A 133252-nucleotide genomic window follows, 5' to 3' on the forward strand; every position below is an offset into this window, starting at 1 on the left:
TGCATCGAAGGCGTGTGTGTGGAGAGGGTCCACACGTTCAAGTTCCTGGGAGTACAGATCTCCGATGACCTTTCTTGGACACACAACACCACAGCAGTGGTAAAGAAGGTCCACCAGCGTCTGCACTTCCTGAGAGTCCTCAGGAAATTCAACCTGGACCGGAAGCTGCTGCTAGCCTTCTACCACTCGTCCATCGAGAGCCTGCTGACGTACTGTGTCTCCACCTGGTACAGCGGCTGCACTGAGGTGGACAGAGTGAGGCTCCAGAGGACAGTCAAAACAGCACAAAGGATTATTGGCTGCCCTCTCCCCTCACTGTCGGACATCTACACCGCCCGGTGCCTCAGAAGGACTCTCAATATCGTCAAAGACAATACCCACCCAAACTCACACCTGTTTGACCTGATGCCCTCTGACGGGCGCTACAGGTGCATCAAATCGAGGACCAATAGACTGAGAAACAGTTTCTTTCCAAGAGCCATCTCCATTCTAAACTCTCACACACACACACGAGAACACCCTTACCTTGCAGAACAGCATTGTGATGCGTTTTTATATATCCTATTCAGTATTATTTTCCATTGCGCTAACTATTCTCTTATCTAGTTTATATATTTATCTGAATTATTGTTGTATTGCACTGGAGAGGGGAGCACTCTAATCTCATTGCACACTTGAGTACAATGACAATAAAGGGATTTTTGATTCTGATTCTGATTCTGATTCCACCCTCACTTAAGTATATACGTCACACGTGTTGAATCCAAAATCGTATTGATCTAAAAATTCTGATTTGACTTTTTTTTAACAGCCAATCTGCATCGCAAATCGAGTCACCACCAATTTGCACATAGCCCAATGGACCCCAACACCACAGTCATGTCATTTCGAACCTGGCTACAACACTGGAATGCATTCATAATTCCAACCATGTAGGTAGGTGTACCAAAACAAAAGTGGCCGATTATTTTTGCATCTCCTCAGCAATGGAGTTGTAAAAGAGCTAATGTTGTGTCCTCCTGCTGGGCTTGTGTTTGGCAATGGGTGTCTGCGCGCCGCTGATAGAGGGATCGCTGTGACACTGCTGCTTCGGCGCGTCGCATCTGGAAGCCTCCAGTAGCAGCCGCCGGGGGGAGATAAGGCGAGGCGAGCCGCTCATCTGTAATGCACGCTTTGCCCCCCTCTGCCCAATTCGCTCCCTCCTTTGCTCTCTTACTTCCCCCTCCACCCGTCCTCCATCCTGCCACCCCCCTCTGACCTTATCGGAGGGGAGAAGGCACCACTGGGTCGCTCCTCTGATAGCACCTGCCAGAGTCGGAGCTGTCTGCCAGTGATTATGGCACAATTATTATCTCTCTCCCCACCCAAACCTCATTTTCTACCTGCCAACATCTGGAGAAGTGGGATGATACAAAAGGGCAAAGGCTCCTATAATAAGTGACACATACAAAAATTGGTTGTGTGCTCGTATCAGGGGGTTGAAGTACATAAAAGGCAAAATTACAAAGTACAGCTGTGACCTATTTGTGTGCCCAGCATAAGTCTAGCGCAAAGCGCAGTCTAACAAGATCTCCGCTTGCTGACGATGTAAAGTTGGCGGCCGTGGATGGGCGCTTCCACCACGGATCGTCTGTCCGTGTGTGACAATCCCCCATCATCCTAACACCACCACCCACAGTTGTGCCACACGCTCAGGGGGGTGTCATTGTTGAATTAATTGATTTATATAATGATTCCGAAGGACTGTCCCAAGCTGTTTTCATATTCCCAATGAAAAACGATGACATGCACCACACCCATCCACAGAACTCAGAATCTGTCTGTGTGCGCCACGATCAAATCCAACTAAATGGTGTTACACCACCTGCGCCACAACTTAGACCTGCTTTTATCTGCTCTAAAATGGAGTGTACCTTTAGTCACCAAATTGCATAGGTGTAGCGCAGTCTACCAAATTCACAAACACATTAAACTAGACTTGCCGCAGCACAAAAAATAAGATGTGCAAATTTTTTGGTCTCTCAACCTAAATACTGTCCTAGGGGCAGGGCAAGGAGAACGCTCTCAGTCTGCCGGAACAGCCAGTGACATTTTGCAGTCTGCCAAATTTCCAAACTGCAAACGAAACTTGCCCCAGCACGAAAATGACGATGCGCCCATTCTTACGCCAAGTGCACAAAAAATAGGGCGTGAACTGCATTTGTTAGAATGATTGACTGATTCTTTATCTATATGTGCCCTGTGTCGTGCTGCAGCTCGCATGCAACCCCTTTTTGTGGACAAGCGATACAGGATGTTTACCACATAAAGGTTGGCTTGTAAATTACAGCCAGTGAGCTTGGATTTTGATTTGGCATCTGGTAGTCAATTATTGATTGACTTAAAGTGGACTACCACGATAATTGCATGCAGTAGTAACTGTGGGAAATCCCACATGTACCGTATGTCTGTGAATAGGTTTCTCTCTCTCTTTCACTCTCTCTCTCTCTCTCTCACTCGCTCTCTCTCTCTCTCTCTCGCTCTCTCTCCCCACACAGCACTTTTCTTTCACTTCCTCTCTGCTGATGACCATCTGGTTTCAAGCAGGCATTTGGCACATCATGTGCTCACATCCCCTCTCACTTCTCTCATCAGCCCATGACTAGCTCCAACAGAAGCTTCCTGCAGTGTGTGTGTGTGTGTGCGTGTGTGGGGGTGTACGTGTGTGTGTGTCATTGAGGTTTTCAGGGTTAATGAGTCCTAAGAGGTCAAAGGTTTGAAGACCCAAAGCTCCAGGATAACCGAGCTTTCACATTAGACCACGACCGCATTCACGCTGGCTTCTGTTACTTTCAGACAGAACTTGCCATAGTGGGACGCTGTCAAGGCCAAGGTATGCTTTCACACAGCCATCGCAGGCCTTTCGCATTTACATAATTAGATGCATGGTGACCTTGGAGTGACAGTGACAATTGCATTCAACATGAAGTGGCCCGTTAATCTCAGGCGTTAAATTGTGCATTCCTTTTTACACACTGATGAAATAAAGGCACCAATCTCAATAATTGTGCCCCATTTTATAATTCCATTTTGTTTGCATAATTACAGCTACGCTTCCCTTTTGGACAAGCTGGCCCATATATAGGACTAATATTTTGGGTGGTCGCAAAAATGTATGGCATATGCAGTGTTAACTAAATTTGTTTTTTCCCTTTCTTTGGCACTTGACTGAGCTATCAAACATGTTGAAAAATATAACAGGATATGTGTCTGGCTATATGGAAGTACAAAAGCTATCATCACGGGTGCAGGAAGGGTGCACCGGCACAAACGAGGCTGCAGAAGGAGGGCAACAGAAAAAAAAAAGAAAAAGAAGAAGATGCTGCTGGCCGCAGTCACAGCTGGTTCCTGCAGAGGAGGCCCAGATGGAGGTTCAGGTCCTGCTGCTTGCTGCTGTCTGAAGCTGGCCTCGCTGCCTGACCTCCACAGGGGGTTCAGGCACTGCAACACACTCACCGTGACACACAAATGCACACTTCTTATTTGAGCGGCACAGTCAGGCAGGGCAGGAGGAGGGTTCACACGAGAGCACAGCCCCTTCGACACTATCTGACCTGCTGCTGACACACACGTACACACCGTGTTGTGTCGCCGCCTGCGCCTCACACGCGCCAAGTCAGGAACCCGAGCGAACCAGTGGGACTGGACAAGGCATAGAAGGAACATGCAAAATGTTATCAGTTCATCTTGAAGAGACTTTTGGTTGAAAATGGATGAGGTCTCCGACATCAAAGCTGCCATCTTACGGATACCTTGAAAGAAAAAATATCAAAGGAAAAACCAGGAATAATACTGCAAAAATCCACATTGGTCAAGACATGAAAGGATGCAATTTTGTTTTTCCTCATTTTGGAACATTACAACTTATCACCCCTGCAAGCGGCTTGCTCTGTAGAAAGATGGACATTTATGAGAAGATACTTGCAAAACCTTCTCAGTGTGAAAATGAAGCTATAGCCAGTCTTGTTTTCTCTTCATGATTTTTGTCTTCCCCATTTGAAACTCTAAGAGTTTCCTTCTTACTGGATTGACGAATTGCACTGCTGGCAAGCAAGTTGAAGATTCCAATCATCGCAGAGGAAAACCAGTTTGGAAAATGTCTGCTGAGGTACATCAAGAGTACAAGACGGTGAACCAGAAAGTTGGACACCTGGCATTTGTCCCTACAGTGACCCTGGTCAGCCACAGACTGATCAAGACGAAAGACATACTCCGGCACAGAGGCCTCAATTCAAAGCTGGCACCAAGTGTCCAACTCCGATCTGGCGAAGGTACGAGTGCGTCTTTTATCGAAGGTTAGACAGTGTGTTGGCATGATGAGTGATGGAGGCTCTGCCTGCTGTCAGATCTGCTCATTAAGTGAGCGTGATTGATGGATAACACTTTGTGTTGATTTAATGCTGCATACTAAAAGGGCAACGTGACGTTTATTTGTCTTGTTAGGAGTTTTGTTATTTATGTTTTGAAGTTAGCCGGAACATCCGCAAACGCTGGCATTATATTAACTTTCAGAAGTTTAAACGATGACCGCGAGTAACTTCTTTTCTGTGTGAATGTAATCTTACTTTTGTTAAAAAATAAATAATTAAGTTATACAATTGATCTTATGGCTTTCACATACGGTCTTCCAAGCCCACAGAATCCAAATGACATCATTTGTTCCCGACAACGTATTGCATCATTGTTAACGAGCTAATGAAAGCTCATTCAAGTCCTGTGGTGGAAAGAAAAATGAAACAAGTTTTCATATTATTGAGCAGGTGTGTGTGTGTGTGTGTGAGTGTGGCTTTTCTGCTCAGGGCATCCCCAGACCGGCATACACTCTAGATCAGAGGTATTCAATGAAAAGTCACAGACTTCCACGACGAAAATTTCTTCCAATTAAAAGGTCCGAATCAAAGTCCAACTTCCCGAAATGTCTAGCCTATGTTCACATTTTTATATAGTTTCAATATTTAGTCATTTTCAACAGAGCGCACTTATATACTAAATATTTAGCAATGTTCCCATTAAACACCTTTGCCAGTCAAACAAATATAAGGCGTTTATTTCACATTCAAGAAAATGTGGCTCCAGGAATTTAAGGGATCCACTTCCAGAAAAAACAGTAAAACATCTCCTGCAGAAATATATCAAGTGATAAGGATTGAGTTAACATCTTTTACCTTTTTTTCTTAAATCAAAGAGTTATCAGCCTAAAAAAAACGGAAAGCCTAATTATCCAAGTAAAACAGGTCAACATGTTCAGTCCACAATCAATAAAAATGGCTGTCCTCATGAAAAATTCATTCAAAATGAGCTTTGACATCACTTTTTCTTTTGAATATTTTTTTTAACTTCTCTTAATGAGAAAAATAAGTTTGTGACTGCCCTGCCAGTGACTTGAATCTGGGTTGGAACGGAGTCAGGGCCATTGGGATTTCGTAAATTATTTGTTTTCCTTTAAATAATGTTTGTGCAACCACATTTAAGCACTCCTTCACAACTTCCCCATCACTTGAACGTTTTTTTATGTTTCCCCAAAATCCATGATACTTTTACTGAATATTCGTTTTCATGCCGCTGGGATGTAAACGAAAATGTAAAAATCTGTTGTACTGCACTCGAAGTTTGATGTTTTTGCATGCGCTCACCTCAAACGTCACGGATAACTGTGCACAAAAGGGCGGTGCTTTGTTTCGTAGTGGCGCTTCGCAATGTTGCAACGGTTTCGGAGCGTATGATGCACACTGGTTTTGAATTGGCCAGAACGAAACTAAAATTCTCCGTCCATTCATTTAAAACAAGACGCATCGACCTCGCTAACTTTTTAGCAAGGCATACTGTCAGCAGCACTCTCTTCCGGTCTGCTGCGCAATTGGCAGTGGATCGTAAACAAAAGATTTGATTGGCTCAAATCAATGACGCCTTTTCCGTATTTACTAGAATTGCAGCGCCAACGTTTGCGAATGTGCCCTGAAAAAAAATCATCATAGATTGGCCATGGGTCCGGTCTGAATCATCCCGCGGTCCGGATCCGTTTGGCGATGCCTGCTCTAGATTATCATCCACTGTGGAGTTTGTAGTTTGCATGCTTGCGTGGGTTTTCTCCGTTTTTTTTTCACAATTCAAAAGTCCACAGGTTCTTTGAACACTCTAAATGGTCTCTAGGTTGTTTACCTTTAAATGCCCTTTGATTGACTGGGAACCAGTGCGGTTTGTCGCCCTCTTCTTACGCCAGCTCACAAGTGACCCTCATCAGAGATGAATGTGATATAGAAAATGGATGAATCTCAAGTGTTGATTGACAGGCGCTGAGAGGGCAGTCGCGCAATTCCTAATTGTGCAGGTAATTTGATTATGGGAAGTTTGTCATTACTCTTGTGTATATATGGTGTGGGGTTTAGCGTTATGTAAGGTTCATTCAGGTACATTGATGTTACTTAGTCATACGTTACTCAATAATAGCTGCTATCTTGAGTAACTGAGTCAAGAGCAGACTGTTGCCACAAGACTGCTGAAGTGAGAAGCGTGAGGCGCACGTTATTGATCACCACACCAAATTCAGCCATGGTCTTGTTCGTCAATGGTTGCAACAATGCGAAAAAAATGAATATTTAACAATTAATAAAATAAAGGAGGTTAAAAAAAACATACAGGCACCAGGCATGTAAAAATAATGGCAATATCGCGATATTAAAATTGCCACGGTATCGTTATGTTGCGATATTAAAAGTGGTACATCTCCATCAAAAATTTTACTTTTTTCCCCTCTTCAGCCGAACACAGCATAGTGAACTACATAGACCATGATACTTTATGCCGCTGAGCCAATGGGAAGACATAATAAAATGAATGAGCATGACTTTCTTTGTCGCTGCGATTATTTACAAAAATATACAAATACAAAAACATATAAATGCTTTTTGTTACAATTTCTTGAGTATTTTTTTGACAGTATTGTGAGGGTTTTTTTTTATATCGCCAACTTCCCCACAATATATATATATATATATATATATATATATATATATATATATATATATGTTAAAAGTAATAAAAGCAAACAATTTACATTTTCAACCATAAAGCATTATGGAATAAGATCATCTATGCCCTATCGTCTGGGGGGAGAAGGGAGCGATGTCACGTACATGCCAACTCAAGTTTTCAACGCCATGTGCCACGTATGCAGAGATGGTTGCATTTTCCAGCTGGAAATATGTTGAATTTGTGATGGCTAAAGATGAAAATATTAAGGTTGGTCGCACACTCTGTACTGTCAACAAAGTGTTATCTAGCTTAAAAAATATTAAAGCTTTTTGGGGGAATCGCATCAAGATTCAAGTTTACAAAGTCCCAACAGGTTGTGTGAAGCAGAGCTGTGATGAATGTAAGAAGTCCATGTTTGTTTTTTTAATGATTATTATATTTATAAATTATGTACATTGGAAATGTTACATTTTACCATCACAGTAATAACAGTTTAATAAGTCAATTCCCAAAAAGACTGACCTTTTTTTATATAAGGTTTACTGAAGACTGCACTTTTTATGCATATAAAAACAAGTAAATCATGTTCACTGAAATCCAGAAAGTCTATAACTTAAAATATGAAAAAAAAAAATTCTGATGTCCATTTTTTTAATATTTTCATAAAAAGCATTCCGCATCCTCTTCTAAACATAACTTAAAAAGTGACTTATAATCAAACTTTGGTTAAGTCAAGTAATGAACCAAATAAGTGAGGTCACCATTTCAACACTCTTCCGGTCACAAGTCTAGAATGGATGGCTGAAACATGTACATTTTGCCCCACATCCCCGAAAAAAAATCACGTGAACGGCTTTCAGGAAAAGAGGGAAGAGATAAAAAAAAAAACATTCTTGAAGAAACTAAGTAGTGTCTTGAAGTAAAAAGGACAGCCTTCACTTAAACCAGCAAATGATTCAAGAGGGAGAGGCGCAATAAGATTCAGATATGAAAATCCTAATTTGATAGAGAGTGAATATGTAGAAACTATAAGCCAGATAGAAGACTAATACCCAGTGTAGTGAATTACCTGCAGCGCTTGCCATTTCTTGGCAGTAATGAGCTTTGTGAACATTGCACCGATAAGGCCTCTATAATTAGGCTTAGTCATAAGCATCCCTTCTGTAATTCAGTGATAAAAACCCAGTGGAACTATGGTGTCACTGCTCCAATCCAGTCATCTCACATGTGAAACACACACACACGCGCACGCACCCCCACACACTGAAGAAATCAAAAATTGTCAGTGTGAGCTGTAAATACACTTCATTGTCTCAAGGGGCTCTACCTGTAACTGGGCATGCGTGTGCGTGTGCATGTTTGCGTGTACGCGTGTGTGTGTGTGTGTGTACGCGTGTGGGGGTGTGTGTGTGTGTTAGTGTGAGGCGTTATGAGCTGCAGCATAGGCTTCCTGTGAGGGAGCAGATGTCGCCGAGCTCAGGCACAGCTGCGACGGCCGATAACCACGGTGGTAAGAATATGTCGGCACGCTGGCTCTTCTCCCTGGGCCTTATCAGCCCCAAACAGCATACTGACACACACACACGCATACACACATCAACGCACAATAAGGAACTGCCACCCAGCACTAGCGCACCCTCCCAGCAGGTCCAGATAGAGGAAGGAAGGCAATGAGAAAGACGGTGAGTGGGAGAAAAGGCGACAAACTAAATAAAGCGTCGTAAAGCAAAAAGGGTCAGTGAATTTCAAACTGTTTCACACCTTTTGTCAACATTATCAGAAACTACATAATTTTGGGTCTTTGCTAATCCTTCATAGCAATTAATAAGCTTTTTTTTTTTTTAAACAAAAAAACGAGTTATCTTTCCAGCAGGGCAATGACATACAAATCTTTTTGATTATTTAATCGATTATTTCAACGTGTCTTTATGGGCCTGAAATAAAACAAAATAAAAATGATGTAAATTAATTTCAGCAACAATGCAAGGCAAACAACTTGAGTTGTTTTTACCAATATCGTCAAGTTGGTCGGGTCAATAAATGGGCAAAAGTCCCGTCAACTCATATCTTTGTTGTGAAATGTAGAAAAGCCCGTTTTGACCACAGCAACACTTAAAAATACAGTATTTAGTTCAATTGCCAACTTCGAATTTTATCAAAGTTTATTGCCTTGAAATTTGGAGTTCATCCAACTATTTGTTTTTCAACAAAGTACTTGAAAGGATTTTGCTGTCAGTATTGATTCGATGATCACATTCCACCAAGAAGCTCCATAACGTCAACAAAATTGGAAAGATATGTTCAGCTTTCATCTCACGCGCTAAATTATTGGTTCATCTTTCAAAGTTGTCATGTGAACTCATGATAGCTTTCTTCATGACCAGATGACTGAACAAATGGGACACAAAAAGACAGATTCATACCAGAGATACTCAACAAACACAAAATAAGACTGCTGCAATAAGGACAGAAACTCAGTTTAATAAGGAATGAGAGAATAGTTTCTATGAGGGTTGAGAAAAGACAAAGTGGTGACAAAGTGTGCATACGTGCATGTATGTGTGAAGGTGTGCACGCGTGTGCGCGCATGTTTGTGTGCGTGTGCATACGCTCAGACAGTTGGTGGTGCTGGCACGGGAGATAGCGAGCGGGGGGGAGATGAGGCAGTGTATCAACTTGTGAACATCTGTTCCTCACACAAACCACAAAGCTGGTGCAGAGAAAATAGAGAGGATAACTACTCTCTCCTCTGCCCACCTTTCTCCACTCACGCACACGCACACACGCAGGCGCGAGAATCTCACCTGAAAACCTTCAGTAGCTTCAAACAAGTATTCATTCTGCATGTTGTTCTGTAGATACACTACATACTGAAAAGTCACTGACCTCCAACCGTTAGGTGCAATTCTATAATTTAATGCAATTTATTGGGCCTAATAGTTGCGGTGGTCTAGAACTGTAGTGCAGTGGTCCCCAACCTTTTTTTTTCCACAGCAAACCGGTTCATACACGTCCATAACTTTTGTGGACCAGAAACTGCTATTGGGGAGCAGGAGGAGCTAGCACTAATTGCTAACGCTAACCGCTAGCTGCCAGCCGGTAGTAGCCACTAACGGCGGAGTCTCGTGTAGTGTCATACAATGACAGCATAATTAACGAGCCGTTTGTTAGCATCCTAAATTAGCGACTGAATATGATTTCGGGCTGGCGTTGGTGACAGCTATGTAATATCAGTTAAAAGTGCGATAAAGCAGAATGGTCAAAAACAGAAGTCAAGGTAGCCGTTACGCTTACAATTAGGGCCAACTTCATCATTGACTTAATTGAAATAAGATATTTCATAGCCTCAAATAATGAATAAACCTGCAAGTTTTGTTTTCCTTTCATCTGCGTGGCCCGCCATGGCAAGGTCCAAAGTGGCTTGCGGACCGGTACTGGGCCGCAACCCGGTGTTTGGGGACCTCTGCTGTAGTGTATTATACTGAGAGGTATTTTGTATATTTGAAACTTTGATTGCAAATACAAAATAATAAAGAAATTGTTGAAATGCCTCCTAAAGGTCAACAAAAACAGACCAGTGCTATCCACGGTATCACCGAGTTTAGAGAGAGCAGGCGTTCCTGATGTAATTGTAGGTAACTGACTCTAATGGATGTCTGGGAGAGTATTCAGCTGTAAACTGAGGATTTTATTGTCCGTTTCCCTCTGTGAGCAGGCTGACAATGTGACCCTTGAGTCAACACTTGATTTAATCAGGTGTCACTTCCTATTTTGACAGTTTGTACATCTGTTGCTCTCACACACACAAACACATACTTCATAAATAAAATGAAAAAAATCTGACGTCTTGAATGTATCAAACTTTTTATTCTGTAACCGTATCTCGTTACTTTGTGTTTTGTCAAGCGTGACAAAATACTTGAGGATTTGTTAGAAAGAAAAATAAAATCACTGCTTTGACATTATTCTAATATCCAAAGGCAACTCAAAGTAATAGAAAGAGTAAATGGGCAAAAAAAAAATAAAATAAAGCCATAGACATAACATTGGACTTCCCTGTGTTTAGACATGACTCAGGGACCAAAGATCTTGAACGTCATATAAGAGGTCTGCACAGTTTATTCAGAGTAAGGAGATCTGATCAGTGTCTTGGGCTGAAGCCATTCAGTCATTTATGGATAGTCAATATAATCCTGAGGTTGACTCTGTGAGAAAGGCAAAAAGTTTTATCCAAACCACCATTACAAAAGCCAATTCTGAGAGAATTCACTCTATAAGTACCAGGGTTATTATAGATTTCGAATTTTAATTGTAGTTAGTTTTTATTTCATTTTAAGTTTTGTTTTTTAATTTCAATTAGTTTTCAGGGAAACTTTGTTAGTTTTAATTAGTTTTAATTTTTTCAAACGCACATAGTTTTAGTTAGGTTTAGTATTAGTTTTAGTTTTTCAAGGAATTGGTGTTTTGCTCGTGTGCAAGATTAAAAAAACATCACGATAAGTATTCCAGCATATTTGTTTTTATTTTATTTCATTAACAAATATTTTAATTTTAGTGATTTTGTCAGTTTTTGTTAACTAAACAACCTTTATAACTACTCTTCTCCAGATGTCAACAACATGATGTGTTCTATGTACAATGCTATTAGTAAATATATAACAGCTGCACACTCAAATAACACGCTGCAAAGCCTTGACATCACTTTGTTTAGAAACAAAGCCACGTTGATTTGCATGTCAGCATCCATGAAGCAATAAACACATTGCAGATAAATGAGGTATGGCGTCATAACAAGAGAATGATGAAAATGAAAATGTCTTTTGGGATCAAAAGTCAACGCATCTGCCGACCTTGAAAAAATTTAAAAAAAAAAAGGCACTTTTAAAATATGAAATGAGAGTCAACAATCATTCTGGAAATGAAACAAAGCTTTGTCACATGTTTGTGCAACGTAATTTCTGAGGCAGTGAAAATCAAGGATTGATGAGTTTATCCACGGAGACTAACTGCGAGCAGGCTTTATTACTCCGTGAGTTAATGATCTGAGACAAGAATAATTTTATCTGTAAATATGACTTATAAAGACTCTCTTTGAAGAGATCAGAAAGAAATTCGTGACACATTCATGCTTTGCCAAAAAATTATTTTTGGCATAAAAACAGTAATTTACGTCGGAACAAGTTTGAAATTGAAGTTATTGACATTCATAGCAACAATGTACAACACGGCGAACGATTTGCTTAGTTAGTTTTATTTGGCAGCCAAAACACGGAACAACAATTCTGCAAACCCTCTTTGTGACACGCTTCAACAGTTCGGGTGCATCATGAAACAGAAATACAAATAAATAAGGTCGACTTTCAGACAAATATCAACATTGTGATATTGAACTGCTCCAGGAAGATTCTGTTGTCACAAAAAGCGAGTCGCAAATCAACACCCTTACTGGGTTACACAAAGGTGTAAGGTGTATTAAATTGAATTATCTCGGAACTGCCGTGAGGTCGCACAATGTATATTCAGGCTAAGTGACAACAAAAAATGTTTAAAAAAAATAGATGTCTTTTGTGCATATCATGCATAATGGCTTCTTGTTTTGTTGGATTGTTTTATGTGTTACTTTTAAGAGTAATAAGTTTTACTGATTTGAATCTAGAATTTGTATTTTTGGGATTAAACTTGTGGTGGCTACTGCAGAGGAAAGAGTTGATTTGGTAAGATTTGTCTCTTGATTATTTTTATTCATTTTATCTTAGACCAAGAAATGTATTGTGCATAGATTTGGTTTATAAGGAAATATTCCAGATTCTCAGTTTATTATGGGTTTTGGTTTGAGTCTAAACGTGGCATTCTGAATAATATTGCGTTTGTGGAATATGAGTTAAGCAGCAAGATCCACCAGTTTTTAGCCATCTCAGGGGGCGGCCATTCCGTCACTTTCTGTCAACTGAAAATGACATCACAGGTGGTCAGGGCTCTGATAACAACCAATCACGGCTCACCATTTTTTGTAAGATGAGCCATGATTGGCTATAAGCTACAACTGTGATGTCATTTTCAGTTGACAGAAAATGACAAAATGGCCGCCTGCTGAGATGGAGAAAAACGGCTGGATTTTGCTGCTTAGCTCAAATTCCACAAACGCAATATTAATCAGAATGCCGTGTATTGACTAGTTAGGCTGTATGGAATATATTCTTGTTTGGAATTTTTTGGGTTGGCTTCCCCGTTAATGAGGATCACAATAGCTCTGCATCTGAAGATTACACTTCTCCGTGTTCTTTTTGGCACAGGAACGCACATTTCCCTCCAAACACTCAGATTGAATTTGGAATTCTCGTCATGTATGGATGATTCAAACAAGCAACACTTTGCTGCTCGATTACAAACAAAACGTCGGCAAATTGCTGCATTCTAGCGCGTGTGTGCTTGAGTGGCTGGGTCAATGATCTGTTACACCGACAGAGTCTTTCACGTTGGCGTAGTCTGTCATAGCATAGTGGGGGGCTTGGCGACAAGCTCAACTTGAAGATGTTAAAATGAGGTATCATCACATGACCGGAGAAGATTTAAATCATAAAAACCCATTCCAGGAGGATTCAAGTGACTCCCGGGGGAATTCCTCAATACAAATCCAATCCTTCGTGCCTTGTTGTGATCAAGTGAGGTGCTTTAAAAACATTTTTTTTCCCCCATGCTGTAGCTCACCTGTGCCTTGGTATCTTTAATGGGTGCTTCATCACAGTGAAAGTGACACTGAAAGTGTATGAGAGCAGAGGATAGGGGAAGTGAGAGCGGTGCGGGAATACAATGGTTCTAACGTTCCCTTTCAGTCAGCTTCAGGGTCTTATCTCCTTTCAACACTCTAGCCTATGACTGCTATTCGAAGAAAGGATTTACTATGTGTGAGTGCTGCAAACTTCTCTTTCTCCCTGCTTTAACACATACACACACACATGCGGCGGGAGCTCGCCATTACCATACCTACTGCACAAAGCCCATACTCCAATGTTTGCATATCAGAAAGTGCTCAACCATCCAGGAGATGCAGTCAATACATAATAGACGCAACAGAATGGACTGCGGAGGACTGCGGTGTTTGTGGCGCGAGATAGGAAAAAGACAAAGCTGTTTTCGCAATTAATGTCATCAAAGAGACTTCCAGCCGCCGTATGATGTCACAGAGTTCATGTCGGAGAGTTGCGCGCATTTCATTGTGCAGTTTATCAGAGCGACCACATGGAGTGCCGGCGCTTAGCCAGTGACCGCTCAACAAAAGGCCAAATTAAGAGGAATGAGAGGCTGGCGCAGAGGCAGGCTGACAGGTTGACTGACGCCGTTCCCGAGGAGAATAGCATCCTGTCCATCTTGGAGCTGTCACCTTGACAGGAATCCTTTCTTTGGATGCAACCCCCATCGCCAACCTTTCTGTCACTCACGACCACACAGACGTATACGCCTATTGCCTCTTTGATAGCCTGCGTCTCGCAAGAAAAACAAAGTCCAGACAGCGACAAATACAAAATGCAGACCAGCAGAAGCGCCTTTGACCTGAATTCTGAGCGGGTGAAATGTAAAGCACAACAACCCAAGTTTCATAAACATCCCATCGCCACGACAACCATCGGCGTACAGGAGGGCCAGCATATTTCATACACAAGGCGACTTCACACGAGCAAAGACAAAACACCTAAAAACATTTACAAACACAACAGCAAATGACATTCAGAATAAAAACACTGAAAACAAAAGTTGCCGACTAACTTTTCTAAAGAATGTGCATTGCCAACATAAACATATTAACCGCAGTCTTTTTGAACACTTTTAAATGACTAAAAGACCGTACGGTGAAAATGATTTTAAAATGTTTAAAAGACCTAAATCAAGGGTATTGAGGGGGGAAAGGAACATTTTAAACTTGGATTTAAAAGCATTCCCACTCAGCGCTAACTTCACTTCTGCAGGTAGCTTATTCCATTTGCGTGCAGCATAACCGCTAAATGCTGCTTCACCGTGTTTGCTTTGAACTCTGAGGTCCGCCAGTTGGGAAGTATATCGCATCTCACACTTCTTTGTATCTGCACACGGTTGGTAAACTGCACTGTGAACGTACGCTTGCCTCCTTTGGTGGCGCAGAGTAACACCGCGGTTATGGTTTAAGCAAAAAGGTTGGCACCAGACTGCAAGTAATCAAAAATGGGCCTGCTTGATTGAGCACCATGTGGAGCTCTTGCTTTGCTGAAAAAAAAAAAAAAAAAAGAGCTGGACCTTCCTTCCCTTTCCAGTGCATGTGCATTATTTAGTCAAAGCTGCTCTTGGCTTGATATGAAAGCAACATTTGTGTTGGTGGCTGGTAAGGTTGGTGAGACTGGAGTTGGGGCAGAGCAGCTGTGTGTGTGTACTTTACAAGCTGCTTCTATTTGTTCTGTAGACACGGGAGGGGTCAGGAGGGTGTCAGCATTGTCTACTGTCCCTGATCATGACTCTTTGTGTGTGCGTGTGCATTTGTGTTTATGTTTGTGAGTGTGTGCGTTTAAGTGGGCATTGGTGCATGCATGTACGTGTGCACGCGCATTGGAGGCCTGGCCAAAGTGAACAGGTGGACGATTCTCACTGTAGAACGTACCTGCTTACTATCATATCACATAATAAATTGCATTTTTTTATATTTATTCAGGTGTAGATATGAACTGAAAGTTAATATGCGATTAGGCATAATTGTGACCGCATACAACCGGTGATGAGATTTGAAAATATAGTGTCTTGGTTTACAGTGGGTATTAACAAAGTCATAAAAATATATTCTCTTTGGCCTCAGGTCACATTAGCATGCATCACCAAGAAATCTTAAACTCAACGACAAATATACTGCTGATCACAGGTGCATGTGCCTGTAACCTTTAGAATTAGTCAAATCAAGGTTAAATGAAATAATGTAAATATCAAATGTATCTGTAATAGAGCATTCATGACAAAATTAAAATCTTATCATGACACGTCATTGACAACATGCTGTTTGTTTCATCAGTAGTAATTTACAGGAACTAATGCTTTTAGAGATCTTACTCCTTTTAATGCTTGATTGCCACGGCATTCAAGATAAGAATACAATGGGCTGGAGAACAACATTGCCACAGATGTGGCTGGTTTTAAATTGAAGGTTAAGCAGTAAATTAAAAGAAAAGCAATAATACATAGACAGCAGCGTGTAAAGATAACTTAAACAGAAAATAGATTGTGCGATATTATTGGGCGATAATTAAAGCAAGCAACAAAGACGCCCAATAAGGAGTAACAATAAAATGGAAAATGGATGTGGGCATAAAAGCTTCCATGGAATAAAGGCGAAGCTCACATTTAATAACTGTCCATCTGATGTACTTCCATTTATCTGATAGAGCACCTGCAAACAAACACAAATAAATCACTTTTGAAGCTGGGGGAAAAAATGCTACTGGTATTTTTTTAGGGTGGGAGCGGATGCAAATCCCATTTGGTATCTGATGGTATTTCACAATATGTACGTTTGGTAAGTTAAATAAAGAAAGACGCATGTCTGCAGGAAAAGTGGATTTGAAACTGGTCACGCTCCCCGTTGGCGTCTTGATGTGGGGAAACAGCGGCCCTTACTGGCAGGTGAGGGAACTGTCGAACAATAACCAAGCCCTTGGTCACTTTATGATTTGAATAATACGAAAGGACGCGAGGCGCAATGTGATTTAATATACAGCTGTGTTACAATTAAACATTTTTACAACAATTGTCACCCCATAACGTTCATTGGTGATAGAAAGAGTAAGACAGAGAGAGATAGGGGAGAGAGAGAGACGGAGAGAGAGAGGGAGAGCTCCAGATGGTGTTTAAACGCAGACAGAAGGCTACAGAGGGGACAGCGAAGCAAAGCGAGAGAGAGAGGAAGAGCGAAAGAGAGGCGGAGGAGGCGAGAGAGCCGCGGTTGGTGCGCACAGTGGGCTCGCCAGCTCCATTCATTAGTGAGGACAAAACAAGGGGGAGGAAAAAAAATCCTGATTTCTGCACTGAAGAAGCACTCCGTGAGCGCACATGCTTGAAAAGTAAACCCGGTGGCCACAAAGCTTTGACAGTCGGCGGAGGTGGAAAAGAAGGAGCGCGTTGAGACACGCGCGCGCTCGGCTTCCTTTCTCCACAGAGCCAATAACTGCTTCTCAGACAGAAGACGGGAGGAATTATACTCACCGGCCGTTTTGGGACTTTTGATCTTGCAAGCGTGAAGTAAAGAAGAAGAAGCTTTTAAAGTCACGCGAGGATATAGACGCACGCTGCAGACTCAAGGATCCGCATCTTAATGTTTTTGCAGTTTTTACGTGGGAGTCACTAGGATTTGAGGACTTAAGGGTTTTGAGTCTTTATCAGACAAGGGACGAGGTTTTTTATTTCATCGAAACTGCGTTGTTACTTCATTCTTTCTTATCCCGAATTTGACTAAGAGAGCGGATTTATATGGACTGCTGTGATATTTCACATCTGACAAAACCAAAGACTCATTGTGGTCGAGACTTGCTTCTTCTCATTTTTTTATTATTATTTTTTTTTTATCTTTTCTGGTAGCCTACAATAAAGAAAATAATTACCTCGAATGTGATCAAACCTGGAAGCCCAAGAGCCCATTCTGAACGGCCAAAGGAAAGTTGAACATAATTCTCTATGTTTAATAGTGGCGGCTTTTGCCTCCCCTTCCTGTCAGTATTTCAACAAGAAGGACGTCTATCTACAGTAGCTGTATGCCCCCCACCCCTCAAAAGAATGAGGATTGGGGCCATATAATAGCTCTTCTAGAAACTGGATTATCACCTCTACAAGAACCTCAATTTGACCTCGACCTTCAGTGAGTAAGTAAACATTTACTAGTGTACAACATGAGCAATACAGGATTTAAAACAGTGTAAAGCATTTGTTTGGGTGGTTTCCCCATGAAGGTTGATGGTTTAGTTGTTTTTGTTGTTTTTTTTTTTTCCTGTGAAAGAAGGCTCATCCTATTTAAATCGTTCAATTTGTGCAATACTTGTTCATCCTTCAACGGCATCCAACTTTGTTTGTGAGAAGGAACAATTCATGTGACCGTTGTGTGTGCTGTGGTTTTCCATGTCAACACGATTTCATCCCAAGTCAACTATAATATCGAATCAGATAACACATGTCAAGACACTGCTATCTCGTGGAAGAAAATTACCAATGTGCGGCTGATTTAATAACATAGCCAACGTGGTTATTTTATTGTATTTATGAGCCTATGGACTTCTGTTGTAGTTTACAGTTTTTGCAAGGAATAAAAGTAGGAATGACAGAGATGGAGAGAGAGAGAGAGAGACCCAGAGTGAGTGAGCAAGGTCTGTGCTTGAACATCAAAGTGATGTTGAAACAAAGTGATGACACAAAATCTTTGCGCTGCCTCGCATGGTGTCCACCTTGCCTGGATGGGGGGTGAGCGAGGTGAAAGGGGATAAATTGAGACATTTGCTGTGTACCGAAGCGTATGGTGCTGCATGACATCTTTTGCACCCTTATTTATCATCTTTTGTCCTGGTTTGAGGCATTACCCTCCAAATGGAAGAGAAAGGCAGTATCATAACGGTGACTGCATTCTGAATAGAAGTGAAAGATCATATGCAAGCAAATATGCTACGAAGGTTTTCAAACCAACCAGTGGAGCCCCTACGGAGACACTCCCTGCGAGGAAAACGAAAGTTCGACCCCCACTTGAACAGCCTCGCAGCGCTCTCTTCCGCCTCTGAGTGCAACAGTAAAACACCAAGGCCTTTTTCTCTGTAGGACACGGCCCCGTATAATTGGCGCTGGTAAATATCATCTGAATAATTGAACAGTCTATAATAGACTCCAACAATGGATGTGAGGTTACAGGCAGGGGTGAAACCGCAGTGCAGACGCCCTGCCTCACCGCACACGATAAGTCCATCACCAAGCGGGCATCATCTCCGCCTCGCTTCGCTCCTTCCAGAGCTGACCGGCCCTTGGAGGCAGATGTCCCCTCTTCATCATTAAGTAGCGCTCTTAAAAAGGCACGCCTTTCATTATGACCCCGGCGTGAGTGGTTATTCACCGCCCATTTAGCGCACGCTTGTGATAAGAGCATTGTGTTCATCGCTGTAAGGGAACCTCGCAATTCTGAATATTACAAGTTTGCTAGTGTCCGGTTTTACAATCTTATTCGCTTGTATCATTTCCCTGGATGTCTTTGTCTCCTCATGTTGGTCATTTGCAGCAGTCAAATCAAGCTTGGGTTCATTGTATATGTGCGTGGGTTGGAAAAGTGTGCTGTGTGGTAATTATTGTGATTTAAATGCGGGCAGTGCAGGTGAAGCCGCCTGCCTCCTAATTAATGAGCGGAGCAGATGGCCTCAGGTGGGCGTGCGTTACCAACTGGCAGCGAGTCAGTCAGGTGGTCAGCACAACAAAGACACCTGGGCCACCACAAACAAGACAAGACAAACAAGCCAAAGACATCAGCCCCGTGTACGCGCACGCGTGTGTGCGTTGGTGTGGCCTCGCTCCGTCTGTCGACTACTTTACGATCAGTCACGTGTCTGACTGAAAGCACAGTCCAGTTCTTTTGAGCGCGTTCCTGCTTTAGCTGAACCATTTGCAATGGACACTTGGATGGGACGGTGTGGAAGAACTTGAGAGCGTTTGAGATTGTCAGCCACCATCAATGCCCTCGTAGTTGTGCTTCTGAATGGCTCTGTTAGATAATTATCACAATCTAATCTAACGTAGGATTTGTGACGAGCATGTCTGCCAAGCAGTTCTGAGGTTCGGGGTTCAAATTTTAGCTCCAGCCTTCCTGTCTGGACTTAGCATTTCTCCTTGGTCTAGTGTGGGATTTCTGCAGGTGCTCCTACAATCCGAAACCGCGCATGTTAGGTTAATTGAAGACTTTATATTCTCTGTAAACGTGTGATTGAACTTTTTTCCTCATCAAGTTATCTGACAACATTTACTCTTCAAATAGCTTTAAAGCTTACTGCGCAGAAGATATTTACTTCAACAAGACAATGACATCAGTGTTTCGAAGTACAGTACCTTTTTCGCCAATGGCAGTTGACCACAAACTTCTAACCCTCTCGCATGTTTTGTTCATGTAACAAAGCTAATAGTAGAGGAGTAATAAAATACAGGATGACACTCACAACCACTAAAGGCACTTAACTGTATATTATGGAAAACGTAAGAAAGGCAAGCTGCTATTTAACGCTTGAACATATGCGTAGCGTCACGTTTTTAGCGTGTCGACGACTCGCGTGTCTATTCAATAACACAGAGAGATTTGCGTTTTCAAACTGGAATAATTTTGAGGTTTTGTCAGCTAATAACAACAGCACACTCTGTCTATAGTGTTTCTTGTTTTCAATAGCACTATGTAAAAAAAAAACAAGTATTGTAGCACAGTGTACATTCAAGACCCCCCAAAATTGTGTGACTTCCGGAGCCTCCCCAATAGAATTTAAAGGTCTTCAACTTTCATCACACTTTTGCACCTACAAGGCACTCAAAGGGCTTCACACTGACTTCTCATTCAAATGCTGATGATGCAGGATCAGTTTGGTGGTCACAAGGGCTAGGGATCAATTCTGACGTTATTCTACAATATTTTGTCCAACACTTAAATTGTCATCCAATCAGTTATTTCTTTGTTGTTATCCACCATTAGACCTTGCACGACATGAAGTGACTCAAATGCTGCCCATTTGCAGGGCTTTTGCTGTGGTCGATTGTGGCGACAGTTTTTACACAAGCATGATGCACTTGGAGACTGCAAGCTGATGACAGGAGTGTCAAAGTCTGAGTTTCAAGCATCTCAGCAGCTGTAGTCCTTGCACACCGTGGTTGTAGCTGCCGTTTGCTCCACTCTATCCAGAGCATGTCTGTTCTCCACATGTGTTTGACATTACTGCGACAAGGCTGCCCATCCTCTCTTGGGAGATGGGGAATGTCAAAGAATAGAGTGGAGAACTTGAACGGCTTCCCAACATCTGACGGAATGAGAAATGCACTCAGTGGACGGCCGGCCCGCTGACGCCACAGCGTGGGAGCAGAGCTAAGGGTGGAGGCCAAGTAAAACCCCAAATGCGTGTGTGTAAAGTATCACTTTTTCTCTTTTCGCCACCATTCCTTATATGCATACATACTTGCTAGGAATAACATACGACACTCTCAGACCGTTTCACAACACTGTTTCACGTCCACTGCCATTGTAAGGTGACTCAGTTTGACTTTCCATGCGTGCCGAGAAGGTGAAACCCTCTAATTACCATGCAGGAAAATGTCTACTAATTATTTGTTGGATCGACGCTTCATTTTCCCCGAATTACCCCAACACACGCAGCATTGACAAATTACACCTCCAATCATGCTTTCAAAAAAGAAGATCACATTTCCAGCTGACAGAACCACTTCGCCATAGATACCGTCACAAACAGCACATATAAATTGACGTGCGCTATGAATTGAAGGCAAACGCGTCGGAAAAAAAGCATTTCCTCCTCCTCCCTTCCTTGTCTTGTGCCTATTCCACCTCCCTCGCATTCCCCCCTCACCTTGTACTTCCTGGCATGGCCCGAAACCTCTGACCTTGTCGTAACCCTCTTCAGCGTCCCCGTCGTCTCGCTGCTCCGGCCCACCTCCTATCTGCTCCACTTCATGGGAGCGCAAGGCTGGAAGTGTGCTCAGATCAGAGTCAGACACAGGAAGCAGCTGGGCTAATCTACAGTAGCAGTGTTTTAATCAAGCCAGATGAACGGGGCGACAGAGACAATGGGAAGTTCATATCACCGGCACGTCTCGATATAAGGCTACCCCTCCCCTTCCTTCTTCCCTACACTGTGGCCTTTATCACACACAGGGAGTAAACACACACTCAAGAACACAGGCAGAAATGATTAAGACTTTTGCACTCCAAAGCGGTCTGCTGCAACGAAGCAGCATCACATATATAGGAGACGTGTCTTCACCCTCTTTCTATACCTATACAAATATATTGCGTATAATATATATGCAGTGTTTATCAAATTAAAAAGCTGTTATCTCCTGGAAACAGATCCTGTGCCACACAGATGGTTCCGTCCTTCTTCAAATGGGAGCTGAGCTGCTGAATGGCGTTGTGTTACCAGTTAGGAGAACAGACCTTAATCTCGGCTCCAGCCTTCCTTCCTCTGCCTCTCTGTCTCTGCTGCACACACACACACGCACACCCACACGCCTGCAAACACGCACACACACGCCACCCTGATCCCTTTATGCGTTATCATTGCCGATGTCGCAGTAATTCCACTATAAAATGGACAATTTCGCCTTGGCACGGGTGTTTGTAGTGCAGATGATGGCAGGCTACATGTTTTCTTGATGTGCCCAAGAGGGATGGTCACTTGTCACTTTGAGGCATGACTTATCATGTGACATTAAAAAGTCACAAGGGATCCCAGCAGGAGTGTAAGGTTTATTTTTGATGGTGTCAAATGCTACCCCCAAAGAGAGATGATCCCATTTGTAATAGGTACGAAGCCACCGCTACCTCCGTTGGATGTTGGCTAAACGGTGTTATTCATGAGCTATTATATATGAGTGAGAGATTTGAAATGATCAATGCATCTGTTTTACATTAAGGTAACCTTTAAAAAGTCGAGTCTGTCCACATTTTACACTTCCAACATCCCAAAACACACACGTTCGGTTCATTGACGACTTTAAATTGCACATTGGTGTGAATGTGAAGGCGAATTATTGTTTGTTTAGAAAGTATGTGCCTTGCGAATTTGATTTTAAATTGAATTTGATGTTAACGTACTTTCATAACATATTTGACACGCTGGATCTAACATATATGACACATTTAGTAATAAGTAATCGTCGTATATTAATTATAATTACATACTTATTAACTAATTTCATATTTAATAATAAATATTTCTTCAAAGTGTTTCAGAAAGACATGTCAGTCACTGTTTTCTTTGGAACATTTTAGGGAGACATTGTTGACGTGAATTTGCTATAATTATACAGTGCCAGTCATCTGGGCAAACTACTGAGAGCCATAACTAGAAGAAAAAAAAATCTTGCTTGTAAGTTTTTACTCTTACAAAGGTGGTAATGCCGAGAAAATTCATTTTAATGTGGTTGCTTTTAGATGAGTTTTTGCACCGTCATATTCTGAGAGGTGTCAATCTCATATAACTCAAAAGGCAAAATTTGTATTGTTGCAAATCTTCTGTATGGGGTTAACGTGGTGAGAAGAAACCATTTTTTTTCTTTCCCGATTTGCATTTCCTTTGGTGGCCGTGGTTACGATTCCCTCACTCTCGCCCTAAACGGCTCGTCTCAATTTGCCAGCCACATAATAATAATCATCATCCGCGCACTTAGTTTTTGTGGAGCTGTCCTGCAGCATATGGTTGGCATATATTTATTTATCCGTTCGAGAAACTGTCAGAGCTTCTCTTGAACCTGTCAAATGAACACCTCACAACGACCACAGTACCTAGCAGTGCTTGCAGGCGTGGGTAGCGAACGGGAGGCGTAATGCAGAAGACCTTTCCTTTGCCTGGTTTATGTCAGCGGCTATTGTTACTGTGTCTGTGGGCCAAAGGAAGACGTGTGAGCGCGCTGGCAGACAGTGAGCAGCTCAGGTTATCCAGAGCCTTTTGTTCACACTGACAGCTCCATAGTGACACGCAAGACATTTAACACGGACCCAAATGAAGGAGATGACATGAAGCTGGAGGATGACTAATCAGCTGTTGGCTTTTCCTATCTTAACTGTGAGTGACAGCTCAGTGTCATGACAAACTCATGCGAGCGATCGCGGTCCATGAAGCTTTAAAACAGTGTGATCATAACTTGTGAGCACACACGCAAACCATTTGTTGCCAGGGTCAAATCGAAGACTTTTTATTTATTTTTTTATACTTCATAAATCAGCAGGCGTCCATTATGACGTCAGGGCAAACAGTGTAGCGCTCGGCTGCAGCTGGTTGGAAAGCAAAGGAGCAGGAGCGAGGGATGGAGAGAGAGCGAGACGGGGAGAGAGGGCAGGACAGCAGCTGTCAGGCCACCGTCGCGCACCTGTCACACAGGAAGTGAACGCCGGCCACTGTTTCCTGGATACACCTCCTCAAACAATGCTCCTGGAAGAAATGGAGGGAGAACATCTGCTCAATGTGAGGGAAAGACAGACAGGCAAGCAAGACCATGCACTAAAATATCAATGCGTGTACAAACTCTGTGAAAAACAAACAGCAAGTGTTTCTCATGTTAGCTGCCATGTGGTCTTGCATGTGTGTGCTGGGGGTGGGATTGTGGGTGGGGGGGGGGCACGGTAAAGAGGATGTTTGTGTTATAGCCGAGCTCTCTGACAGACAGGTCACTCTGTGGCGACTCCAGCCGAACTCTCCCACAAATACAATAAGCCCACATGGCCTGAAGTTAACAGTGAGACATTCCCACGCCTGCACTCTTACAGGCCCACACCTTTCTGCGATCAACATGGCCTTAATCAGATATTACATACGTAGAACATGTATGTATGGATCTAACATTCGGATTTCTCCTCATACTCAATGCTCAAGCTTCATCACTGATCTAGAAACATAACAATGCAAGTAGTGCATCATCTCAATGAGGTGATGTCCGGAAGGCATTTCCCTGCTGTTTGAGGTTGTTGGTTAAAAAAAAACAAAAAAAAAAAAAACATCCACTTTGTCATATTTGTCAAGATGGGTCCTCACGAGATCCCCATTCGCCATTCCCAGGCTGCCCTTCATGCTGCCGGTATGCAATTAGCAGAGTAATTAAAAGCTTGATGAGCTAATTGGTGCTGGGCCAAGCTGCATTTGGCTGATGGAAGTTATTTTGGTTGGGGCATTTGTTTAGCGAGACAACACGCAATATGCCTTTTGATTGCTATTGAATAGGTGATTGGTTGTTTCATAAATTAGCTTCCTTTTTTTCTCATTCTCATTTCCCAGTCTTGATTTCTGGACTGAATTTGCGCTTTCATGATTGCTGCACTATATGCATCAACATTCATACAAAGGTGATTCTGCGTCTAGAGTAATGTAATAAACCTAATTGTGTCTCCCTTTTGCGTGGATTTAAAAAAATAAATAAATAAAAAAAAACAGGCTGTAATAACATGACCCAAATGAGAATAAGCAGCAAAGAAAATGGTTGGATAGATTTTGTCATGTTTTTATTTGACTCCTGTGTTTTCTCAGTTCTTTCCTTTGTTGCCACTTTGACTTAAGGACAACATTCACAATTCGGTGGCGCTTGTGATTTCTATCGTGAATCAATAATACCTCTTTGGCGGTCAGCTGTACTCGATGTGTGGGGTGTAGATACAGAGTGTGCCACGTGAAGGAGGAAGGAGCCAATATGAAACGCCGCATAAAGCCGACATCAGTGATAATTAACCTCAGTAATGAATGGAAATATTCAGGATAATGTTTGAGGAATCAGAGAGGTCTAAAGTTGGAAACTTTGTCGGATTGCCGCAGTTTCTCAGGTTAAGCTCAGGTGTGGAACTCATCTCATGCTAGTATCGGTAGCCTGATGGGTATTTAGAGGAATTATGTCACGTCTGAGGGTGTCTGCTAACTGAGGTCATCGGAGAGAGGGAAGGAAGAGTCTGATCCAATGTTGGAACGTGGCAGCCAGAGGCAAAGCTCTCAGCTGGCAAAATTAGGCACACGGCTGACAGGACGGGGAGAAGAAGATGAGTGAGAACAGAGCAAAAACTCCTTGCACGTAAATCCCGTCTTGTCGTTTCTGTCTGCCCTTGCCCCCCCCCACCCCCCCTCGTCTAAGATGTGCAAGTACCGTCACCCGCTTCAATACGGTATTTGTGTGTCCGTGCGCTCTTATCTCCTCCCCTATATCTCAACCCCCCCTCCCCTCCCCTCCTTCCCCTGCACTCCCCCCCCCCCCCCCGGCTCTCTGTGGCAGCTGTGCTGGTGATGGCTGTGTGCCCATGGTGCAAGCTGGCTGTGGGGTCCCAGGTGGCCCTCATGACAGTTATTGATGTTCAGGTGTTCAACTCCTCTCACACAGAGACCCCTGGAGCCACACACAAACACAAGCACGCACACAAAATGCAGGTTTTATCATTTCAGAATATTCTATTAACCTCATTTGAGTCTTCTTGGAAATTGTAATCCAAATGAAAGCTGACTGTTAAAATATATTTTCCCTTATAATCAGAATCTCCATACCCGTGCACGTGTAGTTTGCATGCAACGCAGGATACACACTAAATCCCAAGTTGTCCCAACCGATATGAAGTGCTTATTCATCTTCACATCCTAAGCAAGAGCTGTATGCAGCATGGAGCTGTTTTGGGTGGCAACAACATAATGTGACTATGAATATTCATACAATCCAGATAGAACAATACTTTCTAAGATCCAGATGTGGGATTGTTTTTTTTATTTTTTTCATATGTGCTAGGCTGGGAAAGCCACGCTTGGTACTACTGCCACCCTAACACACTCCAGATGTGTCTGGCTAGCCAAGGAGTTGTTCTTGGCCCAGTCTACCTTCACTAAATGTCGCAAATACTTTCCTTTATTTAGAAATGACTCTGGGCTTGTGGCTGCAGCAGAAAGAAAGAGGGTGTAGATGTGTGTGGGGAGGTATGAAACCAAGGGGAGGGGACAGAAGATGAAAGAGTTGAAATAAATGATTAGCACCGATATAGGCAGAAGAAGAGGAGGGGGGCTGAGAGGAGAGATGGAGAATGACACAAAAAGTAGAGGGAGGACAGGAGGAGGAGGTGAGGGAGTCAGCTCAAGTCTAACATCTGGATTTTATTAGCAGCCGTTGGGAAAATCTGAAAAGGAAGTTTTGTTTCTCCGTGAGCGCGTCTGCAGCAGTGATGTGCTGCACATAACCACTTCACTGCCGACGAGAGGAGCCAGACCTTCCCAAAGGAGAACAGATGGTCGCTAGAACTTCAATACAATTACATCAATAACAGCTTTCACAGATATGAGCTCGGGATGACAAGATACCTGCAGCTGAGAGAGACAAAAATACAACTCCACTACCTTTAACCCGGGATAAATTTCCTTTAATCGACACTTATTTGCAGCCCGTCCTCTCATTATATGTTCCAAAGGCGCCCATTCAAAAAGAAGTTTAAAGGGGAAGAAAATGGCTACATAATTTGTCTTTGAGCTGCCCATCTTATTTCAAAATATAAGATGGCCATTGTTAAGGAGAAGGCACCTAGCTATTGTTGTTTGTTTGGTTTTCTGTTTGTCCAGTTGGCATCACATGCTCCCCATCACGTTTGCAGCTTGAGCTGTATTCAACCAACATATGTCAATGCATTTGTGTGCAAGTACGCGTGCGTATACGTACGTGCGCGCGTGTGTGAACTCACACCACACAGCCTGTCATTAGTTAGGACTCAAAACCCTCGGAACTCTAAATCAGCTCAAGATGAAGCAGAGTCCGGATCTGTCCGACGGGGCCGAATTGGTACTGACACAAATAAACAATTCTTACCTCGCAATGATTAGTCATACTGAGAGAACATATGCTCTTTCTATAGCTTGTTATTTTTCCTCAGGAGATGAGCTTGTCCGCTACTGAGCCTCATCGTTTTTGGGGTTTTTTTTCACCGAATGGAAATAAGGAAGATAGTACAGTATTAGCGCAAAGGGGGGCGTTAGGCGATGTATCTGTGAATTTGAGATCCACGGCCCTGGGCTGCAAAGCCCATGTTTTCATATGAAGGCCTGGTGGGGGGCTGTGGGCCAGAGGCTCAAGCTCTGTTTGTGTGGACTCCTCAGCGGCTTCATAGGGAACAGATGTGGGAAGGCAGGCGGCTGGGCAGCCAGCCAGAGCAGCTGGGAGAAATTAAAAACAACAGCATTCCTGGAGACTGGGCGAATTACAGTGGGAAGGAGGGAGGGAGAGTTAAGCGACAGACTGAGAGAGAGAGAGAGAGAGAGAGAGAGCTTTAGGACTATGTGGTCACTGACAAGAGTCTCCGTGGAGTACGAGCGATTGAATAGACAGGAGGATTTAAAGGAACTACTTTGCAGCGGTTCGCTAAAGCTAATAAGTTGCAGCTGTGCTTCCATTGCCGTGCAGGCATGAACGCTTGAAGATATATTCAGATCAACGCATCAAGAGCATCTGTGTCAGAAAAAGATGGTGTTTACTACAGTATATGTACTCGTGCTGCGTTTGTTTACTGTTATGCTATTCGATATTTAAAAAGAGCCCAAAAGACTGAAGACGCCGCACGGCATTACGCATGCATGAGTGCAGCTGCAGTTTGCATGATAGGTGGCTGTGGCTGTCTTGCAGTGAGTGGTTTTTCATCTTGTTTCATCATCACACAAGGGGAGAGGCAGCAGACAGAGAACATTTCAAACTGCAGCTTTTTTTGGTGAGCAATCTTTTAGGCCAGATTACATCAAACGTGCAGATGTGCAGATGTTCGGAACGTCAAGAGAGCGCCGGGCAGAGATAAATTGTTGTTTATTTTCAGTTTAATAGTCAGTGCAGGACCGACACCGACGCATCTGCTTGCGCTTAATGGGGGCTCATTGGGGGCGGGGGGGGATTTAACCAACTCACCTTACCCGATATTCTCTCCCTTTCTCTCGCTTTTGCTTTCTCTGCAAGTGTTTCGTCCTTCAGCACAGTGGGAGCACAGATGGCCACAGATGGGGTTGCAGACCTAGCAGACTTCCTAATGTATTAAAAAGTGAAATCCCTAGCCTGGTGTGTATGTGTGAGCCCTGTCCCTGTAGCTGTTCAGATTATACAGATGTCTGTAATCCCACAGAGGGAGTAAACAGACTCGGCGGCCCCCACTATCCTCATATTCTTCCCTTTATTTGACGCTCTTTCCCCAAAGAAAGTAAAGTGACCAAACTGGCCTCTAGAACGTCCTCACAGAATCGCTGTGATGTGCGTTGAAGACACACGCGCAGTGCACTTTTCATACAGTGACACTGCACATTTAATCAAAGAGGAGGTTTACTAGGCCATATGGCAGCCTCCCCACAGGAAACTTCGTCAGCACGGGTGGCTTGTTTATGTGGTTCGGCTTCTTTTAGACGAGAATATCTGCATCTATTTATACCAGCCACTATCTCCGACCTTGTGTGTTTATGTTGAGAGCGTCTAGCATGGGGAGACCGCCCCTCGTGCTTTTGAGGATCACCATGTCGATGACCCTCATGCAGTGACACTCTTTAAATACAGACGCCAACTGCTGAAGGCTTCTCTGTGACCTCTCACTAAAAAAAAATTTAAAAAAATAGAAAGACAGAAGCACTGTGGCAAGAGTTTTGTTGATTAAATTAATCGAAAATATTGTGAATCAATGGTAATTACTCCATGATGACGATGCAAGTGTTGTATCAGCTGTAAAACAGTTTACAGATGGTACGAAAAATCCGTTGGGGATTTGAAAGCGCCGTCGGGTTTATTTGGAATTTATTTTTGAGAGGCGTGCTCAGGATCATCTCAAAGGCCAATCTCCTGACTGCTCTGGCATTTTCCAAACAAACATTACTTATTTCTTTCTCAAAGTGCTGCTGAAACATGAGACACGTTGCGTAAAGTCAAACAAATGGCACAACATTGTTCACATGTGCTCTTTCAATGGGAATGACAACATGTTGTGTTGTTATTCGCAATGTTTCTGCCTAGTAATCCTTTTTCTTTTGGTTGCAAATATCACACTTACTGCTTGATGTTGGGATTAGGCACATTCAGGACGGAAGTCGTTCAAGTCATCAGTCCTGTGCTCAGGTTACGAAAAGTGAAATCGCAAGCAATTACGGCATATGGTAGCATGCCGAGCAATCCTTATTTAGACCTGCAGCGAATTGTACAGCTTTGTATGTACTTTCTCACTAAGATTTATTATTCATGGAGAAATTAAGCAAAATGATGCAAAATCTTGCAATTTTAGCAAAAGGTGCTAAAATCAGGTATGTGCATCGTGAGGTAATTGGCCTATGCTCAACTCCTCTAGTTTGGTGGAAATCAATGAGGTAGTTAATGTCATTATTGCGTAGTAAACGCAAAAAAAAAAATAAGTAAAATAAATGAATCGTGATCAAAAAATTCTCATTGGTGACATACTTGATACATGTTTCTACACCACATCCACGTTCCCTCTTCAGTGTATCACCGTGTCATTTATTTGCTGTGCGCGAGCCAGCCCGCTCTTGCCATGTTTGGTCCTGGCTGAGGACGGTGGAGCCTCTGGTAGCGGGATGGAGCGCTCCTGGAAGTCAGTCGTCAATGATGGACGGCAGCAGATCCAGCTGCACTTGTCACTGGCAGTCAAGTTGGCTGTCTGAAGCGCGGACGAGAGGGGACAGCCGCGCGGCAGTGTGTGTATGCGTGCGTGTTTTGGTGTGAGTGCCATAGGTTAGATTGGAGGGGCACTGATTGGGATGTCAGAGCTGCACGGTGTGTGTGTGTGTGTGTGAAGGAGAGTGTGGGGGCGAGGGGTGGGGTGGGGGTGTCTGGTTCTCAGTCAGCAGCAGCTGAGTGAGTGAGCAGGTGTTACTGTATGTCTCCCAGGCCTGTGTTTCTAAAACCAACAGAGACACAATACACATTTGAGGCCATTTCCACACTGTGCATTGATTTGCTTCGGCTGTTTTGATGGGGCTTATGTTCTTAGGAAACTTGGCTCCCAGGTGATAATGTCAGCGCTGGCCTTTTTAACATGTTTTTGGTTTTATGTTTTTTTTTTTTCACATTAGTGTTCCATCTTAAGGTGGGTTCTCTTCAATTTTTTTCTCTTCTCGCCAGGTAGCAGAGCGCAGAAGGTTGGAACAATGCCAGATTCACCTGCGGATGTGAAAACCCAGCCCAGGTCCACCCCTCCAACCATGCCTCCTCCACCCCCGGCAGTCAACCAAGCAAGCAGTCGTAATGCTTCTTTCACCCCCACCGCCAGTAAATCAAGTAAAAAAAAAAACATCTCTTCTTTGTTTTTTTAAATAACACCTTAAATATTGTTTATATGTTTATTTACAAACCCTCGTAGTTTGCGAGGCATGTGGGTTTTGTTATGTTTTGCTTTCATGCTCAAGGACCATGTTAGCCAGCAATAAATTTAGCAAGTGCAGGAACAAACTGGACCCAAGCAACATTTTGCAGGAGTTCATGGAAAGAATTGTAAAACGAAAGCTGCCAGAAGCACTTTTGGGACACACCTTGGCCTCTATTTGCATGATCAGTGCAAGCCTAGCACAAAGCACAATCGAAATCTTCACAGGACCAGGCTGGAACTTGTTTTGCTATTTTCGCAGCAGCACGCAGCTCGGAGCAGTAAAAAACGGGCGTTTTACGCCACTCTGGGCAAGAACACAGCTGATTTGTTGCACTTCCAATTGAAGCGGCTCATATTATTCCCTTTAAAATCGGCGCACAAGAGGTGCACAGTCCTTGTCCTTGATATGGTGGAAGCAGATTCTGATTGACTGGAGTCTCTTGCAGGACATCAAAGCACACAATATACGGTAATAAGGGTCTGCAATCAGGTAATATGCTGCGACACAGTGATATAAGTTCATCATTCATTATGACAATAAATGTTGTGGTCATTCGCTAACAGTTGTGTTGAGTAGCGTGTCAATCTCATTTTTTTATTTATTAATTTATTTATTTATTCATTTATTATGAGCGGCAGAGTGCACCGTTACCGGTGTATGTGACGTTGAGACTGGCCGGGGGAAGAGCCCGGAAGAAAAGGCAGTGGCAGCTAAGTGTGCGGAGCAGGTGCGCTTTGTTACAAGTGCAAAGGAATGAAGGAATGAAGGCCCAGTTTAATAGGCAAACAACACGACATGCCATTTATCTGTCGGTGTTGCACCGCTGTCGTTGAAGTCACTGGGGGTGCATTACGATTATGGTTAAGAGCTGAGGACAGTAACGACACACGTAAAAGATGACAGTGTGCAAGGCTCACTCATATATATGTCTAATAAAGCTGCTGGTCAAAGATTTTTGAAGCTCTGTTATTGTTGACTGACTTGCTTCACTGTTAGACCTGGGAAAACGATGATGAGGGGGGAAAAAAATACATTATTTGGTTCTTTGTTGAATTAATATCTTTGTGAAACTACTGTTTTAGTATTTAATTTTTTTTGATGGAATTGTGATCAGTGCTTTCAAGTTCTTCTACACCGGCGGTGGGCAAACTACGGCCCGGGGGCCACATGCGGCCCGTCAAACGTTTTAATCCGGCCCGCCAAACTTCAAAAAAATTAAATGAATAAACCTTGTAAATGTTTTATTTTCTAAATACTGTGATTTTTCAAAGATATATATATTGTCGTAATGCTTTTGTTCACTTTCATTTAAAATTAAATCTATTTTTTTTGCTCCGATGAGGTGAGCTTTCCAAAACACTCCATCCATCTGCTCCTGGTCCGGCCCCTCTGCCAAATTTTAGAACCCATTGTGGCCCGCCAATCAAAAAGTTTGCCCACCCCTGTTCTACACCATACTTTTCCAAGGATCCATTTCTGGACCTTGCTTTGTGCACTTGGGCATAAAAAAGCCTTGCATTTGTGAGCCGATTCTCATTATACATGCACTGCATCGCCATTACATCGGTCTTGAACACACTTGTGTCAAGGGATCCTCTAAAATGTGTGCTTCTTAACAGTTCAGGTGACCAAGCGTTGACGCTACTCGAGTGTCGAGTGTGCTCCACAGTGGGCGTGTCTTTTGTTGAGCGAAATGCCCTTGCTGTTGACAAGTGTCTTTGAGTGCATGCGCGAGGGCGGCTGTAGCATTGTGTTGCACGCACGTGCGCCTGCGTTGTTCACCAGCTGGTAGGAGGCTGGCAGGGCAGAGGGCATCAGTCAGGCTGGCGTTGCTGTGGGGAGGCTACTTTCTTCCCTATATAGCAATGTCAGGCCATGTTCTTTCACCTGTTACGGCGTGCCGTTAGCGATGTAGCGCTCTCCTTGCGCGTGTCTCGTTTTCCTCACAAAAACGTGAAAAAAGGTTTGGGAAGGTCACCATGTTTGAGTATGCGTGAATTTTCTTCATCTTTAAGATTGAATGGCCTGTTACACATATATTTATGTATATTCGTACAATTCCGAAACTCAGAGCTGCAAATCTGTTTTCAGATGGTGGACATGTGCAGCGCCGCATTTAGCTACACACCTGCCACTGGAATAAAAGTAACACAGGCCTCAGGACTATTTTTGGCACCTCATTTACAAGTTCCTCTTATAGTTGTGTCCTAGTGAGTGAGTTGGTGGGTGGGGGAGAGTTTGAGGAACAGGGCGAAATAGACTGACACAAGAGCAGGTGGCGGTAGAGGGGAGTCAAATGGTAACACTTGTGTGACAGCTGAAGTGTGCATAAAAACACACAACATTGTAGAATAAATATGGAGGCATCAATTTGTGTGCTTTTTGTAATCTTTCGGGGACTCTTCCATCAGCAGCATACAGGATAAGAGTGTCAGCCCTCCATCTTTCCCCCAGATGTATTCGATGCCCCTCAGGATCTTCAGTAGCGACTGACCTAATTCATGTTGTCTCTCCCTTATGTCCATCCGCAGTGCTAAACGGGAGCAGCCATTCTCCCACATCACTGAACGGCGCCCCGTCTACACCTAACGGCTTCAGTAACGGACCGGCCATGTCATCGACTTCCTCGTTGTCCAACCAACAGCTCCCGCCAGCTTGTGGCGCCCGCCAGCTCTGCAAGCTGAAGCGCTTCCTGACGACATTGCAGCAGTTCGGCAACGACATATCGCCTGAGATTGGAGAGCGAGTGCGCAGCCTCGTGTTGGGGCTGGTGGTACGTTTGTGGTCAATTTCATAAATAGGCGATTATAGCATGTAGTCAGTCGGACATTTGCATAATTTTATTAGAACTACAGTATATAAGTACAATATATAAAAAAAATCTTTGTTTTTTTTTTAAGATGTGTTTTTGTGTTGTGCAATTTATTAAATGAAGTGTCTGACGTGCATGTGCAAACTTTACAAACTAAAAAAAAAATGTTTTCCCTACTACAATTAGCAAACACCGCGCCAGCATGTTTGCATTCATTGATGAAACTTTTTGTCTCATCTCGTTCAGAACTCGACACTTACCATTGAAGAGTTTCATTCCAAACTTCACGAAGCAACCAACTTCCCTCTGAGGCCTTTCGTCATTCCCTTCCTGAAGGTAAATATAGTGTACAGCCTCGTCTGCACAGGTGTGCGTCTGTTTATCTGCGATATATTTAGCTGTGCCCTGGATTCTATGGCCTGTATGCCACACATTACAGTATAAGCGCTTCTTTTGTCTGTACGATAGGGTTTCCCAAACCTATTCAGTTCGAATGACATATTTTAACCTCCCTTCTGATACACATCACATATTGACACTATTGCAAAGGAGTTATGACTGATTGACAATCAGGAAACTATATTGCCGTCTGACAATCGGCACCACAATTAAGTTGGGTCATGACGTTTTTAGGGGATGATCTTACATTTGAGGATAACCTTGCAGTATTTAAGTATTCTAATATTTATACTACACTGTCGAATATCAAGATATTATTATTCGGTGTCAAACATCCTTGTGGGCGGTCATCCTCCACATCTGGGACATTACAGCAGTCTGTGTTTTATCAAGCAGACAGGTCTCCGAGAGTTATTTGACAGCACTTATACACATACACAATGCACACCTCGGCGGGAGACACATGGCAGAGGAATGTGTCAAGAGATCCGTCTTATCTCATAGTGTCTCTTCATCTATCACTCCCTCTTATTTCACTTTTTCACTGCCTTATCTGGCTTTTAGTCACTCGCCACGTTTCAGTTTCCATCCACATTTTTTCCCCTCTCACTTTAATGAGTGGTTTCATTTTTTTTTGTCTACTTCGCAGGCAAACCTGCCCCTGCTGCAGAGGGAGTTGCTGCACTGTGCCAGGCTGGCCAAGCAGACTCCAGCACAATACCTGGCCCAGCACGAGCAGCTACTCCTGGACGCCAATGCCAGCTCGCCCCTCGATTCTTCCGAGATCATGTTGGAGATGAATGAGCATGGCAAGAGAAGGACCCCGGACAGGTAAAAGCGCTCAATCTCACATATTCTTACAGTGTCAGAAATGAAGGATTTCAGAAGCTAGCAGGAGGCTATATATTGACTTTGTGGGGAAGTGGACATCTGGGCAACACTGACGCCAGGCTGCTATTACCAACTGCCCACTAGGAAAGTAGGTAGAAAGGTATTAAAAGAGAAAAACAGCATAAGAACCTGTGGCGGCACAAGTCCAAAAAACGGATTTTTACCCAAGGTTTTTGCTTTGTTTACTCCCCGGAGGATATGAATAGACTGATATTTCCAAATCTTCCCCTTTCCCCCCTCACCATTCTCTTCTCTCTGCATCTCATATCCCCGACTTACTCAATCTTCTTTCCTCATTCTGTCCCTTTAACTGCATGACCTGCAGGCTCCCAGCAGCTGTCCATATGTCAGGGATGTGTCCAGATGGCGATGTGCTGACCGTAACACTGAACACATCCTCCGTAGGGTGAGGGGAGGTGGTTTGGATGGGAGTGTAATCCACACACCTCCGCCTCCCGACCTCTTGCCTTATGCACAGCAGGCCTGGCTCGGTGGAGTGAGGGGGGGAGGGGAGGTGTATTCGGGCAGGGGCAGGGCCTTCGGTGTGCCAGCTGTTCGTACGATTTGTCAGTTGCCAGAGTTGAGGATGTGCACGAGTATTGCCGGCATGCTCAAAATACACACGGATAACCAGCACACGTCTATCGCATGCAGCCGTGAAGCATCCCCTTTGACTGATTTCCATCGGAATGCCTGGCTAGTGCCATCTAGCTAAAAAGATTAATATCAACACTCCCCTTTAAACTGACCAGATGGCTGGAAACCAGCCTAGCTCACGCACACACACTTACTTAAACAACTCATACACAGTGTCTCGAAACATCTGCCACACACTGTGTATTTAGTCCATATTGCAGCCTAAAGCTGAAGCGGGGCGGGAGCATGAGAAATAGTTGCAATCTTCGAGCAGGCCGAGGGATATCCAGATTAAACGCTTGAGACGCAGGGTGTACGCTTCGACTTGGCTTTTGTTTGATACATATGGCGTACAGCTGTGCTGGAACTTTGGAGCGGCGCTGCCTCACTGTAACTGAACAACAAGCAGCTCTCCACGGGACTACTCGCTGTGCACATGTGAGCGTGTGTCTCTGCATGCACAGCATGCGGGAGTTGTCGAATTTACAGTATTGATTGTTCACGTTCGATGGAACTTCGGCATAGAAGCGGCTGCGATCGTAGATAAATAACATGGCTTGTACCGGTTGTAATTTGTGACTTTATGGATGAACTTCAAAGTGTAAAGTCGGCAGGACGTCAATGTGAGCAGGACCATTACGTTCTAGCTTCAACAAAGCTGTGTTTCATTAAAATGAAAAAAAATAAAAAATACCGCAGATAACATTTGAGGTTTGTTTTGTTGAATCTTTTATTGGGATTGTTGAGATCTTGGCCAGAGTGTCTTTCAGAAAGCATAAATTTAAAAATGACCTTTGCACGGTGGATGACTGCTTAGTATGTTTGCCTCACAGTTCAAGCAGTGCAGGGCTGCAGCTTTGCATGTTCTCCATGTGCCCGTGTGGGTTTTATCCGGGCAACTCCGGTTTCCTCCCACATTCTAGAAACATGCATAGTAGGTTGATTGGACGCACTGAATTGCCCCTAGGTGTGTTTTGTATTTGGCTGCCAACCAGTCCATTTCCAATACATAATGTGTCGAGCTACAATTACAGACCTATTAACATCAGAGGAGCCTTTTTCGGGTCTTGAATTTTATTTTAAAACCCTGACATATTCGGACATATGATGAAAACATCGCTGGAGAAATGTTGTTAGTGTGCGCAACATGATGACACAATGGCAAGCAAACAAAGAATCCCGCTTTGCTGCTGGCATTAAGACTCCTTCTCATTCCGCACTTCAATGCGACAGCTGAAAAAACACTGCAGGCTTTTATGTATGCACAATCACTTGCACTCTCTTTGTGTGTTTCATTAACCCTGAAGTGTTTTCAATAATGTACAGCAAATAATCAATGCTCCCAATTCACACTGCAATTACTTGAACAATTCAAACACTCATGTGGGTACACATCAACATCATTTTATGTTCTACTTTAATGGCTGTACTGACTGCATATGTGAACAACTTTTTTCTTACCACAAATCATTTACATGCCTTGAGGTCTACATTGATGTGTACATGAAATTCAACGTTTTCATACTTCATTCCCCTCCCCAGGACCAAAGACTCTTTGGAGCGAGATGGCTTGCATCCCGAGCACCTTGCGAAAAGACCCTGCACCATTAGCCCCAGCCAGCGCTTCAGTCCCAGCACAGGCCTCCCTGCTCACCCACCACCTCCCAATGGCCTTCCTACACACCCTCCCAATGGCCTGCCCCACCCACAAAACCCTCAAATGGGTCCTCAGCACTACCGCTTGGAGGACATGGCGCTGGCACACCAATACAGAGACGCTTACCGACATAATGAGCACAGAGACAGCCGAGACAGACACCGACAGACAGGTAGAACACCTACGAGGCCTTCGTTGATGACCAGCTCTCGCTGCAGGCCAAATTAAATGGTCAAATACTCGCGGGGTGTATGTTAGGAACAATGCCCAGTTGTCAGTCCGCTGTGTTAATCTATGTGGCTGTGTGGCTATATAAAGCCCACAGACTTACATACCCATGTGCTACAACTGTGGCAACTATATTCAGTATGCCTTCCTACTGCTGAACCCGAAAAGAAAGACACGCATTCCCAGCCAAACTGTCCCCCAGATTAGTTACAAGCCAATTATACTGTACTGGCAATTACATGCCGATATGGAGGCTCTGAGATAAGGGGACTCAGACACCTGTTTTTTTTTCTTTTTTTTTTTTCTTTTTTGGTTCGGCTCCTGAGTGATGAGTAATGAGCTGTTCAATGAAAATGCAAATATAGCAGAAAATATGTATCTCCAGTATTTTAAGGATCAGCATTCATCAGGATTAGATCAATTATTCAGCAGGTCCAAAGGCGTGATAAGAGATTTTTTCTTTTTTTTTTTTTTTTTTAGTTTTTTTTTTCTTTAAGATCTTCCAGTTTGTTGAGTTATTTATTAAATTCCAAGCGACTTTGTCTGCTGTTCAGTGTACATGCAATGCCATGAAATTCACTGGAATGTGTTGAATTTACCAAATTTTATTTTGTCAAGTGAGTGCACATAATATATATATAAATATATATATATTTATATATATATATATATATATATATATATTTGTTTTTGTAGAATATACGTCTACTAAAAAAAAAATGGATCCAGATGATTTAATTTCATACAACCACTTGCCAAAATTGAACTGAGTAAATATTTCTATTTTTTAATCGTCATTTTTTTTAAGCGTTGTTATTTATGTGACTTGTCTTTCTGTCACAGCAGTGCATGGAGCCCGCCAAGAGGAAGTGATCGACCACCGTCTAACAGATCGAGAGTGGGCAGAGGAATGGAAGCACCTCGATAACGTAGGTATCAATGCAGTTGCCATTTTTGATGTCAAACACAATGCATTGTGCACATGCATACAGTTTGACAACACTCAGCTCCAGGACGGCATTATTGCACACATGGACCAGACACACACACTCATGCGGAGAAATAGGGCCCCAGATGGAGCTCGAGACCCAGCAGAGAGCAGCTCCAGCTGGGCAGAGCAGCTGAGACACGAGCTGCAGTCATGGAGAGAACCGGCTAGGCCTGGACCCCTGCCAAATTAGAAACACTTCACTGAAATAAATATAGCTTACTGAGAGGGGAGGGTCGGGTGGAGAGTGACGAACGGCAGCAGAGAACGGGCAAGAGAACAACGGGGAAACAATTTGAATGTGGATAATGTGAAGGGGTGAAAGCTGAACATTTTAAACCCATTTAGTGGAGCAGAAAGGGTAGCGACATTGGTAGTGTGCATGAAAGTGACACTGCAATGAGACGGGGGGGGGAAAGAGAACTAAAAGAAAATCTGTCGAGTTGGCAGCAAAAAGAGCAAAAGGGTGGAAAAATTGTTTCCACCTTTTCATCTGTAGCACAGCTGTTACGTTATTATTGCAATTATCTTACAAATTTAAATTCACTAACTAGCACATGGCCAATAACTGAGTGAAACTTGCAAATTATATTATTCAAGGAACTGAACAACCGACCTTTACATCTACAAGGACTGGATAATCGATGAAACTATATATACCATATTTTTCGGACGATGAGCCTCCTCTGGAGTATAAGTTCCATATAATGGTGAGCCATGCATTTCACACCTTGGCCTTCAGTGAAGTCCTACTATGTCCGACTGGAATAAATACCCCTCATAATACCATCATTTATGACAACAAGGCTGGAGAAATAATATAGAGACACACACTTACCCACTACTGGGTTTGGACGACCTCGGCTCACGAGAGCTAGCTTCTCCTGAAAGGTCCGTCTTGAAAATGGCCTTGCAAGTATTCACACTTTTCTGCCATTGTGGGTTAAAAAAGCAATAATATATTTTCGATTTTCTAACGGTTGCTGGGTAACACTGCCTGGTGTGGATTTATTGATTCTGCATTGCGCTGCCCTCTCACGGTAGAGTAAGAACGCACAGGACGCATTCATCACCTTCAACGTGAGGCCTGCGAGAAGGCCTAACTGTCACCAACGCGTGATCCGATTGGATAATATAAGTGTCTATCAACTCCGTTCAGTCACACAGCACAGACGCTGTGGAGATATATCAAGATGATGACGTTATTGGGTTTTTTTGGTCCATTTTCTGTCCATTTTGACTGACCGGCTCACAGTTTCCGTTCGAGTCAATCCCACATTTTTTGAAGTGGGGAAAAGGTCTGGATTCCGTGCACACTAATGCAGGAACAGAAAAGCTATTTCTCCAAACTGTTCAAACAGAATTTAGAGGAGACATTGCCAGTTGTGCAGTTCGCTGTTACCCTAATAGAATTTAACATATTTCAAAATAACACTAACCTGTAATATGTATTTATTAAAAATAAACATAAATCTACGATATTTAAATGAATCTAATTTGTATTCCCTTCAGCTCCTGAATTGCATCATGGACATGGTCGAGAAGACGCGCCGATCTCTGACCGTGCTGCGACGCTGCCAAGAGGCTGATCGCGAGGAAATGAATCATTGGATACGGCGCTACAGCGACGTGGAGGATATGAAAAAAGGTGGGAGCAACGGACAGCACTGCCTTCCTCCTCCTCTTCCTCCTACTCCTCATCACAACTCCTCCTCCAACACAGCTAGCAGCAGTGAGGCACTGCCCAAAGGAGCTTCTTCCGCTGCTGAAAGGCAGACAGGCAGACAGACAGGTAGACAAACACACACAGGGGACGTTTGCAAAACACTTGTAGCAAGGTAGGGCCTATTTGAAGATGCTGGCAAGGGACTGATTTTAAGCATAGAAAGGAAATTTAATTTAGTGCATAGTAGGAGGTAATCCTGACTCTTGGGCTGTATTTTATGATTATTCAACACACGTACAGGACGAAAATAGGGGGTTTACACGGGTATATACACCATGTGTGAGTGCATTATTGATTGGGTCTTTATGTGTGTTTCAGAGATCCACAGAGACTTTCTACACAGACCTCCATCGGGATACCTGCCAGAGGAAATCTGGAGAAAAGCTGGTTAGAACCACACCTTCTTCTCTCAACATCTCTATTCCGAGCTCACGCTAACAAATGCCTTGCACTCACCGCCAAAACAGACACAGTCATACATCTCACAATCAGTAGTCTCCACCTCATCGAGTTCCACTAAAGCCCTGTTTCCACCAAACTATAGATTGCTTAAGCATTGCAATGTCAAAATAACTTTGCTGGCCATACGCCAAAAAGAACACAAAATTTTCCGGTTTACAACTCCAGTGTTGACAAAATAACAAACGCCACAAGATGTGAACTGTAGCTTTTGGTGGAAACATGGCTCAAGACAGAAAGGACAGAGGCCTTAAAGTAAGGGTCCATGAGGCCTCTGCAAAATTCTGGCTAAACGCCCTCCATCTGTAACCACTATGAAAGGCCACTGCAGTCAAGCTGCAGTGAAAATGCAGTCACCTGGCCCGAGGCATGCCACAGCAGCACAGAACAGTTTCAAAGTGACTACAGGCCAATTAAAATCTCACGTTCATATGCCTGCCTCACTTGTTGAAATACAGTTTTATTAACAGTGCTCAACTCAGGATTTATAAATGTACAATAAAAAAAACAGATTTGTGTATATTTATTGATAATTAATCCAAACAGACTCAGTAATGTTCATTTAAACCAGGCGTGGGCAAACTACGGCCCGGGGACCACATGCGGCCCGTTAAACTTTTTAATCCGGCCCGCCTAACTTAAAAAAAAATTAAATGAATAAACCTTGATAATGTTTCATTTTCTAAATACTGTGATTTTTCAAAGACATATATATTGTTGTAATACTTTAATTCACTTTCATTTAAAATTAAATGTATTTTTTTTTTCTCCGCTGAGGTGAGCTTACCAAAACACTCCATCCATCTGCTCCTGGTCCGGCCCCTCTGTCATATTTTAGAGCCCATTGTGGCCCGCCAATCAAAAAGTTTGCCCACCCCCATCAATTATCAAAATCATTTTTTAGGCAATCTTAATTTCTTACTGCACATAGAGCCTGTGGAGGAAAGATGCTGCTGCTGTTGGCCAACTATTGTGCTGCATTTTCACCAGCAGAAAAAAAAAAAAAAGCTATTTTAACTGCAGTTGTTTGTCATACAGGTACTACAAGCATCCCGCTTTCCCCAGCACTAAAGCACCTCCAAAACAAGCAGGGTGAGTAACATATCTCACTCACAGCATCTTACCTTCAGCGTGTGTTTGTGTGTGTGTGCGTGCAGCCAGGGAGTCTGCCCCTCTCCCTTTCAATTAAAACCAGACACGTGCTGTTTTCTCTGATCGAGTTCAGCTTGAGAGACTGCTGTGATTTTCTGACCAAAAATAAATAAATAAATAAATAAAAAAGGCTCTGGTCTGTGAAAAGACTTGGCAAATCCCTGTGGAATTAAAACGTTAATATTGCTGCCCCTGTGTTTTTCATTAAGTGCTAATTGCCCTAGCATCTGCTATGTACTCTCCTTGATAAGAATTAATTAAATTTGCAAACTTATCTTGGTGGCGCATACATTAGGCCTGATAATTGAGATTGAGATAATACAGATAATGATTGCGGGGAGCGAACAAAGAGGGACAGATGTGAAAGGAAAAGGAAATAGGAGGAGAAATGAAGTGGAGGATGACGGGAATGTTAGGAAGAGCCAAAGCACTGAGACATGGCTGACTTAATGTGGTGACATGAATGGCAGCCAAGTCACATGCAAACGTTATTGTAGCATATGTACATGCACATGGGTGGAGTGGAGCTGCGTGGAGAAGCAACTGCTTGTGGTTCTTGACTAGAGGAATTTAAAAAGCAGTGTTGAGAAAAATGGGGAGCCTTTTTGTGTCTTTTTGTGTCTTCCTTGCATCGCCCCGTATGGCGGAATTGAAATCTTTAACAGCTGAAAATGTGTTATTTGTTGGACAAATTCAAATTAGGAAATCACAGTCATCAAGACTAGATTTGCGTATTTAACAAATAAAATTTATTTAAAAAAATAAAAGTACCATATATTTTTCTCATAAATGACATTTTAGTTCAGTAATCGGCGAAGGACAATCAAGTTCAATCAAGTCCACACCAAACTCTTCTAACCCCCCAAAAAAACTGTTGCCATTAGATTTGAACCACGGACCCATCCAAAAACGTCTTTCATGATTCCGAATAGACTCCAACCTGACACCAGATTATAATTACATTCAAGTATTGTTCCGTAACTGCCTCATGTAAAAACACTGCCTGTGTTTTGTTATTCTGTATTTCCTGGAAGTGCTCAAAATCAACACACACCATAGGAGCATTGTTGTGAACACAAGCATTCACAACACACTGGAGTTTATTCAGGTTGCTTAGTGCCTGCGGATTTGTTACTGAACCATCCAGATGACAGAAGGACAATCAGGCAGAAAGGGAATCCCATGATGGCGGCTGAACAGCCAAGCTGGTGACAAAACTTTGGAGGCATCTGCTGTTCTCCGCTCTGACTCCAGATTGTGTTGGAATTCATCACTGACTGTCTGGATGTTTCCCATTCCTGGCATCAACTTTTAAATCAAGGATGGGGTGCATCTGTTAGCCAAGATACAACAAAAAAGCAGCTTAAAGAGCTTCAATAAATGATGGCGGAGCAGGCGGAGGCCTGAACGTGTCCCTTTCTCTCTCGCTTTTTCCCGCTCAGAGGAAGCCGTGAACGAAGTAAAGCGACAGGCGATGTCGGAGCTGCAGAAGGCCGTGTCAGATGCTGAGAGGAAGGCGCATGAGATGATTTCGGCAGAACGCTCAAAAATGGAGAGAGCCCTGGCTGAAGCCAAGAGGCAAGCCTCAGAGGACGCACTAACAGTCATCAACCAACAGGAGGACTCCAGTGAAGTGAGTATCACAGACAACAACACCTTCTTTGCCTGATGCTCCAACTTATCTGTTTTTGAATGAAGCCATCGCTTGGCCAATTTTTTATTTATTTTTTTTGCTTTGCTGTGCGAGCCAAAATTTGAATCACAAGCGCGTTTCAGATATGCCGCCGCTCAAGACAAGTGGGGAAAAAAAAGGGCGCGACAGTTAGCGATTCCCTTTTAGCTGTTTATGTAATGCCACAAAGAGTCAAACGACAAAAGGAGAACACTCGCAAGCAGCTACTATCGGCCAAAACTAATGTCAAAGCACAAGATTTGTGATTGTGAATTCTGGCTTGACCAAAATAACAGCAATTATGCTTTCAATAATATCTCTTATTATTTTTTTATTATGTTTTGATAAAATGCTAAGCAATTTTTTTCTCAATAAAACCCCAACAAAAATTGCTGTTTTGGGGCGTCTCAAATGGATTCATGGAATTTCAATTAATTTCAATATGGAATATTACTTTGCAAGGCTCGAAATAAGTACTTAGTTCATTTCCGGTTCTGTTTTGTGAGTATGAATTTGCTTTCCAGTGTCCAGACACTTATTTAATTGCCTGCTATTTTGCGGTTTAAGGTTGGATGCTCTCCACTTTAACGTGGTTTCAGCCAGACGTCTGTGAAAAGTGTACTCAAGCACATTATTCCAGTGTTAAATGTGCTAACAGTGTCAATGTTAGCTTAGCAGTTAGCATGCCTTCTACAGCTTTGCTCGTCATCCCATCGTGAGAATGTTACTTGTCAGAAGTGTAACGTATTCACCGCCATTGTGGCGATGACTTTAGAGCGACTCTTTAACAAGTTTAGCCACAGTAGCCGTAATCTGATACCTGCTGCTAGCCAGCTGGTATAGCGTAAGTTGCACCAAGTTAAAAACTTGCCTCGACCGCCAACTCCCCACATGTAGGTGACATAACACCTATCCATCTAGCCCAGTGAAGCTTTTTGGAGCTGTCATGATTCTCAGTTTTGCTATTCAATGTGTTTCGATGAGGCGCAAAATGCAAATTTTGCCTCGCTAACTGAGATGCGAAACCGCCTATTTCAAGCCTTGCTTCGATATATGAGCAGTCAGTTATGCGTTTGGTCACAGTACAAATTAAAATTACAAGTCAAGGTACCACTATACCTTTTTTTACTCAAACTGTTTGAAATTTGATTTCATCACTTTGTAGTACGCGGTATGGAGGCTGGCTCCCAGTTTTCTTAACCGCTACATTATCACCACCACCGGCTAACCGCAGCATTTTATCAGTCTCTGACATTCAGCTAACAGCTCTTGGCTCTTGGTTAGGAGCACCACCATGGTGCCGTCATCGCTGCAGAAGCGGTCCAGTTGTTTGTATAATAATGGCAGACAGACCCAGATGGTAAGAGCAGGGTGCCAGACTGAGGCCATTTCAGAGCAGATGACCACCACCTGCTGGTGACTCAAACCAGAACAGACTCAAATGGATCCACCATGTTAATAGATTTAGCAGGAAAGCCATGAATCAAGTTACAAACACACGCACATAACTGTGTCATGTCTTGGAGACAAAAAGAGACTTATTTTTATCAACCGTCTGTCTTCCCACTGTCTCACCAGAGTTGCTGGAACTGTGGGAGGAAAGCCAGCGAAACGTGCAGCGGCTGCAACACAGCCCGCTACTGCGGCTCTTTCTGCCAACACAAAGACTGGGAGAGGCACCACCATGTCTGTGGTCAAGGCCTGCAAGGGCTGCCAGGGGGCAGCAGTGTTCCTCTTGGCACCCCCCCCTCGTCCTCAGCGTCCAGCGCACCCCCCACCCACTCAGAGAGCACCCCTCCGGGTCCGCTGTCGCTGGCGGGCCAAAGCGGAATCGCAGCGGGGGTGGGCAGCGGCAGCGGCAGCATGTCGGCCAGCCCCAAGGAGAGCAGTTCGAGTAGCGCCTCTCGCTCTACCACTCCGGCCACACCTGCACTACTTGATGCCACATCTCGCTGACGCCTAATCCTGTCCCCTGTTATGACAGTGGCCACGCTCCACACAAAACCAAACTGAGGAATCTTCATCTCACATTGACCCCTTTCCTCCTCCCACAGTTTAGTCCTTTTAAGTTCGGATAACTTACGTCTGTCTTTTGCGACCATGAATACAAATATTGTGGCTTTGGGATTCAGTGTAACTGTTGAAAAGCACAACGATGAGTGACAGTAACTTACCATAATGTTTGCTGAGAACTTGGAGAGTAGACTCAGGTGCGCTCTTAAAGGATGACAAGACCAATTAGCACTTCAATTTCCTAATAATTTAGCCCCAATGAGAGCACCCAGACTTGTTATATGCACTAACAGGCCCGATCTCCGTTCTCCAAATGCTAACAATATCGAGTTTTTTTTTCTTTTTCTTTTTTTATCCAAATACAATGAGCAAAGGGGAAAACCTGTGTTGCCATTCCTCAGAAACACAACTTAGTATTTATGAAACATTTCTTTATGGCTTTAAGGGAAAACAAAGAACAGTCCAAATATTCTAAATGAGAGAAAAAAAATGGGATGATACTAACGTTGATAGCCATCATAATCACGTGAGTTTTAAACTGCTAACTACCTTGCTAGCGAGCCAAGAAAAATCTATGCCGGACTCACCTCTCGAAACCATTGTGAACCCAAATGAATTCAAAGATGATAAACAACATGATCCAAACCTTTGTATTACACTGCCAAAGTGAGTAAGCGATAAAGAGAAGCACTCCTAACCAAACGCAAAGCAACATCACCTCCTCAGCAGATAAGGCAGCCCGTGAGAGAAAGAGAGTGAGAGCCAGTCTGCAGAGCATGAGTCAGGCTCTGCTGTGTAGCTTGCCTTCTGCACCGCCGACAAGACTTCAGCAATCCGACAGTGACGGCCCAGACTAGTGAACATATGGACAACGTTGTGAACGACTTGGTGAAATGGACCGAGGCCTCGCCCCCTATGAGATTTGTTTCAGAGTGGGAAACAAACAAACAAAAACAAAAAAACAAAGAGGGAACGGAACAGCTACGCAGACTCAATGGAGATAAAGTTACTTACACAACAATGTAGCAGTCGCTACCAAAAACCTCATGCCTGTAGGAGCAATTGCATCCGGCCGAACACATGCGAGCATTGTATGTGTTTGTTTATTTTTTTGTCTCCAACGTTGAGGTGATCTTTACCTTTACATTCACACACCTTTTCCAAAGCACGATGAACAGAGCCAAGAGAAGGGCGGTGCAGACTCTCCTCTTTTTCTACCTCCCTTCATCCCACTTTGGTCTGACTACTTGACTTGACTCTAGTCTGCCACCCTCACCCAGCCTGCTTTGGAATTAACATGAGAGCAGGACACCACGGGAAAGGGATCAAACCTGCTTGTAGATATTGTTCCTCTTTACATTTTTTTTTTTCCCAATAGTCTATTGTCGCTCATGTACACATGACTTTGTGTATATCCAGAACTTTTTTTTTTCTTTGATTTTGTTATCTTTCATTTTCCTCATCATGGGGAATGAACAGTGGGGTCCGGGCAAGGACGCTTGTCTATGAGAGGAAGCCCCGCAATGTACTCATTGTTTGATTTGTTGTATCTATATTAATGAGATGAAACCCCTCTTGTAGAATATTTTGTATTGCTCGCATTGTAAGACAGTGAGAGGACGGAGGTGCAATATGAAGAGAATTCAGCTACTGAATGGAACCTCAGCAACTGCCCATAGGGTGTCATATAATATACATATACATATAAATATATTTAAAGTAACATCAGTAACTTAATGTGAATGTACATAGTATTTAAAGAGGTCCAAAAATGTGTTTGCCAAATAACAGAAACCTTTAAAGTTTAATGTCCAGAATATGATTTTCTCACAGTAAATTTGTTTCTCCAATGTATCAATTGCTCTTTTTTTTTTTTTTTTAAATTGATATTTCAAATGCTTTTCTTCAGTGGAGTAGTTGTAGGGGGAAGTACATTCTGACAGATCAAGTGTGCATGAACTGCATGACTTCCAGAAATACATGAATTAGGCTTTAATATCACATTGTCAAGCGATGTGATGAGTGTTAATTCTTAGAAAATAGGAGGGAATATTTTCAGTGGAACGCACTTCTTTGACACCGGGTCTGGTAAGTCCTGCAAGGAGGGGACTCGATTCATATAGTTCACGCCAAATTTAGGTCCATTTGTTTTTTTCAATTGAGTCATGTGAAATATTTCCGCTCATTTAGAATAGTTCCTCTGTGACCATTTCTCTTCATCACTATTTAGGTATGTTTCTTACCTCAAGCAGCAGTAAATTCTTTGAAAGTAGGGTTGAATAATTAGCCAGTATTCAGATGAAGTGAAGACAACATCAGAGGTTAATTGGACCCGCTTGTTTCAGATATTGCGTTTGATAATTGTTTGGCAAATGAAACAAATTTGAGGAAGGAAACGGTGTCAGACTTGAGTTTCTTATCGTGTTTTTTCACATAGCTTTTGAACTCGGTTGATTAACAGCCTCTGGGCTTTTACTGAGTGCATGAGGGCCATGTGGCCACATTCAAGCAAAGTTGGTTCTCAGAAACACTTTAAAACACCCAACACATGGCCACAGTGAATGATGACATTATTCAAAGATGATCTGGTGCTGATGGTGCAAATAAGCTGCAAGCTTCTGCTGCATCTATGTAGCATGTTTTTTTTTTGTTTTTTTTTCGCGACAGAATGGCCTCTTTGTGGTGTTGACTTTTGCGACGCCAGAGCACTCTTCACTTGCTACCTCCTGAGACCATACAGCTAATCACCAGGAGAGCTTCACCTGGACTTTGAAAAGATGGGCTGAGTGCAGACATGGAAGTACACATCTACACCTCTGAATTGGGGATTGAAAGGCCTTGCCGCTGTAATTGTGTCCATCAGACGTCTCATTTGTGATCCGTCAGTGAAACAACAACCAAACATATCACCGAACACAGCATTGACCATGACAAGCCATTTGTCATCCAAAACCAATAAAAGCGCAGACCAAAGTACTCCTGCATTGCCATAACCGGCTTTGACCTATTGTAAGTGATGCCAAACCAGTTAAGATATGGTTCCGAGCTTCACTACAGTTAACCAAAGTGTCTGAGATGCAACAGTCAGACAATAGGAGCCACGAGTGAACCGTTTGAATTTTAAACATTCAACGGACGTTCTGATTTGTGTTTCTGATGACGAGAGAAGCATCTCCTTTGGAAAGCCGACTGTTTGTATCGTCTAGCAGTTACAAAGCCTTGCAGAGATCAAATTAATGAATGGTGAGCATGTGAATAGAGTGTGGTTTTATACAATTATTTTCCTTTTCTCCACATCTTTGTACTTGAAACCCTCCAAGCTTTAATAAGACCCCAGGCAGACGACTGACAGAGATTCACAATACGTAGCGTCGGTATCTGTTTTTGTCGACAATATCGGCATCAAAAGAGCATTATGGTGGCAACTCCTTTCAAAGCGCGCGTGCACCCTTGTCTGCATTGAAGCCTTCCAAGAAACAAACCAAACTGAACAGACCACTTTTAAATGACCAAAATACAACCAAAAGCTATTTGCTTCCATTGTACTTAAGGTAATGTTTTTGTTCTAAGCATTAATAGAGAGTTTAGGAGGTGGATGTGGGGTGTGAAGCTACATTCACACAAAGCAAGCAGACCTGAAGAGTAGCCTAACTGTACTTTTGTAGTGACAATGTGTTCATGGGGACGTGTCTGAGAGATACATGGTGTCAAACAAATGAGATTTGTCATATTCTTTTCTCTGCACTCTGTGAAAATAAATGGGCTCTGCTGTTGTGAATATCTTGAAAGGCTATCCGCTTTACATCAGTCACTATTTAACAATGGATTGCATTTGGGCAAAAAAAGCATGTTTAAAAAAGAAAAAAAAAATTAAAGACACATTTTAGTAGGTTGCCAAATGGAGCATCCGAAACCACTCATAGTAACCAATGATGTCTCAATAAGTGATGACACGCCCTTCCGCTGACACAGGCACTGCGGAATAGCCAGAGTTGAAGGTTAATGTGCTAAAAAGTCTGACAGCACTTGTGTAGTCCCCAAAAAGTCATGGCTCAGGACGGTCCCGTTTTTAGCTTGACATAAAATGAAAACAAGGGTGTCTGGCTGCATTCTATTCTGTATTGTGCAATACACGATGACATGGGGGAAAAAAGAAATTCTGTACGAAGGTTGACTGAGAATCGAAAAACTTTTCTTCTTTGTTTTATTTCTCTCTCTTCAAGTTCCTATTGCCGTTTTTAGATGAAGTAAACTGTGCCAGAGGAATTAAATTCTGATTTGTATTTATTTCTTGCATGCTTTCCTCCCTGTTGCTAATACCGCTCTTTAACTGTTCGCTCTGTTGGATGTGTGACGCTGTAAAACATTCTAATTCAGGTTATTGTCTGTGTTGAACAACGTAACTGTGTAATTAAAATATGAAATGAAAGCCGTACAAGCTGCATTTTTTTTACACTCATAAACATAATTTATCACTCACAAAGAGTAATAGTTCAGATTTAATAGCTGAAAGATTCTGCTCTGTAACTTTTTCCATTAATTATAATTGAAAATATACACAAACACAAAACAGTGTCCCCCATGTGGCCATGTTCACATAAAATTGATATTGACAGCTCAGAGTTTATTCACACAAATTGAATACCGTTTTAAAGCGAGCGAGGGCTGACTTCACTTTGAGCCCTCAAACTTAAATGTGATCGTGAATTGTGAACATAAGCCGCCACAAAGATAGAATGTATTATATTTTCCCTTGTGGTGGCAGCACTTCATTACCAAGCCACTGAATTACCCTTATTAGTGCGCAGATCTGTGGATATGGTGCATGAATCAGCCACATCACTAAACACTGGTACCACTCATCTCTGCCCCATACACAGCTTTCCTGTACATGCCACTAATTGGAACCCAACACTAATCTGTGCATTCAACAAAATCCAGTGCAGCTCTGCTTGTTTTTTTGGCTTCAACCTAATACAATACAACTTTATTGATACAGCGCATTTCACAACGAATGTTTCAGACAATGTGTTTCAGACTCTGGTTGTCGCTTAAAAATTATTAATCTCACCCAGCCTCGCTGAGACCTGGAACTGAAAAAAACAAGCATGGTGCACGCAATGTAGCAGATACAAAGAGGGTTATAAACTGATGAAGCTCCCAGAGCTTTCATTTGATTTCCTGAGGTTTAATCACAGACTTACTAATATTTGCCGTCACGACAAATGTCGCTCACTGGCGGCCATTTCATGTTGCCGCTTGCTAAGATTGCCTGACTTGAATATATTGATTTTTATTTATTTACTATCTGCCTATACAACAGAAATGGTACAGTGTATGCCATACGGTTGTCTGGGAGAAGCGCTACATGTATATTTCAATGGTAACACTGTGATTTGTCTGCATCATGTTAGCGTAACCATCAACAATGAAATTAAAGCAAAGCCGATCAGAATAAAAATCATTGCGAAATGTAAATGTAACCTCTGTAAGTGAGTCACGCTATCCAACCAAGCATTATCTTCTTAAATTCAACATCTGTGTTGAAAGTATGCTTTATGTATGTCCTCTGAAAAGTTGATTCATCTGTTCCGGCAATGTACCATATACCAGCAAGTTTTGAATAGATGTATTGCAATCTTTTCCTGACTATGCTGACTCTGTTTAAGTTCTTTATTTTTGTTAAGCCCCACGGCTCTTTTCTATATTCGTTTACATTATATGCGTGTTAATAACTTTGCTTGATGTAATTATTTGTTGTAATTGGACGTTTTCAGTAAAATTCGAATTTAAAAAAACTGGAGCGCCACTTTACACATCTCCATCACGGAAGTCGACGTACGAGACCGACGACGAAGCTGTCAATCAACACGGCCCATGACGTGCACGCGCACAGCTGACGCTCGTTAAATCCGAAGTGAGCTGACGTCACGCGCCTCCTCACGTCGTCAATCTACTTCCGGGTCGACATTTGCGTGTGGCGTGCTGGCAAACTGCGGTGAGAGTTCGCTGCAGAAGCCATGTTTTAACAATGAGCATGGCCGACAATCATCTGGAATACGCCTATCTACACGGACAGTGCATCGGGGAGCAACTCGTCGAGGATCCGGTGAGTGTGTCTTCATTATCGGCTCTTACACGAGCTGACGTTGCGGTGGTTAAACGGACGCCAGCAGCAGTGGGGCAATGGCGCACACACGAGCAGGTAACCGATTAGCATCCTAGCTTCAATTCAGCATCTGATTCAGAAAGTAATCTGATGTTTTTACGTGGAGATGCAAGACTTGATGATGGCATTTTGTCCACAACAGGTGCTTAATATTGTAAAATTAAAGGTTTAATGAAATTGATCGGGCCTTGTCTTACATATTCGGTGGATTTCACGCTAAAGCTATATGAAGCATTTTGGAGGCTCAAATGCACGCTAACGGGACACTTCATTCGGTACGCCTGCAGGATCTGATTATGCTGGAGGATGAAATGTAAATTCCAAGCACCAACATTTCTGATTTGGAGCAACCGTCATGTTTCCCGACATTTATTTAGCCGGGGCTCAAAATTCACATCAGGAAAATGGCACTGGACACCTCCGAACAAAAATGTCATAAAAGTATAAAGTGTAGACTGAAGCCCTGTTTATCTTGGGTGAGGCCCTCCCGCAACAGGTGAACATACGCAATATATAAAAAGAGAGGGGAGAATAGTATTATCCGTCCCATATGTTTAACTAACAATGTTTAACTTTAGAAGTGTTGCTTGACACCCATTCTCACTTTCACGGTTCTCCAAATTGTGTGTTTGCTGCAAGTTATGTTAAGGGACGCTTCATTGATTTTAACATAGGCACTTACATAATAGGTTTGCATGATAAAAATTACATCAGTACTTAAAGGCCCCCACCCTAAAAGACTGCATTGATTTAGTTTTTTTTGTGTTGAGGTTTACACAAATTGGCACGCCCCTTTTTGGAGCTCAGCTTGATATTTTTTTCGGTTTCAGTGTCTACATCCCAAGTTATGTCCACTATTGATTCTGTCTGTGAACCATTTATTCAACCTTGGTTGCAACCTGCCTTAGCGTAATATTGCACTGTCACGGCGGTCGTCGCTATATTTTTTTTTCAACCCAATAAAACAAAGCACTCTCAGTATGATGATACAATGCCACAAAAATAATTATTAATAAATCTCATTGAAGGCATCATCAAGAACTAATTAACACGGGATCTCAATGTCTTGCCACTGCACCTATGTTGTGGCAGAGTAAGCGAACACTAGACTGGACCCTGTCATGTTTTCATGTGCATTCTTGTCCAAGATGATTGTGGACTTGCTTTTGCTGTCATTCTCCTTGTTGCTGCTTCACTGCAGTGCTACATCAAGGTTGTTTTGTGTATAACAGGAGCTGGTGGCCATAAAGGCCAGAGTTCAGGAGTTGGAGATGGAAGAAGAGACTGAAAGAATGAAGGAGGAGGGAGTGGATGAAGAGGAGGACAGGTGTGATGGCGAGGAGATGCAGCTGCTGACGAGCAGCCCCCGGCCTGGTGAGACGACCCGTAATTTGATGTTTTGTAGCGGTAAATACCGACTGTGGGAAGTTGAACATTGTGTTTTAGCCAGGTGTGCGCCAGTGCAGCGTACATCCAGGTTGAGCTAACCATGTGGCTAACACCTGGGACACTTAATGTGCCTCATCGCTGCCCAATGAGACGGAGCAGAAGGCTCTTTTTTTTTTTCCTGCTTTGTGCTATTTTCTGCTTCTCTGCCTCCCATCTTCCATCGACTCAAAGATGGAAAGAGGACCACATTGTTTTTTGAAATGCAGATATTGGTGCATGCAATGTCTTATTTGTCCCGATCTTAAACCTGTTCATTAAGCTCGACTGTCAGTTGTCAACCATTTGTTTTACTACAGGCCCCTTCTACAACATGACACCGGAGGAGAGGATGGATGCAGACAACAGGTCCATCTATGTAGGAAATGTAAGATATTTATAATACTGTTTTTTTTTTTTCTCCAAATGTCAAATAAGTTGTGTATGGTATAGACATTATTCGATATAAGGTGTGAATTGGTCTTAAGGTAAAGATTTGGTTTCTAACGACCTGGGGAATAGTCAATAGGAAATTGACAAATGTGCCAAGTATGATTTGGGCAGCAGTCAGTTGTAGCCTACTGCACCTTGAACCAAGCTAATAATAAATTGCAACCGTCATTTGTGTTCACATGCGCTGACAGCCGATGAATGAATCTTCAAACAGGGTCTTGGATTTATTTGAAAAAGCTATTGACATGAACAGTTTTTTTCTTTGATCCTCCTTCATGTGGAGCAGTCTTATAATTAAAATTTAAAGTGGCTATAACCATGTCAGGTTATGAAAGCTTTTTAACAGGATGCAATCTGGTTCAAATCCCAGGTGGACTACGGAGCCACTGCAGATGAGTTGGAGATCCATTTTAATGGCTGCGGTCCTGTCAACCGTGTCACCATCCTCTGCGACAGGTTCTCCGGTCACCCCAAAGGGTCAGTTTTATGGGATCAATGTGTGTCAGAACTTGAGTTTGCAAGAAATGTTTTATTTATTCGATCTTGCTGTTTTCCAGCTTTGCGTACATTGAGTTCTCTGATCGCAGCTCGGTGCAGAGTGCTGTGGCCCTGCATGAGACTTTGTTCCGAGGACGAGTTCTCAAGGTGAGCATCACCTTCACTGCTCCCTTAAGAAGGAAAACATTTTGTCATCACGCCGTTGTAGTACTGCTGTACTGTATTTGGTAGTCTCTCATACCGTTTATGGCAGAAATAATTTAAAGAACAATTAAGGAAACAATTTTGGACTAAAATTTGCTTGTATGGGCTCAATTTTAACACAAGTGAACAAAGTGAGTAATTAACAGACGTTAACAGCCTGTTTTCAGTCTTGCATAATCCTCATTTTCCCTCAGACGATGGACTCGCAACCCTTGAAATGTACTTTTTTTTTTATGTAGACTACACCCGAATAATGTGCACAAAGTACTGGTCAGTAGTGTAGAGCATGTGGCAGCATCTCGGGCCACACTTGCGTTTTCCACACTTGTAATGAAAATATGAGCAGTGAGGTTTGTACTTTTCAGAGATTAAAAACATTTACAGTGCTGAGGGAATTTATAAAGGGAGCATAAAGGTGCAGCGCAAACTGTTAAGTAATGTCTGATATGAGGAACTTGCAATACTGGACGGCGACTTGAAATGAATTCGACAGAGAAACAGCACTTGTATTGAAGCTTGATATACCATTGTTTATCTAGCTTGCAATGAAAGACATAATTATCCTCTTAACTTTCATTTCAGGTGTTGCCCAAAAGGACCAATATGCCTGGCATCAGCACCACTGACCGAGGAGGCCACAGAGGTGGCCACTCAAGAGGCAGAGGGCGAGGCTTCCAGCCCCCAAGGGGCCAGCATGGCTCCCGAGGCAGGTTTCGCTACCAGTCCACGAGACCACAACACCAGAACCCCCACCCTTACTATGGAGGAGGCCCCCCGGTGGGGAAGAGACAGTGGGGCCACATGGATTATCACAAACAGACGTCCAAATGCTACCCCTGTCTGCTCCTCATCACCCCACCTTCAGAGGACATGGGAGCCGGGGCCAGCGGACAGCATTACCCCCAACAGCGCTAGAAACATGTCTCCCTGCTGATTGTACACGAAGTGGGTGTCTGAACTGATTTTAAAAGGCGTTATTGGGATCACTCGTTTGTCTGCCTCAGTCCTTTCAGATAGATCGTTTTAAGCTTCTTGTATAAATGCATGATGGGGTGACTATCCCGTATTCATGCAGATAAGTCCTTCCATTTTTACAAACTAACTCAAATGTATTGTTTGTACCATTTACGTATGAATCCTCCTCAGTTTTAACTTAAACATCTTTTGTTTTGTGAATAAATAAAATGGTCTGATGCTTCATTTGTACTAAGATACATGAAAATGTCCAGCAAACATTTTATTTACACATTTAATCAAGTCAATTCAAAGATGTTACACGGGGTAATGTACAAACAAGGCTGTTGAAGACATCAAGCACTTTGCGCCATCATGCCAGAGACAATTTCATCAAACGCCCTGGGGAGAAAAAGGTTAATCTGGAAATGTTTTTATTTTTGAAAAAAAAATGAATACACAAACTTTAAGCATTAACTCACTTTGACTGAATAGGGTTTCCTGGCGTATGGAATGGGTTACACATTACGTCAGTGAAGGAGTTGTGCAGTTTTCTGAACATCTGTAGAAGTAAAATGTCATTGAAAGTGAAAGGTAACTTTGAGAATGTAGACCAACATTAAGTATGCATTCAAACATAATTTAACTTACACTTCTTATTTCGTTGTCCCGCAATGATGTGTTAGATGAGTCTACAACAATAACAAATTTAACCTTGGAGTTTGTTACATAGCCATATCTAATAAAATAGTCAAGGATTCACATTCTGGCAAGCCTGATTTTTCATTCAGTACTTTTCAAGAGCTGCATCGAAAATGCTCCTATTCCAAAAATAATGCTCAGTTACAAATGACACTTTCGAGTGAAGTAAATTATGCTTTGTTGTGGTGCCCTACATCAGTTTTCGTTACCCTATTTAGCAACAACACTGTTCCCACCTTCCTGACAGTGGCCATCAAAATTCACATTATCTATGCAATTGTGGGATTTCAGACACAGTCTTGTATTGAATAGCATTACCTTATGCCCTGTGACATTATTGTATTTTTAAAGGTTGGACCCCAGTTTGTTTCTTTAGCAAAGAGGATACACTTTGTAGTCTTCGGTTGGATATAATAGACCCAGGTAGAGCTCTCGTTGGTCCCCCAATGACTTCCCCACAGCAGAAATCTTCTCCTCCACCACATCCAGGGAGGTGTGCACGGTGTAGTGAAATTTTAGCTCATTTTGAGTAGGAACGCTGCGGATATACAACGGGTAATTCTGAGGGAACACAAAGATAATCATGACACTTGTCAGAATGCAACCACAAAAACAACCACCGATTTTGACAGCAGCTATTTTGAAGCACTTCAGGTATGGAATAGTGACTTACACGTAGCCATACACGAAATATGCAAAAAAAAGAATAAGCAACATACTCCAACGACACAGATACTGATGTTTTGACGCTAGAAAAAAAAGAACATTACCTCTTTTGCTATGACTGCAATACACACCGCCATTTTAGTTTCTTCCTTGTGAGCGGTCAGGATGATCACGTGACAGTCAGGCACTCGTATCATACGTTCAATGTATAATGGAATAATGTTACTTAACTATTAGTGAAGTCTCACTGTATGTAAAAAGCATTAATTTCATTTATGACAAACATTAAAATTATGGTAAACAAAAATTGTCAGCAACCGAGTAGCACGTTTAAATAAACAGAATCTGTGTATAGTTTGTGTACATATAATATTTTTCAAATTAATGAATTTTTATTTCACCACAACGGCTACGCTTTATTGATTACCTCAAATTACTTGAAAATGACCGCGTAGATGGTCGTAGAATCTATGGTTGAATATATATGCGCAAATGCTGCGCATATGAGCTGCCTGAAGGAAAGCAAAGATGACTTCCTGAACATTGGTGCAAGTCGGCATTGCGGTGTTTGCGATGTCTAGTCGTGTTGTAACGTTCTTGTGTTCTATAATATGTATTTCCTGGGCAGAAAAGCTGGTAGCTGCATCGCCACCAAACGTCATCATTATGCTTATGGATGACGTGAGTTTTAATTATTCGTCTTGCAATAGTACACTATTAGATCTGTTTATAATTTTCGGGTTGCTTTTATCCGGGAGTGGGATAATAAAAGCACGTGACATTGACAGTACTGTATATACTGCGTCTTCGAAATACACACGTCAGACCTCCATTAGATTTTCACGTTTTTATGCTTACAAAACGGCTACTGTTGGCCGTAACCGATGACAACTCCGGGCAACTCGCTCCGTCATCAGCACAACGGATCACTCACTCTCTCTTTTTCTCGCACCCCCTCCTGTCCAATGAGACACGTGATGCATTCAGAAAAGTCGGAAACAACACTACTCAGCAAAACACAAATGTCAACACAAGAACCGATAACCCAATTCGTTACAATACTATTTGAGGTCTTGTGTCGTCCTTAGTTCCAATCGTTACCCACGGTTCCTGTATGTCTATGTGTGTTTGAAAATTATGTACTTTTCACCTATGTCTCTTTCTGTCAATCAGATGGGTTGGGGAGACCTGGGGGTTTTAGGTCAGCCCTCCAAGGAGACCCCTCACCTTGATGCCATGGCTGCACAGGGCATGCTTCTCCCAAACTTTTACACTGCCAACCCTTTATGTTCGCCCTGTGAGTGAGCAGACTTTCTGTCATTAGAAAATATTTTTTTTCCCTTCACCTAAATATTGCAAAATATTTTACCCAATTTACACAGCCAGAGCTGCACTGCTCACTGGGAGGTTACCTGTCCGAAATGGATTCTACACCACGAATGGTCACGCCAGAAACGGTGAAAACCCACCCCCCAGAAAATGCCCACTTCTGCCAAATAAGCAGCTGCAAATCATTTCAAGCAATCTGCTTATTTCAGTTGTGACAGCAGTCACACAAACTAAACAGTGGACCTCTTTTACAGCATACACACCACAGGAGATTGTGGGAGGAATCTCCCAGGATGAGATCCTGTTACCTCAGATGCTGAAAAAGAAAGGATACACCAGTAAGATAGTTGGGAAATGGTGAGTGTCTTTTGATTTCTCATGGGTACTTTCAAAACGAGTTTTTTTTTAATTGTTTACCACCATGCATCACCACAGACACAATCCATGCATTGGGCAAATTAAGTCACCAGTAATCTTGTGAGGAAATTCACTTTTTAGTCATAATTCCATAATGTAAATTTGTCCATCAACTTGAAAACACCATGTCCAAAGTAAAGGCCTTATTCTTTAGCTGGGGTGAGGGTTGTTTTTCCTCAATTGGACGTGAGGCTCTAATCAATAAGAAGGGACTTATGGACAGTTCCAAAAGCCGATATTTGTACTAAACCTTCTAGCGTCTACTGGAATAAACATGATAATGACACAAAGAAAACGGAAAAAAATCAAACTGGGGTTTGGAATAGTCTAGCTAGAGCCCAGATCTAAATCCTATTGAAAATCTGTAGGCTGACTTGAAGAAGGCTGCTTATGAGATTTCTAAATCCGAGGAAGGGTGGAAAAATATTATGAAGTTCCATGATGACTCATAACCAAAAGGTCAGAATGTTATTGAGGACTATATTGCCAAAGGTGCTTAAACAAAGTATTCATTTTTGGGTTTGCACGCTGATGCAGCCAGCATACATGTTTTCCTCATTAAAGATTGGTCACCTTTCAACCGGATATATATATTTTTTCGAACTGACGTCAAATCTTTCGTCCTATTTTCTTAATATCTGTCACTCAACTGGGTTGTCTTCAATTCCTATACGCATGTTTTCTGAATCTGTGAATTAACCGTAAACCCTCTGAAACTGTAAAATTAGCAACAGCTTTCCTCTGTGAAATGTTGACATAACATACAATGCGAAGAATAATGTGTCAGCGGCTCAATGTGCACATTTTACTCAAGTGACTAGAGTCCGATCCTTGACTTCAAGTCAGTGTGATGTGGAAAATGTGCGCAGCATATGTGACTAAGTAGAAATGCACATGCTCAGTCAGCCACGGTGACGCCACACTGTGTGAGAGCACTTTACTTCACGGCAGGCATCTGGGCCACAGAGCGCAGCACCTCCCCTTGAAGAATGGCTTCGACGAATGGTTTGGTGCACCCAATTGCCATTTTGGGCCCTACAACAACAGCGTGCGACCCAACATCCCCGTCTACAACAACTCGCAGATGGTCGGCAGGTACGTGAATGAGGCGAGCACCTCCGCTCCTCTTCATCCTCTGCCCTGGCTGCACTTGTGTCTTCCATTTTACGCCCATTTGTTTCCCTCGAAAACAGCCATATGTGTGTTCAGGGTCACTGCAACTGGCAGCCGGCTGTGTTTTTCGCTTAGCCAGGAGTTTAATCAGCGCAGCTTACCTGGGCTGGGGACAGACGCACCCACATGAACACGTTTTCAAACAGGCACTCACACACAGACGCACACACGCACACACACAGAAGCTCCTCCAGAGACAGCAGGTTGTTTGCTGAGTGTGAGGACACCTGGAGGAAGTGAAGCGCGCGGAAGAGAGATGGCTGTCACTGCCTCTGTGCTCGCCGCTTCACGCCTCAGCAACATCCTCGTGGTGCCTCCCACTTGGCACTGTGGAGACTTCCCAAATTCGTCACAGTTTGCACCTGGGAAACTTCCATCATCCCAGAATTATAACCTATGTTATGTTTGTTCAATTCAGGAATGGGTTTGAATGAACAAATTAGCAAGTAGGCGGTACTGCAGGCCTTTGTTTTGCATGTATGTCTTACTTGTTTTGAGGTTCGGAATCCAATCCAATTGCGTGTCTTTCCAGAAACATGCATGGATAACTGACTGTCTAATTTTGTGAATTCTTTTTTTTTTTAGATACTATGAGGAGTTTAAGATCAACAGAAAGACGGGAGAGTCCAATCTTACACAGATATACTTGCAGGTAATTTGAAGGTTACACAGCATTCTCATTAAGAATTTCTTGCCTGGGGTTTAAAATAGCGTTAAGGTTTCTTTTTTCAGACCTTTTCACACACTTACTCTAGTGCAAATTGTTACAAGTAAGGATCACGTGCGAACGAAATTATTGGAGACTGTGGATATGACGTTCATATCCTGTTATTGTTTTTTTTTGTTTTTTTGCTCTTTCAGAACAGACGATGCCATTGATGTAAATCTGCTGTGCAATTCTGCACAATGCTCCTTTCACTTCCGATATTTAACTGTCATACATGTTTCAAAATTGGCAACTATAAGGATGAAATAATATTAATGCTTATAATAGATGTTGAAAATGAGCCACGGAAAATCTTGTTCTTTCACAATGTTGCCTTTCCTTTTCAACAGGAAGGTCTTGACTTCATAAATCGACAGAGTCTGGCCCAACAGCCCTTTTTCCTGTACTGGGCTGCTGACGCCACTCATGCCCCCGTCTATGCTTCCAGACGCTTCCTCGGGAAGAGCCAACGAGGCCGGTGTGTTCCCCATATCGTTCTCTGACTTGCAGGACCGGATGATTCTTTTTGTTACGGGGATGTTGTGTTGTGTAGGTATGGTGATGCGGTGATGGAGCTGGACGACAGCGTCGGTCAGATCCTGTCCAGACTGACGACGCTGGGTATTGAAAATAACACCTTTGTTTTCTTCACGTCAGACAATGGAGCCGCTCTTGCGTCTGGCCCCAATGAGAGTAAGCATTACTATTAGAACGGAGCCATTTTATCGCCTTTATTTGCAGGGTTATTCCATGTGGGCACTGACTTGTGCTTTTTGTGTCTTGAATTGTTCAGGTGGCAGTAATGGGCCGTTCCTTTGTGGGAAGGAGACCACCTATGAAGGAGGGATGCGAGAGCCGGCCATTGCTTGGTGGCCCGGACACATCACAGCAGGCACTGTGAGAACACCTTTGTGATTGAAATCTCTTGCTAAAGGAAGTCAAAGTCGAATCCATCAATAAGCTTCTAGACGCTTTCCCAAAATGTCATTGGACAAAATTTGGATTCCTTAAAAATCAAACTTAAAAATGTACTGATTGATTTATTGCTTGATGATTAGTTATTCTGGTTAAACTATACAACAGTAGCCTCAATTTATTAAATGTAGTTATATAATCCAAATTTGTGTTGGAGCCACACTCCTACTGGAGTGTGAAGGAGCGCTCATGTAAGCAAAATTGAATTGTTAAGACTAAGAAAGTGAAGTAGATTTGCGTACAGAATCAGAGACTGTTTATTGTCACTTAAGGGAAGCTAATGTTGCAAGAGGAGCATTTAGAGAACACGGCGCACAATGACAAAATTACATAGGACATAAATTGAAAGAAAAAAAACAAACTAAAACCCAAACTAAATATAAATAAATAAAAGAAAACATCATACTTGTACAGATTACTCACACGGGTTCAGTCTAGAGTTAATATAGATAATAATTAGTTTGTGCAAAAAGTGCACCATGCTAACTAAGAACATGGGCAAAATAAAAGCTGGTTCCCATTAAGTAAAAAAAACAAATTGCACTTGTGGTAAATGAAAGCTGGAACCTTTTTGCCCTCCTACTCCTGAGGGGAAAAGCTCAAACTCATTTTGGACTATTAAAAAAAAAAAAAAATCATTTCATTCCTCAGGACCTGTCTATTAAAAATAGATATGAGCCAGACTTGCCATTTTCAGTTTTCCAAACCATGCAGCCATACAGCAATACCGTTCTCATTTTTCTTAAAAAGTATAATCGTTGGTGAACATTTTGGAGGTGGCATCAACATGAGGTTCATCGTCAAAGACCACACCCAGATATTTGTATTCTTCCACCATCTCAACATTCGCACCTTTATTCACGGTAGATGGTGGAATAGAGGTCAACTTCCAAAAAATCAATTATTATGTCTTTGGTTTTTGACACATTCAATTTGAGATACGACTCAACGCACCCGGGTACAAATTATTCATCTACAACAGCCCCATGGTCCTCCTCAGCTCCCTGTTTAGACGACTTTATCGCAACCGTGTCGTCAGCCAACTTTTAAGATGTCAGCGTGGCTGCTCACATTTTGCAATTCCCGCCCTAACATCAATCATCAGAGTCACTCTGTATGTGTTCGGCTTTGTTCCTTCCTAATGTTCCGCCTATCAACAGGTACCAGAAATGTAAATGGAAAAGCTTCAGGCAGTGCGCGGTCCTGTAAATCAGTTTGAGAGCAAATGAATAATTGATTTACTAATCCTCTGTATTGAGTTGCTTGTTATGTTTTGTTTCTTTTGTGTGTTATTTACCACTACACGTCAACAGCCACTTGTGCTGCGAGCGGTTAATCTCGACTGTGTTCAACTTCTATCGAGTGATTGAAGTCATTGCCAGGAAAGATCAAGTGTATGATTGAAAACTACATTTGGGAACACGTCTCCCGTCATTTTTAGTGGCAATTATTGACCCGACTCCCTCTCTCTCTCTCTCTCTCTGTCTCTTGCTTTCTCTCTTCTCTGTCCCACAACCTAATTTAACCCCCCACCTACAGCGTGATCCTTTAAGCCTGTGCGTTCTGCAAATGACTTTTAATTGTATTAGGGGCAGCTGTGACATGGGGCTGTGATGCGGAGGGATTTGATGGCGGAGCGAGTGGAGGCTGCAGTCTGCAGTAAGCCTTGCCCCTGGCTCATCTCGTCGGGTTGTGCTGGGGCCTGATAGCGCTGCAGAGTAGCGAGGGAGAGGGGGATTGGGAGCGTCTTAAGCAGCTAATCTGTTTGTGTGTTTGCTGAGGTTGGATTGAGCTGTAATGAGGACTCAGTATCTGAATATGCCAGGCGCTGAGGATAAAGAAACTGGAAGGTGGGAGGAGGAGGGTTACAAGGAAGATGTGCGTAAAAGAGGTGGAAAAGAGAAAAGGAAGAGGAATGTTCCACTGCCAGGAACATTGTGTTTGCAGGGCCTCGTCATCATAATTGTCCGCTGTGTCTCTGAAAATGTGAATATGCATACAGAATCATTGTTCTGTCAGAGATCTTTTTTTTTTTTTTTTTTGGGTGGAGGATTTAAAATGGGTGCAGAATGTTATGTTATAAAATGATCTATAGTTCTTTCCTGTGGCTGTGTTGTTGGATATACTGCACACTGGATTGATCCCTCTTTGCTTGGCACGGGGGCCAGAACCGACAACATCTTTGTTGTGCGGACATTGAAAAGCTGTTTTGAGCAAGGTGCAATGGAGTACGGCTGAACAATTAATTGCATTTACAATATACTCATGACATGCTAAAACATGATTTGCTAATTGCAAAGGCTGCGATTTGATGGGTCATGATTTAGAATGGGCAGAGACTTCAACGCAGAACGCAAGGCGCACGTCATTTGCGGTGCTTTTTCAGTCTCACGAGCCCTTGAGGCTCGTATCTAATGATGTGCTTATACCGAATGTGAAACGACCATCAAAAATCATATATTACACAAAATGGAGAGAGAATTGGAGTCCTGCCAATGTCTCGCCCTTCCAATTAATTCATAGATAGTGAGAAAAATGAACACAGGTAGATATGTTGAAGTGGTAAAGCTACATATTTGTTTGTTTTGTTGTCATCTGCACTTTAGTTTGTGTGACTTCTTACTGTCTTTAGTTACATTACAGCATATACTTTTGTTTCCGCCACACTTATCTGGCATAATTATTGTGTTAGGTGAACACTTACAGACCTGCTCTTCAAAGTATTTATTAAGTTTACACCTGAAATTAAATCTGAATTGTCTTCCTTTGCCTTTATTTTAGGCTAAGTTCACACTGTAGGGCAGGGGTGGAAAAACGTTTTGATTGGCGGGCCAAAATGGGTTCAAAAATTTCACAGAGGGGCCGGACCAGAAGCAGATGGATGGAGTGTTTTGGTAACCTCACCTCATCAGAGAAAAAAAATAAATTTTATTTAAATGAAAGTGAACTAAAGCATTACAACAATATATGTCTTTGAAAAATCACAGTATTTAGAAAATAAAACATAAACAAGGTTTATTCATTTAATTTTTTTTCAAGTTCGGCGGGCAGGATTAAAACGTTTAACGGGCCCCATGTGGCCCCCGGGCCGTAGTTTGCCTACCCTACAATGTAGGGTGTGTTGCCCGATTTAGATTATTTTTTTTTTGTTAAATCCAATCTTTTTATCCAATCATTCACATTAGAAAAACAAATGCGACTTCTCATGTGAACGTAATTTGTCAATGATGTGACACGCATGCGCCCAAAGCACGACGTTGAGTTTAAAACATGTCACGTGGCGCTGTCTTTACGGAAGTAAATATGGTCCCGCGTGTAGGGGCTCATTTAATCATCTCATTGACAGAGTAGAGTAGCGAGGTGGAAGGATGTAGAAATATTTTTTGGGGGGCAATATGATGCAGCGCTCCTCCATCTTGATACAGACTCATCTCGTACATACGAAAGTGTCTCATGTGTTCTAAAATAATTTTTGGGGCCAAAAATGTTTTTACTGAGCTTTATTTTACTAAGCAACAACGCTTTCAATAGATATGGTGTGACAGTCTTTTTACATTTTCGTTTGGATTTGGAAAAAAAAAGAAAAAGGGAAAGAAGTGGAATTGAATTACAGTGTGAATATAACTTTAGTATACCATTTTATTTATAAAATATCACTGTGACACACATCAGGTGGCAGTAATGGATATTTGGTGAAAATTGCTTTTGTTTGAAGCAGTGCACTATAAATCCAACGCACATTGACCAAACCTTTTATTTACATTCAGAATTTCATTACAATCAATCAATCAATCACAATCAAACGCTCAAGCTGTATTAAAGTGACTGAAACCAGGCGAACTGGAATGAATCATATTCAATGCTCTCAATGAAAAAAAAAAAGAGTCCAAGCTAACGCAGGAAGAAATTATGCAACTCTTGTAGCAACTCCTCTCTTAGAAACCGTTCGTGTTTGGAAATCTAAATTATTGCGTACTCAACGTCAGTTGGGCTTCTTTTTTTGTGCTTTTTTAAGCGTACTTGTTTGTGTGTAGAAATTAAAAAAAAAAAGGGAACTAGTTAAGACTATCTTTATTTGAACGGGACGTGTGATATGGAATGCAGTGCGCCAACCAGTTGTATGGCTGCTGTGGAAGAAATGTGAATTAATTTCAGTGCTGATGAGCGGCTGTGTGTCTGTATGTACACGTGCGCGTGCGTGTGCGTGTGCGCGTGTGGATCGTAGCACAGCAGCACATGGCGGTGCAGCTGCAGAGGCCCGATAGTGGTATCTGATTGTGAGCGTGCCGTCTCCCTGCGAGGCTCGCTCAGGAGAGAATGGAAGGGAAGATCAAGGATGACAGCGGAAAAATGGCATTTTATCTGAAAATAGTTCAAAGTTTATAAATAAAATAAAGCTTTTTGCTGTGAGACTGGGAGAAGGAGATAAAAAAAAAAAAAAGAAAAAGCAGCTCGCGCCGTCTCCCGATGCCTCCTTGCCCGGGCTGTGTCCTCTGCCTACTTCCACTTCTCTTTTTCATTTTTTTTTCTTTTTCTCTTACTTGACTTCCACTCAGCAATTTAAAAAATTTTTTTTATACGAAATCCTGCAAAAGGAGATTAGGTGCACTGAAGAGATGCGCCTCTTTTACAATCTGTGTTCACACATGCACACGATCACAACATGTTGACTTTCATGATAAAATCCGACATAAAGGAGCGCATTTGTAGTATTCCTCAAGTGTCAGATTGTTGATTTGAGAAGCTTACAGATTTTTACTGGTGGCTAGAACAAGCAGTTACGTCGCTGAGATCGACGAGCATGGAGCAGACTTTGCATTCATACTGTACGTGAGTCTTGTGTTATTGTACGGTTCCAATACAGAGAAGATCTAAATACAAATAGAATCAATTCTAGGACGCAGGTTGATCCCAAATTTCGTTTGGGCTTGACACCATTTTACAAAGGCAAATATTGGATCTAGAAGGCATTCCAGTTGTATTAAATCTAAATCAATAATACAAGCAGGTTTGAGTAACATTTACTTTTGTCAACCGGCACATGAATGAATGTGATTTTGGGTCACAGATTTGCTTTGCTCATTTGAGTTTAAATGTTTTAATGGTCACGCAAGTGTAAAAAGAAGCTCACCACTGTGAAATGTTAAAAAAAATAAAACGCTCAAATGATGAAGTGATATTAGTGACTTTTATGGGTTGTGATCTAAAGCTTGCAACCTTGCATCTAACTTCAGAATTATTTTTCTTCATCTCTGTCACTTTTTCACTTAGTCTCCATTCTCTTCGTTCTTTGTCATCTTGATTCTTCGTCATCCTTGCTATCTTGGTATTCTTGTTCTTCGTCGTCTTTTTTGTCTTCTTCATCTTCCTTCTTTTTCTTAGTCCACTTTCTTCATTCCCCTCCTTTTCTCCTATACTCCCTAGCTACTCTTCCTTCAGTTCCTCTTCCTTTTCCTCTTTCTGCTCGTCCTCCTTTTTCTTCTCCTCCTTTTCTTCTCTCCCTTCTTCCTTTTCTCCTTCTTTTCATCCTTCTGCTTTTTCTTTATCTATAAAGAAACTCTGAGGCTGGTTCCTTTGCTGCTAGGGTGCCTGCTTATCTTGCGTTTTTTTTGTGGGTCCATGCATGGCGACTGGAGTGACAGAATGGAAGGAGCAGCTCGGGTTTAATTGTGGCTTTCTTTCAATGCCTCCATGGGTCACAATTTAATAGCCCTAATTTGAAATATGTTGTGCTTTGAAAGGTTAATTTCCAGCTCTCCAGTGTAATGGACCTGTACACCACTAGTTTATCTCTGGCTGGCATCAGCCCACCTGATGATCGAGCCCTGGATGGATTGGACCTGACTCCAGTTCTCCTGAACACCTCAAACACGCTGCAAAACAGGTAAGTGTATAATTACACGCATATGCTCACACATCCTACCGTCATGGTGCCGTTTATTTGTTAGCATTTCCGCCAACTTGTAATATGTCCTCTTTAACAGGCCAATCTTCTTTTATCGTGGGAACGAGATGATGGCTGTCAGGCTTGGGCAGTACAAGGTTCACTACTGGACCTGGACCAACTCGTTGGATGAGTTAAAAAAGGTGAGTTAAGTGTGACAGATGAACTTGATGGAAGTATGCTTTGAATAAAGCAGCGCTTGAGCGACACCCCGAATTTTCAACGCATCTTCCTGAGGCATTTTGATTGACAGGATTTTAACTTTATTGCAACAGTTTGGAGGGGGCACGGTGGGCGACTGGTTAGCACGTCAGCCTCACAGTACAGCGGTCATGGGTTTGATGGCCTTCCTGTGTGGAGTTTGCATGTTCTGCCCGTGCCTGTGTGGGTTTTCTGCGGGTACTCCGGTTTCCTCCCACATTCCAAAAACGTGCATGATAGGTAGGACTCTCTAAATTGGACGTAAGTGTGATTGTGAGCGCGAGTGGCTGTTTCTCTTTGTGTGCTCTGCGATTGGCTGGCAACCAGTCAGGGGTGTACCCCGCCTACTGCCCGACGACGGCTGAGATAGGCTCCAGCACGCCAGTTTGGGCACGGCCCTTTTTCTACCAACATTTTTGATCCATAAAGCCATCCTTGAATGAGTTTGATATAGAAATGTTAACCTCATCAATCAATTTTAAGAAGAACTCGAACAGAAATTGTGAGTTGGTTTACCCATTAATCCCACTTTGGTGACCTCTGACCTCACAGATGATGAATAGACACAATTTCCCGCGAGCCAAAATCCTTCCAGAAGAGTTGAAACTGTCGTAACTGCAAAGGAGGACTAATCCGGTTTAATGGACATCTGTCCAAATACTTTTGGCCAGATGGTATAGTGCAATCAGTGTTCTGTGTTCTACAAAATGCACTGACACATCGAACCCCTTTGTGGCTTTCTCTGCTGGTGTTGTGCTGAAAATGGCTCATCAGTCGACTGCTGTGTACATCACAGCGTAATGAATATTAATGAGGAGCCCCAAAATCAGCAAACTTGCATCATTCATCAGCCAGTAGACTTGTTTGTTGCGGCTCCAGTGGAGAATTCCCTCCTCGTAATTTACATAGCGACATTTCCTGCTGCGGACTCCTTTTTGCCATCACACAGATAAGCAGGGGAGAGAAAAAAAAAAAGCTGGCAATGACAACTTTGTGCTGCTTATATGTATCAAGAGGAATATGAAATGAGAAGCTGTACAGTTTGGTAGCTTTTTCTCTAAATGTCCATCTCTGCTCCTCCCTCCTTCGCTGCGGTTCGGTTTGCTTTATGCCCCATCGGTCGCTTAAATTGCTCTCTCCTTCAGGGCCGCTGAATCAATAGCAGCCTCTTTTATCATCTCATGTGAACTGAAGTGGAACTTCACAAATAATGGTGTCTGATTGCCTGCAAGTTGCTTATTGATTCGTGTGAGTACATGAGAGAGCGGCAGAGAGGGCAAGAGAAAGCTTTTGCATGTACTTTGGGTTTTCAATGAAGATCTATTCGCCTGAGCTTTTTGCATACATTAGATGCATAAACTGTTCCTACGACCCATAATACGCGTCATAAACGCACTAAATGTAAAAATAATATTTCAATCTTTTTTTCTGTCTTCTACATTGGTGCAAATATAGCAGCTTTTTCTTTTTTTCCTCTCACCCAATTTAGATTTTCCTGCCTTTGTGTCAGGTCTTGAGCCACTTGGTTATAATTTAGCTTTGGTCCCGCGTCGTGAAAAATAAACAGAGGTGGTGTGTGCGTGTTTGTTTGTGTGTGTGTGTGTGTGTGAACACATTACAGGTTAATAGCCAGGAGAGGTATCACTCAAGGCTGTGTTCATGCAGCTCAGCCATGAGGAAAATGAGAAATTTCGCAGGCTTAAACGGCTCCCGTCAAACTCTCTCCAAGGCAGTGTGGTGACGTTAATATTTCAAAACACTTTGTCATTACCGCAGGTCTTTTGTATCAGTAACTTGTGCTCCTGTGGTGTTTCTTTCGATAGCTGTTTTTCAACTCGACAAGATCATGCCGTTGCAGAAAATGAGTATTCAGAGAGACTGACTTGTTCTGCTTGTTCCTCACATAGTTTATTTTACTTGAAGAAAAAAACTGTTACTCCAATTGTAAGCACTCTAGCACACTGGAATTTTTCCAACAAACTTGGAAACATTCATTATTTGTTTCGTCAAGCAGAGAATCTTCACAAACTTTGGCATACTTAATAAAGTTCAGATCAGGAACTAACGGATAAGCCTAAATTCCCTCAGATCTGACTGTGTCATACGGTAAAGAATGAAACTTATTGCAAAGCAATCCACACACACATAAAATTTTCTGGCTGATGTTCAACACTAAATCAATGTTGTTGAGCGAGGGAATACAGAATGTCAAAGTTAGCTATGTTTAGCAGGCTAACAGGTTCATGTGAAGAGACTGACCTCGCCGGCACATGCGGTATTCATGTCCTTCTGCACATTTGGTGCCACTCATCTCCCCCGTGTCATCATAGTCAATGTTGACGACAATTTTAACTGTGTACAAGTTGCTAGCTGCCTTCGGCTGCCTCAATTCGGTTTATTTTCTGACATTTTAATCAGGGCCAGACTGATTAATCGGCCAGCTGATTAAATCGTCCGATTATGACCCTTCAGACAACGGCCAAAATGCATGTTTGACAATTGGTTTTACCTTTATGCACTCAAACCATTTACAGCAGTTGTGCACAAGCGACATCGGTTTCACTATTTACTGCACATTTCTATACCATAATCTTCTATTCTTAAGTATACGGCATATAATGGCATTTGTTGATTTTTACAAACAATGCTTAAGTGAGCAATGTAAATTGTGCAGGGGCCTGTACGTCACTATTTTGCACACAACCTAAATTCAGTTTGTTTAAAAAAAATTAAAGTCTTAAATCTAACGCCTAAAATATGACATCAATTACAGGTAACACAAACACACATACAAGGATTAGGATCTTTCAAACTTAATTAATTAAATCATTTTTTTCCCGCCAATTTATATTTGTTTCATTGTATTTATATATTTTTTTTTAGTTGTTTGTAGTGTGTATTCTACACCAAATATGTATTTTGTGAACAAATGGGAAAAGATAATAGAAAATTGCCATATATTTCATGCAGTTGAAAAAATGCTATATTGGGATTTATAGGGCACCAAAAATGATGTTTTTTTTTTTTAAAAAAAACAAACAATATATTTGCAGTAGACCCCTGCCATTTTTCTGTGAAAATAATTTAAATTTTAATATGACTAAATGTTACAGTACAGCTGTGGACTTTCTATTCCCGTATGATGGTGTTAAAATATGACTAAACATTACACGTCTAGTTAATCAAGTTTTAAATGAGGCAATTTGACGCTCAAACACAACACGTGATTTTCACATGCCTTGTACCAAATATTCAATTTTTTTTTTTTTTTTTTTTTTGTGCTGGATGCCCGCTGTTTCTCTGATGCCCCTGCAGCTGAGCGCTGCTTGAGTTTGAAATCATCCTCTTTTGGTCTTCATATCATTCATGTCCTAGGAGACACGAGTGCTCGCTCATGTGTCGAGTACAAGAAGCAGAGAGATACGCACATCAGGCCCCTTCTGTCTCCTCTGGGATGAGCTCTCTTTCTTTCTTTTCTGCATTTCTGAGTTCTTGCCTTTCAAAGGCGGGAGCAGTCAGGATCAGACGAGCCTCTGCGGGGCAGCGGGTATCTATCGTTCTCCCTCGCTCTCTTCAATATGTATTTTGAGGTGTTCAGTCGGGCCATCTCAGAGGGGGGGCAGCAACACTGCCTTACAGATGAAAGCTTTTTCAATTTTACTTACACTCACCCAAAAAGTAAATTTGTGTTTTTGAAGAAAGAGGCGGATCTCCGGGGGTTTCTGAAGTAGTGTGTGTATGTGACTCAATCACGATGCTCACTAAAGTGCAGCAGTGAGAGATGAAGGAATCACAAAAAAAAAAGATATTTTGGACAAAACATTTTGCATCTCTTTGGAAACAGTTGCAGTGTGCACAATTTGAGTATGGTCATTATTGTTGAATGAATAACTTTTACAGGTTGACATGCAACAATTTACATGCAAGCTGATTAAAGGCAACATTTGCATCATGCGGAATGATCTTACTCAAGCACTGTCTTTTAAATTTAGTCGTCGGCGTTTCATAAAGCAAATATGGAAACACAATCTTATCCATTATTATGGTTCGGACTAGGACTGCTTGATTCTGGGAAAAAAAAGTAATCACGATTATTCAAACTATTATTCAAATTATTTTTGGGGGTAAAAAACGAAAACTAATTATAAATAGAAATAATATTCAAAAAGTCGCATTTATTCTATTTGACATAAAATCTGAAAAAAGGTGAAAATCTATAAATTTGAGTAATGTTTCCTTGTGCAAAGAGTGCATTGGAGTTGCTATACATACTTGCTATACATTTCTAAATTGCCAAGGAACTGGTGCAAAATAAAAAAAAAACAATAAAACGCTCAGTTTTTTAATTGAGTACTATTTTAAAAATGTCTTATTTATATATATATATATATATATATATATATATATATATAAATAAATTCAAAAGTGAGGGTTTAAAAGCCGATGTGTCAGCTTACAGAACAACAAAAAAAAACATTTTTTTTTGTATTGTGGGCATATCAGGAATTAAATGTCTGTTCTATTTTACTTTGTAAGTAGAACAGGAAATTTGATCAAATTCCTTGATGGCGTATGAAGAAAATGAAAATTTTTTTAAAAGATGGTTTTGAACAGGAAGGCACAATGACACCCTGAATGATGATCCCCGCAGGGGTTTTCATAGCTTGAATATATAATATGTCAGCTTCCCATCGCGGATGTCATGTTGTTCTTCAGACCCGAAACTATAGTTGAGACGAGCTGCACCACTGCTGTTTGCAGCCAAGTAGTGCATTAATCAACAATCACGTTAATACATTCAACACAATTCTTAATTAAACGATTATTATTCCCCTCCTTATTTTGTACGCCAATGAGCAACTTCTTGCGGTGACATGATTACAAAAGACGTGGCGCTGTTGGCGCAAAACCTTCAGGCTTCTGATCAAAAGATACGACATAAAGAGGAACTTTATCTCTTAGCATGACAATAACCCAAAGCACATTTCCGAATCAACAAAAGAATGGAGGATTAAGGTTTTGTAATTTCCCAGCCAGAGTCCAGACCTGAACTACATTATTATTGCGTGTGAGCTCAAGACGGCAATACAAGGAGATGCACTCGTACTTCGACTCATGTAGACCGTTTTTGCAAAGAAAGACTCAAATATTACCATATCAAGATGCGCTGCACTGATGGACTCCTTCCCAAAAAGACATAAGTTCTGTCATAAAAGCCAAAAGTTCTGCAACACAGTATTAGTTTGAGGGTGTGCATATTTATGCAACCATGGTGTTGTATGTGTGTTTATTTTTTGAATAGATTTTTATCTTTTGAGTATTACAGGTTGTAGATCATATTAATAGTGAAAAATCTTTTTTAATATGACAACAACCTGGCATTAGAATGGTCGCTTTAGACTTTTTATACCAACTCTTCATTGAAAATGAATATGGTGTTTGTGTGAATTAAGTTGTGGAATTGATTTATATTCATGGAATGTCATATAAACTTATGTGAGCTCTATAACTTGTGCTTCACAAATCATTTATTTATTCATAAAATGTGTTAGTACAAACTAAACCTGTCACTTCTCTCTTTCAGGGTGTGAACTTCTGTCCAGGTCAGGAGGTCCCGGGTGTGACCACGCATGAGCAAAAGGAACACACACTGCAGCCTCTCATTTTCCACCTGGGTCGAGATCCCGGGGAGAAGTTCCCAATCAGGTCAGTTGCTTGAACAGTCCAGTTGCATCTTGTTTTTTTTTGAAGGGGGGTAAAATAAAAAACATGAGAGCGCTGGCTCCTGAATGGTGATGAGATCAACGTGGATTCAGTCGCAGACGTAAAAAGGCGGGCGGGAGATTGATCTGCTCAGCCCGAGTGCGCCTGATTGCACTCTTGTCTTTGTGATTGCAAACAACGCTCTTTAAGATTACTGTTTCACGCCACTGCAGGTTAAAATTGCAAGATGAATTGTTTGACTCTAAATTCAGAGAGAGTGCTGTTTAATAAGCTTTGGTGAATTTTGACCTCAGGTGCAAAATCTCCTCGATGAGGATGCAGTAGACTACATTTTAATAAATTAATCAAGGTTTGAATTGAAGTTGAATTCATTTTTAGTTGCACCGCACTAATTCTAACCAACGGTCTTTATGCAGTTGGAGGACATTCCTCTTGTATAAAATAAGACTTATTGAAATGATTAAAAAGGAACCTGCGACTGAACCAAGTCTTTCCAAATCATTTTTTCTCTTCCCTTTGCACTTTCCGTAGCGGTAGAAATACGAATACTTTCGCCCATGTGTTGTATAAATGAATAGCGCCCTGTCGTTTTCCTTCTGGAATTTTACAATCATATAAAATTCCAGTACTTAGTCCCCATGCGTTATTCGGCTTTGCTCGTGGCTTGGGTTTTTCTGTTAGTCACGTGTGTATCAGTGTTCCTGCATCTCTGAATGGAGTAGGATGTGAATCATTATATTGCGCAATGGTGGTGACACATCCTCAGTTTGTATCCATTTGAATTATTACGAGACGTCACCACCTGAGCTCTGTACGATGTGATTTCTTTCAATTCTTTTGTTTCTGATTGACCTCTCCCCCCTGCCCTGCCCTTTGCGGCTTTGCCTTTTTTTTTTCCATCCTCATCCCCTGTTTGTCTTTCTCTCAGCACTGAGAAGAGATTGGATGATAAAATATTCATTTTTGTCCTGGCAGGGTCTACTTGAAAAAACAAAATAAGCTACACTAATCAAAGTGCAGCAATGTACTGAGATTTTTCACTCCTGTAAAATGCAGGCACGACTCCAGGATGTAAGGCCACACGTCTCCATTTTCCAACCGCCTAACCATTTCCTTAGAGTTTGTGCCACTTCCCTCCTGAGTGCCTCCGCATCCACTGGGAGCATTCTGCCATCCTTTTAAAGTGTGCGCGTGTGTGTTTACACATACGTGTGCTCCTCGCTCCCGCAGCTGGACCGACTGCAAGGCTGCCATTAATCTCCGCCTGCACCTTAAGAGCCATTTAAGATGATGCAGCGCCTGTCTGCACACACGCCTTCACTTGTGTTGTGGTTACCGGACGGCCCCAAACATGCATTCTGCATACTATAAACACAATTCAGAAAGCGATTGTTTTTCACTTCTCAAGAGGCGCTAATGCACTGTTGAAGCCCAGATGTCATTAAGGGCAGATCCCAACCAGGCCAATCTTTGGCAATCTGTAAATCCACTTGTTCAGAACCTTTTCCTGCCTGCAACTGAATGAGGCCTCAAGGTTAACACATCCAGAGTGCCGTCCCAGCTCGGACGCTGCAGGCAGGCCCTTTCCGTCTGGCCTCATCTGCTCCCTACCACCAAGCTCCTGTGTCCCCAATCAATAGTCCTCACCCAAGTGCTCCATTTCCACTCATGGGGAGGGAGGGTAGGGGGGGGGTAGTCGGTCGGGGTAGGGGGTTGTTAGAGGGAGGGGTTAGGCAGGACACATGCGTTTGATTGTCTCCTCAATTCCCCCTCCGTCTGCCACTGTGTTCTTGATTGTGTGCCCATGTGTGTGTGCGTGTTCCAGGAATAGTGTTATGAATCAGTAATCGGCATGGCGACACACCTGAGCAATGCCCCCGCCCCCCCTTGGGTGCCATAAATTATAAATCAAAAGAGTCCATTTGCATGCAGCCTGCTTATTATTCCGCACTTTGCCTGTGCACCAGTAAGCTAAGGGTTATAGTCATGCTAATGAGCCGCACTGACGGTGGCTTTTCATTATTTGTTTGCACAAGAGACACAAACAAATGATATAATTAGATTTGGATGCGGCGCTTTGCTCCAATACGATTAGCCGCGCGTGGACGCAACAATAGCAAACTTTTGAGTTTTGCGAGCGTTGCTTTGCAGACGCCACACTTGGCTCGCAGACCGAACGCTCGCTCACATTATATGAAGTCGCTCCATCCCTTATCACAAAACGAATCAGACTGCCAGGGAATGAATATCGCCCTTTGCTGATGGGAATCAGAAGCGGCAGAATTTGTGATTTCAGATAACGGCAGCGAATTTGGTCTGCTTTTTAACCGAGAGCTGTAATCTTTCCCCTCCCCTGCGAGGGGTCACAGTCGTTAGCTGATGACAAACGTGGAGCGAGAGCGAGAGAGACTAATTGCAGTCGGCGCGCTACCACTCGTCTAATTGTGCAGGAAAGTCAAAGCTGAGAGGATGGAGGAAGGGAGCAGGTGCCGGCTGATGGAGGAAGCCTTGCCGCCCTGTGGGAGATCCGGCTAGGGAGGGTAGGTGTGAGCTGGACAGGGCCTGGGGTTATTACTCTAATTGACACTTCACCTCAGACGCATGCACATGGTCCCTGGGGGCCAATCAGAAGGCAGGGCTTGTCGTGAGGGGACGACAGAGGCCTGGCACAGGTGCTGCCGGCGAGTGTATCAGGGGTGTAATTGCACTGCTGATATTTGTCTATCTGTGCGTCACGCCACCAGAAGCCCACTCCCCCAACACACACACACACACACACGCACACACACCACAGACCATTAACCCTACAGGTCCTATTGAGAGCAACGTTCCTTTGAAAGCCTTCAGGGGCTCTGTGTTTTACACACTGAATATAATAATGCACAGAGGTGTGGGGCCCACTGGTGTCCAACAGCAGTAATTGAGAGACGGGGGATAGTTCCACAGTCACCCCGCTGAGTGGGCTTTCCCACGGGGTGCCGGCGTTTGTGTTTTTGTGCTTGAAAGCTGCAGTGGGGGGCCCCCCTCTCTGATATAATGAGTTAAGCTCGGCCGTCACAGCAGTGTTTCATCACGGCGTACACGAGGGCCAGTGTTTCACTTGCAACACTCCTTCACAAAGCCACGACAAACCGAGGGATTATGCTCTGTGTGCGTGTGCCTTTTAAATTCCTTGTAAGCAAGTTGCAAACAAGTCTTTGCGTAGTCAATTAGCTGTCTGCAAACACGCATCAGCCTTCAAACGTAAGGGGCCTAATAAAAGCGGTGTTCTTTTTTTTTTCTTTGTGTTTTGTGCTTTAGAGCTGGCAAATAAATGTCGCTAATGAAAGCTATTTGGAAATAAATCGGGTTTAATGTATCATGGAGGTAATTGTTAATTCCAGCATCCTGTGTTTTGGAAGTGTTTTGACAAAGGAATACCAGGATGTACTCAGCCGGATCTCGCCCGTTGTGGAGCGCCATAAGAACACACTGGTTGCAGGCATCCCCCAGCTCAACATGTGTGACGTTGCAGTCATGGTAAGTTGGGCTGTACTCTGATTATGTGCTATAATTAATACTAAGACGTCACAGAGAATAATTGGAATTGCAACTGATCAGTCAAAGCAACTGTTGGGAATATATAAAAAAAAAATCCTTTCATTTCTTCCAACCTAATATTCTGCAGAATGATATACACAAAACCATAATCGAAAAACTGGGAAATAAATAAGAAATAGGTTGAAGGAGTGAAATGATCTATCATCCATCATCTGTACCGCTTCTCCTCATAAGGGTCACGGGGGTACTGGAGCCTGTCCTGCTGACCTTAAATATAAACGTGCATTAATGATACACGTTTTTTCTCATTTAAAGTCATAACGATATTTATTAAAATACCTACGGTGATTGTGGACGAATAGCTCTTTTCTATTCCTCTTGAAGCTCTCAAGAACGTAAACAGCCGATTTGTTTGTGCCATACTACTGCCCCCTTGTGGCACTTTGAATAAATGCAAGTGCTGTGAAAATATAGGTGACCCGCAATCAATTCATTCAATATGAACAGTGCTTAAACATTGAAATATATAATGGCAACGCGAAAAGACAAACTAAAAACCTTATCGGAAAAGCATTTTTACCATGCATACGTCACACAAGTACTAGTCTGGAAGAAAATGCATAAACATATGCTGCATGGTAGTGACAGAATTGCAACAGATATAAGCAATATAAAAGATATTTTGCTGTTTGACTGTGCCTGTGGTGATTGCTTCATTTCAGAACTGGGCCCCAGCCGGCTGTGAGAAGTTAGGAAAGTGTCTCAAAGTGCCAAAATCGTCTCCGTGGAAGTGCGAGTGGCCGCACTGAGGAAGCAGAAAGTCTAACCTGATCACGTGCCTTAACTGAAGATGAGAAGCTAGCTTTTGTTACTGTCAAGTGTTTTTAAATGCTCATTTGCTAAAATGTGAAAGTCAAATGTAGTAGTGAATAAGTCTTGTATGACTTCAAAACGTTGGGTAAAAGAAACTTGTAAAAATCGGCGTTCTGGGAAAACACTGTCTTCCAACTCTGAGGTTCGTAATTCTGTAAATATCTCTGAGGTCATACCAAAGGGTGTCCCTTTGTATCCCTTTACAAGTCAGTTTATTTATTGATCAACCCTCGGGGATTGAAAAAAAATCATTGTTCGAGGTCTTTCCACACATCTCTGGCGCATTTCTATAAATTAGTTTCGGCACACGCACAAAAAAACTTCAGATTTTTAAACCCTGACCGCAAGATTGTTACCGTTTTTTCTTACTGCTAGCCAGTAATCACTCATGCAACAGTCTGCTTCATTTATCCATTTGAATATCTTTTTTTCTTGAATAAAATCGGTCAAAATGTTATTAACTGTACAGTTGTACATTGTTAATGTAATTATTTCAATTAAATATGTTTTTAAATACAGTTGAAATGTAGAGTGGATTTTTGTATGTGCACATTTCATTGCAGTTTATCCACACATATACACAAGAAACATGCATCAAGTACTAAGGGATATTTTTTTTAATCTGACACGGATAATCAAAATAGAAATTGCACTTGCGCTTAATGGAGCCAAAGACCATTATTGAATTGAACAGTAAGAAATGAATTACGGTATTCTCCGATGCCCAATTTTTTTAGATGCATCTGCACTCTGTGGTCATTTCCTTAATTGACTCAAAGGAAATTGGAGCTAATTTGAAGAAACATCTGTGTTTTATAAATTTGTTTCTGTCATCATAACAGAGTGACAAGTATTCAACCGGCTGCCAATGATAATTTTCTCAAAGTGTGACATTATGAGGGCGTGTTACCATCTGATCTACTTGGAGCTGTTTTTAATTTCTTCTCGCTGTGGCGTGCTAATAGTGAAGAAGCTCACAAAGCAGCCTAAATGCTGAGTCTGCAGAACGGTTTTAAATAACATGCATGCCTAAAAAAAACTGTAGAAAGGTCACACAGCCACTTCCTCTTTATCCTCAACTAAAATCTGCAAGTCAATCTCAATTTAACCAATGTACTGTTGACTGCTGCAAGACAATTGAAAGTGTGTTCTTGTCTCGTTTTCCTGAACGATTACTGTTTGGGCCAGATTTTTCAATAATAATTTCATGCCTAAGCTTCTTCGCTTGGCATTTTTTAGCTACGGGACTTGAAGAGTGTCTTGCAGTCTTCGCCTCCACTCACTGTCCGATCACGTGAAAAGCTGTCGGATCTGCAGCCTTGCAGGCTGGAGCAGGTGGACTGAACCATTTTACATAAATGGAGAGGGGAAGGCCTTAAGAAAGTTTCATTAGCAAATACACTTACTTTTGCCACCAATGCATTGTAATTCAAATATTTGGGAAATTGTACGTTTATTACTGAGTGTTTTACTATTTTGTCAGGATTACCATTTTATTAGGAGCCCTTCTGGGTCCCTGTCGATCATGGGTCCCGAGAATCCTTTTCCTTATTCCCCCCTTTTCGCCGCCCCTGCAAAACCCAGATGAGCGTATATTCTGAGCTACAATTCTCCAGATGTACATATTTGGTTTCCCGTTGAGTAGTCTGCTACACTATATCAACTGTGAGCCATGCACTTTTCCAGAAGAGCTCATTCAACCAGCCAAGACGTGAAACCAGACTCCAGAGAAAGAATGAAAAATACATATCGCACTATAATGTACTTACTTGTAATTGTTATTTTTCCTAATAGAGATATTGTTTATTTATTATAGATAAATAGACAGATTAGTCATACTTAACCTATCAAATTGATATCTCAAAAACTACAAGTTACGCGCCCATGCTTCTTCCCATTTCCCCATCATAGGATGGCTGCGTGTGCGTGTGCGCGCGCGCGGGGGTCTTGGTGGGGGGGTGGCCCCCTCTTCGCATCTGGCCAAACAGATGTTGCTTCCGCGCTGTCATTGTTTCCGCTTCCACCTCAGACGAGTCTCGTCCATTCCTTTTGTCGTTCGTGCCTCATCTCGGCTGAAGCTCGTCTTCTCTACTTTGCCTTTCTTCTTCCCTCCGCTAACTTTCTTTTAATTTTGCTTGCGTCGGCCATGGGAGACATCGAAACTCCCGACTCGAGGCAACCGAGCCGCAGCGTGCTGCAGTCGGTCCTCCCCAGCAGAGAGTTCGCCTCCTCTAGGAAAGGAATGCTGCTCATCGCTGAAGTGGTAGGAAAGTTTTCTTATTCGACATTTCACCGCCACGCGCTTTGACACAACTGCAAATCAACTTTTCAAGAATCTACTTCAATGTAGGTCAGTCCGTGTCCTCACGCGGTCTCTTTCAGTGACGGGAGGAGCGACCAATGTTTAAAATAAATAAATATATAAAATATTAAACTTCTCAAACCTTTGCTAAATGCTTCTTTGGTGCACCGAAGATTTTCATTGGTCAATATGAGCCACTCATACATATATGAGGGCCTTTTTAGAACGTATTTCTTTCTTACCTTTTTTATTCTATTATATAAAATGTTATCACTTTGACCTAAAACACAAAAGTGACCTCAATTCACAATTTTGCTCCCTGCTGGATTCAATCAAGCTTAAGGATGCTTTCATTATTATGTCACTCTTTCCTGATTCATTTAGAAAAGCAAACATTTGGAATCAAAGTAAACTTTTTTTTTCTTCTTTTTTTTAAAGGAACAATCCGCTAGCTGAATTAGAACCATGTTGATTGGCAACGTGTGATAAAACTTTCAAGGAATTTTTTGGTCGCACTCCAGTGCTCGGCATCATTGAATACTGTAAGAACAAAAAGCATTGAGAAAGCACCACCATTACAAGGAATGAAGGAATGAGGTCGGTCCCGCGTTTGCACTTCGGGGAGGGCCAGGTTTATATCCCAAATCATCTCATCATGGCAAAATGACCCTTATTAAAAGGCACTGTCTCAGTTACGGGTGCTATTTTTGTATTTTACACATAAGGCTCACCGTATTTTTGGGCGCAGACATGGTATAACATACGCCAGCTCAAAACATACAGACACTTGCATGCATGCTAGCGTATGTTTTGAAAAAGGCAACAGGAGCAAAACTGAGTTGAGCTGTACTTTTGGAAATATTTAACACGACAGGTCAGTGTCAGTCAGTTTTGTTGCCGTGCGGCTCCTCAGAAATGATGCCGGCTTTTGCGAAGGCTCGAACAGTGCAAGCAGACACATTAGCGGCTAACATGGCTAACAGTTAGCCCAAGCATCCGCAATACTTTCACAAATTGTGGCGTAACTCACACATAGGTGTTTCCCTGTTTTCGTAAAGCTGTGTTCGCCATCTGTCATCCATCGTTCGCAACTTTGAACACCCTCTTTTACACCAATGCCACGTCCGCCTTTCCTCTATATCAAAATGATTTTTTAATTTAGAATTGTTTTACTCTCCTCCAGTGATGTGATTCCTCACTATTACAACCGGAGCTTAGAGAAAAAAAAAACAAAACACCTTCTTTTTGTGCTCCATTTGATCAGCTGGCAAAGGAATGGACCTCCATTTTAAATGGAGGACCTCGTGCCATGAGAGGCATCCAGTTGCATGATGCAGAACTCATACGTTCCGAGTTCACGCTGTGTTTTTGAACTCATAGATGCAGCTAAGCTGAATTGTGTGTTCACTGACTGACTTTAATGACACGAATAATTTGGAATTGACTGGCAACCTGTCGGCCTTAAATTCGGCTGGCTTAGGTTCACGTCACCCGCAACCCTAATGAGGACCTGCATGATTGTCTTGCACCATTGAGTAATCCCAACTCCACGTAATCTGTACTTAAACCTAGAGCGCACATGCAACATCAGCAGTATCATGTGCTTTGTTTTTTTTTTCCTCTAATCACACTAGTGTCATTTGATTTGCAACTAATGTTGGGCCATGGTCACAGAGCGGCCATTCTCTTCCTCACAGTCACAGTCACACAACTTCCAGTGCACAGCCTGGAGCAACGTGCTCACTGAGTGCATGACCCGACATTCACAACGACGTCTCTTGCATCAGCCATTTAGTACATTTTGGGTGTTGAAGAATCACGGAATGGAAACTGAAAAATGTAACTGATTGACTCCAGTCAATGTGCTTGACAAATTGTGTTGAGGCAGTTTGAACAGAAGAGACCGGACAGAACGTCTATATTTAATGTTGAAGATAAAATCACCAGAATCATTTATTTGCACTCTACAGCTGCGTCAAGGAAAGTCATTATTTTTAATCTTGCCACAGTAAATCAAAAGCGCACACTTGACGGATTGCAAATGTTTTGTTGCCTTATTTGAGATGGTTATCATCAAAGTGCAGTCGGTCCACCGTGTGGGTGGACTTTATTTGAATGACTTCCAACTGTTTTGCAGAAAAATGTGCACCATAAAGTGAGCGCCACATCTTACAACGCATATTAGACAGACAGCCAACTAAATGTGCATTATTATTTTAGTACCTGCTCACTCACTCTGTTTTCCATTACGATGACGTAAGAGTGCTCAGAGAAGTGTGTGTCATTCATACAACAAAAACATCAACTTGTACTCAGGTGACAAGTCAAGAATTTGATCCTGGATACTCTCGAGAATTCTCATACTTTATTCTGAATTTCAAGGGTGGAGGATTTCAAATACTTAAAGGGGAAGTTAACCCCCAAAATTCTTCGGAATGTAACGTTCTATGCACCTTGACTTGTCTAAATAATAATAATTTGCCCTTTATTAGTCCCACAATGGGGAAATTCGAGATTCGAACCCAGGCCTCCTGGGGAGACTGGGTCCTGAACGCGGCGCCTTAGACCACTCGGCCATCCTGGCAGCCAAAAACATGATATTCTGATTAATATTATGTTTTTGGGATATGAGTTAAGCACCAAAATATAAAATACAAAATACACCAGTGTTTAGCCATCTCAGGAATGGGGGGGCGGCCATTTTGTCACTTCTGTCGACTGAAAATGACATCACAGATGCTCAGGGCTCAGCTAACGACCAATCATGGCTCAGCTTCAGAAAACAGGTGAGCGGTGATTGGTTGATACCGAGAGCCATCTCCATGCTGAACTCTTGCCTTGTAGAACTGCATCTTATGTGCCACCTGATGCGTTTTCTCAATACTCTTCTTGTTTTTGTTTTTTTAATTCTATTTATTATTATTTATTTTTTACTGGAGGGGAGAGCTCTCCAATCTACACTGAGTATTATGACAATAAAGGGCATTCTGATTCTGATTCTGATTTTAATGGACGATTTAGTCTTCAGTTAACCGAGCATGCATTTTTGTGTCCGGAACAGCAAAAGCAGACAACAACCACGCTCAATAAGCAAAAATGATTTTCAATATAGTGATGAAAACAAATACTGAATGTGTCTCTTGCGATGTACTACATGTCTGTTCTGCAGAGCGACTTTGTGTTTTTTTTGCATTTGGACAAGGGAGTGTTGGTGCTGGGGAGTGACGGCGAGAGGGATTTGGTGTAAGAGTGAATAAACATCGTCTGTGTGCAGCTGTATCTCCTTACAGGAAGTCGGCCTGGAGCCGTGGGTGGATAAGGTCGACTCTTGGGGAAGCTCCTTTTCTTCGAAAGGGGGCGCTTAGAGACAATCGAAAGTGGACTCAGCCTACTTGTACTTAGCCTAAATCGTGTTCTGAATTACTCCTGGCCACGCGCCAGATCTGCTTGCCAGATGTCTGTACATATGGACATTGGAGTTCAGATGGATGGCAAACTGAGTGTTGATGAAAGAAAGCTGAGACAAAACAAGGTGGTGGAAGACTAACAGATAGTGATCCATGTCAGGAAATAAACAGACTCCATGTGGGAAGTGACACGCATCATAAATAAACAAACCTCAGAAGAGGAGAGGTTTAGAAAAAAAAATAAATAAATCAAGACATGAGGCTGAGATTTATTCGGACAGAGAGGGATTTGATTCCTTGTTCTTGTTTACGAAAGCGTGTTCTGGATTGTCTTTTGTTTCTCATGAACATCGCCATGTGTGTGTAGGCGCTGTCCTTCGTCGACTTTGTGTGTTTCGCCGCATCCACGGCGGCCGCCTTCGTGACAGTCCCTCTGTTGGAGTTCCTGGCTGCTCTCTTCCTGCTCTTTGCTTACTCGACTAAATTCAACGAGAGGTTTAAAGGCTTCCTATGGCCCCTTATGGTAAAATGAACTTCCTGGCTTATAGTTATATACTTTTACAAGATCGTGGCATTGAGATTTGTTTTTTCCTGCCAATAAGTGTGTTTTCTCTTTTCCCCTCTCAAGGATTTTATGAGATGTGTGACAGCTGCCATCATCTTTTTCATCATTTCCATAATTGCAGTATCCAAATATGTGGATGGTTCCTCCAAAGCCGCCGGGGTAAATTTGACAACTGACGGCTTCTACTTTATTTCTCCTTGCACAAACATTTTTTTTTTTCTATTTCAATTCGCAATAAGTCCTTATTTCACCTGCAGTTTCTTCTTCTATCCTCCTCACAGGTTTTTGGCTTCATCGCCACCATTGCATTTGCTTTAGATTTTTATCTCATTTTTAACGAGCTTGCCAATTTCCTGAAGCAAGGTGGAGAGAGTACTGAGGAGCCTTCCAGACAGCAAGGTATTGGTCCACAATCCATGGAAAATGATCGCGAGGCATGGGAATACAATATAAAATCAAAAATCCAAATGTGAAACTAAATCTATTTATTGTTTAAATAATTAATGTAATAAGACACAAATAAAACACACCCGTCAGTCACGCATTTCCATACTTTTGCTTGTATGAGAATTAAGTGGGTTTAAAATGAAAGGTGCTATCTTTTAAATCAGATCAAATGTATTAAATGTATCAAATGCAGATGTTATGGAAGGAAATTGAAACTGGAATTGTGATGGCTTGATTGGCCTCATTGTTCCAATATTTTTGGAGGCAGTATATGGTCCAAAATAAAAGTGCACCACTTTTGATTTAAAAACAATAACTACTGTTAGATTCAATGATTTGTTATTTTCTTGAATTGGTATTTCATATTTGTAAAGTGTTCCACAAGCCCACACGGGGCTGCGCCAATCATCCTGATGGAGATGTTTTTGTCTTTCAGATGAATTTCCAGACTCTGATTCAGACTGAGAATGTTCTTTCCTGCAAGTGGCCAATTGCAACATTTCAAATCTCGAGCCCAGGAGATAAGGTCTCAGCTGCCGCGCGACAACTCGCAAGGGTACATTCATACTGTGTATTGAAGAAGTTACTCAACTTTCTTACACAAATGTGATAGTTTGGCGTAGTTGAGAGGCAAACTTGTTAATGTGGACTTACTACTCTGATCCTGTCTGAAGTCACCTGTTTTTTTTTTTTTTGTACACCAAAGAGTAGAAATGCAATGCATGCACAAATATTTTATTTTCTGGAAACTGACTCATGGCTAAAGAATGACGTTAATGCCACATAAAGTTTTGAGCATTTGAAGAATTACCATTATTCTATTCTATTAAAAAAAAAGCATCAGTCATGAATGTGCACAAATTGTACCATCAAAATAAGAATGGCTTTTAATTGTTTTTCAAATGAACCCTTCATTTGCAAAAGAAACACTACAATGTTTGTCTAAAGTGAATTTTAAAAGAATGCTTTTGAATATTAATTCAAGAAGAAGCTAGGGTCAATGAAGGAGTGAAATTTCAAATTTGAGTTCAACCAAATAACTCCATGTACAAATGTGATGTGATGCAGGTTGGCTGGTTTCAACCGTTATATTGTGCAAGTATGCTTAACTTTTACTTTAAGGTTGTATTTTTGATTTGCTGCATCAATACTGTTGGTGTCATTAGTTGGGGTTGTTGTGCTTTGTAGTTTCTGTCTCAAAATGCCACGTTTGAGTGTGTTTGAATGTGATTTAATTTACTCTACGTGAGTCTTTCAATATGTTTACATATTGGTTAAGAGTGAAGGGCAGACACTTATTAGCGTTTTAATTGCCAGTGCCATATGTTGATTGTTTTGTATTTTTTTTTTTTTTTTTGTATTGTGTGTGTGCGCATGCGTCCTCCCTTTCTACTACTACTACTGAGAAATAAGAGCCACGGGGAATAATTTTATAACACCCAGTAACAGAAATTCCCATTTGTGGTCTGTTAGTCAATCTGAATTCATTTGTGGAATGTAGATTGTGAAATCACAGTAAATGATACAGGACTCTTTTAAAATGTGTACTTCGAAACAATAGATATTCACTGCAGTGCCGTTGATTGGAAATCTTTTCCATGATTTGATACTGTGACGTCAGAGTAAGAGGATGCACTGATCTTCTTCACTGTATGTCCATCTCTATTGTATTTTATTACTTGATGCTATGTGAAAACCAAATAAAAAAAATTAAAAATAACATTTGCTTTGTGATCCTTTATCAGTCACATTGTGCTCTAGTCTTTTCAAATACCCAATGGTTGACGTCCATCAATTTTCTATACCACTTGTCCACTAGTGTCGCAGATACACCCTTCATTGCTTGCTGTGTACACACATATTCACACCCACGGCCAAGTTAGGCCTTGGACAAGATTTGAACTATGGACCTCAGTCATTCCAGGACCATCTACGAACTAACTACTACGTCACTGTTCTGCTGATGCATTGTTTGATTAACTGTTTAAAAGGCCCTTTACATTGGTCCAACGAAAAAAAATTGCCATTTGTCACTGTGGCAGCTAAGCCAAAATTTCTCCAAGTGGCATAGACATTTTGGCTATTTTTTAATCCACGAATAAGCAAACAGAGAAAAGATGGTGCCAAATTTAATAATTGAATTTAATAAATGAATTAATTTAATTCCATGTGTCAGAATTGTATGGGGAAATTAATTACTTCCTTTCTACATGTGGTTACATCAAATGTTGTCATTTTCTTTACCATACATGTTTTATTTGGATTGGGTGCAGTAAAGATTGAAAAATGACACCTTTCAGATGCTATTTCATCTTGTTACCAGGTAGATTTTGAAAATAGACACTTCAAGTATTCGTAAATAGAGGTGGCATAATTTTTCCATTTGTTCGTTTGTTTGTTTTTTACCATAATATCGAATGTAGAGTAAAGTACTGTACATTTCAAATCAAACGTAAACAAAACATCGAAATTGGCCGTTATTGGAATGCTGGTTGGCTAAAGATCCTTCTTTATTACGTAATTTCATCAGCCAATCGCGTGCGTTGCGACTTCCAAATTGCGGCGCATCTCGCAACTCACCACATTCAAGCGGGAACTCTCTTCCATGTTTTCCTCGACCACAGCAAATATGAACACTGTCGGGTCTACAAAGTTGGTACGCAAGTGCCTGTTTGGTACCGTGAACCACGACAATGTAAACCGAGACTTAGAAATGAAGCTCCACCAAATTAGCCAGGAGGACACTCGACGCTGGAACTTCAGCTTCAAGACCGAGACGCCGCTGCCCGGCAGGTTGCAGTGGGAGAAAAATCCGGTGGACCGCATCGCTGCGTTTTACCACGAGTCCTCCCGAAGCAAGAAAACTACTTCTACCACTCAGGGTATGCGAAACTTGTATTAAAACATTCATTTATGGTGTCCAAAATAAAATGATAACGAAATCGTTTGATGTGACCTTTTGTCGCATATACTCAGAGCTAGCTTAGTAGCTAACAAGCTACTTCGACGTCCTTTTTTTTAGAAAAGACGAGTTTTACTGAACCTATAGGGCTACTTTAACAATATAGTTAATGTTTGTACATTTTTTATTCAATGGGGAAAAAAACATTATGTACACATTTTAATCCCACCCAGGGGCAATTCTAAGATAAGAAATTTAGGGGTACTGACAAACATTCGGTGGTGTTAAAAAAACACCCATGCATGCGCACAATAACACACACATCAAAAGTGTTGTTCAGTAATTTCAATCAAACAAAAGGACAAATGGCACTGTCGTGCCACCTGCCATGGTTCCTAATACTGATGGGAAAACGAAGCTTCAAATTTGCCTCATGAACACATTGTTGTATTTTTTTATTCCTCTAGATGGCACTATTTTAAACTGGGCTGAACGTACCATTTCTTAAACCCATTTATTTAAACCAATAGTGCAATGGAGAGGACCTGAGACATACAACAACTGCGTCATGAAGCAAATTAGAAGCTTCTTTCTTTTTCCCATCACAAGTTCCTATCTGGAAGAAATGGCAACGCATCCCTGACAACAGAAACAGTCACCAGTAAAAATTGACCTGGAATATATAGGAATGTAATTATTCAGTGGTAGAAGATAAGAAACAAGCCACATATCGTTTAAGTAAGGCATGGCTCAACACAACTCTGCACAGCTTGCAACTAAATTCAGGAGAGGTGGGAATATTTTTTTTGTTTTTAACAGTGTATGAAAAGGATATGGAGACCGAACAGGACATCTACTCTGATAACAAGTGTCCTGCCGAAGTCACCCCTGGCCCAAAAAAGAAAAAGAGGACATGCCCAATGTATTCAGTGAAGACGCCACACAATGAACCATCGACAGGTAAGGATTCCGTGTTATATATTTTGCAATAAAAAATATACAGGGAACCCTCAGTGTTTCCAAGGGTTAGGGACCAAGCCTCGATGCAACTAGTGATATATTGTCAGTATTATAAACCATAAATATATCCCAAACTATAAGCCCGAAACGCTTTAATATAATTTCAAACACGGCTGAAATAACTTAATTTAGAAAAAAATGTGTCAGGCATGCAAAGACAATCGAGTGCCAATTACTACTTATTAGTTACGGGAAGTCTACCTTCTTAATCCGGTGTCAAGCCCACAAGAAGCCCACCTGCTTGTTGGAACTTTACTGGAATCGTTCATCAAGCTGCTGTTCACTGTCAAGCCAACCAACTGTAAACTGGTGGTCAACACCAACTACTCCTTCATTTACATAACACCTTCCAAGGAGCAGGGAGTTTGTTGAGTTTGTGCTTTAGTGAAGTACCTCATAAATATGCAAATAGTAGCAAATTGTTGAGTGTGTCAGTGAATACGATAGTTATTAGGTTCTGTTGAGAAATGTGTGAGTAAGTGGGTTTGTGAATGGTGAAGCAGGTTGAAGGGTTCATTGTAATTAAGATGCTAATGAACTCATATGTTATGTTCTTTGTTTTCCGACAGATATGATGGTCACAAAGACACACGTTCCAGCTAAGCAACATTGTACGAAAATGGAACAAATCTTCATTTGAAAATGGACTCCTGCATTCTGCTGCACAAAACAAATTCTGTTGAATTTAAACATGACAGTTTGTTTGATGTTATTATAACATGTTATTACAAATACCCTAATTACAAAGCACAATTTACTTTATGTACACTTAAGAGTTCTTTAATTAAACAAAACATTGTTCAGTAACCAAACCTGGTCTTTGTATTTCACCCAATATGGTACTGGTAATTGAATTGTTGTATTTAACATACCTGTCTAGCTCTTTCAGAGTGATTTAAAAATTGATAAATTATCCAGCAACCTTACAATTAAATTAATCAATTAAAGTACATCAAATGCATTATGCTAATTGGTAGCTTTGTTATTATTCCCTGATTGGAGTTTTCATGTAAGGCCCTGTAGGGTGTGCACATTTTCACCATGAAATATTGAATCAAGAAAGAGACATAAGCAGACAGAACCTTCAGAACAGCGCTGTACATGTCCGGTCGACACTCTTAACAGAGTCGGAACCTGCAAGAACCTGTCTTGGAAAAAGACAAAAGTCGCCGTTTTCTTAAACTACAACTAGTATAATTGTGGGTTTTTAATGGATACGGTATATAAATGGCATGGATAAAATCCGATCTGAAAATGGGCAACTCTTCCCTTTCATAAACGGACATGAGGAAACAGTTTTGCACAGCAGAAAGTTATATGGTGAGTAATTAACAATTAACGAGATATTGCTTGAATAAAGCCTATATTTGCATGTACATTTCAGAATGATTACAGTGGTCATCTTTTACATTTCCACTGTATGTCAGTGCGCAGTCGATCACGCCCAAACATTACTTTAAATATTTTGCAACATTTTAACATCACATTTATATAGCAGATGACTTCTCCAGCCTTCCATTACTGATTCAAAGCATATGTGACAGCAAGGACCTCCTTTAGAAGTGTGGTGTGACTCTACATAATGTCTATTTACGGTATATCTCAGTCATGACTACAGAGGCGTATAATAATGCAAATAATAAAGCATTGTATTGGTCTCTTCAGTACAACAATTACTTTGTACATCTTACAACTAACAGAAAAAAATTGATGCATCTTATATCACAAAAGGACGAATCCAGCCAGTCTTTGGTTCAATTAGTTTAATAACAGAATTAACATAAAGGCAATGCATAATAAATACCTGAAGTGACTCACTGTATTAACTATATTTTGTGTATGCATAAAAGTCAAGCTCCACTCTCACAGTTATGGATTGTGCCTAAAGTTACATTTTAGCAAAAGACCAAAGGGTGGCGCTAAACAGTAAGCATACACTCTACCAGTAAAGTGTTTTGAAGCAGGGCTTGGCGTGCGGGGTCAAATAAGTAAGCCTACATTACATTCACACTAAAAGCATTTAATGAGTGTCATGGAATGGTTGTTTTATAATGTGGAGGAATGACTAAGGTTTGATTATAAACAGATTGGACGAAGCTGATAAATATATATTTTAAGTGAGGAAAAATACTGAAAACTAAATAAAACGCATTATTAGAGCAACTAAAAAGAAGAAGAAAAAAAAAAAAAACCTTTATGATAGAACAAGCACATGAAAAGTGCTTACAATGAAGCACACTAGATTGTCACACAAACCTCAGAATTAGCAGGGCGCGCTAAAACCTGAGAAGCAGTATAGGCTGAGGGCTTCCATTATGTGCTACATACTCCGTGTGTTTTAACTTGCTCCATGTTATCACTTTGAAAAACCATTGACGTGCAAAAGCGAAACAAAATAAATCAAGTGTTCTTGCCTCGTACTATTTACTCACAGTATTGACATAAAACTAACTAAATAGATTAAGAAACATTATACAGGCAGCAACCTTCATGTTTTTGTCCAAGAATAAATGAATGGAATGATTTTGAGTTGTAAAAAAAAAAGAAGCTAAAAATAGACGATTTGATTGCACGCAGCAAAGTTCTTTTAGTGGCTAAACATCACAGGTTAAAAGGCAGTTCATCAAGACAAGGAAGAAATGAACTAAATCAGCGCGAGTACTCTAACGATTACAAACACTCGATCAGTCTTGTTTGGCCAACAGATGGTATCAGTAGAGAAAAGAGCTAGTTCATCATCACCACTGACAGACAAGTGACAAAAGCGACTCAGACAGCTCAACTTGAGTAAGTCCAAAGTTGAGTCAGGACAAGTTTGTGTGCAGCTGAAGTGAAGTGAAGTGGTCCTTCCCGCTCAATTCTGATGTGGAGACACACATGGATAAAAATGTGACTCTTTAGTGAGTCTTGTTATTGTGGAATATTTGCATTGGACTCTTGGTCAACAAAGCGGGAAGCACTTTTGCGGCTCAGGAAGCCGAGCCAAAGTGTTGGGAGTGTTGTGCCAAAGCACGAGTTGAGGTGACTGTTCCACGAGAAGCCGTGAGCCTCTCTGTCAGCTGTCAGTCATGTGATTTCCATTCAGACTGTCCGCTCATGCGAGTTCGGGCCTTGCTTCCATTTCGCCACGAGAGGCCGTGCGCGCTCGCATGTACTCGCTGTTCTGAGCCGCTCTCTGACTCCCGTTACCGCGGCGCCACCGCCGTACCGCCAGGAAAGTGTTGAGGCTGTACACACCTGTGGCCAGGAAGCCAAAGGTCTGCACACAAGAGGAAAACGGAAGTGAACAACAATTCACAATTGTGGTGGGAAACTTGCAAACACCCCATGACCAGGCTGTTCATAAAAGAAGTATGGGTTAATTTAGATTGTGACACTTGCAGCACATATTTTTTTGAAGCATACAACTGTGTCTGCATGAATGTCCAGACATCCCACTAAACAGAAATAGTCCTGAGAGGCATAACTGCACAGATGAGAATGATGTAGTTAAGCGTCAGTAGACTTGTGCGAAAAAAAGTCCCACATCGAACATTAGTCCTATTGTAATAATTACACTTTATAACACTAGTTAATATATCTCTATCATTGTCTTTTATTATTATTATTTTTTTTAATCAGGAGTGCATGTTAATGAGCAAAGCGGATTCACACACGCCCCTTATTTGGTACTCCCTGTACTGAGGGAATTCCACACAACGCAGCAGACATGTCCATGTATAAATTACCCGCTAGAAATGCAGTGCACTGCTGCCAATATAGACAATTTACACAGCAGCAATTATTTATTTATAAATATGTATTATTTATTTATTATTATTATTAATTATTTAATTAATTTAATTAAATATATACACACAAATACGATTAAAAAGGACTGACAGCCTTAGTTTCTATACAATACATTTCTATTTTTCTTTATTAAAAACACATGACAAAAAAAAAAAAAAAGGAACCGATAAATGGCCTTTCAGTTCTTGAGTAGGGACAATCAATTAGCTCTTTGAGTAAAGAGATGTCTGCAGGCATGTAAAACAATCAGCTTGTTGCCCGCATACTCACCACTGCCGCTATTTCAGCTCCAGTGTTGTGGTTTATGCACGCAAGCACGAGCGATGACAAGAAGAAGAGGAAGGTGCTGGCTGCCGTGTTGCCCAAATCCTACAAGAACACACCAAAACATACACACTGTGAATTAGGCGTTTGCTTTGACTGCAAATTAAGAAAAACAACAATTTGGTTTGCGCAAATAACCACTCAGACTGCATCCCCGCTGATTCATTAGAGCTCATTTAGACCTGCAGGAAGTACCTAGTTCAAAGGTGGTGAGCACTTCATATTGCTGACATCCCCCAAAGCAGAGAACTACTTCCTTAACACGGATTTCTTTCTCATTTTAAGACAGTTTAGGAAGGGCTTAAAGATGATAGCCCGTCACGTTGGGATGCATGATTTCAATTAGCACAAGCTTGTTTTTTTCTGTTTCTTTTTTTGGTCATGACAAACTAACACACTTGCAGTAAATGAAGCGGTCACAATAATGTCACCTCATGGGGGTTAATTAGTACCCCCATTTTACTTAACCATAACAATGGAAAGCAGTGTTAAAATCTTCAACCGTAATTCAAACCACACCCCGCTTTGCACACAAACTGAGCATATATCCCAACACACACACAAGCACACCCCGAACTGACACACCCAACCGGTTCAACAGGATCTAGTCCAACTTTTTAGGGTCCTGTCTCATGCGGGGACGCAAACATATCACACATCCAGTCAGTTCAGTCTCACGCATTCCCTGTTCGCCCAGCCGACACTCTGTAAAACCTTAAATAACACCAGACCAGAGCAAACCGCGGGCACTCCGCTCGAGCCTTGGCCCGAACTCAGTCAGCGCCTCGACATGAACTAAAAAAAAATACTAAATGAAACTTTATAGCAATTGAAACCAGCCTTGTAAAACGCATGTAAACACTATAAAATGATTGTTTCTTGAAAGTTGGTTTCGCACATCCTGACATTACAATTGGAAACAATTCCTCTCTCATGTAATTTATACACTTCCACTGATAGTGCAGGAGCCAGCTTACTGAACAATACTCCAGTTTCTGTGGCTGACCATAAAAAACACGAAGGGGAGGGTGGAGTGTGTGGACCGACAAGCAAATAAATTCGTGCGACAACAGCTTCAATAAGTCAACATTTTAAAGTACACAGCATATTATAGATGGAAGGGAAACATGTGTTTCGATAGTGGTTACGTTTTGAAATGTGATGTGATGACTGAGCAAATCCATGTACGAAACAGGAGTGTGTGTGTGCGTGTGTGCGTGTGTGCTACCTACAGCTAGCTTACATGTCACGAATTAAAAGAAATAATAGTAAAACGCACGTGCGCCCTAGACGGGCATCGAGCCAGCGGGCAAAAGTGTGAGACGAGGCTGTTTCAAGAGAAAAGCAATGCGCCAAATCAATAAATATGGAAATAAACAACTCATCAACTACTTAAGTTAATTGTCAACTATTTGGATCGCTAACGTTGTCACCATTAGTCGACTAACATCGGCAGCCCTAGTGTACACCCTGAACTGGTCACCAAGCCAGTTGCAGTTCACGTAAAGATGAACAACCATTCACACTCACAATCACGTCTGTAAAAAAGCCCACTTGAATTATGCATTGCTTTAATTTAAAGTCTACTCAACAACCTCGTGGTACAACAAAGAAAATTAGATTTTTTTTTTTTTTTACTTTTATTTTCCCCTCAGTGTTGTGCCCCGAATACCTGATTTAATTGAAAATTTTAATCAGCTGCCATTATTTGGCCAAATGATTGTGCTGCATGCTGTTATTTCCAGCCAGAAGGAGCTTGAGTGGGGGGTTTAGGACCCAACTTTTCCCTGCAGCGCTTCCAAAGCCACCATAGAGGGTGAAATTGAGGAGACGGAGTCACATAGCACATAATCACATGATCAAAACCCTCGTGCAGAACTTGCTCAGTGAGTGCAATGGCAGCATCGAGCCGCAGTTTGAAATGACTGAAGGGGAAGGAAGCACAGTAGTAAGCTATCAACAATGTTCATAAAAGGAATACAATTGAAAATAAAAGCTATCGTGCAACACAGGACTACATTATCTGTTTTCATGAAAACCATTACAATGAACAAGTCCAGCGATGACTCACCAACGCAGCACAAAAGACATAAAAGACCATCTGCTGATGAGTAAATCTTGCTCATTCCTCAGTTCTCATAGGTATCATCATCCTACACTGAGTGGAAAACACATGAAGCTGTAACCAGACAGTCCAGTAAACCACAGCAGAAAAGGAAATGATGGAATGCAAAAAATGTTGACAAATAAGATCAAACCAGAGAATTCAATTAGATGCAACGCTGCTGATCACCGGCGGCGTGTCTAATTTCTCTAAATTCGCAAACTCAAACTGGCTGCAGTCACTCCATAACTAACAAACTCGTATTTAAGCCACATGACCACCATTTTCCCTCGCTTGAGGCATAAGAGCATACCAATGATGCTAGAAGGCAATCTGATAGCTACAGTTGGATTTGGGCTTTTGGTTTAACATCCGTTGCTTGACTGTGACATGCAAGATGTGTGGCTTCTGGAATTACAGCTAAAAGCTATTTTCCAGTCCCTGCTGCTCAGACAACACCATCTTGTGTGTTTAGGCAAATAGTAAAAGTCGGGCAAGCAGTGTCAAGAAAACCAACCAGTTCATTTGGTTCCAGCTGACACGGCATGTTCGAGTGACACTATGGAGCTCGATGGCCTCCCACCAACGTCCGTGCACTTTACAATCTTGTCATTTGGAAGATTTTAAATACACGCACTCTCAACTCCAATCACAGGTCAGTTAGTGGCAACATTCATAAGAAGGAGGAACAATGTACTTTGCAAACGACAAACAGTAATATTAGGCATGGCAACATTTCACGAGTCAACTAACCAAATTTTCAGATAAACAGCATCCACGTGGAATGGTCACACATCATACACATAATTCGTTCTGCACATCATGCAGTTCACATAGTTTTGCAACTGAGTGCTGTTGCGAATAGTGTAACTGACAAACCCCAAAAAGGTTGAAAATTGCCCACAGATGCTAATCATTCCACTACTTTTGTCTCAATGCAACTTCCATCTGCGCCAGGCACATATACAGGACAACTTGATTCTGGGGCTTGAATGCAGGGCTCCCGACTTTTTGCACAACTGCGTGTTAACATGATCTCAGCCCTTCTACCGACATCAGCAAATTTTGGGAGTTTTCTTTGTAACGGACATGGTAATGGGCAGTTGAAGGCTGGCTGTGTTTCTGCCTTTGTATACTCGTGTGGCTCCACCAATGTTGTTTTGGAACCGCACGATGTATGTCGGGATTCCACTCATCCAAAATTGTGTTCAATACCACGAAGGGAAACGCAAGTGATCAGCAAGGCAAGCAGCTAAATCCACTGACAGATCACAACCGCCAATCAGCATCTGACAAAACACTAATGACGTTCCGATTGGCTGAATTAGTACCGTATGTCAATTTTTTTGTGATGCCGATTTGAATTCGAAATAACGGCAAAAAATGCCGGTAAATTTAACCCCCCTCCCCACCGAAAATATCAGTTAAATGTCATCACGGGCTGAGGGCTCGGATAACAAGCAGTCACGGCTCATGTGAAGTTCCCAAATTGAGCAGTGATTGTTATCTGAGCCCTCATCGCATATAATGTCATTTTCAGTCGACAGCCAGCTGCAAAATGTGTTTTTGAAGGTGTTCATTGAATATGAAAAAACTAATTTATCAAATTCATTTTATACATATTTACTTTTTACTGGCGAAAATGGAATCCTTACTAAAATATCCTTTTACATTAGTGACCCGCGGTTCTGCTGCAAATGCCACAGTGCACTGAGTTTGTTCTGAATGCAAAACCGGGGGCTTTATAATCGAATATCAGAATAGCAAAAATAAAAGCAGATGGAGCACTAAAAGAACGCCTTTGGCACATGACTGTGTCATTGACTTGTGTACCAACCGTGAGGTTCCAGTTGATCTGGGGCACTTTGGTGTGCAGGTTGAGGGAGAAAATCACCAAGAGGGTGCCGGTGACCACAAAGGCAGTGCAGCTGACAAACTCGAAGAAGTAGACGCCACTGCACGGGGAACACATCATGATGGTTTCTATGCAGATGAACCCAATAAGTGACAGGACCTAGAGGGTGATAGATTAAAAGGACTGTTGTAAACAGTTACACAACGGCAATATCAAAAAGCATAATAAAACTTCTGATCGGATGGATATCTGTAAGACGTAATGAGTATTAACAAAAAAAATATATATTTATTGATATATTTTGTGACAGGTTTTTTGTTTTTAATGTAGGTCAAAGGTCAGCATTGCAGGCCAAATAGTCATCCTGCTCAGAAAAGAAATGATTTACCTCCAAATAATTTGAGAAACTTCAGCAGTGCGTAGCAAACCGAAAGTACTTTGCATATATCAGTTTCAAAAAGGTTCATGACCCCTGAGTTACACATTATTCACGTATGATCCCTGGTTTATAACCATGTTTGCACCTGTACTAACTGGCTAATTATTGACCATAATATTTCATATCAAGGTCATGTTTGCACAGGACTTCGGAAGGTGATGTGTGGTTTTGTTATGAAACCAAGCGGTCTTACACTGTAATATCTCAATGTTTGTATAAATTGCATTTAAAGCATCTTAATAAACAGTCAAACAATGTGATCAAAGAGTGTGTCTTCTTTGTTTTATGCTACGAATTGTTTTTTAAGGCAAGCCAGTGCAGCCGGTCACGATTTGAGAAGGAGACAAAAAAAAAATGATTACAAAGATCCATCAACCTTGTCTCAAAAGGTAAAACAGGCGGATGTTTTGAGCACAATTTAGCTCATTCTCTATCACGGGTATTTGTAGGGGCTAGTCACTCTTTGGTACAGTTTTGTACTTTTATTTTGAAGAATGAAAAAAAATAGATATATTCGTTGAAGCATAAGATTATAAAATGGCATGCGCAGAGCAAAAAGGGGACTCCAACTTTCTGTATTTGTGAATTTTTACAAAGAAATTGTGGTTTGTCTTGATGATGAAAAGATTGTCCTATGAGTAGCGGCGAGGCCATGAACCCATCTCACGAGTCGACTCTTGGCAGCCAGTGTGGATGCCTTCCACCAGCCAAGTCATCAACAAACCGCAGTATGGGAGGAATTCCGCTATTTAGGTGTTCTTTTGCCACAAAAGGCCTGGTGAAACCGCATGCAGATAACTGACTGGGTGAGAGTCGTCCAAATCTCTGAGACTCACCAGAACCAAGAACAAAACCAATGCAACATCCCGTCTCATCCAACTCTGCCATTGTATAACAATGAACTTATGTTTAAACTTTAACAAAGGTTAAGCGGTAGCTATCACGTGTATGCAAAATAATGCAAGAACAGTTCCAAGCACATGCAGATAATAAATAGACTGGATGATTATTTTTACACTTAAGAGACATCTTCTATTTGAACAAAAATTAATTGTAAAATAATACTGCACCCAAAACGCTAACGCTTATTCCTTTGGAAATTCCACAGAGCCACAACCCTCTTCTCAGTTATGTTTGACAAATCTTGCAAAGCAACACAGACAACAACCAAACTGGCTTGGCTTGGGGGTAAGAATGCCATCTCTCTAAAGAAGTTGAGCAAGCGCAACTTATCAAAGCGTGGAGTTGGATGCAGCAGTTTTTTGTCTGTAACACAACCAAAAGAGGTTCCACCCAAAAAGAGTGCAAGGCTGCAAATGTTTAGGGATGATGTCATGTCTATGAGAGAAAAAGCTTTACTTCCCCAAAAGTCCCTGCGTAGCAGCTAGCAGGTGTCGAGCTGCCAAACAGGAGGTAAACAACGCTTCATATTGGATAATCTTGTAAGTAACAATTAGATGTCCGCCTTCACCCGTACGTAGTGTGTGCAAATGCATAATCACACAACATCTCTCGCCAGCTGCTTATGTCCGGATTATCATCGCTATTATTTTAAATACCATTATTTGTGCCAAGAAAACACAATAACTGCAAAGACTGCAAAAGAGAATGCCAAAAAATGGTAACATGGAAATGCTTGAACAGCAACTCACAGTCTGTTTGCTGGAAACAGAGGGTAAGGTGAATATGTAGGCTATGGCATGTATTTCTCCCCACAAGGAGGCACAACATTCTTTATTTCGCCCTCCCGGAGCTGAATAAGTAACATTTCAACCAGAAGTGACCGCAGTGTCTCTCTAAGCAGGAAGCGCTCACAGACATTTGGGACCATCTGGAAAGTTCATTACATCTCGAGCACCTCAGTGTAATATTTCAGGAACACAATAGTTTGCAAAGGTGCTGGGAAGCAGAATGATTCGTCTCAAGAAATTCTCAACATTGAATGAGGAACAGGCTGAATATCGGTTAGGCTTTGTTGAGGACAAAACATGGTCAGGTTTCATGTGACACAAGGAGGTGGTCAGAAGGGGGTTGGGTGGTGGATGACCGGTCTGTACAGTACAGTACAAGTTGTTGCTAAGTACAGGTTCAGCAGAAGCTGCCATAACCATCCATGGGAAGTTGACTTGCGGTTAGGGCTGGGCGATATGACCTCAAATCAATATCGCGAGAAATTGAGCAATTTTACCTCAATAACGATAAATGCACGATAAATTTCCCCCGTGGACGAAAATCAACATAAATGTTTTTTATTGACCAACTGGTACACATTACTTTCAATGAAAAATAAAAGTACAAAAATCATTTGAATAAACATTCCAAATAGCTTGCTTTGCATGACTTGAACGATGTCACAAAGAACAAGGGTACCTCTTGCAAAATCTTTTTCTGCAAATAGATTGCGCCAAGATGCTGTCATGATGTAAATAATGCCAAACAAAAAAAATGCTAAATAAAATGCAAGAAAATGTCAACGCAAGCCAAATAAACAAGTGTGCATCATCGGGGGGAAATGTGCCGTCTCGAGTACTCTGGTGCGCAGTCGCCACTTGTCATCTATGTAATGCACAGTCAGGCTCAAACAGGGATCCATGTTGCGACTCGACCACAAGTCGGATGTGGATGCAAAATGCTTGACATGTTTAAGCTCCCGTCCCGATGTTGTCCATATCGGGAAGTGCTGTTTGCGACAAATATTTTTGTACCTCTCGTCGGTTACGTTCATGAGGCGTTTAAATCCTGTGCGCGCCACTGTAACTAGAGGAGCTTTCTCTTTAGCTATGTGCTAGGCTATCGCGTCCACCTCTGAGACGTTCTCTCGTGCGGTGTTGCCTCCATTAATGGGCTGTTGTCACTTGTCGAACCTTGCTTCTCACTTTGAACTTTCAGCACAGCATGGTTGTGTTGTGGGTGGTGAAAAAGCTTCTGGATTTGAATCCCAGCTACGACAGCGACGTCTGTTTTCTTTCTCGAGCAGACTGGTAGAGTCACGTGACTAGAGGCGCTGTAGTCGTCTTAAAGGGGCATGAACATTGCCGCAGACAGAAAAGGCTTTTCTTTTTTTTTTAACACCGAATTTACCGACATGGGCAAAATGATTTCGGTCATTGTAATAAATTTCGGTAACGGTACATTTTCGGTTTATCGCCCAGCCCTACTTGCGGTATCAAGTTTAAAACAGTATCTATTTCGACATCAATACTCCAATGCTGCAAACTATACTAACACTCCAATAACCTTTTGGTCATTCACAATTTGTCATCATCTCTGTTTATTTTGACCTACACCAGGTGCAAAATATAATGACATGACCCCATTTGGGGCAGAGTAAATGCTTTTACAGAATGAAGCAGAAAAACTGCCTGCTAAGGAAGAAAAAACATCTGGCGGTGAGACTTGCAGGCTTCCACTAACATACCAAATGCAAACTTGGATGGAATTCAGCTGTCCTTGTTTGTGAAGGAGACATACTTTAGACGTAGCTTAAACTGAAAAGAAGAAGAGCAGATCATTCGGATAGAATATGTGTAATGAGAGCACAGAGAATGCTTACATTGCCTGTGTTTAATTGTAAACACATTTTTGTGGAGATGGTTGTGAGCAGGCTAACTCAGATTCCACGAGACTCACGGGTGGCCTACTTAAGGGTAAAAATTAAACTAAATGCAAATGGAAGAGAAAATAGAGTCTTGGAGAGATTAACTCATACTATAGTTCATCCCAAATACATTTGTTGGGGTTGAGGTCATGGCTCTGAACTACTTCCACATCAAACTCACTACCTAGCATGCTTGTGTGTGCACTAGGGAACAATCATGCTGGAACAAAAAATGGCTTTCATAGGAAGATAGAATTAAATACTATATAGAAGCCCACTTCCATATTTTCAAACAAACACCGGTCAATTGTCACAGGTAGAGGCTTCCGCTCTCGATTCTGGCTACTTGCACTTAAAACAACAAAACACTGTCAAACTAAGAGGTGGTGAACAAGTCAAATGGTGAAGACTTTGACAGTGTTTTCAGGCAGCTGTCCTCAATTCACACTTTGTTGTCGAATAAGTGTTGGCTTGTGGACAAGTGTCAGGGAGTACTGTACTACAATACAGAGGAACCTATCACTAAGTAACATATTCAGACAGGTGTGCAAGTCATTGAAATAACGAATTTCAAACAAGCAATATTGTAAAAACGTTAATACGACAGGGAATTATAAATATGTGTTATGCCGTACATGTAAGGGGTTTAAATCATACATTAGAATTAGGACTACATCGGAGTATCTAATCCATCACTTGAACGCAGACTGTGCAGTTTAATTCCACGGTGACCATATGTTACTAGCTCATTTGAGGACAAATGGTATGTCATTACTCATTAGAACTACTTGTATGGTTATAGTAACCCAAGTTTGCATATCTAATTAATTTGATCATTCTTTATGTGATTTATTTTTTATTTGCAAACAGAAATGTTCAAAATCCCTTCCCAGATTTGTGCCTTTCCTCTTGGAGTTGAAATTTGTATTTTACTCTATCAAATTAATTTACAATAAGAAAAGCAATACAATAATGACCTTTTGAATGCCCTTTTCCTATAAAGCTTACCTATAAATATCCAGAGGCAGTTTTTTCTATTTTACTGTGCTTTAATTTTTACATTTGTCTCTTTTTTTGCCGGGCTATTTTAATTAATAGTGATATCGCAATGTATCGATGCATTGTATATGTATTTCGTGATATCATCAATTGAATGATTACGTGATATTACTGTACTGTTTGTTAATTGACTCAATAGAAAAAGAAGTGTGTTTACGGAGTAACCTAACACAAAAAGACAACTTACCACCTCGACTACCTTTAAAAGACCAAAGTAAGACTTGAGGTAGTCCACATCGCACCGAATGCCTCCCCAAACACTCCTCGCGTGGACTGGCTCTGTCGTGGGCTGATAGGGACTGCTCGCCCCAGAGATCATGGAGGTGTTTGAGGCCTCGCCGTCCAAGCCCTCCGCCTCCTCTGTGTTCCTCATGGTGGTTCCTCGCGGTACCAAAAGGCTTGTTATATCCAATAAAAAAAATGCTACAAACCGCGCCGGTTGTCTCTATGCGCCTAAGAGCGCAACTAGTTCCATATCGACACGAGCAGCAAGACTGAGAAAACGAACAAAAAGATCCACTTCTCACGGTGGCCCCGCAGGGACGCGATATAGAGTTCACCGGGGTAAGGAGGTCGACACCCCTGGCTGTTTCCTGCTTGTCGCTTCGCTCCCACAGAGGCACTTGGAACTCTATTAAGTGGGTCACTTGTTGCCACAGTCACATCATCGCGGGCGATTCTGCTGAGTGGCCCATCACATAAAGGTAAAAAGGCCTATCGGTAAGAGTGAGCTCTTTCTGCGAGGTAATAAAACAAACTCATCGGGACCGAGCGAGAACTCATTGTGAGCTAGCGTAAACTCTAGGCCTGCTGTCCGGGTAGCTCCAACCCGCACTGAGTCAACTCCGAGCGGTTAAGCTCCCTGTGGATGCGGGGCAGCCATGTCTCCGCCCCCTCACAATCTGCACTAAAACTCAACGAGGGTTTCGGGTTCCTCCAAGCAGTCGCCGAAAGCGATTTTTTTTCTTTCTCTCCTGGAAAAATCAGCTTTGTCTGCTGTTACAATTCAATGGCTTCCACTCACGTGACTGCATTAACTGAAGGCATTCCTACATTGGTGTCATCTATCTTATTATTTGTCATATAGATGCTAATAATTGTACACTGCTGTTCTTTTTGGCTTATACTGTCCCAGAACTGTTTTGTACTTATCATTTACTGCCATCCGATGGTTTGGTGTGGTATCACAAAGTCAAAAGGAACGCCCATGCAGAGAATATTCAAGGCCTGGGGACCTTATCAGGCATCTTTTTTTGTGGCTCACTAAAGCAAATTGTGTCTTCATGTTTCGGATTTAACATTGAACAAGGAGAAGGATTCTAGTGGACAGAATGGGCTCAAATAAAATTATAATCCCAACAAAATAAAATGACACTCAGCAATAAACGCACAATTACCCATATATTTCATTTTCAATGTACTGGTAGCAACAGTATTTGTTTACAAAACTTCCTCAACGCCTCCCCCTCTCCATTAACGTTGAATGGTTCAGTCCACCTGCTGGTGTTTGAACAGCTTTTATTTGTTTCTCGACAGATTATAATTGCATTTCATTTTAATGCAAGTTTATTTAGGATTTTGTTATTTTGATTGGATGTTTCTGCAAATTAATCTTGAGGATTTTATGTTCAATTATTTAAATAGAGATGGTTCTGCGAAATAGGGTCTCAGTCTTGCAGCAAATATTTGAATCTACATTAATTTCATTATATTTTCTGTGCTTACGCTACCAAGTAGCTGCCATATTGTTTTAACAAATATGGGAATAGTCATAAATATCAATAAAATGCAAAGTTTTACATAAAATTATATACAAATGTTCCTCATGCCTCATTTTAAACACATATTGATGTACCCTTATTAATTTAAATCAGTCCATCAATCACCACAATCACAATGAGGACAACACACTTGGATTCATTGTTTTATTGAAGCCGGGAGATTTGATAAGCATTTTCCTCATCTTTGTCGGCACAAGAAGCTAGAATCCACATGGCAGCGTAGAGGCTTCAGAGTTGTGTTAAAGTCATACAATCAGATTCTGAATTAATTCAGTACACAAAAAGCAGCCATTTCAATGCTTATAATGTCTTGATATCCTGAATACAAAAGGACTGATAGCTGAAGCTTTGTAGTCTCATATGGATGAGGACCGCCATTAGTGGTCAAAGGCAATTCATTGAAGTTTTCAAGCAACAGTTGACTTCAACTGAAGCCGGAGTACAAAAGTTACATCAGCTCACTATTCAATTAAAAAAAAAAAACGTGCAATTGTGGAACCAAGCAGCAGGAGAGATCACTTCATTCCTAATTTACAGTTCTAACAAGTGTGGTCTGAAAGGATAAATCAGTCAACTTGGAGTGACATTTGACAGCTTGTTAACAGAAAATGCCAAATGTGCATAACCGGTTACCCTGCAAAAAAAGAAAAAAAAACACTTGGTTTCTAAACAAAAAAGGAAACTTGGGCAAAAATATCAATGGATATTTGTTTGGGCCATCTTCAAGACGTCCCAAAAATATTCACTGCACAATTTCAAAAAAATTTCTAACCAGATATTGGGATTTTGTAGTTAACCACAGGATGTACCTTCCCATGCATAAGCAGCAAATGCAGATAAACACGTTATTTTATGGTGTCGGTTCATCACTGAGAGCGCAAAAAGGCAAAGCGAAAAATTAAGCATTCTGTGTTTTTGAACTGTTGCAAAAAGAAAGTGATTCATTAGTCCAAGGAAAAGTGCTTCTATCAACATGATTGGATCCTGGTTGCTGTGGAGGTGTGCTTCATCTACTACTCATGCCACCCGGTCACAAACAAAAACAGCCCCATTTTAACCAAACGTAATCAGTGTGCAGTTTGTATCATCTCACGTCAGATCAGATAACCAATTAAGTCATCTGAACATCGTGGTCGTCTTGGTAAAACCCGAGCGATTAAAGCAGAATACCCCCCCCTTTTTATTTCAAACTAGTTTAAGGAAACAGAGAGAAATATGTATGAGTGACTACTAAAACAACTCTTTTGTTAAACAAGCTGCCACTTAGTCCACATTTACCACGTCTTGTGTGAAAGTGACTGAAAATAAGTCATTAAACCAACAAATAATACAGAGTGTTTGATAAGGTACAATACAGATCACACGGGAGTGAGTGATGCCTGTGAAGGCAGGGTGTCGTTTGAAGGCAAAGGTCATTTTAGGGCACTGAAGGGGAGACCAAACAAAAAAGGCCTGACAGGACAAACCGGTTCCCAACAGGGCAGTGATTCCTCCCATCCCTATGAAGAAACGGAATGTGATCTCAGAGAAGCGGCGGATGATACGGATACAACACGCGAAAGGAGGGAAGACAGTGCAGTGACGTCGGAAAGCTGAACGAGAAGGGATCCTATTCTGCATCAAAGCAGCTCATTGTGTTTTGGCTCTTGGGGACATGAACGTTCAGCCTTTCAGTTTGAATGAAGGCGTAAGATCTTTTCTCTATACGAAATATCGAGGCCACAAATAAACTTAAAAAAACAAAAATAACAGTAACCACAGGCTTGATGTACATGAAAAAAAATGTAAATAGAAATAAATTATTTGGATGTCAAAAAATGGACTAAAACCTTTCAACCGACGGTGCTACAGTGCATTTCTTCACGTAGAAAAACAACTCTGCTGTAGCATGAACAGCTAGTGTGCCAGGCACTTTTGGGAGTAATAGTAGGAATGATGCTGCCCCGCCCCCTTCCCAAATATACACACCTGTAGCTAAAAGAAAATCTTCTGGTGGAGCCTCGAAGCCTTGCCAAATGCCAACGTATTGAGTCAAAAGAGGCAATAGTCGGGATTTGGAACAAAATCGTATATACACAAAACAAAACCTGAAGAAAACTTTCTTGGTAGATATTTACAGAATCCTTCTAGATGTTGTGGGCAATCCTATCAGCTGTCTCGATTTTGTCCCGTTTATTTCATGCTTTCAGTGGCATTTGAGCATGTGTATAGATCGGTCTCCTTAAAAATGGTGCACACAAAGAAAGAGCAGAAACTTTGTATAAGTACATTGGCATAACCCAACATTTTGTTGGCAAATATCTGAATGGTTTCCTGACATATGCAACAAATAGTTGAAATAACTTTTCAATTTTGAGCCAATTTTGCCACGAGAGAAGCTGAGCCAAAGGCTAGTGTGTTTCCACTCAGGAGTGGTTTTTTTTTTTTGTTTGTCTTTTTAAATATACCTCAGCTACTAGAAGGCCTGCAACCCAGTTTACCAGGCTTGCCGCCAGTGTGGGTGCGCACATTTCCATACACTTTTCCATAGACAACCCTGGTGGATAACACTGAAAGTGGAGAGGACTGAGTCTTCCACGCTATCATCTTATTAGCACCTTCGTAACCTTTCTCTCTCTCGCTCTCACACCAACACATCGGATCGTCTCCCAAACGGGTTTTGGTGCAACCTCCTTTGCATTCTGACAAAGACATTGGGAATTTGGTCAATTGTTTCTGCTCACATGTATACTTTAATTTCCATTATTAACGCGGTGAACAATGTATCTCTTTTTTTTTTTTGTGGACTTTAGGCTTCGTTCTCAGTCTGCGGCGGTATGTTGTTGGTTGAAACCAGGGGGTCCTGTTTGCGTGTCATTCGGTCCAACTCTGCTTGGACATCATTCAAACCCGGCTTCTGCCCTTGGAACAAAATGGGAGACAAAAGCAAAGAGTAATCTCCTGTAGCTTCTGTGTGGGCTCATAAAAAGCAAGCGGATGAACGCAGCTCGGGAGGTGATGCTACCCCATGCTGAAAGGTTGCCGGCTTGCTGCCACAATTAAGACATGCGAAACGAAGGTTCAAGCAAAGCAAACGTGCACATGCATTATCCTCAAAGCTGGAAAAAGAGGCACATTTTACTGGTTTTGGGATGAGGAGTTACACATTATGCTTTTCTCTGTAATATGGTGGCTGCATTCTCACCCCCACTCCACCAAAAATGTATCATATTAAGTTAGTTGAGCAACTTGCAATGTGGCGGTGGAATGTAAAGCAAAAGTTACGTTAATGGGAAAAGAGGTTTAGATCATACAGGCCTGTCATGTTTCTCCACATCTCAGAGGATCAGCACAGATCTCTTTCAAAGATCTCATGTTTTTTTTTCAATATGTTTATGTTCAGGCTATGGAGATAAAACTCCACACATCAAATGTTTTCCCTATCTAACATTAGAGTTGACACCCCAAAAAATGCTATCATCCATAGATACGACTAATGGCAATATCTGTTGGTACCTGTTTTTTTGGCAGTGCCTTGCACTCCAGCTCCAACAGCTCCACTTCCAGGGCTCCCTGGCGATCCCGTTTTTTTGCTCAACAGGCTGTTGAAGAAGTTGGCCAATACACCCTCAGTGGCTGCTCCTGCTGTGGGAAAAATCAACGCCAAGATCAATGACCTAACATTGACTTTAAAACATTACATAACAGCTGTAAAATATTTCAGGAACAATACCAAGCGATGGTTGGTCTTTGATCAATTTTCAGACTAAATTGCAGCCTTTGATCTTTAAACAAGGGGTATTCCTCTCCACCAACACACTTTAGCAATAGGAACAACAAAATGTATTTGTCGCAGTATAAACTTAATAAATTCAACATGGCCAAATATTGGAATGCTCTTCCTTGCGCTGTATATATAAATAAAATTGTATTGTTTTTTAGTGACATTGGAGAACAACAAACATGGCTTTTCAATGGTGGGTGGAACAAGATGTGCTCAAGTCAACCTCTTGGGGGCAGTATTGAATGATAAAATGTTTTTTTTTTTCCTGCACGTCAAAAGTTGTCAAGTAAATCTGGAAAACTCAACGCAGATTTTTTTTTACCTTTCATGTTGGCATCAGGCTTTTTGACCGCAGCCATTGGGGAACCGCTGCTCAAAGTGGGCTGGCCAGCACGTCCTGCAGGTCTCGGAGAACCTGATGCTGTCCGTCCGGGAGATTCCTGCCACGCAGAAATCACAGCGACAATGTCATCCTAGCAATTCGCTGAGGTGATCTTGCGAGGCAGCCATGGGAGGCCGGATAGTGTTTCAAGAGTTCTACGGATGACACTTACGGAAGCTCCTCTTGTTGGTGTGGCTGGCTGCTTTGCTAACAAAGACTACAAAAGCAGAAAGTTTAGTAATCGTATAATTCAGTTGTGAATTATGTGCAATGTAGTGAACATACCTGTTGTTTCATCAGGAATACCTGCTCATCTTCTGCATTTATCTCTTTGTCATGCACCAGCTATAAGGAACATGGAAATGAAACAAGTTCAAATATAAATGACAAAATAAGAGAAAGCAGCTACTTTTGTCTGCAGGAACAAGGACCAATACCTTTCGAATGGGAGGTTTAGTGATAAAATCTTCAAATGGATCTTCAGGTCTGACTGATGATAAGTTTTCATGCAAAATGCAGATTTTCTTGTCATTATCCCACCCTGACGGACTACGGAAATATGACAGAGAGCTCATTTTTAGTGCATTGTATTTTAATTCTGCTCCTAAAAGTGCTCAGATCTTAGAATAACATTTCATGAATAAGAATTTAGCTAGATATCATGAGTAGAGTTGTGTGCTGAAATGTTCAATAATGAAGATAGGTGTACCATTAAGACAACAAGAGTGCGGATAAGAAACGGCGATGGCTATTTTGAGCTTCACTTACATGAACACTGCATCCTTCTCCACTACTAGGGCAGGATTGCTAAAGTGAAAGTCATACAATTTATGTACAATATACTTGTAAAGCAGATCTAGATTCTTTTCCTCTTTGGCTGAGGTGTAGATTAGACCAGCTCCATCTGTTTAACAGGGTCAAGGTATAATGTAGGTTGGAGAAGAAGTTACAAAGAACATAAGAGGGGCAACAATTACAAAATATTTCAAGGATACATTGTAAACAAAATTGCCTTATGTGGGACTGGATGAAATCAAAGTGCTCTTCTCTGTAGTCGTGCTCTTTCTCCAATACGCTGACTGAGTCGCACTGTAGAGTTGAGAGATGCGTAAATAAATAAATAAATACGCAAAGAACGAACCAACACTTAGTACAATAGCATCATGAAACAGGACATGCTTTACATTTGTTGCATTAGTAGTATTGATGCACAGTTTAAAAATAAAAAATTATAAACTTTGTGTTGGGGTGATTCACTGAGGATATTTCTGGCATGTTTAAGACTGTGAAAAGTTCTGTACAACCAGTGAAATATTTTTCAAGCGGATGAAATGTGGGACAAAAACAGGTCAGTGTTTTTGAGTTTTTTTGTGTGGTCTAAGGATTTGCTGTCCACAGTCATCACACTGTAACTCACACTGTGTAGTCATGGAAATGGGCGTCAATCTCCTCCCTTTAAGCTGATTTTGCCCATCTGAAGCCCTTTTCTGAGCTCATTTTGGCAACTAGAGCACCCCATGAAGCCATTATTGCAGTGCCTAAGACGGATTTGGACTTAAAAAGTCGTCTGTAGCTTTGTGCTGTTTTGTATGAACGCACTTGCAATGAAAAAGGAATACAGTACAACTGAAGTGTTCTCCAAAACGTGTTAAAAACATCAGAGTTGAAGTTCTTCACACCATACGCACCCATCACATAAAAAGTCCATGTGACCAGAAGAGGTACAGAAAATGGATGGATGGATTATTTCTTCTAAATTGACTGTCATGACCATATGATCAGAAAAAGAGCACTTGGTGAAAAGGCCAAACATCTGTCCCGAAAAAGACAGCTGCAAATAAAAAGGTCGTATTCACTATTTTATTGTTCCTAGCTCGCATGTGAAGTCCTGCTGATTGCAATGTACTTTAAGCGCAAATCTTTGCCTGGAGGGATACCAAGCAAGAACAGTTGCCTTTTAATACAGGCCAGTCTCTCACAAAGCACAACACTCAAGTAAAAAGCTTGCTCCGAAATGCTCTGTTGGGGAGGAGCGGATTTCACACTGCTAAGAGAGTGACTGCTCATGAGGGTTCAAGAACCCATCCGTAAAATCCAGCAATGGACGATGTTGCCAAGATTATAAAGACTGATTTTGGCTTAACACGGAGAGAGATGTAAAAGACGTGCCAGGAGAACCTCTGGAAAATCATTTCGGGCAGTGAGAGGAGGCTGCACAAAACCAAGAAGGTTTCAATTATAGATTCTGTAAAAGTTTACCTCAAATAATTTGTTAACCCACATCTTTACTGCTGTTAAAAACTGTATCAATAACTTCATTCAGCAATCTGTGCGCACACGCAGTGACTTGATTCACAGAAACGTTTGGACTCCCTTACCTTTGTGCAAACTATTAGCACTGGAATGCCTAGGTTGTGCGTGAGCGTGTTGTCCCCTAGTGGCAACACAACAGCCTCGTCTTCGCCAGCTAACGGGGCTCGTCTCTGCGGCGAGGCAGGGGTAGCATCCTCCGGTTCGGCGTATTCCTGGAACGCTTTCACCACTTAAGACAACGACAAGGGGAAAGGCACCATGAGCTATGTCATTATTTTCGGACCTCACGTCACTTCATGGGAGTACAGAATCTGTCTGAATGATGCTGACAAACAGTCAAAAAGGCTGAGTGACAACATACACAACGTCACTTGTGGCCAGACTGTGCACCGCATTTTTTTTTTTTTTTAATTTAGCATTTCTTTAATCAACATATTGTTTTTTTCTAGGAGAAACGGGAAAAGAAGCGTGACCAAGCAATGATCTTGCGGTCTGCATCTCAGAGCACGGCCGGACAGTTTCTTTGGATTCCTGACTTACACGCTTAAGGATATTCATAATTTTTCACTTCGCTGGCAGCATGTTTTGCAGTATTGTCATAGTGATAACTAATACGGCTAGCCGCAAATGTAGAGATAACATTGATAATGTTTGTAAGACCAATTAAACAAGTGGGGAAAACAACTGCAATAACTTGGAGGATCAGGGTGAATATAAGCACATTTTCAAACGCTGCAAATGTTGCTCCTGCTTGCAAATGACTGTGACCAAGACACATTGTTTCATTATGAGAACCATCCCACAGAAATATGGCATCCTTGTTTTGTAACGCCAGCTGATAAAGACCTTTGGAAGTGAGTGTGTGCATGTGTGTGTACGCTTTGTTGCAGGAAGCGTTGGCCTACTTCCTCTGGAGTTTTGGAATGTAGCGAGGGACAGCCTGTGACATCAGATTAATTTGTCTTTTGGAGCCAATTCCTTGACTTTAAAACATGGGATTTAGGACGTGGGCCAACATGTAGGCAAATATTCCATCCAGGAGGGAAGTCTTATTCGTACTGAAGTCAATTTGACAAGCACAATTTTACAAAATGGAAGAGAAGGAAAAAAAGACATTTGTTCATATCATACAAGATAAGATGCTTTTAAGTTTTTCTTCAAAAGTTTAACGCGTTAATGTCAGTAAAACATGACATTTTCGGAAGGGAAATAAGAGTGATAAGATTTCCCACTTTCTAAAACGATCTTGCAATTTAACTCGTAAATTCCAGCAGCTACTATAAGAACGTCCAGCCCACAGACTGAATTCAGCCGCCCAACATCGCTGACACTACTGCCGGAGGGGAGGGAACCATGATGCAAGAGGGCTGCAAGATCTCTTGGATCCGAGCCACTCACACAAACGTCCTGCCTGTCTCGCTCAGACACAACCACTAAAATATAAATGTGACTCAGTCTCACTAGAACGCAACGCCCCTGCTGGGAAATGATAACCTGGTTGACATCTTAGCCTGTCTATATGGGATCTTATGTTGAAAGATAAAGAAATAAATGGATGACTTCCTCAAAAAAATGCGGAGCTATTTATGTTCCAATGTTCATGTCATGCAATAATTATTGCTACGCACACTATGTTTTCCAAGGCCCAATTGGGTCGTGGCACAAAACTTGTAATCAACTTGTTTTTTGATCAGAAGCTTGTAGAATACTGTATACGTGCATTGCATGAGTATTTTTTTTAAACTCATTTTATTTATTATGCAATAATATACTGTGGGCCACATGCAGAGTTAAATCGTAGTTCGACACCATTGCCCCAAGCCAGTTGTAGTATCACTAATGCTTTTGCATCACCACAAAGAAACGCAAAACATTTAAAAGGTAAATAACTATTATTGCTACTATCAAAACATGCACGGACTAAACACAATTGCGTACAGTCAGTGGACGGTTTGTATTTAGTATATTTTAAAATTTTCATACAGTTCATTTAGATAATCTTTTTCATAAATGATTACATCTACATGGAAGGCTGAGAACCACAGTTTTAAAAAACATGCAGGCTTAACTAACTTGTACAAAACGCCTCATCTGTTCTCAAGAGAATAGAGCTCTTCATGAGCTAGGCATGACCACATCTAAATTTAACAGGAGAACATCATCTACGTGTGTCTCATTTATTAAGGCGAGAACTTGCCCATGGCCAGAACACACTGCTGAGGATCACGGGCTTCTGACAATGACCTTCAATCGTCCATAACAACGGACCGGTCCTATCCTCCAATTGCTCTGTCTTACAGGCCGCCAGTCAAGCCAGGTGTGTGTTCATTTTCTCTGCTATTCTTCATATAAATATGGTGGACCAAATAGTGCTACCCGAAGACCAGTATTGCGCCAGCCAATGTAAATGTCTGTATAACAATTCAGAGGCTATAATGCAAATTAAACCATATTTAAATCAAAATGTTTGCATTAGTAATCCTTCTCACTTGTTTCAAAACTATACACTCAATGACTACCAGATTCTCCCAGGACCCCAAAAAATAAAAAATGCCTTATAGGAGAAGATAGAAGACAATGAAGCACAGATTAAGTCAGTCTTTACTTACTCTTGAGCTCCATTTCTCTCATGTCCTCAGGAGGGATCTTCAGTTTGTCCACATGGTCACGTAGCACACTGGCCCACTTTTGCAGTGACTCCATAATGGTCCAGGGCCGAGACATGTCCGCAACAAACATGGCTAGGCAATCGCGTAGCGACTGAGCGGAAACAGCAAACTTGAGGAGGCCTTTGTGGTACAGGTCTCCGTCCAGGATCCACACATTACATCGCGTAAGGTCTGTAAAATGAAAATAATCCATTTGCGTTTACACTATGTGATGTTAACATGACTACAGTACAGATAACACTTATTACCCAGGTGGACTCACCATCCCGGTCTTCATCGTGGACATTTAAGTATTGATATTCCAATCCTCTTCCTTTCTTGTTGTGTTCAGCCCCTTGAAGTTTGGACATGAGAGTAGTTTTTCCTGATCCATCATCCCCTAAAAGGCACCACAGTCATCAGCGAACTGATTTAATAAATTGATGAAAGAGCAATCAAGGCAGAATACGTTTTCCTAATTATGCGACGTTAATGAAAAGGCCAAAAGTAATTTTCTAGCCAGAATGTATTTCTTATACAATTACATGTTCGCAAGAACGGCTACAGAAGAAAATGTGCTGACAACCACAAATAAAACAACTCTTGATAATGTCTTGCACAATGATGATTTTATAAATACTTACCAAATACCAAAATGTTTTTTCCTGATGGCAATTTGGAACTTGCGCGGGTCGAAACATCACTCAGTATTGAGGTCCTATGAGGCAGGAATAATGTGGGTTACATTGTGAGTGCAGCAGATTTACAAACAGATCTACTTTACTTTAAAAATAAATTAATGTTTCACTGAAAGATACTCAAAAAGAAGAGTAAACAAAATATGGGTGTCATTCTATTAAAATTAGTTTTTCCCAATGTTCTTTGAATCTGCAAAAGCAAAAAACTGAAAATGATGTCATCCAGACAGGCTGACATAGGCAGATAATTCTGTAGGTGGTGAAGGCGTTAGCATGAAGGTTCCTGTTAACTTAGGTGCATCCCCTATTTAAATGACAGCAGTTAGCTTAGCTGTGACTTGACACACACCAAGGAAAACACCCGATAAAAAAATTATAAATGCACATCTTAGAGTCTCTTCAACAGACACAATAATCACAAGGAATGCTAGCTAACTAGTCGCCCAGCCACAATTTGTGCTAACGTTCCTGTTGGCCAGGCCGCCGGTGTTTTCTTCCCAGCAATCAGTGGTGACAAAGCAGGAAGGAGTCGAGGGTACTTTCCCCTGCATAACCCAACAGTTGCTACGCCACAAAAAGAAAAGTTGAACTTGCCAAAGGTCGAGTCCTTCTTCCTCCTCGTTGTTGTTGTCGCCTGCCCCGGCTACGCCCGGCAGTTGCTTCTCCAAAACGGGAGCCATCTTCTCTCTGTACCAGCACAAAGGCACGGCCCTGCTGCCTGGCCACCGCTAGCGCCGCCCTAGTCCAAGCCGCCAAGGGTGCGTTTCATTCTTCCACAGCCACGTCGCGACGGTTCTGGTCAGGGGCGGGCCAGTGTCGAATAAACTGGAGCATGCGTATGGGTACGAATGCGTATTGCATTCACTCAAAAAATGATTTATGGAATACAAGGTACTGTAGAGATACTTTAGAAAAAAATCTCAACGAACACCACCAAACACAAATGTCACAAAAAGTGAATAATTTTATTGAGTACCTTGGTATGGAGGACTGAAAGTGCCAAAATTAAATAAAGAAATATACCATCAAATGTTTAATTAGAATTGTAATGGACTAATGAATTGTTTAATTCATTCATTAAATATGGAATTAAATATCGTGCTGGTAAAATAACCGTTGTGCCGAGACTATCCAGTAGATGGTGCTATTTGTTGTGGGTTAATAAAAAAGCACTTAACTATTTAGTCATGCGGACGAGTTCATACGTTCTCTATATATAACAACAGCGTAAGGTGCATTTTTAATTCATCCCAAGACGAATGCACAAACTAAAGATATGTAACGCAAAAGACATCCCATCACAGTTTGGCACCGATGATCGAAGGACGCCTAAATGCTTCTCATTTACCTAAATACGGAACAAATTTAAATTCAATTCAACAGTACAGATTCATCTTACACTCCAGAGAAAGAGAAAGTTATATTTTTGAATAATGATTAATATTTTTGGAACAAGGGTGGAATTGGATCATTTCCCCTGACACCTCCTGATGAGTTCTAGCGACGCCATGGTAAGGAATTGCGTCTCGATCCTGATGATAGAAAACTGTGGACATTTTGTGTAGAGAGAATTTCCAAGCCGTTCGCATACATGTTGATTCCCATGTTTGTGGGAGCAGAGTGACAGACTGGTTGTGGTTCAACTCATGGGAATTGCATTCCAGAACATTTGCATCATGTGAAACTCGGCCATTGCTGCCCCTTCGTCACTGCATCCAGTGGGAAAAACATGTTAGATTGATCTTGTTTTCTTTTGCTCACAAATTGAGTCTTTGTGCCATCTGTGACACAGAAATTAGTTGCACAATTAAAAGTGCAAGACCCAGGGCTAACAAGATTATGTAGATAATAAAGTTTAGGTTTTCAATATTCAAATTATAGACACACTAGTTTTTTACTGTTCGGGAAGAGACAACCTCATGACTGAAAATGGAATAGTGTTTGCCTATATGCGTTGTGCTTATTTTACAGAAGAGGGTGCTATGTGCCTAAAAATAATCCCTTACTGTTTTTATCTACGAGGGACATTTAATAGAAAATAAAGCAAAAGGTGCAAACATCTCGCAAAACTTGCAAACAGTGTCAAATCAATTATTTTAAGGCATCTGAAAAAGACCCATGTATTTTAATTAACTCTGATCGGTACCCACATGTGATCTTTATTGCAAATTAAGACAATTTCGTTGTAGTGTTTTGAGAGACCCAGCCGAATAGTTTAGATATTTTGAGGGTTGTTTTTGTCTTTTAATTAGTTTTTAAAAGGTCCTAATCTGCTGATGTGACCCAATCGTGTCCTTATTAAAAAACAAAAAAAAAACGCATCCTCCGTATCTTCTTAGCCCCTTATTTTCTGCCATGACTTGTATTTTTTTATTATATTGGGCACGTCAGCTCTGCATATTCAATGTCTATGTGAAATAACTACTGCAATTGTCGCTGTCAGCTTCACAAAGCAATTGGGATTTCACTGACATGATCCCTCCCATGCATAATTCATCATACAATGACACTCCCCCCCGGGGGACCCCTGATATGATTTCTCGTATTTTCTTTTTACGATTTTTACATTGCTGTTTTTTTATAATCCTCGTTGGTCCCCAGATGTACTATAAGCATTCGTAGGCTACTTGTGCAGTGAAGAGGGTGTGTTCGGTAGAGGAGGGGTTAAATTCGGGAGGGTATAGATTGCAGTGGGAGCCCTGGTGGGCCAGGCTGCATTGTGATAGCGACAGATGTCTGAGGGGCACTCCTCAGACCCACACTGCACCCTCGCAGAGCAAGACCGGAATCCGCAGCTGTCACTTCCAAGGCTTTCACCTCCATTATCACATTCAAGCGGAGTCTGGGGAACAACTGATCACGCTCCTCACATACAGGTTGGTCAAACGGATTCTTTTGTTTAAAAAATGCGTTAGTTTTCAATCGAGGTACGTCGTCGTTTTTTTATTTTCTCAATAGAAAGCAAGGAAGAAGAAAAAAGACGGACTGAAAGTAATAGTTCCGCTGTGCGGCTTTCCTATTGTTCTCGCCATTCCTTTAATCTAATTATGCTAATTTATTTCTATTTCAATAATAAAGCCAGGGAGTTTTTTTTTCTTCTCTTTGCCCCCTTTTCTTTTCTTCTCCAGACTGATTCAGCCTGTGCGCTGTTGCGTCTTTACCGGTAGAGCTCAGATTTTTTTTTTCATTATTTATTTAATTTTTTAAATGAATTAAAAATTCACAAAAAAGAAAGCGGAACATAGTTCTCAAGTTTCCCTTTGGTTATATACCGGAGGACTTCAGTTTTGGTTTAATATAATGTTTGAAAAACGTCCCCCCCCCCCCAAACCAGTGAACAAAAAGAGCACAGCAAGCGACAGAGAGGCGTTGGTGGGTTAAGGTGGGGGATGGACAGTGGTTGGAAAGTGCAGAGTCTTATCTTCTAATTCCAAATTACTCTACCAGTTTGTTGTCGAAACCCAGTTTCGCTTTTGTAGTTGTGATGAGGACAGACACATGCTGCTTCAATCTTTGCATTCATTCTTCTTAACCAAAAAATTCTGCTGCATGGACATTAGTCTTGTTGCTTGCTCATGATATTTCCTTGACACAATTCCCAAATACATGTTTTTTTAATCAATAAAACGAGAACTATTTCAATCATATTATTTAATGTGGATACTGGCAAAGAATACATTGAAATGAATTAGCTTCAGATGGCGTGGTTTTAAAGCAGATGCAAGACAGTTTTACTGAAATGGCGTAGTGGGGAGTGGTCATAGGTGAAATGGATTTGCAGCCAATCCCAGCACGGTGCTGTGTGGCCACGGTGTGGCTTGATTGCTCCACTGCAGCACTATGGACAGTTCCTTCATCCTTCACTTTGATGCCCATTCCCACGTTGCCCTCACCTGAGGTGCTATATGTCATGTTTGCTGGTTTATTTATTTATTTATTTTTTTGGGAGGGGGGGCATAAATGGAGGATTACAATATATTGAATCTGTGGTTTGAATATTCAATCGAATCGAATATGTTGCCTCGATATCATCAGAAACATGTTTGGGGGTAAACTACATTTTCACACATATGGATTTCTTGTCTCACTCAGCTGAAAAGCAGCAAGCAAAATACAAGTGAACACATAGTTCTCGTTTTGTTTTTCGTCAGAAAGGAAGTCCAGTTGTGTGGTAATCAGTTGCTGCCTTTGATACATCCTCATTGAACGTAAATTCCACTCTTACACTATTTCTCTGTGAAAGATGTTCTAGTACAACCACACTTGGGTGAATATTGCCGAAAAGGCATCTACACGATTCTCTATGGTAGATGTATGACAAGAGCACCTAGAACAAAAGACAAAATAGTTTGTTGTGAAATTTCGATTTCTACCATGTATCCTTTTTTTGTTTTTTGGGAATGTGGGAGGGGGGGGGTCAAACAGTTTATATGAAAATAGATTGAACTTTTACATTCACATTTAAAAGTGGTAACTCAAATTAACTTTTAGCTACAAAGCAGAATGGAGTGACTTGACTCATTCTCTTTATTCATCACAGCTGAACGCCATTTACGATGAAAACATTTTCATCTAGTAGATCTTTTGGGTTACTGGGAAATCCAGTTGGTACACAATGAAATAGTTTGTATAAACGTTTTGTTTTCATCCAGAATAAAACAATATTCAAACATCTTATTTCAAACTAGAGGCGCTAATGAATGCTACTCATCTTATGCTGGTATAGTCATGAGTCTTATTTCAAGAAGGTCCTGTGTTTAAAGTCATGCTTATCAGGTGACTTGAATGATCTAATTTACTGGTGGAAATAAATGTAATTACCCCTGTCGTGCGATGGGTTTATTGAATAAAAATCAAATTAGGATATGTTCCAAGGTTATGTAATGCCTTAATCGTTTTCACCTCTTCTTATAGGTGACACCATGGGAGGGAAATTGAGCAAGAAGAAGAAGGGTTACGATGTGAGTGATCCCAAAGAAAAAAAGGATGAGGCTGCACCCCCATCTGCAAGTGAGGAACCCGGTAAAGGGGAGGATGCGGCACCACCCACAGAAACTCAAGTGACAACTGAATCAGGCAAAGCGGAAGCAGAATCCCCCGAAGAGCCCAATTCCGCTCCACCTGAAGAACAAACACTAGTAGCAGCTCCAGTAGCAGAAGAACCAGTCGCAGTGAAGGAAGAACCAGCTCCAGTTCTAGATGAACCAGTCCCAGTCAAGGAAGAAGCAGCTGCGGTTCCAGACGAACCAGTCATAGTCAACGAAGAAGCAGCTTCTGTTGCAGAACAACCAGCCTTTGTCAAGGAAGAAGTAGCTCCAGTAACAGAACCTGTAGTAGTCAAAGAAGAGGCAACTCCAGAAGAACAAGCAGCACCAGAGGAACCACCGACAGCGGAATCATCTGCAGCACCAGAAGAAGTGGCTTCAATACCGGAGGAACAGAGTATAATGACAGAGGAAACGGCTTTGGTTCAAGAGGAAGCAACTGCAGTAGTAGAAGAACCTACTGAAGCGCCAGTTCCAGTTCCTGAAGAACCTGCTGCAGTTTCCGAGGCAGCATCACCATTACCAGAAGAAGCTACAGTCCAAGATGCTGTCCCAACTGAGGCAGAACTAGAATCTGAAGCGACACCAGAACCCGTTGAAGACCTTTCTGCAGTTCAAGAAACTGTAACAGAAGTAGAGATTGTTCATGCCAGTCCAGAGGAGGCACTCAAAGAGTCAGAACCCGTCCCAGTGACTGTTACAGAGACTGAGGCCGATTTGGAGGAGACACCCCAGCCTCCATTTGCTCAGGAACATGAGCCAGCAATAGAGCCAGAGACGATTTGGGAGACTAAAAAAGAGCTTGAGCCAGAATCAGTGACAGAGAAAGAACCAGAGCCAGAACAGGAGGCTGACAAACAGGAACCCGTAGCTGAAGACCCAGGCCACGAAGACGAGCCCTACCCAACAGCGGCCACAGACGAAAACTCAGAACCCGAGACTGCGGATGCCGAGGAAATCCAGGAAAAATATACGCTTTCAAACGACGAACCAGCTGGAGCAGACATAGCAGAACATGCAGAGTCGGATGCGATCGCCGAAGCTTCCATGGAAGATGCGCCTTGCTCAGAGAGTGTGGTCGAAACAAAGATGGAAAACGGTGATACAGAGAGCTCTCTTCTTACCGAGGATGTGACGGAAGTAGCAGCTTACCCAGCTGTGAATGGAGAGTGCACACAACCCGAGGAATGTGTTAATGGCATTGAGAAGTCCGTGGAGTCCCCTGTCAAGAAGCTGAGTGACTTTGAACTGAAAACGGACGTTGACTTGAGTGGGGATGTCCAGGAAGTCCCAGAGGCCGTCGCTGACATGGCGGAGGCTCTGAGTACTGAGATCACACAGGAAGTCTGATCTTTCTACTTAATGTGAATTTTGACAAAGCTTCCAATGATGTGAGAAAGGGCGTCAAGGAATCACAAAAGCGGCGAGGGTTTCAGAAACATCAAAATCATGGTTGTGTTTTACATGGTAACTCAGGCAATGCTATATTTTGTTTTGAGTAAAAAAATAAATAAATAAATAAAAAACAACAGACGCATGATGCTAGACAGAGCTTGGCTAGATGGCGTTTATAATGAAAGTCCAAGGACACGACTGTGTTTAGAATTTGAGGGGTGACCCAAAACAGTTGAACCACACACCTGAGTCAAAATACCGGACAAGCGATAGACATGTTATTAATGAGTGAAGTGAATAAATCTGTCTGTGTGTGTGAGCCCGATTGATATGACAATATTAGCTGACTTTCATATATTCTTTTTATTATGTGAAGAGCCATACGATGTTTTGGCCTTTTATAACAAATGATACTTGTGAGAGAATGACTGAACAGAGAATAAAAAAAGATTGTCATAGCCCACAGTGAGCTTCTCGTTTTTCCATGCACTTTGCAGCATTTTACATAATTAACGCCAGCATCGGGGAATTGAATGCAAATGTACTCCAACAAATCTCTTACGAGTGATTACAGAATAAATTGGGTAGAACAACGGAGGTACAAAATACGGAGTACATTTTTACTTGGTGGCAGCAGCAACATATCTAGCAGGTCCGATTTTGGCTGATAATGGAGAGCAATGTCCTGTTGGTCGCTGCTCAATGCAAATATTTTGGTTTGTGCAACATAGCTGCTTATTGAAGGCGCACCAGTCAACTTTACTTAAAAATAAAAACATTGGATCAACCTAATATTTAGTCTTAAACTACCAAAATTGGCTCGCGTGGAACCACTTGACAAAATGTTTAGAAACTAAAATCCATGTTGCTATTTTTCTGTGTGCAGAGTACTTGAAGAACATGGAAGGAGTTCACATTACGGGTTTATTTTCCCAATATAGTCTTCAGTCATGGACAAGGTGTGTCAGAAAAATTCCAGGACTGGTGTCACAGACGATATATGTCGAATCCAGATTGTTTTCCCCTGCAAAATAATATTCTTGGAGTCTTCGCCTGCCTTCTTCCACGCCTTCATGCACTCCTGGAAGAACTCTTCCGGGTTCCTCAGCAGCTTAATGTTCAGGGCTGTGATCCACATCTTCAAAACGGGCCCCCTAACCTTGGTCGGGTGAGTAGAGAAGTTACCCCTGCACAACGATGTTCTTTGCTGCCAGGAAGTTTTGACTGCTCTTGTGTCCTAGTTAGAAATATATCTTTTGTGACACCAGTCCTGGAAATTTTCTGACACCCCTTGTACGTCACCATGCCTATAATGAGTGGTCCTTTTTATTTGAAGGCAGCTCAAAGCTCCGTACTGGCATGGATGAAGTATGCAAGCTACGGTAATGGAGGCGGGTCATTTTTGTGATGAAAGCGAACAGTCTGTTGCTTCACAGTGCCGGAATAGACACTTTGTCACATAGACGCTAATGTACATACATTAGCACAGGGGAGTCAATGAAACGAGCCATGTGCATGTGTGTGCGTGCGCTCGTGTGGGGACAGTTGGGAGGCGGGTGCACATGTGTGTGTGAAGTGGAAGAGAGGTGGGAGAAGTGCGGTCACCCAACCATGAACAAACTACTGGACCGTGGGTCAGAGCATATAGGAGGAGATCTGATAGGGATCATGAAAACCTTCTGTAGCTTCCTTCAAAGCCAATCCAGATAGCAGATCCCTCCAGTTTCTTAAAAAAAAAAAAAAAAAAAAATTAAATACCCCGGTGCTGCATGTCTATGAAAGGAATGTTGTGGAGAAAGTTCAAGGGGGCTGGGGAGGAAGAACTTGCTAACCTGTAGTAGTAGTAGTAGTAGTTGTCGTTGTCGTTGTCGTTGTCGTTGTCGTTGTCGTTGTCGTTGTCGTTCTCTCTCTCTCTCTCTCTCTCTCTCTCTCTCTCTCTCTCTCTCTCTCTCTCTCTCTCTCTCTCTCTCTCTCTCTCTCTCTCTCTCTCTCTCTCTCTCTCTCTCTCTCTCTCTCTCTCTCTCTCTCTCTCTCTCTCTCTCTCTCTCTCTCTCTCTCTCTCTCTCTCTCTCTCTCTCTCTCTCTCTCTCTCTCTCTCTCTCTCTCTCTCTCTGTCTGTCTGTCTGTCTGTCTGTCGTCGGACAAAGCCACTTTAGGGGGAAAGCAAAATCAAATGTGCCAAACTAATCAGGCAGTTTGTTTTGTAGTAATGCTAGCATTTGTAAAACACATATTTTTATAGTATGTAATAGTAAATGTTTCTAATACTGAAATGATCACCAGCGCATAAATAAATGCAGTCTACAGTCTTAGATTTTGTCCAAAACAAATGTCCCTCTATCTTTTCTCTAATGTCTTTTTAAATGGGTGAACAGGGCTCTTGTCCTTTGGCTCCTGATTTAAAGTAGCTGCTGTGAAAGGCCAAAAGGCCAGCTGCACTGCCTGGTTACCCCAACACTGTGCTCTATATGCAAAGGCCTGCACAAAGCACAGACTGTGTTCCAGCTTCTTTTTCAGCCTGCGGGCATTAACTAACTGCGAAGCAAGCATAAAAAAAAAAAATCTTGAAATAAATCCAAAGCATCTATTTGATGAAGAAGTCTACGGGTTTCGAATCCACTGAGGTTTCTTTGAAGCTTTCATCTGGAAAAGTATTGAAAATTGACAGATGAGGCTTTTTTTTTTTTTTTTTTTTTAGTAACAGAGCACTCATTCATTCTTCAATGAACCTAATTAGACATGCGAGAGAAAATCAGAATATCATGTCAATTTCCAAACTTATGTCAGTAACCTTTGTGACGTTCTTGAACTGAAGGTTTACCAACAATGAGGCTTACGTACAGAATGTATCTTTCCACACCAATGTCGATGTCCTTTTAACAAAATCATTGTTAGAATGCTGCAATGATTGACTCTCTGACAATATATAATCGCTTTACAATAGGAAATAGATGCCAAATGGGGGGAAAAAACCAACATAAATGAACAATAATTTTAACCTAATGTCCGCTGAAAAATTCCTGACAATATGAAGTAACAATGCCTTCAGTGTATTCAATGTGACACAGTCATGTAGAAATTCAGCGTTCATGTCGGAATGACTGACAAATAGTTAACCACAAGACCGTGGATCTGCAGCTCTGATCGCATTGGTTTGTCAGTCGTAAAATTTGCTCAATGAATGAGCGAAAAATTATGTTCCATATTTGACTGTTCAGAGCAGAATAAATTGTTTTGATTCTGTACAGACGAGTTTAGGATTATATTGTAAGGTCAAAGGTTTTGGGACATTTATTAATGAATCAATGGCGTAAGGACATAACTACTCGTTCACAAAATTCTATAATTACAATGAGTTAGAGCAGGTGTGGGCAAACTACGGCCCGGGGGCAACAATAAACGTTTTAATCCGGCCCATCGAACTTGAAAAAAAAAAAAATGAATAAACCTTGTTTATGTGTTATTTTCTAAATATTGTGGTTTTTCAAAGACATATATATTGTTGTAATGCTTTTGTTCACTTTCATTTAAAATTAAATCTATATTTTTTTCTCCGATGAGGTGAGGTTACCAAAACACTTCATCCATCTGCTCCAGGTCCGGCTCCTCTATCAAATTTTAGAGCCCATTGTGGCCTGCCAATCAAAAATTTGCCCACCCCTGAGTTAGAGGAAGACCCTATTTAGTTCCATGCCACGCTCGGCTGTCTCTGCTGGAGAAGAACTGGCCCAGGCTCATTTGCATCATCTAACTTGATTCGAATTGACTCCATATATTCTTCCATTTTGCTTCCTGAAGATTCAATGGCCATGTTTTTGCAAGACATTTGTCCATGCATGATGTTTTTATCAGTGTATGCAAAAGCTTTAGCTGGCACAACTTGTGTGAAAGAGTCAAAACAATTCCCTGAAGCTCATGGCAGTCTCTGAGGCAATATCAAATTTACACACATTCCCGATATCAAGATGATGGCTGAGGAGCAAGTCTTCAGGAAATGAATGTTATAGTATCTGGAGGATGTGAATGTGCGAGGGATGAGGGATTGTACTCAAAATGTCATATTCCAACTTTCCTGGTACTTAGGATTCAGGTGGCTAATTTACATGAGCAGCTGATCGTTGTTTGTTTTTCAATGAAGAGGGAGAGAAACGAAGAGGAAAACACACAGATGGCAAGGCCAAAACCAAACACCAGACAGCAGACACTCACTCGTTCACTCACTCCACGATTTATTTATGATGGCTTTGCAAAGTCTTTCCCTCTTTCCCTTTATATTTGTTATAAGAGTGAGTCAGGGGAAGATGCACTGAATCGGTGACAAGGCTGGAAAACCTCAACAGAGTCACGAAGAAATCATTTTTAGGGCATGCCTTCACCCATTAACAGCCTTGTTATCTTGCCCCCACTTTGCACCCTACTCCTTTTAAACATCTTTATTCCTCGTTCTCTGCTTTTTAAAAAAAAAAATTTTTTTTTTACTATACTTCACGTTGGCACCCCTGAGTCCATTTGGACATGTTCGCTAATGCTTTGTCATTGAGCCATGGCAGGCAGAAGCCTATTAGGCCAAGCTTGTGGAAGTGACGATCAATATTGATCCATGGGGTTGGTCTAATGGATGCTGAGTGTTGCTGTGATTCCTTCCTTTGTCTGCTCCAAGATCCCCCATCACCCTTAACTCCACACATGTGCTCTTTCTCTTAATATAAATGCACGCACACACACGCACGCACGCACGCGCGCACACGAGCAAACAAAGACACTGCTTTCTATTCTGTCTCACTCTGCTGATGCAGCTGCTACGCTGACTGGGCACTTTATGGCTGCTCATTTTCTGTACACTGCGTACAAGTGCGTGTGTGAGTAATATGGTAGTAAAAAGTCTTTTCATAAACATGCTGGACCAGTTAGAAAGGATTGACGGCTATTTTTATATTCTATTTCTTCTATTGTTTCTATTTCCTCGAGAGAATGCCAAGTTTTAGTAGATGCAAGTGTAGCCACCTTAGCTAGCACGTTAGCATTGCTAATTTATCACAATTTTATTTTAATACCACACAATTACTTGACTGTTCTTGCTCAGGTTTGAGGAGGTGATCGAACGCTGAACACTTGTGACTATCGTGAGAATACCTTACTTTATTTTTATGACAATTTCTGTTTACAGTCAGTTTGATCAAGTCCCTAAGGCCTGAAAAGCAAATGAAACATGTAGCTAGTTTATTTCTTATTCAGTATCATGCACAAAGGTGCCCAGCCCGCATGTGCGTATCAAACTCAAACATAAACAGTAAGCAGCCATTCACAAATATATCAAACAAAGAGAGTCCCCTTGCGCAACATCCAAGCGCTTAATGGAAACGGAGTCAAACAAAATGGCTTACACTTAAACAGATAATTGAGTCTTTTCCCTATAACTTTGCAAACAAATATACGGCCACATCTGACAGTTTAAAAAATAATTGCCCCCTCAAATCATGATGTATGCATTTCATTTTAGCCTAACATTCATTGCTCGGTTTGATTTAACAGTCGCTTGTCGTTTTCGATGATAACACCATTAATAGACTAGCTGGTGCATGGAGAGAAGCGCCTTAAACAAGGCTTGTTTTTGTAATCATTCATATATTATTGGCTAACACAGTGGGTGACGGACTAGCACAGCTGCCTCAAGAATATTCAGATTTTAAAAGTCCCCACTGCGCAGAAAAGCCCAAAAATTTGCCCTCACATGATTTTTTTGCATATTGAGCCAATAAGTTGAATCGGCTGTGTTTTATCCCAAAAGCGGAAGCAACAGCATTCCTGTGGTACATTGTTACAGCTGCAGTCACCATAACTGCGGAGGAGTGTCCACGGCAAAGAGATGACCTTCACCGTTCCTCTAGTGACAAAGCTGCTGCTTGCTTTGAAGACAACCACCATGTACTGGCAGCACCAGCCCTGGTGAATTATTTATACGTGAAATGATACAACCTCTGAGACATGCGGAGAAGAGGAAGGCTAAATAACAATTGATGGAATGAAAATATACACTACGGAAAAAGGAAGTTGCAGAAAGATTGTGACCTTTGTGTACAGTACCGCATGTGTTTGAAAGAACCTGGGACATGCACGGTGCAGTAGTGTTTAGAAAATCTGCCTCTCAGTGCCGGGTTCGAATCTCAGCTCTATGTAGACTTTTCTGTGGGTAACCCAATGTGCTCCCACATTCCAAAAAAACATGCCTGACAGGCTCCAGTTGACAGTAGAAGCACAATTAGTACTAATGAACCACTACGCATGTACTTACATAAATTGCAGGTTGTATTCTAATGCAAAGTGACAATTCCAAGAATACTATGAGGTCTCCCAGGCTGTGTGACAAGCCGGTGGGAACGCATCTTTCCCAGCAGCCAACTAGAAATATCTTCTTCAAGCGTTGCACATACAGTCCAGCTACCGCAGGACAAATGAAAACAAGTTACCATAATCATACTCGTCTCCCTAACATGCCACATGTAACACTTTTTAATTTTTTTTGTTTTTTTGACCACTTCTGATCAAATGTTGGTGCAAAAGTGTGACTCTGTGTTACTTAAGTGCGTTTGTCACTGAACTGACTGACATGTGACGGTGCAGCATAAAGCTAGCTGCGGAGAATGATTCAGTAGATGCATTCCACAAAAGTTAATGCTAGACTGGCAAAAACGGCAAGGTCAATCCCACTTCAGCAGATCATGTTCATTACCTAATGAACTGGAATATTGCTTTAAATCAGATGTAGCGTGCCTCTGGTCATGCCACGTCAACACGCGTTTAAGTGTGGAGGACTCTAAAGTGCCGTGACAGATTTGCATCTCAGCTATTCTGGTTGCGTGGTTGTGTTGACATTGTTGGGGATATAGAACCAGACAACATTCCTTTAATTAAAATAGGAGCATGATGTTACATAGTGGAAACAAATCAGGAAATTAAAGATTATAAATGAAGACGTGAGGTTCGTAATAAAAGTTCAGGTCCAGATTAAGATTTTTGTTGCGATGTTGCGCTGACATCCTTTTGTGTGTGTTTGTGTATGTTGTTTCAAGCATAGTGGGTATTGATTCCGTTTTTTTATTATTTTTTTTTAATTCTAATTTTTTTTGTAGAATTTGTTGGAAAGATGTTATAGTTTTTGTTTTTGGATTGGAGGCCTACCAAATAAGCGAAGCAAGAATAACTACTGGTCAATTAAAACTCCATTTAAAATTGCATTTGTATGTGCCACGCCATTCATGCCCCAGATAGCATATTTAGCATTGTACAAAGATTAAGCGTTTGTGTAATTTGGGGAATGGGTCATTTGCCACACACAAAAAAAAAGTCCAGCAGGAAACAGCCCACTCGAAAACATGCGCAATAGAATACTTGCTTTGCACCTCTTACAATATTTGTACAATACCTAGAGCGTTAACTTAAATTGTGCTGAGATTTTGGGGTACCAGTGTCACTGAGGAATAGAAATTGACGTGAAGGCCATAAACAAAATAACTGTTGGAAAGTGGGGATCAGAGACAAGTGGGGAGGGGGGCTCATTGTGTCAGAGCAACAAGGACTTCAAACCGACTCCTCCCTCCAATGCACTGGGCGAGTGTCGGGACCTCCTTCTGTTGCTTACCCCCTGCATGCCTCATTAAACCCCTTAACTTTGTCACAGATTCATGGCAAAACACACACACGCAAACACACCAAATGAAACGCATGAGGCATACAATCCCCCTCCCCGAATGATGCCGCGGGCCACGGCATTGCCATATGTCCACCTAACAAGGACTGGCAGCTCCTTGCTGCTTTGTACTCTCTGCTTACAGTTCAAACATGCACGTCTCCCTCCCTCCCGCCCCCTTCGGTCCCCTTCACCCCCCCACCCCCTTCCAGACTTTTGTGGCGCAATGGTGATTGCTTTGGAAAATGTAGAGCAGAGCATTCTCTGATGCAACACAGCGTCTACACCGAAATCGTGTTGCTGACTGCGTCCTTTTTCTATTTTCTTTGCTATCTATGAGGTATTTTAATCAAACAAAGATTGCTGTTTTTAAGTTGCAAACGATTATTTCCCTTCTCAATAGACTTTATTTAGCAGGGGGAACTTTGTTACATATTACGAGAGACGTTTCCCTCCAATGGGAGAGCAAAAAAAGGAGGAAACTGAGGAAAAGAGGTAATGATTCGACAAAGCGGTTTTCGATCATCTAGGTCATGACAACCATTGACAAGATGAATGTTTGAGTCACTATGGACCCTCATCTCATATGGAAAACTACAACCTGTAATGTAAATCCAAACATACATCTGAAGTAGTTTTTTGAAGGAAGATCTAAAAAAAAATGGTAAAAATAAGACACAGGAAAACCAAGATAATAAAATAATTTTCTGCACAGTCACAGCTTTTCGTATGGAAAGGAAAAAAACAACTAATATTTTGGATATGACTGTAAATTTTGAACGATAAACAAGACTTGTGGCAGGTCTCGTCTGCCAAACTTGCCTGGTGGTCTCCTAGCGAGACCTAATACTGGATCGGATAGGCTGAATGACTCAGCACTGGGAGGCGACTGAGACCCCACATTCTGAATTTGTGATGCTGTGCCGTCAGGCAAAGCAGGTCAAGGCTCCATCACTCCAAACTCCCAGTGACATGACATCGGCAAAGAAAGAGAAACCGCTTCGCTCTGCAGCAAAAAAAGCCAACTCAGCTGATGCTCAGTGGAAATCGGAGAGGAGAGGAAGCGAGAGAGGGCTGACCTGATGGTGTGCCCATGCATGTGTGGAACGACTCAACCTCCCGCAAAGATTCCCAATAAAACGTAGTTCCCAAAAATAACAAAGAGTTATCCTTCAAAAATTTGCTTTGCAGTTACCTGATGACTTTGCAATGACCCCTGCATGGAGGCTTAAAAAGATTGTCGACCTGCAAAATATGCATTCACGTTGCGAGCTAATGTGAGGTAAAAATACAAACTAAGGAGACATTACAAATATTCATTATTTTGTGATAAAAGCATCTTAATGGAAAAATGCCAAAGTGATTTTGGGAAAAATATTCAAACACACTATTTTGAGCTGTATATACTACATTGTAGAGAAAGAGAATAGAGCCAGCCACCTTAAAATGGATATTCAGTTTGTTTTAGTGGACCGAGTCATGCTGACAGTAGCAAAAATCTGCCAGCACTGCCAACCCATAAAAAAATATTATCGATACTGAACCGATAGATGCCACAATATTAATATCGTTTTTGCGCATATTTAGGCAGTCATCATCACACGACGGCCAGTCAGGTGACTACAGATGAAAATTAGCCTTTGGGCTAATTCTGGATTTTTTTTTTTTTTAACCATGATTTTTCATGTGTTATGTGGAACTGTATTGTTCCCTTTCAAATAAACTAATATAAAAAAATAAAAAAACAAAACCTAAATATGCCTGTCCGACAAAAGCTTTTACCCTTAATTATATTGCAATTGAACAACCGTAATTTACGGAGGCGCTACTTGATTCTAGTTTTCTGGCGTTTACAGAGCATGATGGAGGGGATGCAAATGTATTGGTATGCGAGTCTACGTTCATCTTTTTTGTCCCAGACATCTGCTGCACACTGCCAGACTTGGGGCCAGATCTCATTCCAGCAAAACCCCCGCCATATAACGAGAGGATAAGACTCGACACATTTGTTACAATCCCGTAGTGAGGTTTCCACTTCCTCTACTCTCACCTGCTCTTCCCCCCACTCTACTATTTTTATGGCTCTCAACATGTTTAGTCTGCACATACGTGCAGTGCACAAACACATACATGAATAAACTCCACCTTCATGAGGGCACAGAACACTGGAAATTTTGCTGGTCCAAGTGTTCTGCTTTTTAGGATTCCTTCCTCTTCCTCAGGCATGTTGATTATACAGTTTGTAGGGTGGTTTGTGGTGGAAACAGTGAGCTAAGACGATGACAACCGCATTCAATTTGCGAATAAAAGAACTCGAGTGGAATGCGAGGTGCCAGTGTAATTCGAGGCGGGAATGTGAAGAATGTTGTCATCTCAATGTAGCCGTTCTATCACACGGAGTGAGCCAGACAGACGTTGACCTTAGGGGTGATGTTTCCCGACTGAAGTTTTCTAACATGCAACATTGCGCAATACAAACAGTGGAATCGAATGCTCCGTACTCATTTTTCGTGCCAGAGTGTGTGCGCGCTGGTTTGTGTGTGAGTGTGTGTTCCCGAGGGTCTCCATATACGGAGGTAGTGAGCTCCTCTACGCCCACAACAGAAAGAAGTCGTGTCACTTATCTGAGGAATTCACCCTGAGCATCTCCTCTTCATAAACACTCCCATGTGGAGCTCATCACTCTCGGTGTCTCTCAAACACACGCACAATTCTTTGTACCAGCAGAACTATAAGAAAAGGGCGGTGGGGACAATAGTGCTATGCATCATGCAATTCCTCCATTTTCCAAATAAGACTTGGAACTGTCCTTAGCTTGGCTCACATTGTTGACATAGTTCTCCAGTCGTGATGTTTTCAATGCAGACAGGTGGTCTTCATTAATGCGCCTCTTGAAAAATGAGACGAGACAAAGAAAACACAAGCGTCACTAGAGTGTGTGGTGTCCTTGTTTATGTGCTGCAGTCAGCACAAAAAGGAGACAGACATTCTTGATGGGCAGATCATGCTCAATACAGTATTTAGATTCCACTTCAGGAAAAAAAACTGATCTGATCAAGCAGACAAATGAGAATACTTGTGGTAAGTGAGTTTCAAACAAGATGGGCTGAATTCTCGGTGCCTGGAGTATACGAATCTCAATGACGGGACAAATGCCAGAGAGAGGCGACAGAGATAAGAATGGCACCTGGAGAATGCAAGTAAATCATTCGGTACCAAAGCGAGCACACACTCACATTCAGCAGTACTTCAGGAATGTTGGCATATCAATGCTAATGAAAGAATACGCAGATATCAAACAAAAGGGAGCAGCATTTAGCGGGAAATAGTTAAAAAAAAAAATGCAACACTGTACCCGTACTCTCTGTTTGAACCAGACATTTCCAGCGTGTGACTGTGCCTGCAAATACCTCCCACCCCACAGTGACAAATGGCTGCCTGGAATCCTCGGGGAAAATAGAGCAAAAACACAATTTTATCCAAGGTGTTAAGTGCTAATCTTTCGTGGTTTTGTAACACATTCATTGGATTGCATAGTTACCCGCACGCCCTGCTAACAAATGAGTAGATGGGAAAGAAAAGTATTCAACTGGTGCTAATAAAAGAAAGAGAATGTTTGAAATATATAACAGCAGTGTGAATGTTTTTGAAACAGTCTGTGCACCATTTATCAGGCTAATGTGGCTTTGAGTGTGTTTATGCCCCCCTGAGAGTGTACGGTGGGAACGTGTGAATGATGGTCTGGGTGTGTGTGTGTGTGTGTGTGTGTAATGTAATACCATGGTTTCCCAAGACGGAGTGTGTCGGTTTCTGACCCCATCTGGACATACTGACTTCTTGACTCTGCTAGTAGACAATGAATCCACATGACCAGTTGTAGGTTATGTTGACATTGCCATCACTATGTCAGTCTGGTTTACACAAATCCATTTTTTTTTCAAAGGACTTAGTAGGGGAAGGTTGGTGAAGTCAAAGGGAGAAATTATTATACTCTTAGAGCATGCCGTCCTCAGAGTGCACACTTTTGTATCTTGACTAACATTCATCCGGAAAACGGACTCAATTCTTGTCCATGACACAGATGTGTTGTCATACTGACATATTGATTGAGTCTCCGTACCCACTTAAAATGTCCCTCTTGAAGCTTTGGTCGAGAGGTATTTCTTTGAGCAGTATAGATCCGAAAGAAAGCAATAATGATTGTGAAGCACTTTTCCTGGCCGGATACAGATTTTTTGGGGTTTTTAATGTAAGGAACCCAACATGACAAAGAAAACTATGTAGAGGAAGCGATGGAAAACATGGAAAATGATCCTGCAAATCATTTACCCATTTGCCCAAAGTCAACGGGGATATGCTCCAGGTCACCTGCGACTCAAATGAGGATAAGCGGTAAAGAGAATGGAAGGATGGACGGACAGTCGAAACTATGATAGCATTTTGACTAGGTCAGGTTGTGCTCGGATGGCTTGGGTTCCAAATCGGCCTGATTATCAGTACGTGTGAGCAATTAGCAAGGGGATCCTCATTCTTGGTTAGTGCCCCCACTGGCTTTTGGTATCAGTAGCCCACGTGCCATTGTGGCTCTCCTCCACGATGGCACGTCAATACACATTATGGAGAGAAGATGTGCCAATGCAGTATCTTGAGCAAATATCTTCAAATCGCGGATTGCGGGCCAGGTCCGGACGGATCACGTTCAACTGGGCCCATCTGAGTTTTGATCGGCAGAGGTGTAATCCCAGGAGACAAGACAGGACACGGGAAGAGATGGAGTTGGAAGTAGGAGGGCCATACCCAGCATCGGGGCCACATTCAGTGGAAACGGTGCCAGACTCAACAAATGGACTTTCAGCAGGCTACTCAAGAGGAAGTTCCTCCCCAAACATTCAGAAAGAGTCTACGAGGAAAGAATGGCAGTTCAAGTGAAGTGGCGCTTGTGTGCTTCGTGTGTTACATGACCTGATTATCAATAAATCTGGAAGGCATATATGCATTAATGTAGATAAAGCAGATCTGCCATGAGAGAATTGTCTAGTTTGCATTGTTGTAAAGTGCGTAGGAAACGAACCGTCACAGACACCAGCTGCTAATTTACTGCCGCACTTAGGGTTGAAAAATTGTACTCGTACATGTTATTTTTGTCAAATCACTCTCACACACTCAGCCATACTGTACAAATGAAGGAATTTATAGCAATTAACTTCCTGCAAAATGTAAATCCTTCATTTTCATGCGAGTCTAGGTATTGTACTTTCACATTCCAATGTCGCAGCTCCATCTGTTTGTAGGAAGAATGGAGAGGCCCTTGGCCCGACCCCTGAGAGGTTTAAAGTATGCCGGCCTCCTGCAGTCTCCCAGCAAACATTGAACACTTTGCTCTGCTTTGGCGAGCTGCTTTCCATTCAGCCTGGGCCTCACAAGCAGTTGAGGGCCGAACGACGTAGTTTGGATCACAGCCAGGCAGATGACTGAAAGTAGCAGAGATGGGCTATCAGGGAACATGTTCTTAATCGTTGGCCCTCTCTGTCTTTTGTCCTCATCAGCTTCAGAGAAAGCGGACCACCTTTACGGCACGATTACCCTTCATGTTTGCAGCTGACTCAGCTTGTTCCCGCCCACGTTTCCTCTCCTTTTACTGCTTGAAGCTTCCAGGGAGAATCATCGTTGGCCATGTTGCTCTTTTGCAGGCGGGACCGCCGATTTAGATTGATTTTAGCATTAACGGCCCCTCCCCCAAGCACAAACAGGGATACACCGGCCTCTCCTGCTGCTTGAAGAAAACACGTTTATAATTTCAGCCTACGCACTCAAATTTTGATTCGCAAGAAAGGAGGCTGTGCTCACAAAAACACCCAAAAAGAAAACCGCCGTTTAGAGCAAAAGATAAAAGAAAACATCTTGGCCTGCTTTTAATTTATTTTCACGTTAAACAATAACTTGGATTTATTTACCACCATAGATGTTACAAACGACATACCAAAGTCTATAATTTGTATTTTTTTCCTCACAATTAATCTGATAATACACAATTTGAAACAAA

General features: G+C 41.8%; 9 protein-coding genes across 21 annotated transcripts; 6 read left to right on the top strand and 3 right to left on the bottom strand.

Moving 5' to 3' along the window:
* The first annotated feature begins 3205 nt into the window (after positions 1-3205).
* cbfa2t3 (CBFA2/RUNX1 partner transcriptional co-repressor 3) lies at positions 3206-50154 on the top strand. 10 transcript variants are annotated; one of them, XM_088296353.1, is made up of 13 exons: positions 3206-4310; positions 30853-31008; positions 33629-33870; positions 34156-34245; positions 34958-35139; positions 37378-37664; positions 38564-38649; positions 40221-40356; positions 40432-40500; positions 40753-40821; positions 41932-41985; positions 43488-43678; positions 45296-50154. In XM_088296353.1, exons 1-13 carry the CDS (start codon positions 4136-4138, stop codon positions 45671-45673), a joined length of 2115 nt encoding a protein of 704 aa, XP_088152479.1. In that variant the 5' UTR covers positions 3206-4135; the 3' UTR covers positions 45674-50154. The 10 variants fall into 10 exon arrangements, with proteins under 10 accessions (XP_088152479.1, XP_088152477.1, XP_088152480.1 ...); XM_088296358.1 differs by lacking the exon at positions 3206-4310 and adding exons at positions 16574-16647; positions 17706-17879 and having other exon boundaries at positions 40221-40500; XM_088296351.1 differs by having other exon boundaries at positions 40221-40500.
* A 1507-nt stretch (positions 50155-51661) lies between these two features.
* Positions 51662-55679, top strand: pabpn1l (PABPN1 like, cytoplasmic). Its single transcript, XM_088296268.1, has 6 exons — positions 51662-51839; positions 53132-53273; positions 53645-53712; positions 54148-54254; positions 54335-54422; positions 55062-55679. The coding sequence occupies exons 1-6, from the start codon at positions 51762-51764 to the stop codon at positions 55392-55394; spliced, it is 816 nt and encodes a 271-aa protein (XP_088152394.1). The 5' UTR covers positions 51662-51761; the 3' UTR covers positions 55395-55679.
* Positions 55680-55703: 24 nt separating this feature from the next.
* Positions 55704-57112, bottom strand: trappc2l (trafficking protein particle complex subunit 2L). The gene is made up of 5 exons (XM_088296269.1): positions 56906-57112; positions 56524-56696; positions 56085-56172; positions 55916-55995; positions 55704-55835 (listed from the first exon to the last, which is right to left on the bottom strand). The coding sequence occupies exons 1-5, from the start codon at positions 56996-56998 to the stop codon at positions 55790-55792; spliced, it is 480 nt and encodes a 159-aa protein (XP_088152395.1). The 5' UTR covers positions 56999-57112; the 3' UTR covers positions 55704-55789.
* Positions 56554-78201, top strand: galns (galactosamine (N-acetyl)-6-sulfatase). 3 transcript variants are annotated; one of them, XM_088296266.1, is made up of 14 exons: positions 56554-56789; positions 57975-58098; positions 58184-58258; positions 58385-58487; positions 59499-59642; positions 60306-60372; positions 60777-60904; positions 60980-61119; positions 61220-61323; positions 67143-67285; positions 67386-67488; positions 73131-73252; positions 76672-76789; positions 77533-78201. In XM_088296266.1, exons 2-14 carry the CDS (start codon positions 57975-57977, stop codon positions 77617-77619), a joined length of 1458 nt encoding a protein of 485 aa, XP_088152392.1. In that variant the 5' UTR covers positions 56554-56789; the 3' UTR covers positions 77620-78201. The 3 variants fall into 3 exon arrangements, with proteins under 3 accessions (XP_088152392.1, XP_088152391.1, XP_088152393.1); XM_088296265.1 differs by lacking the exon at positions 56554-56789 and adding an exon at positions 57329-57482; XM_088296267.1 differs by lacking the exons at positions 56554-56789; positions 73131-73252; positions 76672-76789; positions 77533-78201 and adding exons at positions 57329-57482; positions 69168-69302.
* A 1434-nt stretch (positions 78202-79635) lies between these two features.
* LOC148337150 (CKLF-like MARVEL transmembrane domain-containing protein 3) lies at positions 79636-86107 on the top strand. Its single transcript, XM_088296641.1, has 5 exons — positions 79636-79946; positions 83760-83915; positions 84021-84116; positions 84239-84356; positions 84841-86107. The coding sequence occupies exons 1-5, from the start codon at positions 79830-79832 to the stop codon at positions 84867-84869; spliced, it is 516 nt and encodes a 171-aa protein (XP_088152767.1). The 5' UTR covers positions 79636-79829; the 3' UTR covers positions 84870-86107.
* An 848-nt stretch (positions 86108-86955) lies between these two features.
* LOC148337151 (uncharacterized) lies at positions 86956-89138 on the top strand. Its single transcript, XM_088297168.1, has 3 exons — positions 86956-87286; positions 88126-88266; positions 88896-89138. Exons 1-3 carry the CDS (start codon positions 87010-87012, stop codon positions 88964-88966), a joined length of 489 nt encoding a protein of 162 aa, XP_088153294.1. The 5' UTR covers positions 86956-87009; the 3' UTR covers positions 88967-89138.
* A 936-nt stretch (positions 89139-90074) lies between these two features.
* cmtm4 (CKLF-like MARVEL transmembrane domain containing 4) lies at positions 90075-102626 on the bottom strand. The gene is made up of 4 exons (XM_088297278.1): positions 101685-102626; positions 96384-96560; positions 92389-92487; positions 90075-91585 (listed from the first exon to the last, which is right to left on the bottom strand). Exons 1-4 carry the CDS (start codon positions 101868-101870, stop codon positions 91421-91423), a joined length of 627 nt encoding a protein of 208 aa, XP_088153404.1. The 5' UTR covers positions 101871-102626; the 3' UTR covers positions 90075-91420.
* A 782-nt stretch (positions 102627-103408) lies between these two features.
* Positions 103409-113880, bottom strand: dync1li2 (dynein, cytoplasmic 1, light intermediate chain 2). 2 transcript variants are annotated; one of them, XM_088296659.1, is made up of 13 exons: positions 113677-113880; positions 113029-113102; positions 112668-112784; positions 112346-112576; positions 109802-109965; positions 108419-108512; positions 108192-108327; positions 107861-107972; positions 107709-107768; positions 107596-107640; positions 107364-107481; positions 106774-106902; positions 103409-106174 (listed from the first exon to the last, which is right to left on the bottom strand). In XM_088296659.1, exons 1-13 carry the CDS (start codon positions 113760-113762, stop codon positions 106158-106160), a joined length of 1383 nt encoding a protein of 460 aa, XP_088152785.1. In that variant the 5' UTR covers positions 113763-113880; the 3' UTR covers positions 103409-106157. The 2 variants fall into 2 exon arrangements, with proteins under 2 accessions (XP_088152785.1, XP_088152784.1); XM_088296658.1 differs by having other exon boundaries at positions 103409-106179.
* Positions 113881-115747: 1867 nt separating this feature from the next.
* On the top strand, positions 115748-119980 carry LOC148337154 (uncharacterized). The gene is made up of 2 exons (XM_088297311.1): positions 115748-115958; positions 117997-119980. The coding sequence occupies exon 2, from the start codon at positions 118005-118007 to the stop codon at positions 119475-119477; it is 1473 nt and encodes a 490-aa protein (XP_088153437.1). The 5' UTR covers positions 115748-115958; positions 117997-118004; the 3' UTR covers positions 119478-119980.
* Positions 119981-133252: the final 13272 nt, after the last annotated feature.

Source organism: Idiotropiscis lumnitzeri, chromosome 5 (assembly GCF_059441095.1).
Source record: "Idiotropiscis lumnitzeri isolate Australia: NSW breed Sydney's pygmy pipehorse chromosome 5, RoL_Ilum_1.0, whole genome shotgun sequence".
Lineage (NCBI taxonomy): Eukaryota > Metazoa > Chordata > Actinopteri > Syngnathiformes > Syngnathidae > Idiotropiscis > Idiotropiscis lumnitzeri.

Excerpts from the sequence above, each read along its gene's own strand:
- trappc2l (XM_088296269.1), bottom strand. The coding sequence starts at position 56,998 with ATGATACGAGTGCCTGACTGTCACGTGATCATCCTGACCGCTCACAAG. Across the intron at positions 56,173-56,523 it reads CCAACCGAAGACTACAAAGT|ATATGGCTATGTAACAAACT; the intron begins GTATCCTCTTTG and ends CTATTTTATTAG. Across the intron at positions 55,836-55,915 it reads GGAAACCCTATTCAGTCAAA|GGCGTTTGATGAAATTGTCT; the intron begins GTGAGTTAATGC and ends TTTTCTCCCCAG.
- LOC148337151 (XM_088297168.1), top strand. The coding sequence starts at position 87,010 with ATGTTTTCCTCGACCACAGCAAATATGAACACTGTCGGGTCTACAAAG. Across the intron at positions 87,287-88,125 it reads AACTACTTCTACCACTCAGG|TGTATGAAAAGGATATGGAG; the intron begins GTATGCGAAACT and ends TGTTTTTAACAG. Across the intron at positions 88,267-88,895 it reads ACACAATGAACCATCGACAG|ATATGATGGTCACAAAGACA; the intron begins GTAAGGATTCCG and ends GTTTTCCGACAG.
- LOC148337150 (XM_088296641.1), top strand. The coding sequence starts at position 79,830 with ATGGGAGACATCGAAACTCCCGACTCGAGGCAACCGAGCCGCAGCGTG. Across the intron at positions 84,117-84,238 it reads GTTCCTCCAAAGCCGCCGGG|GTTTTTGGCTTCATCGCCAC; the intron begins GTAAATTTGACA and ends TCCTCCTCACAG. Across the intron at positions 84,357-84,840 it reads GGAGCCTTCCAGACAGCAAG|ATGAATTTCCAGACTCTGAT; the intron begins GTATTGGTCCAC and ends TTTGTCTTTCAG.
- pabpn1l (XM_088296268.1), top strand. The coding sequence starts at position 51,762 with ATGAGCATGGCCGACAATCATCTGGAATACGCCTATCTACACGGACAG. Across the intron at positions 53,274-53,644 it reads GACGAGCAGCCCCCGGCCTG|GCCCCTTCTACAACATGACA; the intron begins GTGAGACGACCC and ends GTTTTACTACAG. Across the intron at positions 54,423-55,061 it reads TCCGAGGACGAGTTCTCAAG|GTGTTGCCCAAAAGGACCAA; the intron begins GTGAGCATCACC and ends CTTTCATTTCAG.
- LOC148337154 (XM_088297311.1), top strand. The coding sequence starts at position 118,005 with ATGGGAGGGAAATTGAGCAAGAAGAAGAAGGGTTACGATGTGAGTGAT.
- cbfa2t3 (XM_088296351.1), top strand. The coding sequence starts at position 4,136 with ATGTCTGCTGAGGTACATCAAGAGTACAAGACGGTGAACCAGAAAGTT. Across the intron at positions 31,009-33,628 it reads CCCCACCGCCAGTAAATCAA|TGCTAAACGGGAGCAGCCAT; the intron begins GTAAAAAAAAAA and ends GTCCATCCGCAG. Across the intron at positions 33,871-34,155 it reads GCCTCGTGTTGGGGCTGGTG|AACTCGACACTTACCATTGA; the intron begins GTACGTTTGTGG and ends CATCTCGTTCAG.
- cmtm4 (XM_088297278.1), bottom strand. The coding sequence starts at position 101,870 with ATGAGGAACACAGAGGAGGCGGAGGGCTTGGACGGCGAGGCCTCAAAC. Across the intron at positions 96,561-101,684 it reads TTTTAAAGGTAGTCGAGGTG|GTCCTGTCACTTATTGGGTT; the intron begins GTAAGTTGTCTT and ends ATCACCCTCTAG. Across the intron at positions 92,488-96,383 it reads AGATCAACTGGAACCTCACG|GATTTGGGCAACACGGCAGC; the intron begins GTTGGTACACAA and ends GTGTTCTTGTAG.
- dync1li2 (XM_088296658.1), bottom strand. The coding sequence starts at position 113,762 with ATGGCTCCCGTTTTGGAGAAGCAACTGCCGGGCGTAGCCGGGGCAGGC. Across the intron at positions 107,482-107,595 it reads CACCAACAAGAGGAGCTTCC|GAATCTCCCGGACGGACAGC; the intron begins GTAAGTGTCATC and ends TCTGCGTGGCAG. Across the intron at positions 106,180-106,773 it reads AGGCACTGCCAAAAAAACAG|GGCAGAAGCCGGGTTTGAAT; the intron begins GTACCAACAGAT and ends TTTTGTTCCAAG.
- galns (XM_088296265.1), top strand. The coding sequence starts at position 57,375 with ATGTCTAGTCGTGTTGTAACGTTCTTGTGTTCTATAATATGTATTTCC. Across the intron at positions 67,489-73,130 it reads CGTTGGATGAGTTAAAAAAG|GGTGTGAACTTCTGTCCAGG; the intron begins GTGAGTTAAGTG and ends TCTCTCTTTCAG. Across the intron at positions 73,253-76,671 it reads GGGGAGAAGTTCCCAATCAG|TGTTTTGACAAAGGAATACC; the intron begins GTCAGTTGCTTG and ends GTGTTTTGGAAG.